Source organism: Erpetoichthys calabaricus, chromosome 10 (genome assembly GCF_900747795.2).
Source record: "Erpetoichthys calabaricus chromosome 10, fErpCal1.3, whole genome shotgun sequence".
NCBI classification, from domain to species: Eukaryota; Metazoa; Chordata; class Cladistia; order Polypteriformes; family Polypteridae; genus Erpetoichthys; species Erpetoichthys calabaricus.
The window spans coordinates 6,846,050-6,990,228 of NC_041403.2; the positions used below are offsets into that span (position 1 = coordinate 6,846,050).

Genomic DNA, 144,179 nt, shown 5'->3' on the forward strand with positions numbered 1-144,179 from the left:
GTTTGCATGTTCTCCCCATGTCTGCGTGGGTTTCTTCCAGATGCTTTGGTTTCATCCCACAGTCCAAAGACATGCCATAGTGTGCGTTAGGTGTGTGTGTGTTTGTCCTGCAAAGGATCTGCACCCGGTCCAGGGTTTGCTCCCACCTTGTGCCCTATGCTATCTGGGACAGGCTCCAGCATCCTTCACAAACCTGGTCTGGTTAGGAAATGGCATGACACTTACATGAAGCACAAAATGCACTTTAGTGCAGTGTTGTGCCCGATACCCCAGAGTGACACTATATAGATGTAAAATTGTCATCTTTAAGCATATAGGCAAAGCTGAAAATGGTGCTCTGCAAAGGCACACACACACACTTATTAATCTTGTAATTTTTTTGATGGGCTCTGTCACACACATGCACAAGGGAGGCAGCTAGAGGGCACAAATCCACCCATCCTTCTGCTGATACCAACATAGGAGAGAGTCTACCCCAACCCACAATCACAGCAACCCAGGTAAGCAGAGAGCTGAGGAGACTTCGTGCCAGCAAAGCAGCGGGTCCAGATGGAGTGTCGCCACAACTGCTGAAGGCCTGTGCACTGGAGCTGGGGGGTCCTCTACAGCGCATCTTCAACCTGAGCCTGGAACAGGGGAGAGTCCCGAGGCTTTGGAAAACATCTTGCATCACCCCAGTCCTAAAGGTATCACATCCTAGTGAGCTGAATGACTTCCGGCCTGTCACTCTGACGTCGCATGTGATGAAGACCATGGAGCGGCTGCTGCTTCACCACCTGAGGTCACAGGTTCAACACGCCCTCGACCCTCTGCAGTTCGCATACCAGGAGAAGGTGGGAGTGGAGGATGCCAACATCCATAAGCTACACACCGATCCCTCTCCCACTTGGATAGAGGCAGTGGTGCTGTAAGAATTAGGTTTCTGGAATTCTGTAGTCCCGTTGTGATTACCCAAGATGGCGCCACCTTCCGCTCATATGGTAACCAGGCAGGAAGAGGCAGGTCCAGATGGATGGACACGGGAAGTGAGGTGGGCAGGGGAGAGCTGTCAGTCTTCCAGAGGGAAAGAAAAGGGAGAATATTATTACACAGCGCCATCCTCTGGAAGGATGAGAAATGACCATCAGTAAAGCCCTTAAACTGTCTTCGCTTTCCGTTTATGCTAATTAGTGTCTACTTTGTTTTCTGTGTGTTTTAACTGTAACTTTATATATACTAATTCTGAATCTAGTAATTTGTATAATCTATACTTGCACTTTATTTGAGAATTTGTGCTCAGCGCTCTGCGCCTGCGCTTAGAGAAGGGCGGTATACAAAAAAAAAAGTTGTGTTGTATTTTGCTTTCAGTTGCATTTAAATCTGTTGAGGTCCACAGCTTGCCTCCTCGCTTCCCTTCTTTTGGTCCACGAGCTCCGTCCTGACTGCCGGCTCCTTCTTAATTGGAAGTTCAGAAGCGCTCGGCTCGCCCCGCACCACTGCTTGTTTAATGCCGCCCGGCCAGCGCTTCGGCTCAGCCCGTTGTGACGCCGATAAGAGCCAGCACCGTGAGGACAAAGAGCCGACGAGGAAAAAGCAGAATAAGAAGAAAATGTCAGCAAGCTGCCACCCACTTTGTTTTTCTCACATATGGGTGATGGAAGGTGTTGCTTTGCTTTTAACAAGAATCTCGGCAGCGCAGATGTTTCCGCCGCACCAGGTGTCGGACAGGACTAACGTTCATTATTGGAGGAGCCTGCCGGTGCTGGTGAGGCCGCACCACCGGGGACTCTCGACGAGTCACATGCAGTTCACGATTAAAAGCCGTGGGCTGAGCAGACCTGCTGTGAACTCAGAAAAGTGCCGGGAAAAGCCAACAGCCATCCCAGGAGCCCCACGGGACTCTCGTGCGCCTGCGTGAACAGCAGATGCGAGAGGCGCTGGACGGCAACAAAACCGTTAAAGTGGGGCTGCAGTCATTGACCCCCCCTCCTCCCCACTCTGTGCTTAACAGAGCCCCGTTATCATGTACGGCATCCACACTCACCGGATGCTCAGCGCTGTCACTCGTGTGTGCAGAATTAACAGTAAAATCGTCCGTAGACATTGATCCGGTGCTCGGCCGCAGCGTCCTTCTCTGGGGCGCTCTCACCACCCTGCACGTCTGTAATTGCGGGCTCGGGCTCAGCCACAGCTGCACGTTCAGGTGCCGGATAAAGAACTGCTCTGATCCTGCACACTCTGACCAGGACCCTCCATTAAATCCTCCTCCACATCAGAAAATCTGACGGAAGACTCACTGCCTTCAACGTCATATAATATCGAGTAGTCCTCACGGGTACTTTTTGAAACTCCAGGTACTTCTGAGTCTGCTGTTACCGCAGAGCGCTTACACTGGTTAGCCTCGTGCCCCACTTGTCTGCACTTAAAACATTTCATGGACGTTGATGATACAAACACCACATAATCAAACCCATCCACTCTAAGTTTGACAGCCACATCGAGTTCACCCTGCAAATCGTTTAAAATCACGTGAACTTGTCTCCTGAAAGAGACGACATGCTTTAAGTCGGGTGATCGACAGCCCAAGGGAATCATTGAAACTTTCGATATGATCTGCCCATAACTTTCAAGTTCTTTAATAAGAATATCATTTTTGAGAAACGGGGGAGCATTTGAAATAATCACTCTCTGTGCAGAAGTAGAAAGAGGAAAAACAGAAATTAACTTGCCATGAATAATCACACCATTCTGGACAAGAGCATTCAATAAACTCACATCATTTAGAAAAACAACAACAGTTCTATTCCTTCGTGATGCTGAACGGACATTTTTGCAGCCGATTAACTTGCCGACTTCCACTACGCACGTCTCAACAGAGAGCATCGGAAAAACCAGCAACTTCACGCAACGCCTGCGTGTTAAGTTTTCAAAATTGCGCGGCATCAAGCCAGGCCGTATTTGTGAAGGCGTGGCCGCAAATACAATACTGGGGCCAATAAGAAAAACCATATGTAGACAGCAAAAGAACCACTACACATTAGAGAGAGCAAAAACAAAAATGATAAAGACTAGGAAAAAGAATCGGAAAATACTCACAAGCTGACTCCGCCCACCACCACCTCGAGCCAGCAACCCACAGACACGCCCACGACAGACCTACGTAATCGAACCGCAGACGGACAGCGAAACAGCATAGATAGATAGAGAAGAGAGAGATGAAAGGTGCTATTTAATAGATAGATAGATAGATAGATAGATAGATAGATAGATAGATAGATAGATAGATAGATAGATAGATAGATAGATATGAAAGGCACTATATAATAGATAGATAGATAGATAGATAGATAGATAGATAGATAGATAGATAGATAGATAGATAGATAGATATGCAAGGCACTATATAATAGATAGATAGATAGATAGATAGATAGATAGATAGATAGATAGATAGATAGATAGATAGATAGATAGATAGATATGCAAGGCACTATATAATAGATAGATAGATAGATAGATAGATAGATAGATAGATAGATAGATAGATAGATAGATAGATAGATAGATAGATAGATAGATAGATAGATAGATAGATGAAAGGTGCTATTTAATAGATATAGATAGATGAAATGTGCTACCTATCTATCTATCTATCTATCTATCTATCTATCTATCTATCTATCTATCTATCTATCTATCTATCTATCTATCTATCTATCTATCTATCTATTAAATAGCACCTTTCATCTATCTATCTATCTATCTATCTATCTATCTATCTATCTATCTATCTATCTATCTATCTATCTATCTATCTATCTATCTATCTATCTATCTATCTATTAAATAGCACCTTTCATCTATCTATCTATCTATCTATCTATCTATCTATCTATCTATCTATCTATCTATCTATCTATCTATCTATCTATCTATCTATCTATCTATTATATATTAACTCAAAGCAGCCAGTGGTTGAAACACCTTTTCTGAAAAAAAGGAAAGTTTACCATATGTTCTACTGAAATATTACCTGAATGTCATAAATAATATATTTCATTATTTTTTACAGCCAAAAATCAATACTTTTTTACGTTCAAAATATGCTGCACACTCTTTACTAAAACATTACAGTTACACTGAAAAAATTGCTTTTAATTTTACAGTATAAAACTGTTATATAGCGAAGGTAAACATCTGTAAAACAATAAAGATCTATTTCGGTAATATGGAAGTTCAGATATTTGCATAAGGACACGCCCCCTTTTACCGTATTGTTCCTAGTGAGCCTTATACGTTTGAACAGCAGGGAAAAAACGTCAGCAATGTTAGCCAACTTATTTTTCCCCTGCATGCTGAAGATTTTTTGAAGTTATGGATGTTGATTTATGGAGGGTTGTATTCGATTAGTTGGCACCCTGCCCGAGATTGGTTCCTGCCTTGTGCCCTGTGTTGGCTGGGATTGGCTCCAGCAGACCCCCATGACCCTGTGTTCGGATTCAGCGGGTTGGAAAAGGGATGGATGGATGGATGGCACACCTGTAGGACACCAAACACCACAAAAGAAAACTTTACTTCTCTACCAGACGACGTGCCATGAGTTTCGTAAACTTTGAATTGTTTTTTTTTTTTTTTTATTTATTAATTTTATTGTAATCATTCCATACAAATAGATCAATTTATAACAAAAAATATATATGTATTGAAGACAAATCAAACCCACCCTTGAGAAGGAGAGCTTAGCCAAAGGAGAATTGCTTAGGGCTTTTTAATAAGGCAACAATAAACAAAAGAAAGGAAGAAATATATATAGATAAATGAAAAATGGAGAAGGGAAATAAATGCGGTAATAGTTATTTCTCTTATTCTAAAATAATATTGATTAGATCCTGCCAGGTTTTAAAAAAATTTTGTACAGATCCTCTAACTGAGAATTAGATTTTATCCAATTTCAAATAATATAAAACATCGGTTTCCCACTGACTTATCACAGGAGAGTTAGGATTCTTCCAATTTAACAAAATAAGTCTGCGTGCCAAGAGTGTAGTGAATGCAATCAACGTTTGCTTGTCCTTCTCCACTTCAAGTCCGTCTGGAAGAAAACCAAACACAGCTGTTAGTGGGTTAGGAGGGATTGTGATACCAAGGCTGTCTGAAAGGCACTTCAAAATTCTGGTCCAAAATGATGTTAGTTTGGTGCAGGCCCAGAACATGTGACCCAGTGAGGCAGGAGCTTGGTTGCAGCGTTCGCAGGTTGGATCCTGGCCTGGAAACATTTTGGACAGTTTTAAGCGAGACAGATGGGCTCGATATATAATTTTTAGTTGAATAATTCTATGCTTTGCGCATATGGAGCTCGAGTGAATTCTCTGCTTTGCTACCTTCCACTCCTTTTCTGATATATTGATTAAGAGATCTTCTTCCCAATGTCCTCTTGGATCTTTGAAAGGTAGGGACTCTAATAAGATTTTATATAATGTGGAAATGGTGTTTAATTCCTCGAAATTGAGCAGTATTTTTTCCAGCATTGTGGAGGGTGCAAGGTGGGCGAAATCTGGCAATGTCTGTTTAACAAAATTTCTAATTTGAAGATGGTGAAAGAAATGTGTAGCTGGGAGGTTGAATTTTGAACGTAATTGTTCAAAAGATGCAAATATGTTGTCTATATAAAGATCTCTGAGCATTTTAATCTCAAAACTTTTCCAGGTATTAAAAACTGGATATGTTTGCGAGGGTTGAAAGAGGTGGTTCTCTTGCAGAGGTGCCACTGATAAAAGATTTTCCATCTTAAAATGCTTCCTAATTTGGTTCCATATTCTGAGTGAGTAAAGCACAATTGGGTTATTAGTATATTTGCGATAACTTTCATTTATTGGAGAGCAGAGCAGGGAATATAAAGAAGTACTACAGGATTTTACTTCTATTGCGGACCAAGTCTGTGTATGTTCATTTATTTGTGTCCAGGTTTTTATGGCTTGTATGTTTGCTGCCCAGTAATAAAACTGAATATTAGGTAAAGCCATGCCACCTTCTGCCTAAGGTCTTTGTAGGGTCGCTCTTCGGATACGTGGGTGTTTTGAGTTCCAAATGAATGAGGTTATTGTTGAATCTGTTTAAAAAATGATTTATTGATATATATTGTGAATGTTTTGAAATAAAAAAAGAAGTTTAGGAAGGATATTCATCTTAACAATGTTAATTCTTCCGGTTAGAGTGAGATGAAGGGTTGACCATCTATGCAAGTCTTGCTTAATTTTTTCCATATAGACGGCAAAATTTTGTTGATAAAGAGCTTTATGTTTACTTGTGATATTTACCCCTAGGTATTTAAACTGATCTGCTATGGTATAAGGTAGGGTGTCTAATCTAATATTATATGCTTGTGAATTCACTGGAAAGAGTATACTTTTATTCAGATTAATTCTAAGACCAGATATCTTTTGAAATTCTGTGAGTGCTGTTAAAACTGCAGGGACAGTGTTTTCTGGGTCTGATATATATAAGACCATATCATCTGCATATAGAGAAATTTTCTGTTCCAGTCCTTCTCTGACAATCCCCTTTATCTGATAGGAATTTCGACAGTGAACCGCCAGTGGTTCAATAGCGATTGCAAACAACAGTGGCGACAAGGGACATCCTTGTCTGGTACCATGTTCTAGTTTAAAGTAGTCTGAGCAAATGTTATTAATACAAACTGAAGCTTCTGGATTGGTATACAGTAGTTTGATCCATGCACAAATATTCGGGCCAAACCCAAATTTCTCCAATGCAGTGAAAAGTTAATTCCATTTGAATTGTTTTTAATGTATATAATTAAATTATACATGTTTGCTATTGGTTGCCGTTACTTTACTGATACAAACTGTGTACTGGTGTTTGATCCTGACCGTCCATCCATCCATCCATCCATCCATTGTCTCCCGCTTATCCGAGGTCGGGTCGCGGGGGCAGCAGCTTGAGCAGAGATGCCCAGACTTCCCTCTCCCCAGCCACTTCTTCTAGCTCTTCCGGGAGAATCCCGAGGCGTTCCCAGGCCAGTTGAGAGACATAGTCCCTCCAGCGTATCCTGGGTCTTCTCCGGGGCCTCCGCCCGGTTGGACGTGCCCGTAACACCTCACCAGGGAGGCGTCCAGGAGGCATCCTGATCAGATGCCCGAGCCACCTCATCTGACTCCTCTCGATGTGGAGGAGCAGCGGCTCTACTCTGAGCCCCTCCCGGATGACTGAGCTTCTCACCATATCTTTAATGGGGAGCCCAGACACCCTGCGGAGGAAACTCATTTCAGCCGCTTGTATTCGCGATCTCGTTCTTTCGGTCACTACCCATAGTTCATGACCATAGGTGAGGGTAGGAACATAGATCGACTGGTAAATTGAGAGCTTCGCCTTGTGGCTCAGCTCCTTTTTCACCACGACAGACCGATGCAGCGCCCGCATTACTGCGGATGCCGCACTGATCCGCCTGTTGATCTCACGCTCCATTCTTCCCTCACTCGTGAACAAGACCCCGAGATACTTGAACTCCTCCACTTGGGGCAGGATCTCGCTACCAACCCTGAGAGGGCACTCCACCCTTTTCCGGCTGAGGACCATGGTCTCAGATTTGGAGGTGCTGATTCTCATCCCAGCCGCTTCACACTCGGCTGCGAACCGATCCAGAGAGAGCTGAAGATCACGGCCTGATGAAGCAAACAGGACAACATCATCTGCAAAAAGCAGTGATCCAATCCTGAGTCCACCAAACCGGACCCCCTCAACGCCCTGGCTGCACCTAGAAATTCTGTCCATAAAAGTTATGAACAGAATCGGTGACAAAGGGCAGCCCTGGCGGAGTCCAACTCTCACTGGAAACGGGTTCGACTTACTACCGGCAATGCGGACCAAGCTCTGGCACCGATCGTACAGGGACCGAACAGCCCTTATCAGGGGGGCCGGTACCCCATACTCTTGGAGTACCCCCACAGGATTCCCTGAGGGACACGGTCGAACGCCTTTTCCAAGTCCACAAAACACATGTAGACTGGTTGGGCAAACTCCCATGCACCCTCCAGGACCCTGCTAAGGGTATAGAGCTGGTCCACTGTTCCGTGACCAGGACGAAAACCACACTGTTCCTCCTGAATCCGAGGTTCGACTATCCGACGGACCCTCCTCTCCAGGACCCCTAAATAGACTTTTCCAGGGAGGCTGAGGAGTGTGATCCCACTGTAGTTGGAACACACCCTCCGGTCCCCCTTCTTAAAGAGGGGCACCACCACCCCGGTCTGCCAATCCAGAGGCACTGTCCCTGATGTCCATGCGATGTTGCAGAGGCGTGTCAACCAAGACAGCCCTACAACATCCAGAGCCTTGAGGAACTCCGGGCGTATCTCATCCACCCCCGGGGCCCTGCCACCAAGGAGTTTTTTGACCACCTCGGTGACCTCAGTCCCAGAGATGGGAGAGCCCACCTCTGAGTCCCCAGGCTCTGCTTCCTCATTCCTTGGCGGTCCGATCCTCGGCTACAGAAGCTGGCTCTTGGGACGTGGAATGTCACCTCTCTGAAGGGGAAGGAGCCTGAGCTTGTGCGCGAAGTTGAGAGGTTCCTGCTAGATATAGTCGGACTCACCTCGACGCACAGCTTGGACTCTGGAACCAATCTCCTTGAGAGGGGCTGGACTCTCTACCACTCTGGAGTTGCCCCCGGTGAGAGGCGCCGAACGGGTGTGGGTATACTTATTGCCCCCCGACTTGGAGCCTGTACATTGGGGTTTACCCCGGTGGACGAGAGGGTAGCCTCCCTTCGCCTTCGGGTGGGGGGACGGGTCCTATCTGTTGTTTGTGCGTATGCGCTGAACAGCAGTTCGGAGTACCCACCCTTTTTGGAGTCCCTGGAGGGGGTGCTAGAGGGCATACCTTCTGGGGACTCCCTCATTCTGCTGGGAGACTTCAATGCTCACGTGGGCAATGATAGTGAGACCTGGAAGGGCGTGATTGGGAGGAATGGCCCCCCTGATCTGAACCCGAGCGGTGTTTTGTTATTGGACTTCTATGCCCGTCACTGATTGTCCATAACGAACACCATGTTCAAGCATAGGGGTGTTCATATGTGCACTTGGCACCAGGACACCCTAGGCCTCAGTTCAATGATCGACTTTGTGGTCGTGTCGTCGGACTTGCGGCCACATGTCTTGGACACTCGGGTGAAGAGAGGGGCGGAGCTGTCAACTGATCACCACCTGGTGGTGAGTTGGCTTCGATGGTGGGGGAGGATGCCGGTCAGGCCTGGTAGGCCCAAACGTGTTGTGAGGGTCTGCTGGGAACATCTGGCAGAGCCCCCTGTCAGAAGTAGCTTCAACTCCCACCTCCGGCAGAACTTCGACCACATCCCGAGGGAGGTGGGGGACATTGAGTCCGAATGGGCCATGTTCCGTGCCTCTATTGTTGAGACAGCTGACCGGAGCTGTGGCCGTAAGGTGGTCGGTGCCTGTTGTGGTGGCAATACCCGAACCCGTTGGTGGACACCGGCGGTGAGGGATGCTGTCAAGCTGAAGAAGGAGTCCCACAGGACCCTTTTGTCCTGTGGGACCCTGGAGGCAGCTGATAGGTACCGGCAGGCCAAGCGGAATGCGGCTTTGGTGGTTGCTGAGGCAAAAACTCGGGCGTGGGAGGAGTTTGGGGAGGCCATGGAGAACGACTTTCGGACGGCTTCGAGGAGATTCTGGTCCACCGTCCAGCGTCTCAGGAAGGGGAAGCAGTGCAGTGTCAACACTGTATATGGTGGGGATGGTGCGCTGCTGACCTCGACTCGGGACGTTGTGGGTCGGTGGGGGGAGTACTTCGAAGACCTCCTCAATCCCATTAACATGCCTTCCAATGAGGATCCTGACCGTATTTTCCAATGGTTTGTTGATTGGCATACTGTATTTATTACTGTGCATGGATATCAGGTTATGGTTAAACGTTCACTTCTATTCGAATATGTTGTAAAGAAAAAAACGTTATTTACTATGAAGCTATAGAGCATAGTTAAAAATATTGTCACCTCACATTTTACGGTAAAATTCTGGCAACCATAGCTGCTGTTACTTTACTGTAAATTTAACTTTTTTAAATTTTTTTATAGTGTAGGTACGTACGGGATATTTTCACATGCATACGAGATACGTACGAGATAAGGCTTATCCCATATTTATATATATTGCCGGGAGGAAGAAGGAACCGGGAGAGCGGCGTCTCTTTTCCCAGGGTACCCGGCTGGTCCGACACCAGGAAGTGCTGATAAACCAGGGATGGTTTAGGCCCGGAGAGTTTCCGGGTGCCAGGGCAGCACTTCCGCCACACTGGGGAGTACTGCCGGAAGTCTGTCATCAGGCACCTGGAGCACATCTGGGAGTGTATAAAAGGGTCTGCCTCCCTCCATTCAATGGCTGCAGGCGGGAGGAAGAGGACAGATCTCCGTGGAGAGGAGTGGAGGCAGTGAAGGACCTTGGAAAGGACTTTGGAAAGGACAGAGAAGAAGGGTGATTGGTGCAGGGGCACTGTGTGCTGTGGACTCTCACTATAAATGAACGTGTGCTTTTCTAGACATGGAGGTGTCTGTCTGTCTGTCTGTGTCCGAGGCTGGCTTCCACAATTTATATTTTCATTGCGCATTTCAGAGCTTCTCTAGTTCCTTCAATGCACGTCACACAAGAAACGAATGTAAAAGCAGATTTCTCGCAAATACTGATAGTGCATGCGCTCATTTTTGGAAACTTGCATTTGCGCCATAAAAATGAGCTTCCAGTGCGCCAGTTAGAAGTCAACTGAACTGTGAGGCTGCTGTGATGACAAATGATGTGCTGATAATGATGGTGAGATTCCATTTTAAGGTCCGGGTGGTGCAGGGTCTTCTATTTTTGCTATTTCTTATGGTAACGGTTTTGGTGAACACTGGCGTGTCACTCAAAATGTCATGATGTATCTCATCTTTGACACGTGTGCCAGGTTCGCCAGCATCACTGAAATACACCAAGGATTGTGGAATGAACATGCCTAGGGTCACAAGTAAGATCACCTATGCTATTGTCCATCATGGAGAAACAAGACAGTGAGAAGGACCATCCTGAGGTGCAGGCTACAAAGTACCACATTAGCTACATCTCATTGGTGGATCCAATTATTGACCAATGGCTTAGTTCAGTTCCCAGTCTAAGGATCACACTTGGAGAAGGGCACCTTAGGGCCATCACTAATGTGGTCCACACCCATGAGAAGGAGCAGAATACAAGTGGGTGCTGCACTTGGACCCGCTAGGGTCTCCATACAGCAGAGTCATGCTGCCCACTGAGATCCATCAGACTCGAACAAGTTCTCAGTAAGCTGAAGCGGCCTGTCGCAAACCTGTAAAGGTCACTTTCAGTGATCTGTGAAAAATGGAAGTGTCTCTGCGTGTCCGGCCTCAGCGGCACGAAGTCTCGGCTCAGGCTCTGATGACTTGGACCTTTCCCGTAACACGCAGTGCAGCTTGAAAATGTCACCAAACAACATGAAGCATGGCGGGAGGAGTGTCATTTGTCTCTTTCCCCCTTCCGTATTCATTTCCCTGCCACAGAAGAACGATTTGCTCATTTAGCAGCACAAAGGTAAGTAATGGGCTGACACGGCGGACATCACGCGTCTTCCTGCTCCGGCAGCTCCCTCACGTTTTTTTTTTTTCTTTCCAGACTTGCTTGCTGTACTTCATGATGAGCCATCACTTTATAAATCAGAGTAATAAATACTGAGCAAGGTGTCCGCATGACGGCAATCAGGAGGGAGGACGTTGAATGGAGGCTGGTCGCTGCCGAGTCCTCTCACCGCTCCATTCGGCCACCGACTCCTAAAGTGAGGCCCGTCACACCTGCTTCTGTGGCCCGTAGGGTCTGTCGGCTTTTAGGGGTCCACTAATGGGCAGGTGAACAACAGCCCACCGACCTTCAGCTCAGTGCACTAAACCCACCTCTAACAAAAGGAGTTTAATAAAGAAACATTTCATTAGATTTAAAAGGAAAACAGGGGGCAGTGGTGGTGGTGCTGCTTCTTTACTACAAAGACACTGGGGCTCAAGTGCTCTCTGTGAGGAGATTGCATGTTCTCCTCATGTCAAAAAGAGTCCAAAGACGTGCAAGTTAGGTGGATTGCAGATTCTCTGTGTGTGTGTGTTTAGCTTGTGATGGACTGGCACCATGCCCAGGTGTTGATCTATAATAGATAGATAGATAGATAGATAGATAGATAGATAGATAGATAGATAGATAGATAGATAGATAGATAGATAGATAGATAGATAGATAGATAGATAGATAGATAGATAGATAGATAGATAGATAGATAGATAGATGTGAAAGGCACTATATAATAGATAGATAAAGAGATTGAAAAGGCACTATATGATACATAGATAGATAGATGTGAAAGGCACTATATAACAGATAGACAGACAGATTGAAAAGGCACTATATGATAGATAGATAGATAGATAGATAGATAGATAGATAGATAGATAGATAGATAGATAGATAGATAGATAGAGTGGTGTGAAAAACTATTTGCCCCCTTCCTGATTTCTTATTCTTTTGCATGTTTGTCACACAAAATGTTTCTGATCATCAAACACATTTAACCATTAGTCAAATATAACACAAGTAAACACAAAATGCAGTTTTTAAATGATGGTGTTTATTATTTAGGGAGAAAAAAAATCCAAACCTACATGGCCCTGTGTGAAAAAGTAATTGCCCCCTTGTTAAAAAATAACCTAACTGTGGTGTATCACACCTGAGTTCAATTTCCGTAGCCACCCCCAGGCCTGATTACTGCCACACCTGTTTCAATCAAGAAATCACTTAAATAGGAGCTGCCTGACACAGAGAAGTAGACCAAAAGCACCTCAAAAGCTAGACATCATGCCAAGATCCAAAGAAATTCAGGAACAAATGAGAACAGAAGTAATTGAGATCTATCAGTCTGGTAAAGGTTATAAAGCCATTTCTAAAGGTTTGGGACTCCAGCGAACCACAGTGAGAGCCATTATCCACAAATGGCAAAAACATGGAACAGTGGTGAACCTTCCCAGGAGTGGCCGGCCGACCAAAATTACCCCAAGAGCACAGAGACGACTCATCCGAGAGGTCACAAAAGACCCCAGGACAATGTCTAAAGAACTGCAGGCCTCACTTGCCTCAATTAAGGTCAGTGTTCACGACTCCACCATAAGAAAGAGACTGGGCAAAAACGGCCTGCATGGCAGATTTCCAAGACGCAAACCACTGTTAAGCAAAAAGAACATTAGGGCTCGTCTCAATTTTGCTAAGAAACATCTCAATGATTGCCAAGACTTTTGGGAAAATACCTTGTGGACTGATGAGTCAAAAGTTGAACTTTTTGGAAGGCAAATGTCCCGTTACATCTGGCGTAAAAGGAACACAGCATTTCAGAAAAAGAACATCATACCAACAGTAAAATATGGTGGTGGTAGTGTGATGGTCTGGGGTTGTTTTGCTGCTTCAGGACCTGGAAGGCTTGCTGTGATAGATGAAACCATGAATTCTACTGTCTACCAAAAAATCCTGAAGGAGAATGTCCAGCCATCTGTTCGTCAACTCAAGCTGAAGCGATCTTAGGTGCTGCAACAGGACAATGACCCAAAACACACCAGCAAATCCACCTCTGAATGGCTGAAGAAAAACAAAATGAAGACTTTGGAGTGGCCTAGTCAAAGTCCTGACCTGAATCCAATTGAGATGCTATGGCATGACCTTAAAAAGGCGGTTCATGCTAGAAAACCCTCAAATAAAGCTGAATTACAACAATTTTGCAAAGATGAGTGGGCCAAAATTCCTCCAGAGCGCTGTAAAAGACTCATTGCAAGTTATCGCAAACGCTTGATTGCAGTTATTGCTGCTAAGGGTGGCCCAACCAGTTATTAGGTTCAGGGGGCAATTACTTTTTCACACAGGGCCATGTAGGTTTGGATTTTTTTTTCTCCCTAAATAATAAAAACCACCATTTACAAACTGCATTTTGTGTTTACTTGTGTTATATTTGACTAATGGTTAAATGTGTTTGATGATCAGAAACATTTTGTGTGACAAACATGCAAAAGAATAAGAAATCAGGAAGGGGGCAAATAGTTTTTCACACCACTGTAGATAGATAGATAGATAGATAGATAGATAGATAGATAGATAGATAGATAGATGTGAAAGGCACTATATAATAGATAGATAGATAGATAGATAGATAGATAGATAGATAGATAGATAGATAGATAGATAGATAGATAGATAGATAGATAGATAGATAGATAGATAGATAGATGTGAAAGGCACTGTGTAGCATATGGATATGAAGTGAGCTACATATACAACAGATATTGTTAATACATATATGTAGGCACTATATAACAAATACTGAGAAGGATGGATGGATGGATGGATGGATGGATGGATAGATAAGACAATATTTAACATGCAGAGTTTAAAATTTCGGTATAATAGACAGACGGATATATAGATAAGACACTGTACAGCATATATATTATACATAGACAGACGTTAAGGCACTATCGATAAGGGCACTTTATAACACATATAGAGACAGATGGATAAGTAGGTAAAGCACTGTATAACATACAAATATACATCTTCCTGAAGAAGGGGCCTGAGTTGCCTTGAAAGCTTGCATATTGTAATCTTTTTTGTTAGCCAATTAAAGGGGTCATTTTACTTGACTTCTCACTACATTCACATAGATAGGTATAAAAGGTGTTATATAAAAGATAGGTGATGCACTCTATAGCACGCAGCTAGAGAGATTGAAAGTGCGGGTGCGCTCTGGACCTTTCCGTTACATCCGCGTTATGGAAAGCGATTGGCGACGTTTTATTCATTATAATAATTCATTGTAACAAAATGCAAATCACTTCTAAAAATTTAGGCAACTTTACATCCTTTGAAGCATTCATTTTAAATATTAAAACAGATTCCAACACAATTATAGTGCTAGTCTATAGACCACCAGGGCCGTATTCATTGTTCATGTCTGAATTTAGCAACCTTTTATCTGACTTGGCTATAAATTATGATCACGTAGTACTGATGGGAGATTTTAATGTACACATTGATGTGGAAACTGACACTTTTAGCAAATGTTTTACTTATTTGTTAAATTCAGTAGGATTTTGTCAGAATGTCAAAGATCTAACTCATAATCATAACCACACATTAGATTTAATTATAACTTACAAAGTTGAAATTCAAAATTTAATTATTACTCCATTAAATGAAGTTATTTCTGATCACTACTTAATTACATTTGATTTGGTCCTGCCCTTGCGAACACACTCCCAGATTAAAACAAAGACACTGCGACATCTAGATTGTAATTCTGCTTCAAAATTTATAGATACAGTGGAACCTCGGTTTACGACCATAATTCGTTCCACAACTCTGGTCGTAAACCGAGTTGGTCGTGAACCGAAGCAATTTCTTCCATAGGATTGTATGTAAATACAATTAATCCGTTCCAGACCGTAGAAACTGTATGTAAATATATACATTTTTTCAGTTTTTAAGCACAAATATAGTTAATTATACCATAGAATGCACAGCGTAATGGTAAACTAAATGTAAAAACATTGAATAACACTGAGAAAACCTTTAACAACAGAGAAAACTAACACTGCAATAGTTCGCGCTATAGTGCTAGGAACCGCTCTCGCTAAAAACACTTTTTTTAATGAGTTTTAAGCACAGGGGGAAAAAAGGAACATTTGAAAAATCCGTAATTTAATAAACCACCAAGAAAAGTAACACTGCAACAATGCAGGCTACGAACCGATCACCGGAAACATAACTGAAAACAAAAACAAGCCTTCTCTAACTTATGCGTCCCTCAATCGCTCTGTGTGTGTGTGTGCGTGCGTCTCTCTTTTGCGAGCCTGGAGCGCCTGTGTGTGTTGTCACGCTTGGGTCACAGATTTGCACAGAGACACAGGAGGTTGTAGAAAAAAAGGAACTTTATTCAAAGCACTGCAAACAAACATTTGTCTCTTTTCAACAGTTTAAACGTGCTCCATGACAAGTCAGAGATGACAGCTCCGCCAGGAGCACAGATTGTCTGAGAGAGAAAGAAGGAGAAGCAAGCAACCAATTTAACAAACTGAAAGAAGCCCGTGCAGGCTTTTTAAGAAGGCGGAGCACCGCACGAGAGGCATATTACGCGACAGAGCCGGCAAGAAGGGAAAGGAGGAATGTGAAGGTAGTCTGTCCATGTTTCTTAGGGGTTTTCCCAGGGGCGTCTGTATTCTCTGGGGGTGCGATCAGCTTTGCAGCTCACAGTGTGTCTGTCTAGAGCGCTCCTGTGTGTGTGCGCACACGCCTCTCTCGCGCGTGTTCCTGTGTGTGTGTGTGTGTGTGTACAGCCCTCTGTCTCTTGCGCTGCCTCTGTGTGTGTGTGTGCGTGTGCGCGTGCTCTCTCTCGCTCGCTGCACAGGAAATGCACAGGGAGAGAATGAACATCAACAAACCGAAAGGGAACCTGGCTTGTTCGTAAACCGTGTGTTTGGTCGTGAACCGAGGCAAAAGTTTGGCGAACTTTTTGGTCGTAAACCGAGTTGTACGTGTACCGAGACGTTCGTAAACCGAGGTTCCACTGTACTTTGAGTAAGTCGAGTGTAATTGTGGAAAACCATTTAGATCAGTTAACATCAAATGTAAACACAGAAAACAATTTAGATGAGCTAACATCACATTATAATGTGACCTTGAGAGATGCTCTGGACACAGTGGCTCCCCTTAAAACAAAAGTGACCAAAGCACATAGAAACTCTCCCTGGTTTAATGAAAACACTCGAGCTCTTAAATTAGAGTGTCGAAAACTGGAGCACAGATGGAGAACAACAAAGCTACAGGTCTTTCAAATTGCATGGACAGAGAGTGTTAATAAATATAAAAAAGCCCTCTTTAAAGCTCGCTCAGAATATTATTCTACATTAATAGATAGCAATAATAAAAATCCTCGGGCACTGTTTAGAACAGTGGCTAAATTAACAAATGGAAATTCAGATCAACAGTGCAAAATACCAACAGACATTAGCAGTACAGACTTTATTAACTTCTTCAATGAGAAAATTAAAAATATAAGATCCCAGATCTCTGCATCACAGTACAAACCAAATACTAGCTTAGCAGACCCTGTCTCACATTGCACTCAGCACTTTAGTAATTTTAATCCTGTAACTGAGCAGGAAGTCTTAAGTTTAATTTCTAAAATGAAGCCTACTACTTGTTCTCTGATCCAGTGCCAACAAAACTAGTAAAAAGTGCAATGGATGTTCTTGCAGCGCCTATCCTAAACATTATGAATAGTTCATTATTGCATGGCACAGTACCAGATGCACTAAAAGTGTCAGTCATTAAACCATTACTTAAAAAGTCAGACCTTGACCCACATATACTAAATAATTATAGGCCTATTTCAAATTTACCGTTTCTCTCTAAAATACTAGAAAAAGTAGTCGCCAGTCAGCTTCAGACACACCTTACGCATTACAATTTATTTGAGAAATTCCAGTCTGGTTTCCGCACTGGTTATAGTACAGAAACGGCACTAACACGGGTTGTAAACGACATTCTGATATCCTCTGATGAAGGAAACTCCACTGTAATTATGTTGTTGGACTTAAGTGCAGCGTTTGACACCATCGACCATTCTATTTTACTGCACAGGCTAGAAAATGATGTTGGGCTTACAGGCACCGTGCTCGCTTGGTTTAGTTCTTATTTATCAAATCGATTCCAATATGTACAGAAATGTGCTGACAGGACTCCATCATTATACACAGAAGTTCAATATGGTGTCCCGCAGGGCTCAGTACTGGGACCTTTACTGTTTTCACTGTACATGCTTCCACTGGGATCTCTCATTAGGAAACATAATGTTAATTTTCACTCATATGCAGATGACACCCAGTTATACCTTTCATTTAAATCAAATGAAGTTTCTCCAATGTTGTCTTTAATTAGTTGTGTTAGTGAATTAAAGGAGTGGATGAATAAGAGCTACTTGTCTTTAAATACAGATAAAACAGAGATGTTAATTGTTGGAGGGAATGATGCTGATCACAATAATATTTTGTCATCATTTAACTCAATGGGAATCCCAGTCAATTTTACTGAATCAGCCCACAATCTAGGAGTTATCTTTGACTCTAGCATGTCATTTAAAGCGCATATTACAAAGTTGTCCAAAACATGTTTCTTCCATCTTAAAAATGTTAGGAAATTAAGGCGCTTTTTAAATAAACACGATTCTGAGAAACTAATTCATGCATTTATCTCTAGTAGGATTGACTACTGCAATGCGGTGTTCACTGGATGTTCAAACTGTTCTTTATACAGCCTCCAGTTAATCCAAAATGCGGCTGCGAGAATTATTACAAGAACAAGAAAATACGAACACATAACTCCAGTTCTTAAATCCTTACACTGGCTCCCGGTTAAGTTTAGGGCAGATTTCAAAATCCTTCTTTTAACATATAAATCATTAAATGGTCAAGGTCCGGCGTACTTGTCTGAACTTATCATGACTTACAAACCTGAGCGCACATTAAGATCTCAAGATGCCGGTCTGCTTATGATTCCAAGGATTAATAAAATAACAGTGGGGGGTCGAGCTTTTAGTTACAGGGCCCCTAAACTGTGGACTGGTCTGCCTGCTACTATAAGAGATGCCCCTTCGGTCTCAGCTTTTAAATCCCGGCTGAAGACTCACTACTTCAGTTTAGCACACCCTGACTAGAGCTGCTGATTAACTGTACAGACTGCATCTCTGTTGTTAGTCATTAGCACTTAAACATAAGTAACATGACAGTTATAATTGGATACTAACTCTCACTTATTCTGTTTTTCTTCTCGGTACTCAAATGTGGCACTTGGTGCCACGGCCCACCTGCCAAGTTGTTTTGCTTGCCTAAGGAAAAGTCATCCCAGATGGAGGATCGCAGGAATCGTGGGAAAGAGGGGTCCTTTCATCGGATTGGCTGGCTCAGCACTGTTTCAGCTGTGGAATGGCCAAATGGGGGAGGCAGCTTGATGGATGAGGTCTCCAGGACTCTATACAAATACAAATCTTATTATGGGATATATCATCTACTGTTAAATTCTACTCTGTACTTCTAAAATTTATATATTTTTTTTTATTTCTTACTATATTGAGAAATTGTTCTGTGTACTGTACTGTATTGTATTGTATTGACCCCCTTCTTTTGACACCCACTGCACGCCCAATCTACCTGGAAAGGGGTCTCTCTTTGAACTGCCTTTCCCAAGGTTTCTTCCATTTTTCCCTACTAGGTTTTTTTGGGAGTTTTTCCTTGTCTTCTTAGAGAGTCAAGGCTGGGGGGCTGTCAAGAGGCAGGGCCTGTTAAAGCCCATTGCGGCACTTCCTGCGTGATTTTGGGCTATACAAAAATAAACTGTATTGTATTGTATTGTATTGTTTTAGTAACTGAAGGCATAGACATACAGTCATATGAAAAAGTTTGTGAACCCCTCTCAGCCTGCATACTAATTGACTCTCCTTTCAACAAGAAAGTTAACAGTGGTATGTCTTTCATTTAATAGGAACATCTGAGTACTGCAGTATTTTCCCGAACAAAGATTTTTAGTGACGCAGTATTTAGTTGTATGAAATGAAATCAAATGTGACAAACTGGCTGTACACAAATGTGAGTCCCCTTGTCATTGTGCTGATTTGAATGCCTGTCACTGCTCAATGCTGATTACTTGGTTGATGAGCTCATTAAGCCTTGAACTTCATAGACAGGTGTGTCCAATCATGAGATATAAAGGTTTGTAAGGTGGTCAATTACAAGTTGGGCTTCCTTCCCTTTGACTCTCCTCTGAAGAGTGACAGCATGGGATCTCAAAGCAACTCTCCAAAGATTTGGAAACAAAGATTGTTCAGTCTCATGGTTTAGGGGAAGGCTACAAAAAGCCATCTCAGAGGTTTAAACTGTCAGTTTCTGTAACTGTAAGGAAAGGAATCAGGAAATGGAAGGCCACAGGCACAGTTGCTGTTAAACCCAGCAGGTCTGGCAGGCCAAGAAAAATACAGGAGCAGCATATGAGCAGGATTGTGAGAATGGTGACAGACAACCCACAGATCACCTCCAAAGACCTGTAAGAACATCTTGCTGCAGATGGTGTATCTGTACATCGTTCTACAATTCAGCGCAATTTGCACAAAGAACATCTGTATGGCAGGGTGATGAGAAAGAAACCCTTTCTGTACTCAAGGCCACAAACAGAGTCACTTGTTGTATGCCAATGCTCATTTAGACTAGCCAGATTAATTTTGGAACAAAGTGCTTTGGACTGATGAGACAAAAATTGAGTTATTTGGTCAGAACAAAAAGCGCTTTGCATGGCGGAAGAAGAACACCGCATTCCAAGAAAAACACCTGCTACCTACTGTCACATTTGGTGGAGGTTCCATCATGCTGTGGGGCTGTGTGGCTAGTTCAGGGACTGGGGTCCTTGTTAAAGTCGAGGGTCAGATGAATTCAACCCAATATCAACAAATTCTTCAGGATAATGTTCAGGCATCAGTCACAAAGTTGAAGTTACGCAGGGGTTGGATATTCCAACAAGACAATGACCCAAAACACAGTTGGAAATCTACAAAGGCATTCATGCAGAGGGAGAAGTACAATGTTCTGGAATGGCCGTCACAGTCCCCTTGACTTGAATATCATTGAAAATCTATGGGATGATTTGAAGCAGGCTGTCCATCAAATTGAACTGAACTGGAGAGATTTTGTATGAAGAATGGTCAACAATACCTCCATCCAGAATCAGACACTCATCAAAGGCTATAGGAGGACAGCATCTAGAGGCTCTTAGATTAGCAAAAGGAGACTCAGCTAAGTATTGATGTCATATCTCTGTTGGGGTGCCCAGATTTATGCACCTGTCTAATTTTGTTATGATGCATATTGCATATTTTCTGTTAATCCAATAAATTTAATGTCCCTGCTGAAATCCTACTGCGTCCATAAGGCATGTCAGATATTAATAGGAAGTTGCTACTTTGAAAGCTCAGCCAATGAGAAACAAAAATCCAAAGAATTGAGAGATGTGCCCAAACTTTTTCATATGACTGTATTTATGTATGTATGTATGTATTTATTTATTTTTTAATATGATCTTCCAACTTTTGGCCTAACCCGTCAAATCACAAACATGTAAGAACGTAAGGTGGAGGAACCCCTCAGGCAGGGGCCATTGTGAACCCCAGATATCCGAGTGACGCACTGCCCCCTCACCACTGATGTTCTTTTCGGCAAAGCGGAGGCGCCGCACCTGAAGCAGGACAGGCCACTTGTCACTAAGCCGCCCTGAGCACGTCTCCGCAGTCTGTGAGTCGTCCTCTGATCAAGGGGGATTACATGCTACTGGAGAGTCGGAGTAGTCACTCAAAACAGGGAGATGGGAGTTGAGTAAGCGAGTGAGGTTACGTTGGTGTCACCGAGGACGCGTCGCTCATTCGCGCCTGCAAGTGAGTGAGAAGTGGACTGCGCGTTACTGGGGCGGCGGGGCGCACCGCCCCGCTCTCACTTATTAGCTCTATCACTCCATGAGGATGAAATCACGTCAAGCCTGTGCCTGATTAGCTCTGATTGCACTTCTCCAGGGTCTCTACCTGCCTCCTCCTCTCCTCTTTCTCTTCAGTCTCCTGATCTGTCGCTCACCCGCACGCTCCTCTCCTTTTTTTTTTTCTTCTCCCTCAGCCTAATTGTATCATAAAATGTGGCAACCGGCTTTCTGCCAATTCCCATCTCTCTCAAGTTTAATCACGTCTCATTTTTATTCAATTTAATTTTCACATAAAGATGCTGCTTCAGAAATTCTAAAATGAGAGGCAGAAGCATATGCTGCGCAGTCACGAGTTGAGATGTTTCAGACTCTTTGAGGGACCAAGGCGCACAGATGGCTGCAAATGTCATTACCCGGACCGCTTCAAAGCAAATTACCATCGACAGGCGAAGAGAAATTCAGTTACAAAAACGAAGCCACGGGTGGCGAGGCTCACGGTGCTGCCCCGTCTCACGTTCCTAACTTCAGTGCCTGGACGGCATGGAGAACGGGGCTGTGTCAGAGGAACACCAGTCAGGAGTGACTGGCGGCTGGTGGCTCTTGGGTTACTGGGATTTTAGGTATGGGAGTCTCAAATATTGATAGCTGGATAGCTCTAGGGACCAATATCCCCAAAAACCAGAAAGTGATTAGGTGGCTCAGGGTCCCCATTCGATTGTCTCCTGATGAAAATGAGTGACGACCCATTGAATTTGCGCCGCCTGGAGTTCTCGAAAATGCGTAAATGTGCGTAAATTTCAGTGAACTCAAGCAATATGCATTGAAGTTAGTATAGGGAAGTAGAAACTGAAGTATCTTTGAATGTAATGTAATGTTGCAGTGGTCTTTAAAGTGTCTCTGAGGGCTAACAAGGCATCTGCCAACTATGCTGGACCATTTAGTGTGGTCAAAAATGTCTGTGAGGCTAACCAATGTGCCACCATGTGTCCCTCCGAGTTTACAATACTTTTAAGTCTCTTTGTGCCTCCAGAGCTCCCATCACCTCAGTTCTATATACTCGGGAGGTGGGGGGGAGGTGTGTTTGGGAGTTATGGTTTTGTCTTCCCCAGGCAGTCACTACCCGATCTGCGCTACAAAGTGTAATAGACAACATGGGTTGGCTGGCATCCCGGCTAGAATGGATGGTTCCTCATCTGGCATGGAAGCCCTTTTAATGGAGGGATGTGCATGGATGAGCATACTGACCAGGTTGGTTAGTGGTACCTTAACTGGTTGAGAGGTCTTTATAATAGATGGACAAGGGGAGATTACTTCCTATGGCCATGCATTTCTGAAATACACGGGCTGGTGAAATACCCCTGGCGTACATCCTATTTGGACACCCACAGGGCTACATGGGAGTTGTAGTTTTGGTAGGCAGCCCTGTTGGGGTTCTCAGGTGACGCTAGGGGGAGCTGCTGGAGGCTTCCTGGATGCAATATGATAGCACAGGAGGTACCCCTGGGTCCATTATAAAGGAAGCTGCTTTGATTAATCCAGGGAGTCAGAGCTGGGAGAGGAGTCGGATGAAGTTCACCTGAGAGGAAGTGGAGAAGGGGAGAGCCATATTGCCGAAGCTATGGAGTCCATTGAGGTATTTGTGGCAATGAATGTCTTTATTAGCATCAGAGTCTGTGTCTGTGCAGTTGTGTCTGGGGTTTGGTGTGCTGGAATACAGCAGTAGTTAGGAGTTCAACACGCTTAATCCAGCAGAGAAGTATCTGATGTGCTAACTGAGAGTGTTCTTGATATAGTAAATTCACCTTTATATACGAGGTCTTCTCAGACTGTCTTAAGATTGCTGTTGTTAAACCACTGCTCAAAAAAAAAAGCAATCTCAACTCCTGTTTTTGAAAATTTCAGACCTATTTCTAACCTGCCTTTCTTAAGTAAAATCCTAGAAAAGGCCGTCAGCTAAACCCACGGTTTTCAAACTGTGGTACGCGTACCACTGGTGGTACTTCAAGTCATGCCAAGTGGTACTTGTGTGGTCCTTTATTTTCCACCAATCGATGTTGCTAGAATGCCAATATGTTGCATATAATCATATATAGTATAAGTATACTACTGTAAGGGTGGCTCAGTGGGTAGCGCTGCTGCCTCACAGTTGGGAGATCTGGGGACCTGGGTTCGCTTCCCGGGTCCTCCCTGCGTGGAGTTTGCATGTTCTCCCCGTGTCTGCCTGGGTTTCCTCCGGGTACTCCGGTTTCCTCCCACAGTCCAAAGACATGCAGGTTAGGTGGATTGGCGATTCTAAATTGGCCCTAGTGTGTGCTTGGTGTGTGGGTGTGTTTGTGTGTGTCCTGCGGTGGGTTGGCACCCTTCCCAGGATTGGTTCCTGCCTTGTGCCCTGTGTTGGCTGGGATTGGCTCCAGCAGACCCCCGTGACCCTGTGTATGGATTCAGCAGGTTGGAAAATGGATGGATGGATACTACTGTAAATGCGTGGAAGACTCCAAACCGGCTTTTATTAGCGCGGGCACCCATTTCCTTAATTAGTTTAATATCACTTTAACGTCAAAATTATAGTCATTATAGTCATTATAGTGATTATAGTGACTTTTTCTTCAAAACAACACGGGCGTAAATTAACGATTCATTTACAGTGGCACTTCAGTTTACTGGTCCTCACGGAGTGGTACTTGTTCAAAAACGTTTGAAAACCGTGGAGTTAAATGACCACATGAATAAACATTCCATTCCTGACAAGTTTCAGTCGGGTTTCAGAACAAATCACAGTACAGAAACTGCACTCGTTAAAGTAGTCAATGACTTGTGGGTAAATGCAGGCAGAGGCCATTTATCTATTCTCATCCTCCTAGATCAGAGTGCTGCATTTGATACCATTGATCACAATATGCTTAGAAATCGCCTTAGTCAATGGGTGGGCCTCTCGGGGAGGGTCTTAAATTGGTTTGAGTCTTACTTGACAGGTAGAAAATGTGGTAATTATACTTCAAAGACCCCTGATATTCTATATGGTGGTCCACAAGGGTCTCTCCTAGGTCTGCTGCTTTTTTGATCTCCATGCTTCCGTGAGGTCCAATTATCACGAGGCATAACGCGAGCTACCACAGCTATGCTGACGACACACAACTGTATTTATCAATAGCGCCTGATGACCCCGACTCTCTTGGTTCACTGACACAATGTCTTACTTGTGTTTCTGAGCTGATGAGTAGGAATTTCCATCCATCCATCCATTTTCCAACCCACTGAATCCGAACACAGGGTCACAGGGGTCTGCTGGAGCCAATCCCAGGGCACAAGGCAGGAACCAATCCCAGGCAGGGTGCCAACCCACCGCAGGACACACAAAAACACACCCACACACTAAGCCCAATTTAGAATCGCCAATCCACCTAACCAGCATGTCTTTGGACTGTGGGAGGAAACCGGAGCGCTTGGAGGAAACCCACGCAGATACGGGGAGAACATGCAAACTCCACGCAGGGAGGACCTGGGAAGCGAACTCAGGTCTCCCAACTGCGAGGCAGCAGCGCTACCCACTGCTCCACCGTGCCGCCCTGAGTAGGAATTTTCTCAAACTAAATAAGGAGAAATCGGAATGTTAGTGATTGGAAAAAATGGATATAATGAGAGTATTAGAAATAAACTTGATGCATTAGGCTTAAAAGTTAAGACGGAGGTAAAGAATTTAGGGATAATTATTGACTCTCACCTGAATTTTAAATCACACATTAATCAGATTACTAGGACAGCATATAACAAAAGTTAGACCTCTTATAACATGAAATTAGTTGACGCTTTTGTTTTCAGTCGGCTAGATTACTGTAACGCACTCCTCTCAGGACCACCCAAAAAAGACATCAATCGATTGCAATGCGTGCAGAATGGAGCTGCTAGAATCTTAACTAAGAAAAGAACATCCAAGCACATCACGCCAGTCTTAGTGTCACTACACTGGTTACCTGTGCCATTTAGAACTGACTTTAAAACACTGCTGATGGCTTACAAAGCCTTCAATGATCTGCTCCATCCTGTATATCGTAATGTCTGTCACCTTACACTGCAAATCATAACCTTAGATCTTCAAATGAGGGTCTGCTTAGAATTCCAAGAGCTAATCTTTAAAGAAGTGGTGAGGTGGCCTTCTGCTGTTATGCACCTCAAATCTGGAATGGCTGACTGATCGAAATTCGCCAGGCTACTACAGTGGAACACTTTAACAAACTGCCAAAAACGCATTACTTTAACATGGCTTTCTCATAGCTTCATTTTAGGGTAACCCTGATATTCTGTATATGCCAGTATTTCTCAACCTTCAAGTATTTGCGACCCGAGTTTTCATAACAGTTTTAATCGCGCCCCCCTAATGTTTTTTTTGAAACCCTAATAAAATTTATTCTTATATTTTTTGCTGCCGATACACCAATACAAGTTTAAAATTTCTGTACGAATAGCGAAATTACGCCAAACATATGGCAACATTCGTGCCCCCGGGGGTGCGCCCCATGGTTTGAGAACTGCTGGTCAGTGGTTCTCAAACTGTGGGGAAAGTAACAAGAAAGGGGGTGCGAAGATGTGTAAAAAAGAAAACAAGAATCGAAAATATGAAAAATACACCTAAACCAAAACAAATTAACTTGAACTACATTGTGATACTAGAAAAATAAATATAGAGTTAGATAAATGTCGATAAAAGTTAAGTAGGTATAATAAAATATGCATCTATGATATATCATTAATTAAACAAGAACAAATTGGTATTAGTGGGCTCCTTTCAATAAAACATTAGAGGGGGCGCGATTAAAACTGTTATGAAAACTCAGGTCGCAAATACTTAAAGGTTGAGAAACGCTGGACTAATTCTACCACGTGAAGCCTGAAAACCACAAGGACTGATTGAGATCATTTACTTTTTGGGGGTCTCGTGGCCTTGGAACCCCTGCAGATTTTCTTTTTTTTTTTTTTCTCCAACCCTCTGGAGTTTTTTTTGTTTGTTTTTTTCTGTCCTTCCTGGCCATCAGACCTTATTTTATTCTTTGTTAATTAGTATTGCCTAATTGTTATAGTGTATCTTTTTTCATCTTGTAAAGCACTTTGAGATACATCATTTGTATGAAAACGTGCTATAGAAATAAATCTTGTTGTTGTTGTTGAAGAATGAATCTGTCAGTCAGTCAGTTATTATCCAACCTACTAAGAAAGAAAGAAAGAAAGAAAGAAAGAAAGAAAGAAAGAAAGAAAGAAAGAAAGAAAGAAAGAAAGAAAGAAAGAGAAAGAAAGAAAGAAAGAAAGAAAGAAAGAAAGAAAGGGAAATAGACTAGGAAGCAGAGGATGAGAAAGATGAGAAATACATAGAAAGAAAGAAAGAAAGAAAGAAAGAAAGAAAGAAAGAAAGAAAGAAAGAAAGAAAGAAAGAAAGAAAGAAAGAAAGAAAGAAAGAAAGAAAGAAAGAAAGAAAGAAATTTTGTGCCATTGTCTCACAATCAAGGCTTAATGAGAAACACGCCTGGTAAAAAATACAAAGACAGATGTAACTAAGGCATCAAATAATAATAATATTAAAAATGACATTTTCAGGTGTGGCATGGAGCATAACACACAGATGTGATGCATGAACACGTATTGTTGGCAGGAGTGGCCATTATCAGTTGTCCCACTGTGTCCTGCCATGAAGTGGCGTCTCCGCTGAAGGTATCTGCCGTGTACGCCGGTGTTTGCAACAGAAGCCTGTATTCAACGGGTTGACAATGATGTACTCTATATAAATATCGATACAGAGCGCATTGCTTGGTCCTAAGCAGTCCAGCATCAATAGGAACCTCTCTACTGAAAGAGCTCTGCTGGTTGTGGTTGACCAGCTACATGTCACCAGTCCTGATAATAATAATAATAATAATTCATTACATTTATATAGCGCTTTTCTCTGATCCTTCCAGATGCCTCCTCTGCGTTTGACACAGTCAACCATGAGATCTTCTTTGCCACCACTCTGACCTTGGCATCACTGGGACTACTCTCAGATGGTCTGAGTTCTTCATCTCAGGCAGAACCCACCCATATGTCCATGGTGAGGGGAGATGTCAAGGGTGCATCAGACATGCACTTGGGTGCCCCAGGGGTGGGTGCTGGGTTCTCTACTCTTCTCTGTCTACACTATTTCACTGGGTCCCATCATCCAATCCCTAAGTTCTCTTATCAGTGCTATGCTGATGTTACAGAGCTCTACCTGTTTTTCCCTCCTGAGTACAACACAGCATCAGGTGGAGTCTCTGCTTGCCTTACAGATATTCCAACCTAGATGAAGAACCACTTTCTATAGCTCAACTTGGCAAAGACTGAGCTTCTTGTTATCTTTATTAATTGGAAATCAATTAACCATATTCTATCCATCCATTATACAACCCGCTATATCCTAACACAGGTTCACGGGGGTCTGCTGGAGCCAATCCCAGTCAACACAGGGCAGGAACAAAGTCCGGCCAGGGCGCCAGCCCACCACAGAGCACACACACTAGGGACAATTTACCAATGCACCTAACCTGCACGTCTTTAGACTGTGGGAGGAAACCCACACAGACACAGGGCGAACATGCAAACTCCACGCAGGGAGGACCCAGGAAGCGAATCCAGGTCTCCTTACTGCGAGGCAGCAGCGCTACCCACTGTGCCACCATGCCGCCCACAATGAACAATAAAGTATATTTGTAATATTTTCATTATGGTCAGCCAATGTACCTCTCAAATGAAAATCCTACAGCTGCAAATTCGGTTTGAGTACCGATTGGGTAGGGACATCAAGTATACACTGCAAAGTAATGACACATGTGCAAAGCAGCACCATAAAGGGTTTGATGCTGTACAATACAATACAATTTATTTTTGTATAGCCCAAAATCACACAAGAAGTGCTGCATTGGGCTTTAACGGGCCCTGCCTCTTGACAGCCCCCCAGCCTTAACTCTCTAAGAAGACAAGAAAACCCTTGTAAGAAAAAAATGGAAAAACCCTCTGGAAAGGCAGTTCAAAGAGAGACCCCTTACAGGCAGGTAGGTTGGGTGTGCAATGGGTGTCAAAGAGAAGGGGGTCAATACAATAAAATACAATACACAGAACAGAACAAATCCTCAATACAGCATAAAAATAAAAATTTTACAAGTATTTAACAGTATTACCAAAATTTAACAGTAGATGATATCACATGATATGATTTTGGATTTGTTTAGAGTCCAGGAGGCCTCGGCCATTAAGCCGCCTCCCCCAATTGGCCATTCCACAGCTGGGCCAGCCAATCAGATGAAAGGACCCCTTTACCCCACAATGCCTGCGATTCTCCATCAGGGACGACTTTACCTTAGGCAGGCAAAACAACTTGGCAGGTGGGCCGTGGGCCCCCAAGTGGGCTGTAGACGTCATGCAGTGGACTCCTCATGAATGTGGACAGAGAAAGATGGCCGCTCATCAACCCTGAGCCCAAAGTTGCGTATGGACTTGGCAGGCTTTAGTGACAATGAGCCACAATTTACAGAGATGCCAAGTTGAACAGCCACGCTGGCCAGGATAACAAGAAGCTCCCACTTTGCCAGATTTGAGCTGTAGGAGGTGGTCCTTCATCCATGTTGAAATATCAGTGAGACGTTGTAGCGGAAGACCTTTGTGTATCATTTTTTACCCTCTCGTGCTTTTCAGTTTTCTGTGGTCTAACACTCTACATTACATTTGCTTATTTGGTAGACCCCCTTGACTTATTTGTGCTTCCAATTGGTGCCCAGACAGGTGAAGTGTTCTGCTTGTATTCACACAGTGGTGTCAGTAGTGGGATTTGATGTCCAAAGTCTTCACCATTACACCACACTACCTTCCACAATGCGCCACCAGTCAGAGCGCCTAACTGCTCAAGTAGGATGAGTTCATTCTAATTTGCAGTCCCCAAATGTCCCTCCTGACTTGGAATGAAGTGTCTCTCGATGTTACCTCATACATCCATCCATCCATCCATTTTCCAACCCGCTGAATCTGAACACAGGGTCACGGGGGTCTGCTGGAGCCAATCCCAGCCAACACAGGGCACAAAGCAGGAAACAATCCCGGGCAGGGTGCCAACCCACCGCAGTACCTCATACATCTAATTATCTAATGTCCCATAAATAGAACGATTTGTAATAGATGAACATGTTATCATGTACCATGTATATTCATAGACGATGAAGCCTTTGTCTGATGAAGGACTGGCAGCGATCCAGTGATGACTATGCAGGAAGAACAAGGCGCTCTAAAGACATCTTGGTTAAGTAAATTTCAAAATTTGAGAACAAAATGAGAGATGTCATAAAGATCTGGGGCACCAAAGTAATCCCCGAATTACTGAAAGAACTCAAATCAACAGCAGAATACAAAAATAAACACAACCATGTCTCCTTCAGACAGGAAATGGACGGCTCCTATCACCAACTCCAAAGCTGATACCATGTTGTTGTCCTCAAAAGGGAAAGACAAGAGCTGCTGTTCATTCTAAGTGTGTAAAGATGAGTCTGACGATAAGGTCAGATGAGCGGGAGGGCGGACAATCACACACAAAGATACAATCAATCAATCAATCAAATAATTAATGAATTAATACTCCAGTTAAACTGGAGAAAAAAAATGGTATGGGTTCAGGACCAAAAGACCACCTACACTCTGATGATGGTTCCTTAATGGCACTTTACTGGGTCATGTGATTCCTCATAGAACCTTCCCTTAAGAAAGAACCATTCTCATTTTCGGAAGGGTTCATTGATTATGATTATTGATAAAGGTTCCTAATATGCTGGTGAAACCAAAATATTTAATGTATGGTGGGCTACCTAACTGGATAGCAATGGATCGAGAGAACCTCCACGTAGTCAATGTGATCGGGTACATTCAAAATCAGGAGCCCTCTGGTGTTTCACATTTCTGGTCTCATCTGTTCACAGGTACCGTATGTCTCCTGTTACAGATCTAAATTGAGAAAAGGTTCCTTCTAGAACCTTCAAATGGATGGGTCTTTTGGCAGCCAAGTGTGGTTCCCCTATGGCACCGCTCTGAAGAATCTCTCTGGCTCCTTCATTTTTAATAGGCTCACATTCATCTACAATGTGAAGAGGTAGGCAAGGAGAACAAGGAGAAGAAGCCTAAACTGTTGAACTCGCCCTGATATCCAAATCCCCTGTCATACGTTAATCTCTGGTCATGACACTCAGCGGTTCATTCTGCCAATTCTGTCTGATGGTTTAAGCACAGATTTTAGCTTTTGCGTAGTTTGGCGATGGTTTGTTGTGCCAATTGCTTAATCTGAGCAGTGTGTAATGAATTTCTTTGTCTTTTTCATGAAATGTGCTCATAGAAAGCCATCCGCTCATCATTCACCACCCCAAGGTTGTCTATGGACTTCCCAGGTGTTAGCGACAGTGAGCCAAGCTGTACAGAAATAGGACGCTGAACAGACTGGCAGGCCCAGATAACAAAAAGCTCAGTCTTTGCCAAGTTGAGCTATAGAAAGTGGTTCTTCATCCAGGTTGGAATATCAGTAAGGCAAGCAGAGACTCCACCTGATGCTGTGTTGTACTCAGGAGGGAAAAACAGGTAGAGCTCTGTAACATCAGCATAGCACTGATAAGAGAACCTAGGGATTGGATGATGGGACCCAGTGAAGTAGTGGATGAAGAACCCAGCACCCACCCCTGGGGCACCCAAGTGCATGTCTGATGCACCCTTGACATCTCCCCTCACCATGGACACATGGGTGGGTTCTGCCTGAGATGAAGAACTCAGACCATCTGAGAGTAGTCCCATTGGTACCAGGGTCAGAGTGATGGCAAAGAAGATCTCATGGCTGACCGTGTCAACGGCAGAGGAGACATCTGGAAGGATCAGACAAAAGCGCTATATAAATGTAATGAATTATTATTATTATTATTATCAGGACTGATGACATGTAGCTGGTCAACCACAACCAGCAGAGCTCTTTCATTAGAGAGGTTCCTATTGACGCTGGACTGGTTAGGACCAAGCAATGCGTTCTGTATCGATATTTATATAGAGTACATCCACGTATACCCGTTAAATACAGGCTTCAGTTGCAAACACCGGCGTACACGGCAGATACCTTCAGCGGAGACGCCACTTCATGGCAGGACACAGTGGGACAACTGAAAATGGCCACTTCTGCCAACAGCACGTGTTCATGCATCACATCTGTGTGTTATGCTCCATGCCACACCTGACATGTCATTTTTATTATTATTATTATTTGATGCTGTAGTTCCATCTGTCTTTGTATTTTTTACCAGGCGTGTTTCTCATTAAGCCTTGATTGTGAGACAATGGCACAAAATTTCTTTCTTTCTTTCTTTCTTTCTTTCTTTCTTTCTTTCTTTCTTTCTTTCTTTCTTTCTTTCTTTCTTTCTTTCTTTCTTTCTTTCTTTCTTTCAATGCATTTCTCATGTTTCTCATCCTCTGCTTCCTAGTCTATTTCTCTTTACTCCTTTCTTTCTTTCTTTCTTTCTTTCTTTCTTTCTTTCTTTCTTTCTTTCTTTCTTTCTTTCTTTCTTTCTTTCGCGAGAGTGGTGAGTGAGAGTGAGAGCGGGAGTGTTTGAAGGTTTGTGATTTTACTGTTTGTTTTTCCTGCTTTTTTGTTCTTAATTGTTATTCTGTCTCTGACTGCTTATCTTTTGGTTGGAGTGGTTTATTTTGAGGAAGGCCAGAATGGCCTCTTCAGAAGGGGTTCGTTTTCGGAATGGTGATTTTGAAAAACTCACCCGACAACATGGAGTGAAGCTAATGCCAGAAGCGACCTGTTCACTGGAAGAATGTGTATCGGAAGTAGGAAATGTAATAGGCTGTGACAATGTTCGTTCAGCCTCAAGAATGAGCAGTGCGGTGGTTGTGTTTGTTGCTACAACGGATTTTGTCCATGCCTCTTACTACTCCAGCAAAAAAGATTACCCTATCTAATGTACATCCTTTTGAATCTAACAAGACCCTTGACAGACAGCTGTCTCGCTGTGGACAGTTAATCTCGCAGATTAAACGTATACCTTTAGGATGTAAAGCACCCCAGTTGAAGCATGTGATGTCCTTTCCGAGTGGACGGCTACGAATACGTTATCTTTGTCACCTTGTAACCGATGAAATACTTTAAATGTGGCAAAGCTGGTCATGTTAAAGATGTTGTTAAAGCTGCAGAATCAGACAAACAACCGACCCCAGATGAGACCCCCAACCACCCTGGGGATGAGACAGATTCTGCAGAGAAGGCATCTAAAGTTAATAACACGGCAGAAAGTATCGGCGGGATCGCTGTTGCTCAAAATGAAGAAGCTGCTAGCGATCAGACTGCGTTGGTCCAATTGATGAGCGATTCGCTTAATGCTGATCTCAACCTGAATAGGGATAATGGAAATCAGGAGTACCCTGTATTAGAGTCTGGAAACACTGCTAATGAGTCGGGTGTCTTGCAGGTATCGGACTCTGCTACAGAATCGGTGGTCCCAAGCATATGGGGCGATATGGACATGAACACCAAAGGCTGTTAAAAGACACTGTGGGGCAGATGAGCAAGTTGTCTAAAAAAAAGAAGCTTTGAAGAGACTGCAGCTGCGGTTGGCACAGAAGCGTCCTCGGTTTCAGATTGTGGGGAGAACGGTTATATGTGATTAAATTGTGAATTTCCCCTTGGGATTAATAAAGTATCTATCTATCTATCTATCTATCTATCTATCTATCTATCTATCTATCTATCTATCTATCTATCTATCTATCTATCTATCTATCTATCTATCTATCTATCTATCTATCTATCATATAGTGCCTTTCACTCTATCTATCTATCTATCTATCTATCTATCTATCTATCTATCTATCTATCTATCTATCTATCTATCTATCTATCTATCTATCTATCTATCTATCTATTTAACTGATTCCTCTGTTGTGTCAGAATATAGTCAGGACACCACAGAAGGATATGGATACAGAATTAGAACTTTTTTGATTGAAACAAAGGGGAAAAGAGTGGATGTACAGAACTTTTTTCCGGATGTTAAATTATTTATTTCCTCCGTTAAACGGTTAATGAAGCAAAGATCGGGCACTGAGGTTTTTTCAGACAAGGAGGGGTGGAGTATTTTAAAAAAGTTACTTACCTCTGCTAATTTAACAACTTGTTAATACAGACTCAAAATTCAGCATTTTTTATATTACTTAATGGTATTATAGCATCAGGGAGTAACCCGGATGATTGTGTGTTTTTAGGTGGGGATTTTAACTGCACCCTTAATGATGCACTGGACAGAAATCATGCAGAGCCCCACCCGCGATCTGCCAGAGAGCTGAAAGCGCTCATTGAGTGATATGAGTTGAAGGATGTGTGGAGGGCACTGAATGGGGGAGACAAACAGTACACGTGGGCACAGGTGCCAGGTGGCACTCTTTCACTTGCCAGGCTTGATCGGTTTTGTACTTTTAACCATCATCTTAACCATTTTAATTCATGTGTTATTGTGCCTACAAGTCTTTCTGATCATGCATTAGTTACCTACAATGTCATCTTTAAAGTCAAAAAGCTCTCATTGGCACTTTAATGAGCTTTTATGTCAGGACTCCCATTTTAAAAATTGTTTTAGGTACTTTTGGACACAGTGGCGGGAAAGGATATCTCAGTTCTCTTCTCTGGGTCAGTGGTGGGATGTTGGTAAAGTGCAGATTCGCCAGTTCTGTCAGCAGTATACTCTGAATGTCACACAGAGTTTGAATGATTCTACAGGTGCTGGTCATAAAATTAGAATATCATGACAAAGTTGATTTATTTCAGTAATTCCATTCAAAAAGTGAAACTTGTATATTAGATGGTGGCACGGTGGCGCAGTGGGTAGCGCTGCTGCCTCGCAGTAGGGAGACCCGGGGACCTGGGTTCGCTTCCCGGGTCCTCCCTGCGTGGAGTTTGCATGTTCTCCCCGTGTCTGCATGGGTTTCCTCCGATCGCTCCGGTTTCCTCCCACAGTCCAAAGACATGCAGGTTAGGTGGATTGGCGATTCTAAATTGGCCCTAGTGTGTGCTTGGTGTGTTTGTGTGTGCCTGCGGTGGGTTGGCACCCTGCCCAGGATTGGTTCCTGCCCTGTGTTGGCTGGGATTGGCTCCAGCAGACCCCCGTGACCCTGTGTTCAGATTCAGCGGGTTGGAAAATGGATGGATGGATGTATATTAGATTCATTCATTACACACAGACTGATGTATTTCATATGTTTATTTCTTTTAATGTTGATGATTATAATTGACAACTAATGAAAGTCCCAAATTCAGTATCTCGGAAAATTAGAATATTGTGAAAAGGTTCAATATTGAAGACACCTGGTGCCACACTCTAATCAGCTAATTAACTCCAAACACCTGCAAAAGCCGTTAAATGGTCTCTCCGTCGAGTTCTGTAGGCTACACAATCATGGGGAAGACTGCTGACTTGACAGTTGTCCAAAAGACGACCATTGACACCTTGCACAAGGAGGGCGAGACACAAAAGTTCATTACTAAAGAGGCTGGCTGTTCACAGAGCTCTGTGTCCAAGCACATTAACAGAGAGGCGAAGGGAAGGACAAGATGTGGTAGAAAAAAGTGGACAAGCAATAGGGATAACCGCACCCTGGAGAGGATTGTGAAACAAAAATGTGGGGGAGATTCACAAAGAGTGGACTGCAGCTGGAGTCAGTGCTTCAAGAACCACCACACACTGACGTATGCAAGACATGGGTTTCAGCTGTCACATTCCTCGTGTCAAGCCACTCTTGAACAAGAGACAGAGTCAGAAGCGTCTCGCCTTTGGACTGCTGCTGAGTGGTCCAAAGTTATGTTCTCTGATGAAAGTAAATTTTGAATTTCCTTTGGAAATCAAGGTCCCAGAGTCTGGAGGAAGAGAAGAGAGGCACAGAATCCACATTGTGTGAGGTCCAGTGTAAAGTTTCCACAGTCAGTGATGGTTTGGGGTGCCATGTCATGTGCTGGTGTTGGTCCATTGTGTTTTCTGAGGTCCAAGGTCAATGCAGCCGTCTACCAGGAAGTTTTAGAGCACTTCATGCTTCCTGCTGCTGACGAACTTTATGGAGATGCAGATTTCATTTTCCAACTGGACCTGGCACCTGCACACAGTGCCAAAGCTACCCGTACCTGGTTTAAGGACCATGGTATCCCTGTTCTTGATTGGCCAGCAAACTCACCTGACCTTAACCCCATAGAAAATCTATGGGGTATTGTGAAGAGGAAGATGCAATACGCCAGACCCAACAATTCAGAAGAGCTGAAGGCCACTATCAGAGCAACATGGGCTCTCATAACACCTGAGCAGTGCCACAGACTGATTGACTCCATGCCACGCCGCATTGCTGCAGTAATCCAGGCCAAAGGAGCCCCAACTAAATATTGAGTGCTGTACATGATCATACTTTTCATGTTCATACCTTTCAGTTGGCCAACATTTCTAAAAATCCTTTTTTTTGCATTGGTCTTAATTGATATTCTAATTTTCCGAGATACTGAATTTGGGACTTTCATTAGTTGTCAGTTATAATCATCAACATTAAAAGAAATAAACATTTGAAATACATCAGTCTGTGTGTAATGAATGAATCTAATATACAAGTTTCACTTTTTGAATGGAATTACTGAAATAAATCAACTTTGTCATGATATTCTAATTTTATGACCAGCACCTGTATGAAAGCACTGGAGGAAGAGACAGCAGCACTCCAGCAGGACTTTGACTCCTCTAAGGGCATTGAGGACCTGGACATGTTGAAAGTGAGAAAGGCTGCCCTCGCACACCTGACTGATTATAAAGTCCAAGGTGCTTTGGTTAGAGCCCGTTTTCAAGTAGAAACTGAGTGTGATGCTCCAACCAAGTACTTTTTTGGGCTGGAAAGTAAACAGGTCCAAAGCAGAATGAGTCATTGTTTGCATGACCCCTCTGGAAGTGAGATGACAAGCTCTTCTCAAATTAGGGCATTTGCTGTTGACTTTTATTCTAAACTTTTCTCATCTGTGCTGGTGGAACAGAACACTGCTTGTTTGGGTTTTACTAAGTGGCTGCCGCAGGTGCCAGAGGAGGAGTTACCAGCTGTACAGAGAGGGCTTACCCTTGAAGAACTCTCACGGGACATTGGCAAGTTTAAACACTGGGAAAGCTCCAGGTATTGATGGACTTACTGTCGAATTCTAAAGTTTGTTTTGGGAGTTCATCGGACCAGACCTACTTGCGGTTCTTCAAGAGTGCTTGGATAAAGGTCTCCTCCCCTTGAGCTGTAGAAGAGCTGTTGTTGCCCTCATTCCCAAAAAAAGGCGATCTCTGTAATATTAAGAACTGGAGGCCAGTAGCCTTGCTTTGTACTGACTATAAAATATTTTCTAAAGTGTTGGCTATGAGAATGAAGGAGGTGTTGGGGCATGTCATTCACCCTGATCAGAGTTACTGTGTACCATACAGGTCCATATATGATAACGTCTTTTTTTATCAGGGATACATTTGAAATCTGTAAACTGTTTGGATTACACGGTGGTCTAATTTCCTTGGACCAGGAGAAGACCAGGAGCACCAGTACCTTTGGCGAGTACTAATGGGATTTGGTTTGGTTTCCCACCCTGCTTTGTTTCCATGGTTCGGGTTCTCTATAGTGACATTCAAGGTCTACTGAAAATCAATGGTGGGCTGAGCTCTCCATTCAAAGTAAATAGAGTGATTCGACAGGGTTGCTCCTTGTCTGGCATGTTGTATGCCCTGGCTATAGAGCCCCTGCTGATCAAATTAAGGAGAGTGGTGGGTGGACTGACTGTCCCTGAGTGTTCAGTGCCTTTGATGGTCTCAGCATATGCAGATGATCGTGTAGTATTATTTGCAAAACAACAAGACATGGATGGGCTGGTATCTGTGCTGGATGAGTTCCAAAAAGAATCATCAGCTAAAGAGCTAAGAGCTCCGTGGTACTATTGGGTAACTGGATGGGTCCTTTTCCTTCATTGCCATCTGGAGTGAAATGGACAAGAGATGGAATTAAATTAATCTAGAAGGCATAAACAGTGACATTAAGAATTGGGAAGGTGTTGCAGAAAAGGTCAGAAAGTGTTTACAACGCTGGAGATGGCTACTTCCCCAACTGTCATATAGAGGACGGGCGCTAATCATAAACAACGTTGTTGCATCTGCTCTATGGCACAGGTTGACATGCCTGGTACACCCACCTGACCTGATTGCTGAAGTGCAAAGAGAGTTGATTAGTTTTTTTTGGAATGGGAAGCATTGGCTGTATCGAGGTATTTTGCACTTGCCCAGGAGTGCAGGAGGACAAGGACTGGTGGACATCTGCAGCAGAAAAAATGCGTCCAGACTACAAACTCTGCAAAAACTGCTCTATGGTCATATGGCTGTGTCCTGGAAGCCACTAGCATGTGCTCTCCTGTGCCGAGTTGGCAACCTGAAATTGGGCCGAGCACTTTTCTTAATGGACAGTGATTCCTTCCCATTGGTAATGTGTCAGACTTTTACCAAAGTTTATTAAGAATCTGGCAACAGTTGGATTGTCGGTTAGAGGAAAAATCCTTGAATTTATATTGGACTTTACAGTTGCCAATTGTCTCTACCATGGCAGTAGAATCGACATCTCTGAAACAACACCTGATCAGGGCTGGTATTCTACAAATAAAACATTTGATTCAACCACAGCTACTCAGTTGGCTGAGCCCAGAGGTGGTGGCTGCAGCTTTAGGACTGAGCTCTGTGCGCACAGCAGAAAGATTTTTGCAGCAGATCTTTTTGAATATACCTTCAACAGCTAAGGATTTCTTGAAAGACTTTTTCAAAGCTACAGATTATCCAGAGCCTTTGTCTGCATTTCCAAATTTGTTAATTAATGCCAATGAGAACATGATGGAGGAAAATGGCAGGATACTGAGAAGAACTAAATATCTTCCATTTGACTCTGTGGAAGGGAAGGAGCTTTATAAAGTGTGTGTCCAGGCTCGATACCAGTCCCAACTATGTAGATACCCAGATACACCCTGGAGGGATAAACTGGGAGGGGTGGAGGGTGACGGCCCCATTTGGGAAAGTCTGTACAGTCCACCATTGAATAAGAGAACTGGCGATCTGCAGTGGAGAATTGTTCATGGGATTGTGGCAGTTAACTCTTTTTTGTCTTTACTTAACTCCAACATCTCAGAGATGGGTCCTTTTTGCCAAAAGAGAGAGACTGTTTTTCACTGTTTTCTTTACTGTTTTAGGATTCAACCTCTTTTATCTGTACTTGGCAGTGTTTTTAATGTTTTAGGTGTTTATTTTACCAATCAAGTTTTTATATATGGTTGTGCTAATGTGAGAGCAAAAAAGAATGTTAGTAGATTAGCGAATTTTTTATTGGGCCAGGCTGAGCCTGCCATTTATATCACCAGGAAGGAAAAAATTAAGAGTGACAGGGAGTCTGACTTGGTGGGGTTCTTTAAAGCATAATTAAAAATACGAATTTTATTAGATTTCATGTTTTATAGGATGACCCACAATTTGCAAACATTTATAGAACAGTGGTGTGCAATGAATACAATTTGTAAACTTGATAATGAGGAGTGTGTTTTTGTTTTGTGAATTACTATGAAACTACAGCAAATTACTCATTACTAGGTTACATAGGATGTTCTTTTTATTGTTGGTTTGTTGATTTTTGTATTGATTGTTGAATGTTTAATAAAAGGTATATTAAAACTCAAAATAAACTTTCTTTCTTTCTTTCTTTCTTTCTTTCTGTTTCAATGCATTCCTCATCTTCTCATCCTCTGCTTCCTAGTCTCCTTCTCTTTCTCTTTCTTTCTTTCTTTCTTTCTTTCTTTCTTTCTTTCTTTCTTTCTTTCTTTCTTTCTTTCTATGTAATCCCCATTTTTCTCATCCTCTGCTTGTTAGTCCCTATCCCATTCTTTCTTTCTTTCTTTCTTTCTTTCTTTCTTTCTTTCTTTCTTTCTTTCTTTCTGTTTCAATGCATTCCTCATCTTCTCATCCTCTGCTTCCTAGTCTACTTCGCTTTCTCTTTCTTTCTTTCTTTCTTTCTTTCTTTCTTTCTTTCTTTCTTTCTTTCTTTCTTTCTTTCTTTCTTTCTATGTAATCCCCATTTTTCTCATCCTCTGCTTGTTAGTCCCTATCCCATTCTTTCTTTCTTTCTTTCTTTCTTTCTTTCTTTCTTTCTTTCTTTCTTTCAATGTAATCCCCATTTTTCTCATCCTCTGCTTGTTAGTCCCTATCCCATTCTTTCTTTCTTTCTTTCTTTCTTTCTTTCTTTCTTTCTTTCAATGTAATCCCCATTTTTCTCATCCTCTGCTTGTTAGTCCATATCCCATTCTTTCTTTCTTTCTTTCTTTCTTTCTTTCTTTCTTTCTTTCTTTCTTTCTTTCTTTCTTTCTTTCTTTCTTTCTCTTTCAATGTAATCCCCATTTTTCTCATCCTCTGCTTGTTAGTCCCTATCCTATTCTTTCTTTCTTTCTTTCTTTCTTTCTTTCTTTCTTTCTTTCTTTCTTTCTTTCTTTCTCTTCTTTGTATTACTTTTCCTTTTACTCCTCCATTTCAATTCAAATAAGACTCTGTAATTTAAATAAGACACTTGCTTGTCTGGCAAAAGCTAGAAATAATCTGGATTACAATTGTTTTATAAATTGGCCAGTAATTTCTATACTTTTGTAGATGAGTGGTGCATCAAAGAGGCACTTTGCATAAATAATGAAAGGGAAACTTGTTATTCTCATATCAAAGATACGAAAGTAGGTTTGTGTTTATGGTTTTCTGATTTGTATTTTGTCTGGTATTCTTTGTACTGGAATATGGTTACTGTGGTGGGCTGGCGCCCTGCCCAGAGTTTGTTTCCTGCCTTGTGCCCTGTGTTGGCTGGGATTGGCTCCAGCAGACCCCCGTGACCCTGTGTTTGGATTCAACGGGTTGGAAAATGGATGGATGGATTGATGGATTTCCAATTATTAATTAATAAACTCAAAATTCTCAAAGCTTTCTTTCTTTCTTTCTTTCTTTCTTTCTTTCTTTCTTTCTTTCTATCTTTCTTTCTTTCTTTCTTTCTTTCTATGTAATCCCCATTTTTCTCATCCTCTGCTTGTTAGTCCCTATCCCATTCTTTCTTTCTTTCTTTCTTTCTTTCTTTCTTTCTTTCTTTCTTTCTTTCTTTCTTTCAATGTAATCCCCATTTTTCTCATCCTCTGCTTGTTAGTCCATATCCCATTCTTTCTTTCTTTCTTTCTTTCTTTCTTTCTTTCTTTCTTTCTCTTTCAATGTAATCCCCATTTTTCTCATCCTCTGCTTGTTAGTCCCTATCCTATTCTTTCTTTCTTTCTTTCTTTCTTTCTTTCTTTCTTTCTTTCTTTCTTTCTTTCTTTCTTTCTTTCTTTCTTTCTTTCTTTCTTTCTTTCTCTTCTTTGTATTACTTTTCCTTTTACTCCTCCATTTCAATTCAAATAAGACTCTGTAATTTAAATAAGACACTTGCTTGTCTGGCAAAAGCTAGAAATAATCTGGATTACAATTGTTTTATAAATTGGCCAGTAATTTCTATACTTTTGTAGATGAGTGGTGCATCAAAGAGGCACTTTGCATAAATAATGAAAGGGAAACTTGTTATTCTCATATCAAAGATACGAAAGTAGGTTTGTGTTTATGGTTTTCTGATTTGTATTTTGTCTGGTATTCTTTGTACTGGAATATGGTTACTGTGGTGGGCTGGCGCCCTGCCCAGGATTGGTTCCCTGCCTTGTGCCCTGTGTTGGCTGGGATTGGCTCCAGCAGACCCCCGTGACCCTGTGTTTGGATTCAACGGGTTGGAAAATGGATGGATGGATTGATGGATTTCCAATTATTAATTAATAAACTCAAAATTCTCAAAGCTTTCTTTCTTTCTTTCTTTCTTTCTTTCTTTCTTTCTTTCTTTCTTTCTTTCTTTCTTTCTTTCTTTCTTTCTTTCTTTCTCGACCTGCTGTCCATGCGCTCTGTTCCGCCCTCGCCATTATTTAGCGCGTCTCTCCGGCACAGCCCCGGGCACTGAAGGGTTGATTATTGCGCTGCTCTTAAATCCTGAGGCTCTCCCTGCAAATCCGCCGGCGGCGCGGGGCGCTGGACAGCTCCACTCAGTCGCGCGCCCGCCGGAGGGGCTGGTAGCATCACAAGGACACCGAGAGGGAAGGGGGGCGGGTGTGAAAGAAATCAAAGTGTCGGCGAGCCGAGCGGACTGGGACAAGCACGTCTTTGATCTCCAGATTTGAGTCAAAAAACAAAAAAAAAAAAAAAAAAAACGAGATCGGAAGAGAGAGAAGTCCAATTCAGTCTGCGAGACCCTCGACCACGGATCGCTCAAGGAGACCCCTGCTCGTTACCTGGCTATATTTTCATGCGGCAAATTCGATTTCAAAGCTCTCGTGTTTAACGCCGCTATCGTACAGGTCTGCACGATCATCTACCAGACGAAAAGCTCAAGAAGGTGCAGCTGAATATCCCACCTTATTACTTTCCTGCACACCCCCGCGTGTGCAAGCGCCGGCAGTTTCGAGAAATCGGCGAGCTTTCCTCTTCGTCACAGAGGAGCCATTCGCATCTTCGCTTCTACTATAAGAAGCTGACAAAGTTTCGTGTGTCTTCAGAAGATGGAGCTGGCGGTGGGAGGATGAACCGGCGACGAGGGGCAGCGGCACGGCTCCGTCCTTTCGGGTGAAGATGTATGCCGCCCGGTGAGACTGAAGGAACGATTGTCCTCCTCTGGTCTGGTTGGATTCCTCTTGCCCACCTCAGTGAGACCCCCGCACAACATGCTGGTGTGCAACGCCAGCGCCGTCAAAGGCTACCTGCTCTCTCAGATCGTCCCGATCGTGAACAAAACAGCCAGCGTAGTACAAGAGGGGGTCAGAGCCCTGGAGACCACCACGAGCACGGTGGTCAGCGTACTGGAGCCAGATAGGAGCAGCCTTGTCCAGCACAGCCAGGCCATGAACTCCACGAACAGCACCACCGGGCTCGAGCACCTCTTCCAGTACTCGTACTCAGAAAACGGGCTCTTCGAGGAGTACAAGCCGCCGTCCCGGGACGCCATCCCGCTGCCCAAGGCGGTGCTCTACCTGTTAATGGCTGCTCTGGTGGTGGTCGCCGTAGCCTATGCCATAGTGGGTCATCTCATTAAGGACCTGGTGCACGACTTTGTGGGTGAGATTCTTTTTCATTTTTTATTTTCTTAAACTGTTCTGGAAAGCAGCACTCATGTCTCGGCACTCACTGCTTTGCTTAAACGTCTAAAATGAGCAAGACTGCAGCTAACATCAGCGACGTCTGGAAGCCACTTCGGTTCAGTGGACCAATTACACCGATTTGCACATTTTTATAGAGATCTTCTATTAAATGTAAATCTAAACACAATGAAAGACAAGAGCGCGGTGTGCAGGGAGCGCCCAGCGGAATGGCAGCCCCTCGACCCCCACACACCTGTTTATGCGGGCAGAAATAGCAGCGGGCTTTTAGGCGCATTAATCACGGGAAAGACGCTATATAAATTATTATTATTATTATTGAATGCAAATGGATATGGAATATCGACGTTTAATTAGTCGATCTAAAAGCTACTGCTCAACTGTTGCCATTATCGCCATTGTGAACAATTCGCGTTTAAACCTCTAAGGGATGCTTCCAATCAATATTAACGGTATCGCGATAACGGCCAAAAGAGCTAATGTTATCGATTTAAATACTGAGAATATTTAATAGCACAGGCGCTATCCATATGGACGTCCGCAAGAATAGCATCATCATCGTCATCATCTTCATCGTTATTAATAATACCATGCAACTGTTATCAGTGCAGTGACGTTATAATTACCGCATTGTCATCTGCTCGGCAGCTCTCGTCTCTTTATCACCTTCATTATTATCGCTCTTTATTTTGTTTTTGTAAGTATAATTTTATAATATTACTGCCATTTGAGTTTTCTTTTTAAACAGTTACCCCACAGTGTCTGACAATCGAGTTTCATTTATAAAATGCGACTTCCCTTGGATTCAATCAATATTGGACACACCTCGAGGATGCCGATTCACGTAATGTGCGAGTGATCGTGTTGCAGCTATCCATCCATCGATTCGTCCGTCAATCCAATCATTTTTTCAACCTGATTTTCCAAGGCAGGTTCGCAAACAAGTTAATTGGAGCCAATCGCATCGAGTGCACTGCAGGAACCATTCCTGGTCCGATTCTGTATGTCAAGGAAGGGAAGGGCGCTCTGTTTGCACTTTGAGCTAAATCTGCACGTTTGGTTACATGTTCAAAATGACATTAACGTGATTCATCATTGAAACAGGAATCGATCATTATTTTATATAGCGCATTTTATAAAGTTAATCGTCACAAGGGGATTAAAGAAGCAACCAAGGTGACAGCTCAAGTCACACGGTACTTTGAAAGGAAGAATCCTTCGCTGAAACAGTTTAGATTCTTTCTGAGCAGCAGAGGTCCATCCATCCATCTGTCCATCCATAAATCATCTTAATTATTTAGTGAGTGATAAAATCTCTTCTTATATTTTATTTGTAGTTGGTACAATTACTGTTGTACTGTTGTATTCCTGAGGTGGACGTGATAGATTGGCCATCAAGATCTGTGAAGAGGATTACTTGGGTTCTGCTGTGTGTGTTTCTGACACCCATTGAAGGCCCAACACCCTGAAAGGAGTCTCTCTTTAAATTGACTTGTACATTTCATCCATTTTTTTCACTGATTTCTTTTTGTGTGTGGGGCATTTTTAAAATCGCAGACTGTTAAAGCCCATTCCTTATGTGATTTTGGGCTATAGAAGAAATCATTTCTTGTTATTAATTCACGTAATCAGGGCAGAGATGCACAGAAGCTGGAGCCAGTCCCAACAACCTTCTTCTTCTTCTTCTGAATGTGATTTTCCCCTTGGGATTAATAAAGTATCTATCTATCTATCTATCTATCTATCTATCTATCTATCTATCTATCTATCTATCTATCTATCTATCTATCTATCTATCTATCTATCTATCTATCTATCTATCTATCTATCTATCTATCTATCTATTATATAGTGCATTTTATCTATCTATCTATCTATCTATCTATCTATCTATCTATCTATCTATCTATCTATCTATCTATCTATCTATCTATCTATCTATCTATCTATCTATCTATCTATCTATCTATCTATCTATCTATCTATCTATCTTTCTTTCTTCTTCTTCTATATGGAGTGAATGTGCTTCATCAACCTTCTCCATTCAGTTCCTTGTCAGCCAAGCCCCTTTTTCTTTCAGATCTTCTTTAATTTCATCCATCCACCTCCGCCTTGGCCTCCCTCGCTTTCTCTTCCATTGCCATCACTCTTTTGTTCACATTTTCATTGCCTCTCCTCATCACAAGTCCATACAACTTACTGTCTTATATTTTTCCCTCTGATTTTGGTTGTCCATCTGATTGTTTCGTTTCTTATTCTCTCCTTTTTTTGTAATTCCACACACATCAATGTCACCATTCTACTGTCAGGGAGGGTGTCCGGCTGTATCACTTTGTCAAAACCTTAATGATGACGACAATCCCAACAACCATACACTCTTAAAAAATTGAAGGTGCCAGGAGAGGTTCCTCAGAGTGATACCATAGAGGAGCCATTTTTGGTTCCCAAAAGACCCATTCACCGGAAGGTTCCAGAAAGAAACTTTTATCATTTTAGGTCCGTGACGGGCTCCATAAAGTGAATAACCACGGATAGATGGTAACAGAATTGTAAAACACCCGTGGGTCGTGATGTTCAATACAAATAAATAAATAAATAAATACATAAATAAATAAATAAATAAAAACAGGTACGGATTTTCTTAATCTGTTAGTCCCTGCAGGTATCCTACAAGATTTCAGGTTTCCTCTTATTAGGAAGTTTTTCCAAGCCCAAAGAACCAACATCATATGCGAAGAGACCTTCCCAAAGATAAGTGGTGCTTCATGGAGCTACGAGGATCCACAGAAACCAGTAAAGAATCATAAATTGCCATTAAAAAACAGGGATTGTAAGGAGTGTACGACGGAAGGCAGGAACGATCCCTTGCTTTCCTCTCATCCAATTCGGTGTCTCCAGTTACAGCAGGGGTTCTCAACCTTTTTCAGCACCGCTTACCCCGTGGCAACTTTTAAAAGTAAATTTTACTCCACCCCGCCTTTAACAGCAATTCTACCATAATAAAGGGGACATTTTCACTGTTGGGGCGGCACGGTGACGCAGTGGGTAGCGCTGCTGCCTCACAGTTAGAAGACCTGGGTTTGCTTCCTGGGTCCTCCCTGCGTGGAGTTTGCATGTTCTCCACGTGTCTGCGTGGGTTCCACCGGGTGTTCCGGTTTCCTCCCGCAGTCCAAAGACATGCAGGTTAGGTGCATTGGCGATTCTAAATTGCCCCTACTTTTATTCTATGTTAAATAGTGTTCTCTTATTTTAATTTTTATTTTATCTTTTTTTCTCTTTCTTCATCATGTAAAGCACTTTCAGCTACATTATTTGTATGAAAACGTGCTTTATAAATAAATGTTGTTGTTGTTTTTGTGTGTGCCCTGCGGTGGGCTGGCAACCTGCCCGGGATTTATTCCTGCCTTGCGCCCTGTGTTGGCCAATTGGCTCCAGCGTTACCCTGTGTTAGGATATAGCGGGTTGGATAATGGATGGATGGATTTTTAACTGGATGGATTTCAAGTAACATTAATTATACCACTTAATAACGCCATTCCATTTATTTAAAAACAACAAATGATGAGCAGACGGCGGTACACGAGCACGAGACGCGACGAGTCGATCGGCAGACAGCATTCCGCGAGACGCTCGTTCTTGCTTTTCACCTTCTATTCTTGTTGAAAGAGCGAATCTCGTGTCGTTTTTGGGAACTAATCGAGATTTTGGCGACTTCATCTTTTTTTAAAACAAATGTATCCCCTGAGTAGACGAAATTTACCGCCTGGAGGTAAACTTGTGAATCCCTGATTTAGAGGAATGCGCTGTATTTGCACTCCAAACTGCATGCATTTTGATTGCATATATAATTGCATAATTAAGATTTTTCAACATCAAAGCGTGAATTAATTATGATTTTAAATAGCGCCTTTTACAAATATATACATCACGAGTGGATTAAAAAGGGAAACACAATGACACTTCAAGATAAAACGCAAGATCGTTTGAAAGTCAGAGTACTTCACAGAACTCCTTTATTTTCTTGTTGCGCATCAAGCGTCCTTCCGTTTCCTAATCCGCTTTTCCAAGACTGGGTTCTCCGGGAAACTGTAGCCAATCTCAGCAAGCATAGTGCGCATTGCAGGAGCGATACTTGATCCAATTCCGCCTCTCCAGTAAGGAGAAAGCGCTCCATTTGCGCTACGAACTGTACAGTTTTTAATTAAATACTTATAATTAAGCTGTTGCAACATCAAAGCATGAGTTAATCAAAATTTTATATAGCGCCTTTCATAAAGTCAACCATCACAAGTGTATTAAAGTAGCAAACGAGATAGCAGTTCAAGTCACACGATCATTTGAAAGTAAGAATCCTTTACAGAAACGGTTTAGATTATTCTTGTGCGGCAAACGTCCATCCATCCATCCATCCATTGTCTTAATCCTCTTATCCAGGGCAGGGTTGCAGTGCGGACGCTGAGGCCAATCACCAGCAAGGCAGCAGCAATCCCCGGATGTGTCCAGATCCTGTACTGTGTCTGGAGAAGGTGCCCCACTTGCGGTATTTAAACTACGTGCATTTTTTATTTTTGATTTAAACTGTTGCAACATCAATGCACGAACGAATAATTACTTTATAAAGAGCCTTATATATATATATATATATATATATATATATATATATATATATATATATATATATATATATATATATATATATATAACAGCCATCACAAGTGGATCAGCAAACGAGATGGGATCTCATTTCAAACGTCCAGCCATCTGTTTTCTTGTCCCGCTTACTCAGGTCAGGGTCTCGGAGAAGCTGGAGCCTACAGCAGCAAGCACAGGGCACAAGGCAGGAACAATTCCTGTATTTGTCCAGGGGAAGGCGCTCTGTTAGCGCTATAATCCATCCATCCATTATCCAACCCGCTATATGGGTCACGGGGGTCTGCCGGAGCCAATCCCAGCCAACACAGGGCACAAGGCAGGAACCAATCCCGGGCAGGGTGCCAACCCACCGCAGGACACACACAAACACACCCACACATCAGGCACACACTAGGGCCAATTTAGAATCGCCAATCCACCTAACCTGCATGTCTTTGGACTGTGGGAGGAAACCGGAGCGCCCGGAGGAAACCCACGCAGACAGCAGCGCAACCACTGCGCCACCGCGCCGCCCTGCGCTATAATCCATCCATCCATCCATTATCCAACCCGCTATATGGGTCACGGGGATCTGCTGGAGCCAATCCCAGCCAACACAGGGAGCAAGGCAGGAAACAAACCCCGGGCAGGGCGCCAACCCACCACAGATTAGCGCTATAAACTCTATGCGATTTTAAAATATATTTCCAAACTTAAACTATCGCAACATCAAAGCATAAATTAATAATTATTTTATATTGAGCCTTTTACAACAACAACAACAACATTTATTTCTATAGCACATTTTCATACAAACACCCTAGTGTGTGCTTGGTGTGTGGGTGTGTTTGTGTGTGTCCTGCGGTGGGTTAGCACCCTGCCCGGGATTGGTTCCTGCCTTGTGCCCTGTGTTGGCTGGGATTGGCTCCAGCAGACCCCCGTGACCTTGTGTTTGGATTCAGCGGATTGGAAAATGGATGGATGGAGTTCCATACAAACAATGTAGCTCAAAGTGCTTTACATGATGAAGAAAAGAGAAAAAAGACAAAATAATAAATACTTACAAAGCTAATCATCGAGAGTTGCTTAAAAAAGCAAATAACAACGGCAGTTCAAGCCGTAAAATAAAATGCAAGATCATTTGAAAGTAAGAATTCTTCTCAGAAACAATTTAGATGCATGTTGCGCAACAAGCGTCCATCCGTTTATCCATCCATTGTCTTAAACGCACATTATTCATGGCAGGGTCGCGCGGACGCTGGAGCCAATCCGCGCAGCCATATAACGCAAGGCAGGAACCATCTCCGGATTGGTCCTGATCTTATTCCGTGTGCTATAAACTCTATGATTTTTTTATGACGTGTTTAAGCTATTGCCACATCAACACGTAAATGGATCCTTACTTTATATAGCGCCTTTTAAAAAAACATTGATCACAAGTGGAATAGAAGAAACAAAAACGGGGGACAGTTCAAGTCACACGATCATTTCAATATGGTTTAGATTCTTGTTGTGCAACAAACGCCCAATCCATCTATTGCCTTAATCGTTTTATCCAGGACAGAGTCGTGCGGATTCTCGAGCCAATCCCAGTAGCCATTCGACACAAGGCAGTAAAATTCCCTGGATGTGTCCTGATCGTATTCCGTGTCTGGGGAAGGCGCTCAACTTGCGCAATAACCTTTTAATTTTAGACTACATGTTTAAACTGTTGCAACATCAAAGCACGGGCGAATCATTTCTTTCATGTAGCACCTTTATATATAGAAGTGATCATAAGTGGACCGAAGAAGCAAAATAAAACGCAAGATCTTTTGAAAGTGAGAATCCTTTGCAGAAACAGTTTACATTCTTGTTGCGCAACAAGCATCCATCCATCGCCTTAATGCGCTTAGCTACATCAGGGTCGCATGGACGCTGGAGCCAATCCCAGCAATTAGTCCTGCTCCAGTTCTGTGTCTCCAGTTTGGGGAGGACAATCCATTTGCCCTCTAAACGTGATGTATTTTTATTCACACATACAGTATGCAAGCTGTGGCAGCATCAAGGCATGAATTAATCACTGTTTAATATAGCGCCTTTTATAAAGACAAGCTCCACACGTGGATTAAAAAAGCAAACAAAACGATTATTCAAGTCGCAAAATTAATCTCAAGATCACTTTGAAAATAAGAATCCTTCTTAGAAACAGTTTACTTAATCCACTTATGCAGGGCAAGGTCGTGGGGGAGCTGGCACCCACTTCAGCAAACATGGGGCACAAGGCAGGGACAACACCTGGGCAGGGCGCCAGTCCAAACTGCTGGTCTCTAGGGGAAGATCGTGCACGCGCACACGTCGAGAACACGTAGGGAACATCCGGGATGCGAAGCCTTCGGTGTCCTTTCTGGGAGGCGGCAGGCAGCGCCCCCGTGTCAAACTTTAATAACATTCAACGGTGACATCAAGTTATTAATGCCGCCAGAAAATATATTCATAAAAAAAAAACCTGTAAGCATCTTGCTAGAATTCATATGAATACATTATTTTACCCCTCGATAATTATCAAGGAAATGATGGTGAATTAAAAATTGGAATGTCATTACAAATTAACATTCATTTGTTACACATGAGCACTTAAGCAATCAGACGCAAGCTTTCCATGAATTATTTATATTGGAATGACTTAATCCGTTTTTATTTAGCTTTAAATCAATGCGCTGTCCTCTCGCCCGCTGCTCAGCCTGCGTTCCGTTTCAGCCGCCCGCATCCCCGCCGACCGTTCGCATTTCTCAGCCTTTTGCGCTCCACGTGATGTCATCGCGGCTCTCGAAGTTTCGCGGGATGATTTGATGTAAGCCGATTATGTTGTTTAGTAAAGATTCAAGTCCGGCAGCTTCTATTGCTTGTTCTCTCAGCGTTACATAATTGAAATGCTATTAGAGACTGCGCTCCTTTGAAGGAGAAACTTCAAACGGATTTGTAGGGGATGGGGTGGGGTTTGTGGTTTGGGGGGCTGCAGATTTGGGGTATCTCATTAAAACGAAAGGTTCCTTACAGAGGATTCAGATTCACGAGATCCACAAATCTGGCTAAGAATGAATGCCAGCTCTGAGCACAGCACTTTGAAGATGTGTGGCGCTTCTGTGTCTGCTTGACACGTGTGAGGCTGTTACGAGTCTCCTGATCAAACTTCACATTCAAGTCACACTTGCCAGAAGAGACATAGACCAGAACAGAAAAATATATAGTGTTAGGTGGTCGTGTGGTGCAGTTGTTGAACCATCATCAGCATCCATAACAGGATTATTGAACTCAACAGTAGCAACGGGCCGCTCTTAGCAAAACTAGGAGTGTAGGCGAAGAAGAAGGGGGCGGCAGCACCACCTACTGGGCACTACGGTCCACGCAGCATGTGATCAAAATGCTATAACGACGAGTGGTGAGGTGCGGAGAGCTATATTGTTAACCGTATATCCGTGATTTAAACAAACAAACAAAAAAAAAAAAACGACCCCGTGTTAGCGTCATTGCACAAAAGTTCAGTACACACAGGCTCATCTAATCCTGGGAGCACATTGTAGACACTTTAATGAATAAGTACGCCCATTAACCCACCCAGACTACTGCAGGCTCAGAGGCCCAACGTACACACCTCAGTACATATAGTAATTTATTGTGGACACACCTATCGTCATCACGTCGTGTCACTTGGACAGCACCTTCACGACAACGAAGTATCGGGGCTGCACACGGAGTTCTCGCGACCTGATTTCAAGTTCAGTTTCAGTTTCTCGTTTTCTTGCTCAGTGATGCAGCTAAGAGCCGTTAGTCGTTTGCTTAAGAAAGAAAGAAAGAAAGAAAGAAAGAAAGAAAGAAAGAAAGAAAGAAAGAAAGAAAGAAAGAAAGAAAGAAAGAAAGAAAGAATTAGGAGGGTTAATAAAGTAGATATTTCATTTGCTATTGTCTTAGAGTTGCGCATCTTAACGAATTCACTTTGTCACAAGTTAGTATATAAAACGACAACGAAATTTAGATCTATGCACAGGATGGTAGTACGTCATTAACGGAGACAAGTATCAGCAACACATGACTACTGTTAATGATAATACGATGTCGTCATGAATTAACTTTACGTAGCAGACACCCACACCATCAGATATTTGATCGAATCTGTGATCTATCTATCTATTATGTAGTGCCTTACACATAAATTTATTTATTATTTATAAATTTATCTATTATCTATTATCTATTTTATAGTCTCTTACATATCTATCTATCTATCTATCTATCTATCTATCTATCTATCTATCTATCTATCTATCTATCTATCTATCTATTATGTAGTGCTTTACACATAAATTTATTTATTATTTATAAATTTATCTATTATCTATTATATAGTCTCTTACATATCTATCTATCTATCTATCTATCTATCTATCTATCTATCTATCTATCTATCTATCTATCTATCTATCTATCTATCATATACAGTATGTCACAATTTAGTTAAACCCCTTACTAATTTGTACACTTCCTTCTATATTTTTTAAATATTGTCTCTCACGTTCCTCTTCAGTTGCTCTGGCAAGACAAAGACATTCCTAAACTTCATCAGGCATAGATAAGAAATGGCAGCCGGACAGCGGATAATCCTCTTATTGGCTCTGAAATGCTACTAACAGTTAGAACGTATCACATGAATAATCCATCGCCATTTTATGAGAGGTTACAGTAATCTGTTTTTCTACAGTGTATATATTTGAGTACACATGTGGACGTATGTCAGTTGTGCTACTTCTCCAAGAGGGTGAAATCTAAATAATCAATGTAGACCTCAGTGTTTAATCTTTGCAGTGCACCATCTTTTGGAATGTATTTTGTAATTCATGTAGTGGTAAAATGCATTGCATTTGTCATTCCAACAGATGCCACATCACAAACATTTGCAGTAATAAAATGTATTACTGCAAATGTTTGTGATACACCATCTGTTGGCATCACAATTGCAATGCATATGTATGTGTTATATATGCCATTTGGCATGTGATTTTATAAAAAGCAGTGTTAATGTTTGTAATGTGTCCTCCGTTGCAGCGACAAATGCAATGCATTTTATTAGTTCTAAAGTTTGCAATGCACCATCTGTTGGAATGACAGAGACATAGCAACCCCACAGACACACAGATACACAGATTCACATAAAATAATTTTCTTCACCTTGCCCTCATTGCTGATTTCCTGAGCCCCCTGTAAGGCGGCTCAGTGGCACAGCAGGTAGCTGTGTGTGATGAGGGGGAAAAAAAAACGAACTTAGAAGATTGAAGTAGAGGGATACAACATAACCAAATGTAAAAAAAATATGAAACCTGAAGTCAGTGTATGATATGCAGAATAACAAGGCAGGACATTCACTTCATCCTCTCTTTGGGTCCATCTTTGTTATAAGGCCTCCGGGGGTCTGATTCTTCCTTTCCCTCAGTTTGATTAATTTGCAGCGTGGCTTGCTGAAAGGGTCGCTCTCGAGGTGTCATACACGGTGTGGTGGTAAGGGTGGAACCTGAACGTTTGATCATTTATCATTCAGTTTCACTTCTCGGGCACTTCACGCCACCGCTCACACCTGAGTGCAGGCGGCTGCCCCTCTCAAATCCTCTCAAGTTGCAGCTTCTCCGCCATTAGGTTTTTGTTCTTTTTGTTGCTTGCTTCAGAAAACGGAGGGCTGTCCTCAAAGCTCGGTCCATCCTATTCCACTGATATTACAAAAAACACAAAACAAGTCTCTCATCATCTGACCCCTTCCATAGTAATCCTAGGCTTCAGGAAAGGGGAGGGGGGGGAGAATCCGTGCGTGTTCCAGTGATGTAAACATGTGCCAAAAACGTGAATTTCAAATCATGGAAGGTTCTGAACCCACCTACCGTGGCCTTTTTGAATGACCTGGGGCCTCATATATAACACTGTGCAAAGAATTCACACTAAAACATGGCGTACGGATGAAAGTGGAAATGTGCATACGCACAAAAAAATTCAGATGCACAAAACTGCGTGTAAGCCAACTTCCACGCACTTCTGCTCCATAAATCTCAGTCAGCATGAAAAGTAATGCATGTGCACGCATCTGCCACCCCAACCCGACTCCTCCCATAATTTTGCATATTTTAGATAGATAGATAGATAGATAGATAGATAGATAGATAGATAGATAGATAGATAGATAGATAGATAGATAGATAGATAGATAGATAGATAGATAGATAGATAGATAGATAGATAGATAGATAGATAGATAGATACTTTATTAATCCCAATGGGAAATTCACATTCTCCAGCAGCAGCATACTGATACAATAAATAATATTAAATTAAAGAATGATAATAATGCAGGTGAAAAAAACAGACAATAACTATGTATAATGTTAAATATTAACGTTTACCCCCCCCCCCCCCCCGGGGGGAATTAAAGAGTCGCATAGTTTGGGGGGAGGAACGATCTCCTCAGTCTGTCACTGAAGCTGCTCCTCTGTCTGGAGATGATCCTGTTCAGTGGATGTAGTGGATTCTCCATCATTGATAGGAGCCTGCTGAGCGCACGTCGCTCTACCACAGATGTTAAACTGTCCAGCTCCATGCCTACAATAGAGCCTGCCTTCCTCACCAGTTTGTCCAGGCGTGAGGCGTCTTTCCTCTTAATGCTGCCTCCCCAGCACACCACTGCGTAGAAGAGGGCGCTCGCCACAACTGTTTGATAGAACATCTGCAGCATCTTATTGCAGATGTTGAAGGAAGCCAGCCTTCTAGGGTAGTATAACCGGCTCTGTCCTCTCTTGCACAGAGCATCAGTATTGGCAGTCCAATCTAATTTATCATCCAGCTGCACTCCCAGATATTTATAGGTCTGCACCATCTGCACACAGTCACCTCTGATGATCACTGGGTCTATGAGGGGTCTGGGCCTCCTAAAATCCACCACCAGTTCCTTGATTTTGGTGGTGTTCAGGTGTAGGTGGTTTGAGTCGCACAATTTAACAAAGTCATTGATTAGGCCCCTATACTCCTCCTCCTGCCCACTCCTGATGCAGCCCATGATAGCAGTGTCGTCAGCGAACTTTTGCACATGGCAGGACTCCAAGTTGTATTGGAAGTCTGATGGCTGAACAGGACCGGAGAAAGTACAGTCACAATGTGGCGCTCTTGTGTTGCTGACCACAATGTCAGACGTGCAGTTCCCAAGACGCACATACTGAGGTCTGTCTTTAAGATAGTCCACGATCCATGCCACTAGGTATGAATCTAATCCCATCTCTGTCAGCTTGTCCCTAAGGAGCAGAGGTTGGATTGTGTTGAAGGCGCTAGAGAAGTCTAGAAACATAATTATTACAGCACCACTGCCTCTGTCCAAGTGAGAGAGGGATCGGTGTAGCATGTAGATGATGGCATCCTCCGCTCCCACCTTCTCCTGATATGCAAACTGCAGAGGGTCAAGGGCGTGTTGAACCTGTGGCCTAAGGTGGTGAAGCAGCAGACTCTCCATTGTCTTCATCACATGTGATGTCAGAGCAACAGGCCGAAAGTCATTCAGCACACTTGGACGTGATACCTTTGGGACTGGGGTGATGCAAGATGTTTTCCAAAGCCTCGGGACTCTCCCCTGTTCCAGGCTCAGGTTGAAGATGTGCTGTAGAGGACCCCCCAGCTCCAATGCACAGACCTTCAGCAGTCGTGGCGATACTCCATCTGGAGTATAATTTTTAATATGCAAATCAACATAACTATCACCTTCCGTTCGGCATTTGGTTAAAAGACAATGGCAAAAGCACGTGGAAAAAAAGAATTTCAGTGATTCAGTGGAGGCAACGAAAAATGTACTATTTGTTGGCTTAAGCAGTGGTATAAGCAACAAAAGGAAAGTGATGGAGTTATACAGCGTGACGGAGACACTCGGAAGTTCAAGTTCAGAAAGTCGCACAGTTCCTGAAAGAAAAAAAGAAGTGGTCAGATATCAAAGTTGACATGAAAGGCGAGTTGTAGCCCACCGTCTTTGTGTGATACGGAAGTGTGTTAGGGTACAGAGAAAAGAAAAAAAAATATTAGGGACACAGTGAAGAAGAAAAAGGTTGAAATGTTGAATTTAATCTAGAAATTTCCACTTTAATTTCGTAGTTTATTTTGTCATTACAGTAGAACGTCGTAAATTTCATCTTGAAATCGGTGTTTAATTTACTAAAGCAGGGGTTCTTAACCGGGGGTATCGGGTATGGGAACCAAATGCTGGGGGTATGGGACTCGATCTCTGGGTACTGGTATTTATTTTATTTAATGTATTAATTTATACTTGGGTAGTACCTGAATGGAACGCGATAGAATCTTCGAGAACATTCGACATTTCCTGCAAATGCTTGTATTTATTTTTACACATGTGTATTTACTACAACTTTAATTTTAAACCTTTTAATTTTAATATTTAAATTTAATAAATAAATGTGTATTTACTCATTTATTGGCAATGTACGTTTCTCAGAGACTCTAGATGTGTGTTTTGCATTGTATATAAAGGTGGCGACTGTGCGCCGCCATTCATTCTGGCAACTAATATAAGGAATGGTGATGATTATTTCGACGCTCAAGTAAAGGGGGTATGGGACCATATTGGACAATCCATTGGGGGTCTGGAGTCATCAAAAGGTGAAGAACGCCTGTACTAGAGTTTCTCAAATCCCATCGTAACTAAAGTAGCACACGTTCCCCAACCCAGACATGAGCCAAGGCCCTTAACCTGCAATTACTGAGCGCTTTGAGTAGTGAGTAAAGCTCTATATAAATGCAAAGAATTATTATTCACTACGTGCTTCTTAAACAGGCTTTCTCTGTCATAGACAGGAATGTGCAGGCAGTGATCGCCACACAGAATACATTATATTTATGATATTACAGCTCTCTGAACATTTTAGAATACTAAGGTGCATACGTGATGTCATTTTCATAATGAAATGCATTAAAGCATGTATTAAACATGTGGGGGCACGGTGGTGCAGTGGTAGTGATGAGCTGGCGGCCCATCTGTGGATTGTTCCTGCTTCCTACAAGATGCTTGCTGTGGCACACGCGTGACCCACGCGTGAATTCTACTGTTGGTCAAATGTACCAACTTACAATTCCTGTCCTTTCATTATCTTTTTCGACGTAACCAATCGCCACACAATGAGCTCTGTAATAAATGTAAAGCCAGCTGTAAGCTTACAAGGCCGATTCTTCAAAACCTTTATGGAACAATGAAAAATCTTCATTATACGGGTTTAATTATTCCATCCGTTCAGGGTCACATACCCAGCAAAAAGCGCGAGGCAGGAACAAATAGACAAAGCAAGGAGAAGTTCAAATAGACTGTGGCATGGCTGAGTGGAATCCATGCAGATGCTGATGGCCTTCCTGAGGCAGCGTGTGCTATAAATGCCCTCCAGAGTAGATGTTGTATCCCGATAATCCTCTGTGCTCTTGACACAACACACCGTAGAGATTTCCGATCAACTGCTGCGCAGCTGTGATTCCACACAAACATACAATGGGATAAAATACTCTGGGTGGTGCACTGAGAGTATCAAAGCTAATGCACTGTTGTAATTGGAATAGTTTGTTAATTCCGTTCCCCATTATATTGTTACAGAATGACTATAATCAAGTGGATTCAATTTGTAAATGATATGCAATTAATTTCGGTTGTAGATTTCAGAAGAAGGGATGGTTCCTTACCCGGACTTGGGCGCCTAACAGGCAGATGGGCATCCCAGCCAGGGAGGAAAAAGGCATCAAAATCAGAAGGAAGGGAGTGACGGTCAGCCCACTAAAGAGAGAACATATCGCTGGGGGCTTTTTAGTCCCCCTAGATGGCACTGCCCAGTGGAAAGCCAGCAGAGCATGCTGGGGTCACTGGGTGCTGCCAGAGGGTGCTGCAGGGAGACAGGCTCACTGCTGTAATAGATATCCATATGACCCGGAAGTACTTCCATCGGACAGTGGCCCTGGTACCAGAAGTACTCCCGGGTCATTAATAATAGGGACTGCACTTCCTTGGGCAGGCGAGTCGGAGCTGGGAGGAAGAAGGGCAACACTCGACTGGAGTAGGGCAGTGCGGTGGGGAAGAATTGAATTGTGGAGAGAGACACCTGTGTTTTTGTGCTGTTTGTTACTTGTTTGAGGAGTCTGGCTAACAAACCAACCTTTATTTGAACCTGGGATTGTGCTTGCGTGTTCGTGCCGGGGTTGGGGCTCACTGACGTCCCTGGTTTCCATCACATGGCTATTTTGATGAAACCTGCATCTCAGCTGTACATCTAAAAAAGAAAAGCAGACCACAGAAATGGTAGCACTGCTTTGACACTGGGTGGCGCCAGTTTGCAAAACCAAGCAGAAACGTGCGTACGCAAGGTAGGGGACTACTGTAAGAATGTGCGCGGCTTTACGCCAAGTTTAGTTTTTATACATCGCAATGTGAGCGTTACGTTAAGTTCACCGTGCTTAGAAAAATGAGTTTGTTCAATGAAGGTGCGCTTTTGAAGCAGTTCATGCACAACACTGCTTACAGCCTTTTCAAGTTCAAGTTCAAAGTTTATTGTCACGTGCACAGTAAGGAAACCTGTTTCCCTATACAATGAAATTCTTTGCTGTTCACACCAAATGACAAAACCAACATATAAAGATAAACATACAGTAAATAATAAGCAACAGATAGATAATAAGTAACAGGCAGCATAAAATATAAAAACAGAATAGAAGTATAAAGTGTAATGTGCAGGTAGGTGTGTGATGGACAAGTCAAATACAGTTACAGTTGTGTGAGGTCGATAGAATGAGGTGGCCCATGGTTACAAACTCCAGTCAGTTATTTAGGAGTCTAATGGCCTTAGGAAACAAAGAGTTCTTCATCCTGGAAGTCCTGCATTTCATACTCTGTACCTCCTGCCTGAGGGTAGAAGTCTGAACAGTTCGTGTTGGGGGTGAGTCGAGGCAGTTCTCCTGCAGACTCTGCTGTTGTAGATGCTCTGCAGAGAGGGCAGTGGGGTCCTGGTAATCTTCTCAGCAGTCTTTACCACTCTCTGCAGGCGTTTACGGTCCATAGCAGTAGTGTTGCCGTACCACACGGTGATGCAGCTGGTCAATAGTGCAGCTGTAAAAGTTGCCAAGGATATTAGTCAACATACCAAACTTCTTCAGCCTCCTCAGAGAGTACAGACGCTGCTGGGCCCTCTTGACCAGCTGTGTGGTGTGAAGTGTCCAAGTGACGTCCTCACTGATGTAGACACACCAGGTATTTAATGCTGCTCACCCTCTCCACTTCAAACCCCCAGATGAACAGTGGCCGCTGAGGTCTCCTCTCCCTCCTCATGTCCACTATCATCTCCTTCATCTTGTCTGTGTTGAGGGTGAGGTTGTTGTCCTCACACCATGACTCCGGATTGTCCACCTCCCTCCTGTAGGCTGCCTCATCCCCGCCAGTGATGCGTCCTATCACTGCAGTGTTGTCTGTGAACTTTAGGATGATGTTATCTTTGTGGGAGGTGACACAGTCCTGGGTGAACAAGGTGTAGAGGATGGGGTGCCTGTGTTTGTGATAATGGGGGCTGAAATCTTATTACCAATCCTGACAGATTGGGGCCTGCCAGTCAGAAAGTCTAGGGGCCAATCACAGAGGGTGGGGTGCAGGCCAAGTGCAGACAGTTTACGGGGGATAACCGTGTTAAAGGCAGAAGCTGTAGTCAACAAAGAGCATCCCGATGTAGGAGTCTTTATTCTCCAGATGGGAGATACTACGGAAGCCATTTTGTGTACCATTGTTAGGGTCGCGTGCCACATTTCTAGGGAGAGTGGTCTCCGGGGTCGTGACATCAGTTTCATCAGCATCGGTGTTTGCACCGAGCTTTACCCAATCTGCAGATGAACCTGTCTAAACCTTTATTGAAGTCTTTTTTAGATTTATTTTCGATTTATTGCCTGGTTTTTGACTCTGATTTTTGCCTCTCGTCTGGGTTTCAGTCGCTTTATTTTATTTAATTTTTATTTCTCCTGCTTTAACTCACAAAATGAGTTACAGTGGAACCTCGGGTCACAACCATAATTCGTTCCAAAACTCTGGTCGCAACCCGATTTGGTCATGACTGGAAGTAATTTCCCCCATAGGATTGTATGTAAAAACAATTAATCCGTTCCGGACCGTACGAGCTGTATGTAAATATATATATATATATGCGCTCTCTCTCGCTCTTTCGCTCTCTCTCTCCCTCTCTTTTTCTCTCTCTCGCACTCTCTCTCTCACTCGCTCGCGCTCTCTCTCTCTCTCTCACTCTCTCTCACTCTCTTTCTCGCTCGTGCTCTCTATCTCTCGCTCGCTCCCGCTCTCTCTCTCGCTCGCTCCCGCTCTCTCTCTCGCTCGCTCCCACTCTCTCTCTTTCTCGCTCACGCTCTTTCTTGCTCTTTCGCGCTCTCTATCTCTCGCTCGCTCGCGCTCTCTCTCTTTTTCTCGCTCTCTCGCTCTCTTTCTCGCTCATTTGTGCTCTCTCTCTCTCTCGCTCACGCTCTCTTTCTCTCGCTCGCTTGTGCTCTCTCTCTCTCTCGCTCGCTCACGCTCTCTCTCTCTCTCGCACTTTCTCTCTCTCACTCTCTTTCTCGCTCATGCTCTCTCTTTCTCGTTCTTTCACGCTCTCTCTCTCTCTCTCACTCACTCGCGCTCTCTCTCTCTCTCTCTCACTCGCGCACTCTCTTTCTCTCTCGCTCGCACTCTCTTTCTTGCTCTTTCGCGCTCTCTCTCTCTCTCTCTCTCTCACTCGCTCGCGCTCTCTATCTCTTGCTCGCTCGCGCTCTCTCTCTCTCTCGCTCTCTCTCTTGCTCACGCTCTCTCTTGCTCTTTCACTCTCTCTATCTCTCTCTCTCTCTCGCTCTCTTTCTCGCTCGTGTCCTCTCTCTCTTGCACTCTCTCTCGCTCTCTTTCTCTCTCTCTCTTGCTCACACTCTCTCTCTCTCGCTCGCTCTCTTTCTCGCTCGCGCTCTCTCTCTCTCACTTGCTCACGCTCTCTCTCTCTCGCTCTCTCTCGCTCTCGCTCTCTCTCTCTCGCACTCTCTCCCACTAGCGCTCTCTCTCTCTCGTGCTCTCGCTTGCTTGGTCACTCGCACACTCTCTCTCTCTCTTGCTCACACTCTCTCTCTCGCTCTCTCTTTCGCGCTCTCTCTCTCTCGCTCGCTCTCTCTCTCGCTTGCTCTTTCGCTTGCTTGGTCGCTCACACACTCTCTCTCTCTCTCTCTCTCTCTCTCTCTCTCTCTCTCAGTCACTCGCTTGCTGCACAGCGAATGCACAGGGAGAGCCTGAACACGTGCGGAAATCATCGGCGCGTACAAACCGGAAGGGAAACTGGCATGTTCGTCACCTGAGTGTGTGGTCGTGAACAGATGCAAAAGTTTCGTGACCCGAGGTTCCACTGTATTTGTTTTCCTGCCGAGTCAGGACACGGCGTCCATTCGGGTGACATCTTCAGGGAATTTTAAAGCCCGCTTCAAAAATGTGCTCTCTGGGCTCTTCTGGTTTGCGTCTGACAGCAATTTCCAAATCATCTGCTTTAGCAAATATTTTAGATGTGAAAAAAAAAAGTTGTGTGAAAAAGTAAATGCACCCCATAAAGTATTTTTTTTCTTTTTTTTACTGTGGAGACCAACCTGGACACAGACAAGCAGACACCAATGGTTTACAACACCGCACATGTTTATTATACATTTCAACTATTTACAAAGTACCGCACACAACCCAGTGCCCCTGCATCCTCAGTCCAGGCCTCTCACAATGCCTCTCTCTTCACCGCCTCCACTCCTCTCCTCCAAGCTACGTCCACTTCCACATGACTCCAGCTGATGAATGGAGGGTGGCATCCCCTTTTATGTTGCCCCAGATATGCTCCAGGTGCCCTTGATGAACTTCCACCGGCACTTCCTATTGTGGTGGAAGTGCCAGCTGAGCACCCAGAAGCACTCCGGGTGTCCCTGGTTTTCCTTCCGCCAGCACCTATGAGTGTGGCAGAAAGTGCTGACGTCCAGGGCTTCATAGGCATCTGGGCGCCCCCTGGTGCTGACCACGGGCCCCTATAGCAGGCGTGTCAAACTCCAGTCCTGGAGTGAAGTGTATTAGCAGCACAAATTGGTCACGAATGAAGAAGATGGTTAGAATGAAAACCTGCAGCCATTGCGGCCCTCCAGGATTGGAGTTCGACACCCATGCCCTATAGGGTTGGGCTTCCATGCTCTGTTCCCGTGGTCCCCATACCAACCAGGGTGGCTGCCCTCTCGTGGTCTGAAGGAGGCATAGTCCCTCTTCCGGTCCTTCCAGGCCTCCCGGTTGGATACGGCCCCCAGCCACTCGCCACATTACATTTGTGGACATATCAAGACTTGAACTTTACTTAAACTGTATCTTTAGATAAAGGTGAGTCAGTCAGTCAGTCATTATCCAACCCGCTATATCCTAACTACAGGGTCACGGGGGTCTGCTGGAGCCAATCCCAGCCAACACAGGGCACAAGGCAGGAAACAATCCCGGGCAGGGTGCCAACCCACCGCAGGGAACACACACACACACCAAGCACACACAAGGGACAATCTAGGATCGCCAATGCACTTAAGCTGCATGTCTTTGGACTGTGGGAGTTTATCGGAGTGATAAAGGTGATGTAATTTAAAAAATAATGAAAATTTGAATTTGCAATAAATTATTGCAACCGAAATAAAAAAAATCAACAGCTATGCAATTTCTTCCATCCATCCATCCATTTTCCAACCCGCTGAATCCGAACACAGGGTCACGGGGGTCTGCTGGAGCCAATCCCAGCCAACACAGGGCACAAGGCAGGGAACCAATCCCGGGCAGGGTGCCAACCCACCGCAGTATGCAATTTCTTTCAATAGAAAAAAGTAAGCCCACCCCTGGCTCTAACAACTGGTGTTGACCCCCCCCCTCCCACCCCCCTCCAACCAAGCCAGCAGTTCCAAGAACCGCCTAGCAGTGACTAACATTGATTAGGAGAACATTTTTCCTCCCACTCCTCTATTCTTCTGTACGAAGCTTGAGTGGGGTTTTGTGCCAAAGTTGAAGCCCCCAACATAATCTCGCCTTTGACTTGGCCATTCTCAGCGTAGCCAGACAAGCTGCCTGCCTGTGTCCTGCTTCAGATATTTTCATTCCATTTACTAAGCCAGGCATTATTTTCTGGGCCTTATTTTTCTACTCATTTCTCCTGCTGTGAGTGACACACGTCTGAGATTTCTATGCCTATTCTTTGGGGAAAAATTAAAGTGAAGCCATTAGAATATGCCTCGATTCTGACAGTGGTCCATCTCCGAGTCAAATGCCACCCATGTACCTGTATTTACAATGAAATGGTTGATTTTCCATATGCCATTTGGATGAAAACTGACTCCGGGTGGGATGCCTAGGAATCCTGCCGACTACACCAAGAAATCTCTCGCAGAACAACAAGTGGCTCAATAAATCTGTCTCACAGAAAAGAAAAGGATTTATTGGTAACTCCACAAATACAGTCATATGAAAAAGTTTGGGAACCCCTCTTAATTCTTTGGATTTTTGTTTCTCATTGGCTGAGCTTTCAAAGTAGCAACTTCCTTTGAATATCTGACATGCCTTATGGACGCAGTAGGATTTCAGAAGTGACATTAAGTTTATTGGATTAACAGAAAATATGTCACGTGCATAAATGTGGGCACCGCAACAGAGATATGACATCAATACTTAGTTGAGCCTCCTTTTCAAATGTAACAGCCTCTAGACGCTGTCCTCCTATAGCCTCTGATGAGTGTCTGATTCTGGATGGAGGTATTGTTCATTCTTCATACAAAATCTCTCCAGTTCAGTTCAATTTGATGGACAGCCTGCTTCAAATCATCCCATAGATTTTCGATAATCTTCAAGTCAGGGGACTGTGACAGCCATTCCAGAACATTGTACTTCTCCCTCTGCATGAATGCCTTTGTAGATTTCCAACTGTGTTTTGGCTCATTGTCTTGTTGGAATATCCAACCCCTGCGTAACTTCAACTTTGTGACTGATGCTTGACATTATCCTTAAGAATTTGTTGATATTGGGTTGAATTCATCCGACCCTCAACTTTAACAAGGGCCCCAGTCCCTGAACTGGCCACACAGCCCCACAGCATGATGGAACCTCCACCAAATTTGACAGTAGGTAGCAGGTGTTTTTCTTGGAATGTGGTGTTCTTCTTCTGCCATGCAAAGTGGTTTTTGTTCTGACCAAATAACTCCATTTTTGTCTCATCAGTCCAAAGCACTTTGTTTCAAAATTAATCTGGCTTGTCTAAATGAGCATTGGCATACAACAAGCGACTCTGTTTGTGGCGTGAGTGCAGAAAGGGCTTCTTTCTCATCACCCTGCCATACAGATGTTCTGAATTGTAGAACGATGTCCAGATACACCATCTGCAGCCAGATGTTCTTGCAGGTCTTTGGAGGTGATCTGTTGGTTGTCTGTCACCATTCTCACAATCCTGCACATATGCTGCTCCTGTATTTTTCTTGGTCTGCCAGACCTGCTGGTTTAACAGCAACTGTGCCTGTGGCCTTCCATTTCCTGATTCCTTTCCTTACAGTTACAGAAACTGACAGTTTAAACCTCTGAGATGGCTTTTTGTAGCCTTCCCCTAAACCATGAGACTCAACAATCTTTGTTTTCAGATCTTTGGAGAGTTGCTTTGAGGATCCCATGCTGTCACTCTTCAGAGGAGAGTCAAAGGGAAGGAAGCACAACTTGTAATTGACCACCTTAAATACCTTTATATCTCATGATTGGACACAACTGTCTATGAAGTTCAAGGCTTAATGAGCTCATCAACCAATCAGCATTGAGCAGTGACAGGCATTCAAATCAGCACAATGACAAGGGGACTCACATTTGTGCACAGCCTGTTTGTCACATTTGATTTAATTTCATACAACTAAATACTGCGTCACTAAAAATCTTTGTTCGGAAAACACCGCAGTACTCAGATGTTCTTAGGAAATGAAAGACATACCACTGTTATCTTTGTAGTTGAAAGGAGAGTCAGTTATTATGGAGGCAGAGAGGGGGTCACAAACTTTTTCACATGACTGTAGAACTGAGACACTCGGACAGTTTGGTGTCTGCTTGATGTGTCTGAACTTTAAGCAAAAATTTGAGTGTTTTAATGTTTTTTAATTGGCCAGGTTGACAATCACGAGTTCACATCATATGATGACATGGCCCTACCAAAGTTCAGTTACATGTGGCTTTTATGAATGAAAGGCAAGCAGAAGCAATTCCGCTGAGTTGTTGAGCATTGAGCTTTATACAGTGTGGTTGGGTGTGGCAATGGCAAAGTAAATGTTTGGGACACCAACTGAGTCGTCCCCTTTATTCGTCCCAACACAAAGGCAAAGTAATGAAATAAAGAAGAAAAAAGGCATATCTCTCGCGTCTGGCTTGTCTGAGTTTCATCAGGTGGCCTGCCCATGCCATAAATGATGCCTCCTTTTTTGTAGCAGTTGGACCAGAGGAGGCGGGGCTATAGGTGCCATCATTGGGCGATTTCTCGTCACTACAAAGGAGATTAGGGAAGACAACATTAGCGACATCTTCCCATCTTGTCCCTGCGGGCTATTACATAATTCGGCTGAGCCCATGAGGGAGACCCCCGATGCACATGTGTGACAATAGCTGTACCTACAGTGTCTTATCTATTATCAGTGCTTCTCGTGCCAACCTGCTTTTTAGCTTAATTTAACAAAGAAAATCATTTTAACAGAAAAAAAACAGAGATAAGACATATGAAATTTAACAGTTCTAGATTTATTTTGAAATTAATTGACATTCTCTTCACCACCGCATATGGTGTTTGGTTTGTGTTCGGTTTGTCCTGTTTATTACCCGATACATGGCAGTAACGACAATGACAGCACAGAATCAGGTCAGGTCCGTTTGGGCAGGCTGCATTGGTACTGTGAGCGCTGAAGTTGGAAAACGACGGGATAAACACCAATTTATAATTAAAAGCAATTTCTTTATTATTTATTCTTTATTCTTGGTGAGAGATTGTGAGACTGCCCCATAGCTCAGCTAACTGATTTGAGTTTTGGGCAGACTGGAAAAGAAAAAACTGTTCCCCCTTTTATTACCTAGCTTGTTCATTTAGCTAAAGAGAGAACAGAAAAAAACATAACAGTTAATTTTGAGGTCATCCATAGATTAGGGGACATCTTAAATTTATGACATACAGGAGTACAGAAAAACAAAACAGTACCAGGCGCCTACATTATCTAAAGAATGTGCCCCTCTCAGTACAAACCCATTTTAAGCAGTTTTCTTAAAGTTCATTGCATTAGTTATAAAGAGATTACATTCTTTTAATTTTAATATTTTCATTAGATTATATTTGTTTGATTAGATTAAAAATCCTTATTTATTAATTCATAAGTGACTTTTTTTCTTATAATATTAAACAAGAGTAAAGAAAGATCACATTGAATTATAATATCACAGGGTGTTCTGTTAATATCAATAGGTTAGCACTTTCACATAGAAAAATTAAATCAGTCTCATATTCTGTGCATAAACATAATTAATTTCCTATCTAAATGCAGATAAAATCATATAGTTCTCTGCAGCATGATTAATACAAAATTCAGTTATTGGTATTTTGTGAGTTAAATACTTACAATCATCTGCGGTGGGCTGGCTCTCTGCCCGGGGTCTGCTTCCTACCTTGTGCCCTGTGTTGGCTGAGATTGGCTCCAGCAGACCACCGCAACCCTGCAGTTAGGATATTGCAGGTTGGATAATGAATGGGGCGGCACGGTGGCACAGTGGGTAGCGCTGCTGCCTCACAGTTGGGAGATCTGGGGACCTGGGTTCGCTTCCCGGGTCCTCCCTGCGTGGAGTTTGCATGTTCTTCCCGTGTCTGCGTGGGTTTCCTCCCACAGTCCAAAGACATGCAGGTTAGGTGGATTGGCGATTCTAAATTGGCCCTAGTGTGTGTTTGGTGTTTGTGTGTGTCCTGCGGTGGGTTGGCACCCTGCCCGGGATTGTTTCCTGCCTTGTGCCCTGTGTTGGCTGGGATTGGCTCCAGCAGACCCCCGTGACCCTGTGTTCAGATTCAGCGGGTTGGAAAATGGATGGATAAATGGATACTTATAAACATTACAGTTAATAATGTTTTTTCTGCTTTCTCAGTGCATCACATTGCCGCACCCACCACACAACGAAACAGCTCGGGGTAACCCCCCCCCAGGCAGATACGCGGTCCAGTCATCCAGAATTGACCCTCTATCTGCCTCAGCCAGGTGTTACGTGGGTGTCCTCTTGGCCTGGTCCAGCCAACTCGGGTCCTCAACAATGACGGTTCTGAGAGCTGGATCACCAAAAGGGAAATCGCACCACAAAATCCATGGGTTGTAAATATGGCGTCTGTAGCTTTACCCTCCTTGGCATTAAAAAACGAGCCACAAGCGTTGAATTTTTTTCCATTAGGAAAAAATGCTAATATATAGTGACTTGCGAGTCCCTGTCTTGGACCCCAAAACATGAGGCCGTGTTTCAGTTTAGCAAAACCAGCTTTTATTCCGCTTGAAACAAGAACAGGCCGGTTATTTATTGGAGCGGGATCCACCGCTCTCAAATATACAGACACAGCCATCGGGCATCGTAGTCGAGTAGTCCTGTCCTGGCATCACCCATCGACGGCAGGCACGTATTGGCGGCGGGCTGCTGCAGCACTGGGAGCCCGCGATTGCCCAGATATGCTGCCTTCGACAAATGTGGCGATCGCACTTCGGGATGCTGTCCGGCGTGAAGGGTGAGTCCAGGGGAGGGAGTCCCAAAAGAGTAAAGAAACCTTACAATATGTAACAGAAACATGTAAACAGCAAACATAAATACAATAGGAAAGGTGCACTGAATGTCAGCTGCAGCACTAATGCAGCTTTAGCATACGTTCTTAGCATAGGACAGGTGTTGTCACCAATGTGATTGTTCGAGAAGACGTCGAAAGATTTTTCTTGCACTATTCTTTTTGTGGATCGCACGGTGGTGCAGCGATAGCGTGGGTAGGTTCGCTTCCAGCGTGTAGTTTGCATGTTCTCCCCGTGTCTGCAAATCCAAAGACATGCAGGTTAGGTGTCATTTGCGATTCTAAATTGTCCCTAGTGTGTGTGTGTGTGTGCCCTGTGGTGGGCTGGCACCCTGCCTGGGTTTTGTTTCCTACCATGCGCCCTGTGTTGGCTGAGATTGACTCCAGCAGACACCCGTGACCCTGTAGTTAGGATATAGCGGGTTGGAAAATGACTGACTGACTGATTGTCTTCTAGGAAAGTACCCAAATTGCAAGTACCATATATACTCGCATATAAGTTGGGTATTGAAACCTGAAAAACCGATCATAAAATCAGATCTTTCAAAAATGCGACACTTAATTTTTATTTTTTTACATCTTCTTGCTTCCTCCAATCTCACGTCAGTTTCTCAAACACATTGAATTTTGTTGCAGCAGTGCAGTTACCGATTTCTTTCGCCACTTCAACGAATTCTAATTTAAAACCAGCTTCATATTTTCTTATGATCGAACGCTCCATCGTAGATAAGGGATACTCTTACCATAAAGGTGTATAAGGGGGTGAGATACAAAAAACACAAAACAGTGCAAACGTCACATCAGAATAGTTTGGGTATCACCATGCGGTCACATAGATACAGTGCAGCATCCAGAAAGTATTCACAGCGCATCACTTTTTCCACATTTTGTTATGTTACAGCCTTATTCCAAAATGGATTAAATTCATTTTTTTCCTCAGAATTCTACACACAACACCCCATAATGACAACGTGAAAAAAGTTTACTTGAGATTTTTGCAAATTTATTAAAAATAAAAATACTGGGAAATCCCATGTCCATAAGTATTCACAGCCTTTGCTCAATACTTTGTCGATGCACCTTTGGCAGCAATTCCAGCCTCAAGTCTTTTTGAATATGATGCCACAAGCTTGGCACACCTATCCTTGGCCAGTTTGGCCCATTCCTCTTTGCAGCACCTCTCAAGCTCCATCAGGATGGATGGGAAGTCGTCGGTGCACAGCCATTTTAAGATCTCTCCAGAGATGTTCAATCGGATTCAAGTCTGGGCTCTGGCTGGGCCACTCAAGGACATTCACAGAGTTGTCCTGAAGCCACTCCTTTGATATCTTGGCTGTGTGCTTAGGGTCGTTGTCCTGCTGAAAGATGAACCGTCGCCCCAGTCTGAGGTCAAGAGCGCTCTGGAGCAGGTTTTCATCCAGGATGTCTCTGTACATTGCTGCAGTCATCTTTCCCTTTATCCTGACTAGTCTCCCAGTTTCCCACAGCATGATGCTGCCACCACCATGCTCCACTGAAGGGATGATATTGGCCTGGTGATGAGCGGTGCCTGGTTTCCTCCAAATGTGACACCTGACATTCACACCAAAGAGTTCAATCTTTGTCTCATCAGACCAGAGAATTTTCTTTCTCATGGTCTGAGAGTCCTTCAGGTGCCTTTTGGCAAACTCCAGGCGGGCTGCCATGTGCCTTTTACTAAGGAGTGGCTTCTGTCTGGCCACTCTACCATACAGGCCTGATTGGTGGATTGCTGCAGAGATGGTTGTCCTTCTGGAAGGTTCTCCTCTCTCCACAGAGGACCTCTGGAGCTCTGACAGAGTGACCATCGGGTTCTTGGTCACCTCCCTAACTAAGGCCCTTCTCCCCTGATCGCTCAGTTTAGATGGCCGGCCAGCTCTAGGAAGAGTCCTGGTGGTTTCGAACTTCTTCCACTTACGGATGATGGAGGTCACTGTGCTCATTGGGACCTTCAAAGCAGCCTAAATTTTTCTGTAACCTTCCCCAGATTTGTGCCTCGAGACAATCCTGTCTCGGAGGTCTACAGACAATTCCTTTGACTTCATGCTTGGTTTGTGCTCTGACATGAACTGTCACTGTGGGACCTTCTATAGACAGGTGTGTGCCTTTCCAAATCATGTCCAGTCAACTGAATTTACCACAGGTGGACTCCAATGAAGCTGCAGAAACATCTCAAGGATGATCAGGGGAAACAGGATGCACCGGAGCTCAATTTGGAGCTTCATGGCAAAGGCTGTGAATACTTATGGACATGTGCTTTCTCAGTTTTTTTATTTTTAATAAATTTGCAAAAACCTCAAGTAAACTTTTTTCACATTGTCATTATGGGGTGTTGTGTGTAGAATTCTGAGGGAAAAAATGAGTTTAATCCATTTTGGAATAAGGCTGTAACATAACAAAATGTGGAACAAGTGATGCGCTGGGAATACTTTCTGGATGCACTGTAGATAGAGAGAGACAGAGAGGGTAGGATTACACGCTGATACAGCGCATGGCCACACCAACACAGAAAACAAAGGCCGTGTGCTCCGTGGTGACTCTCTCAGGTGGGCGGGTGTTAGCATATCATAATCTCTTGGACCAATAGCGTGAGTTTTACACATTTGGCTTATATGAGCAACATTATAAAATACTGGAAATTATACTGTTAAAGCAAGTCCCGACTTATCTTCGGGAGAACTTAAACATGAGTATATATACGGTATATTGTGAGTCTCGATATGTACGATTTCATAGTCATAACTCACGTTGATGTCATGTTCATCCAGTTATCATGTTTTTGTGCATTAATATTCAGATGTGTTTATCACCCACAAATAAAGTGTGAGTTTCAGTGTTTCAACAGGAAGTGTGAAGTTAACGTAGACGTGTCCTCATGAAATCTCTTACCGGTTTCCAGGTTCAGAGACGAAAATCCACTCTACTTGTCTTCTGATTGGAAAAGTCGTTGATGCCATCTTCGTAGTCTAATCTGGATCTGCAATGTCTTTATCTATCGATAGGAGATGCCAACCCAGCGACTAATGGGTTCTACCTATTTTAGGAAGGGATTATATGGTGACCCTTTTCAGTTGATGAAGGTGGACTATGCAATGTTTTTCAAAGACGTACATGTATGGAATTTGACTTTGAAGAGGGATTTTAAAAGGGTTCCTCTTAGAAGCATCTCAAATATACAGTACTGTGCAAAAGTTTCAGGCAGGTGTGGAAAAATGCTGTAAACAAAGAATGCTTTCAGAAATATAAATACTGATTGTTTATTGTTATCAATTTACAAAATGCAAAGTGAGCGAACAAAAGAAAAATCTAAATCAAATCAATATTTGGTGTTACTACCTTTTGCCTTCAAACCAGCATCAATTCTTACAGGTCCACTTGCACAAAGTCAGGGATTTTGTAGGATTCTAGTCAGGTGTCTGATCAACCAGTTCTACCAAACAGGTGCTAATGATCATCAATGTCACACGTAGGTTGAAACACAGTCATGAACTGAAACAGAAACAGCTTCAAACTGGGTGAGGAACAGCCAAACTCTGCTACCAAGGTGAGGTTGTGAAGACAGTTTCATGTCATGGCAAGATTGAGCACAGCAACAAGACACAAGGTAGTTCTACTGCATCAGCAAGGTCTCTCCCAGACAAAGATTTCAAAGCAGACTGAGGTTTCAAGATGTGCTGTTCAAGCTCTTTTGAAGAAGCACAAAGAAACGGGCAACGTTGAGGATCGTAGTCACAGTGGTCGGCCAAGGAAACTTAGTGCAGCAGATGAAAGACACATCAAGCTTATTACCCTTCGAAATCGGAAGATGTCCAGTAGTGCCATCAGCTCAGAACTGGCAGAAACCAGTGGGACCGAGGTACACCCATCTACTGTCTGGAGAAGTCTGGCCAGAAGTGGTCTTCATGGAAGAGTTGCAGCCAAAAAGCCATACCTCCGACGTGGAAACAAGGCCAAGTGACTCAAGTATGCACGAAAACATAGGAACTGGGGTGCAGAAAAATGGCAGCAGGTGCTCTGGACTGATGAGTCAAAATTTGAAATATTTGGCTGTAGCAGAAGGCAGTTTGTTCATCGAAGGGCTGGAGAGCAGTACAATAATGAGTGTCTGCAGGCAACAGTGAAGCATGGTGGAGGTTCCTTGAACGTTTGGGGCTGCATTTCTGCAAATGGAGTTGGAGATTTGGTCAGGATTAATGGTGTTCTCAATGCTGAGAAATACAGGCTGATACTTATCCATCATGCACTACCATCAGGGAGGCGTATGATTGGCCCCAAATTTATTCTGCAGCAGAACAACGACCCCAAACATACAGCCAAAGTCATTAAGAACTATCTTCAGTGTAAAGAAGAAGAAAAAGTCCTGGAAGTGATGGTATGGCCCCCACAGAGCCCTGATTTCAACATCATCGAGTGTGTCTGGGATTACATGAAGAGACAGAAGGATGTGAGGAAGCCTACATCCACAGAAGATCTGCGCTTAGTTCTCCAAGATGTTTGGAACAACCTACCAGCCGAGTTCCTTCAAAAACTGTGCGCAAGTGTACCTAGAAGAACTGATGCTGTTTTGAAGGCAAAGGGTGGTCACACCAAATATTGATTTGATTTCGATTTCTCTTTTGTTCATTTACTGCATTTTGTTGATTGATGAAAGTAAATGATTAACACTTCCATTTTTGAAAGCATTCTTTGTTTACAGCATTTTTTCACACCTGCCTCAAACTTTTGCACAGTACTGTATATTGTGGAGACTCGCCCCCGTCACAGACAGGCAGACAGTTCAAAACCACACACGTTTTTTAAACATATTTACAGAAACCGCACAGTCCCAAAGCACACAACCCAGTGCCCCTGCACCCAGCACCCTCAGTCCAGGCCTCTTCTCTGTCCTGTCTTTACCACCTCCACTCCTCTCCTCTGAGCTCTGTCCTCTTCCACCCAACTCCAGCTGACGAATGGAGGGAGGAGGCCCCTTTTCAATCCACCCGGACGTGCTCCAGGTGCCTCCTGATAAGCTAGTGTGGCAGAAGTGCTGTCCTTGCACCCGGAAGTACTCCGGGTGTACACGGTTCTTGGAAGTGGCAGCACTTCCAGGTGTGGTGGAAGTGCTGACGTCCAGGGCTTCATAGGCATCTGGGCGTCCCCTGGCAGAGACCACGGGCCCCTATAGGGTTGAGCTTCCATGCTCTGTTCCCGTGGTCCTCATACCAACCAGGGCGGCTACCCTCACATGGTTCGGAAGGAGGCATAGTCCCTCTCCTGGTCCTTCAAGGTGTCCTGGCTGAGTACGGCCCCCAGCCGCTCACCACATTACATATTACATATTGTGCCTGCCACTATATATATATATATATATATATATATATATATACTGGAGAATATAACTTGACAAATCCACTCGAACTGGACACACGGACCTCAAAAGTGGGGCCCCCAAACGCCGCTCTTGGTCCCAGGCACATCTCAAAGTGAACAAAATGAAAAAGGTGCAGAGTATTAGTATAAACATTGGTTTCCCATTTGAAATATGAGATCCTCCCCCAATTTAAAGGGGTGGTCATGACAGGCAAGGGATTTTTTTTTTTTTATAGAACTTAAAACTATTTCATTCACACGATTTAAATTACTGTAGCGACTAAGAAGGGCGAGACTCAAAAACAGGTGCTTGAAAAGTGGGGCTGAGTTTACTGAAAACATGAACTGAACAGAACAGTGAAAATCAAAAAACGTCTCCAGGCCATTTAGGGTCGTGAGGCACACCTCGAAAACAACGAAATGTCCCTATTTTGGTCTTTACCCCTTTTCGTACCCTGCTTTTTTTAATCACTTTCTCTGTTCACTTTCGAGGCTTCCTTTTTCCATCTCCTCATCCATACACACATGCGCACACACACCTCCCAATCCTGTGCACGCACCTTCTGTCTTTCTATGTAGTCGTACGCAACCCAGAGCCAGGGGCAAACTGGCCATTAGGGCATTTGGGCAATGCCCGGTGGGCCGCAGACTCAGGTCTGGTCATGGGCCGGCCGTTTCATGAAATAAATGTTATGTACTGGTTACTGTTTGACATTAAAATTAATTTTCTAAACTACTAAACATTATCTGTCTAGTACTGTGATTTATATGGTCCTATATAATATACTATAATATATATATATATATATATAATAATGTACACAACGTTGCAGCGTAAAATTTGGTCAAAACTGCCTTTTGCCGATTTCTCTTTCGATACCACTATAATTAGCATATACATTATTGCAAATTATTTTATCTCATATCTAGTATTTAAATTCTTTGGTACTAATAATTAGTTTAGATTATGTATTATGCACATTATTGTTCTCTGGTCGTCGGCGTGAGCGATAATTAGTTTTTTTTCAGCTGTGATTAATAGTATGTTTCATAACAGAACATTAGAACACTCTAGACGAGAGTCCCCAGCCGCCCACTGAGAACGAACGGGGCAGCCGTGTGTGGTGGGTGGGCAGTGAAACGTCACCCCCCCCCCCCCCCCCATCAAGCCTCCATCCTGCACACTAACAATAGCTGTGGCCCTGGTGATTATGGACCACGGGTCACCGCTTACCGCCGGGAGCCGCCCGAGGGACACCACACTGCGTGAGCAGCGAAATCGCCCCCCTCCAGCCACCACAGGCCGAAGATCACAGAGCGGCAGTTACTGAGGCGCATGCGTCACAGCTGCAGCCCTGTTCATAAGTCGTATCGGATGCCCGTAACTTGGAGACTATACCTGTAAACAGAAAACATTCTAAACATTAATGACAAGACGTCACGATATTTGTAAGACAGAGGTGAAGTTTCACTTCCACAATAACTTCTTTCCCGTTGAAAATTGCTTCCCCGCCCCCCACAAAAAAAAGACCTGCGTGCCTGTTTAAGAGTGAGGCACCACATATGGCGCAGAAGTGAATTAGCATATTTCTCTACATCATATAAAAAAATCATTCGACGCGACGAGACTTTTTGGAAAATTTTTTCAAATTGCCATGAGTTTTTTTTCAAGTGACGCTGCCCTCTCAATCATTTTCAAAAAGACCCGCGGTCCTCTCACCTCTCATTCGTATGAATGCTTTTGTCAGACTCAATTCCTGCACTCTCGGCTCTTTTAAATTTCAACGTTTTCCTCACTTAAAGCTCCCATTTAAAGAAGACGTATTATGTCCAAATCTTATTGAAGAATTTCATTCTGAAGGGTTATGAACAGAAGAAATGAGTACACGGGCAATCCTAGCACTGAGAAACGATGAAGTCAAACAAATTAACGTGAAAATTGTCGATCGGTTACACGGCAAATTGTTTAAATGCGTATCAATAGACTGTGCTGAAAGAGTTGGTGTTGATGGTGAGGAAGATGATAACATCAACTTACAATATGACAAAGAATATCTACAAGCGTAAACACTGTCTGGTCTTCCACCGGCCGAATTAGATAGATAGATAGATAGATAGATAGATAGATAGATAGATAGATAGATAGATAGATAGATAGATAGATAGATAGATAGATAGATAGATAGATAGATAGTATTTGGTATAGTAGGCAGGATTAGATAGATAGATAGATAGATAGATAGATAGATAGATAGATAGATAGATAGATAGATAGATAGATAGATAGATAGATAGATAGATAGATAGATAGATAGATAGATAGATAGATAGATAGATAGGAAACGCACTATCTATCTATCTATCTATAAAATAGTGCCTTTCATATCTATCTATCATATAGTGCCTTTCATATCTATCTATCTATCTATAAAATAGATAGATAGATAGATATGAAAGGCACTATTTTATAGATAGATAGATAGATATGAAAGGCACTATATGATAGATAGATATGAAAGGCACTATCTATCTATCTATCTATCTATCTATCTATCTATCTATCTATCTATCTATCTATCTATCTCCAGATAGATAGATAGATAGATATGAAAGGCACTATTTTATAGATAGATAGATATGAAAGGCACTATTTGAACATATCTGCACATCTCTGATGCCCAACACTGAGGCCTTTCAGACAACGAATAATTCAGCAGAAGTGTGTCGAGAGACCTACCAACAGCAATACACGTGTATAGCGCCTCACTGGGACTGCCAAGGCAGAATTGTTTTTTTTTTCCTTTTTTTCTTACTTTTTAGTCTTTCTGGTATGTGTTCAGACCATAGTGTGTGCATCTGTCTATTTTATAGTGCCTTTCTCTCTATCCTCTCTATATTTCCTATTTCCAAAAGTATTGGGACGCATGCCTTTTCCTCCGGGCGCTCTGGTTTCCTCCCACAGTCCAAAGACATGCAGGTTAGGTGAATTGGTGATTCTAAATTGGCCCTAGTGTGTGCTTGGTGTGTGGGTGCGTTTGTGTGTGTCCTGCGGTGGGTTGGCACCCTGCCCGGGATTGGTTCCTGCCTTGTGCCCTGTGTTGGCTGGGATTGGCTCCAGCAGACCCCCGTGACCCTGTGTTCGGATTCAGCGGGTTGGAAAATGGATGGATGGATGGAACTAAAAAGTTCTGCGCACAGTTATGGCATCAATGAAAGCACCGTAAGCTACATAAAGAAGAAGGAGGCAGTGATCAAGAGTACCATATCAGTAAGTTTCTGTGATAGTGCCAAAAAGGTAACGGCCATAAGAAATAAGAATATCGTCAGGATATTTTTTTAGGGTAATGTATTAAGCTGAGTTTGAAATGAAATCAAAGTGTTTTGTTGCATATTTAGGGTTTACTTTATAAAAACTGGCATTTTTTGACCACATTTTGACAATTCGCGGATGCTCTATGAACGTAACCTCCGCGACTTTTGGGGGTAAACTGTAATGGAGAGAAAGAAACGAGCAGTTATAAGTTGTGTTGTCACAATGAAAGTTTGAATGAATCAAAATTCAACGCGATATTGACGAAAAGTTAATTAAAAAATTGTTTTTATTGAAGTTTGAAAGTAAAAGTGTAAGTGTAAAAAGTATTTGTGTGTTAATTTCAAAGCCAAACGGAATGAAATCGTATTACAACAAAAAACTCTAACGCAACATGAAACATAATCCATCCATCCATTATCCAACCAGCTATATCCTAACTACAAGGTCACGGGGTCTGCTGGAGCCAATCCCAGCCAAGACAGGGCGCAAGGTAGGAAACAAACCCCGGGCAAGGCGCCAGAGTGAAACATAATTTACTTTCAAATTACGTTTTAATATATTTTTAATAAGGTTAATTACTCGCTGTAATGTAAAATAGTTAGTTCTATTATGCATATGTAACAATTCCCATGAAAATAACAATCTGTTTAAATTGTACATCTGCTTCCCCATACGTGAGCGGCAGAGCCATGAAGTGGCTAGCGCGTAGTGCCAACCCGGGGGTAGGCGAGCAAAGCGAACAGGAGACAGAGCCCCCTAGCATTTCATAATTTGTCTTTAAAATGTCTTTGTACAGAGTTCTTGCGTGTCAAATAATGAAGTATTAATTAATTATTCCTATAATTTATTTTACTATATCTGATTTTCCATGTTTCTTTGTTGATGGGCTCCCGTTAAATAATTTATTGATAACAGAACATATTGCACGCACGCCAGAATGATTGACTAACAAAGTGGCATTTTCGATGCCATTTAAACAAAGTTTACTGTCCGCCGTCAATCACAGAGCACCCCGGTAAAGCGACAGCAATACACCTGCAACCTTAAAACGCAGTCTTCATCACCCCGCTGCGTATAACGAAACGTCGGGCAGGCGACTGCTAGTGCGTACTTCCTGACGGACAGGCCGGCATTCTGAACGGAGTGTGCGTTAAATCAAAAGAGAAACGGCAGGCACAGGTGCGCGAACACAAGGAGATCGGTGACGATCACAACTTAGTGTGACTGCGCGAAATCAGAAGGGGTAACTGAATTCCACGGGGCACAGATGTCTTCATAACGGGGGACCGATATGATGAGCAGAAGAATTTCAAATGTGTTGCGTGCTTACCTTTTGTTTTGATGACTGGTTGCGTCATATTCAGCCCTTCATTCATTATTCTGGCACAGGCGTTACCGGCCTATCGTTGAAATTCACAGCTGTCCCCTCAGCAGCGCCGTGTACTTAGAAATACATCTGCGCGCGTCTCCACCTCTGACGTCATCATCGCCGTCACTCCGTCGCACCCAGCGCGGGATATAAACCCGTCTTTATGTGGCTCAGGGATATGGAAGCGGAGCCTGTGCCGACACACATGTTAACGGCACAATAATAAAAAATGGCCTATTACATCTGTTACAATATAATTAGTTTACAGTTTCAATGATTTAATTCGCAACTGGCAGACTAAGTACAAATGGTACAATTTTTGGTTGCATTTGAGACCATTTTAGTTGCAGTCTGGAGCCCTGGCGGGACCACGGGCTGGGCCACTCAGAGATTGTTTCTGGGCCGCATGTGCCACCGTTTCAACAGGCCTGACCTAAAGAGATTATTTTATTCTCATCAGACACAGAAAATCTTGTTCCTCGTGCTCTCAGAAAACTTTAAATGCCTTTTTACTCGGAGTGTCTTCTGGCTGGCCCCCCTATCATAAACGTCTGATTGTCGGAGTGCTGCTGAGATGGTGGTCTTCATGACAGGTTCTTCCATCTTAGCAGTAAGACTTCTGAAGTTATGTTAGGGTGATCATTGGGTTCTTGGTCAATTACTTGACCAAAGCCCTCCTTGCCCAGTTGCCCAGTTTTGGCTGAAGAGTAAACTCTATGAAGAGCCCTGGTGGTTCCAGACTTCCACCATTTTACAATTCTTAAGGCCACCATGTTCCTGGGATCACTCAAAGCTCTAGTAAAAGGTTTATCCCTTTTCCTCTGATCTATACCTCAACAGAATCTGAGTCTACAGAGGTCTACAGAAGGTTTCTGGGACTTCATGGTTTGGTTTTTGTCCTGCCATGCAGTGTGAATTATGGGGTCTTCTATACACAGGAACATGTGTGGACTTTCTAAATGGTGTCCAGTCAATTCAATTTGCCACAGTTGGACTCCAGTCAAGTTCTAGAAACATCTCAAGGGAAATGAAAACAAGCAGGATGGATGGAGCTGAGCCACGGCAAAGGGACTTAATACGTCTAGGAACGAGAGATTTCAGCTTTTGATTTGTAATAAATTTGCCAACCTTTCTGAACACGTTTTCACTTTGCCACTATGGGTTATTCAGTGTAGATTGATGGACAAAAACCGCAGATTTATCGTTTTGAATGAAACGTACAACACTCTCAAGTGTGCAGAAAGTGAAAGGGTCTGAAGATGTCCTGAACCCACAGCCCCTGCTTCATCACTATGAGGATCCATCTGTAGAATGTGAAAGCATGCAAATCACACCAAAGACGCCTATAAAAATCCAAAAACATGTCAGGAACTCAAGTGCACAACGAGATCTGAAGTCAGGACCCCATTTTACACCGAAGGGCAGAGCTGGAGTTTAACTCGTTATTTATTTATATTACAGTGTTCTTGAATAAAATACAATGATTATGAAGACTTTTTTTTATTTAAATACACTTTATTGAGTTGTACCCAGCAACAAACACGTATAACCATATATGGTAATATCCTCCCGGTCAAAATAGAAATTAAACAGATGAAGTATCCATATAAATGACCGCTTTATTTCCAACCGTGTGACACAAATGGTGACCGTGGAGCCAGCGTGTAGGTGAACTAACCGATTACACTGCCGGTCAAAATTCGCGTCACATATTGCATGTCCAACAGGGAAAAATATAAAGTGGCCTCGCGAAGTCTAACGTTTCTCTAAAAGCGAAAGTGGAGCTTCACCGCGCATGCTCGTGTCAGCCGGGGTGCAGCTTAAGCACAAGCAGGAAGACGCAGACAGCGCCGATTTGATTTGACGTTATTTTTTCCGAAAACAAATAAATGGCAAAAAATTGGTATGAAATAAATATTTGTAAACATCCACTATTTGTGCTTATCCGAATACTGTATTCAGATTCGGCTTTATCCTTACATTACAGGGTAAGGACACACATTTAATCGGGACCTAAGCCAGATCCGGAATGTCACATTAAACTGAATTCGCTCAAGTTCAAGTTCTTCACTTGCAAATACGTTACGTGAAGTTCACCGTTCTTAGAAAAATGAGTTTGTTCAATGAAGGTGCTCTTTTGATTTAGTTCATGCACAACAAAGCGGGGTGGCGCAGTGGGTAGCGCTGCTGCCTCACAGTTAGGAGACCCGGATTCGCATCCCGGGTCCATCCTGCGTGGAGTCTGCATGTTCTCCCCGTGTCTGTGTGGGTTTCCTCCCACAGTCCAAAGACATGCAGGTTAGGTGAACTGGCGATCCTAAATTGTCTTTGGTGTGTGTGCCCTGCGGTGGGCTGGCGCAGTGCCCCGGGGTTTGTTCCTGCCTTGCGCCCTGGGATTGGCTCCAGGTGACCCTGTGTTAGGATATAGTTGGATGGATGGGTCATTTTGTGTTTTTTAATCCAGAATCTGTTTCTGAGGTTGCTTGATTGTCTTGTGATGAACTGAAAAAGTTTTATTTTACAGTATTCCTGCATCGCTTCTCTGTTTAGCTGTATGTATCCTATGAGATAGTCACGTCTGCACTCACGAACACACACACACACCTATAAGTTCAGATACACCTATTAGTTCAGACACACACACACATTCTTTTGTCATTCTGGCCCCACTAACTGCGATCATTAATTTCTCCTCCTTGTTGTCAGATCCGCACTATCAGACACTGATGCTCTGTCCTGCTGTGTCCTTCTTGCTATTATAATATCATTTTATTACCTGCTAGCCGTACATCACGATTGCCATTCGATTGTGCCTTTTTTCCCTGTGACAGTGTCCTTAAACACTTCCAGGTGTACTTTTGTCTCAGACCTGCAAACCAATGGACACATTTGATCTCCCGCCTTGTCTTCTTACAGTTAGATATTTAATCCCATTGATACTCTTAGTCTAAAACTGTGTCCTCGCATGGTTGAATGTGTCATCCCAGACATTAACACTTCTTTTAGGAATCCCATACCAAGTGGCAGATAACAGAGCGGTATTATTGTGATATCTAATTATCTTCTTCAGAGATAAGTGCATTCATCAGGTTTGTTACCAGGTTGGTCTTCTGTAGCACTTTAAGATTAACAAACACATACATAGACATACACATACATACAGACCCTAACCACAAAAGCACCGTATGAATGACATATACACAGCATGTTATTCCCTAGCACTTTAACCCACACAAGAGCCGTATCAGTCCATCATTCCCAAGCACTCCAAGGGACTTACTTATCATAGGCATGAACAACGTGCAATGTCTTAGCTATATCTCAAACCTAAATATTACCTGTGGTCTACAAGAATATATTTGAACATACAAAGGCTCAACATCACTGGCTACAGGCCATTTATCAATCAATGAATGTCTTACTTTAATGCAGTGTTCATTATTGGACAGAGCTCTTCGTCCACAGCCGATAAACCTTGCAGCTCAGATCATATGATGGGCAGATTTCAAAATCCTCCTTTTAACATATAAAGCAGGGGTGGCAAACTCCAGTCCTGGTGGGCCGCAGTGGCTGCAGGTTTTCATTCTAAATCTTTTCCTAATCAGTGACCAGTTTTCACTGCTAATTAACTTCTTTTTCCCTTCATTTTAATAGCCCTGTTTTTAAGGAGTCAGTGCTCTGAATTCATTCTTTTCTTCATTGAATGACAGCCAAACAGAAATCAAATGTGAAACAAGTCAACAGTTGACCAGCTAAATATGGGGCTTCAAACTCCAACTAATTTCACTCCAACCAGTTTCTTAACGAGAAGCCAATTCTTGCTGTTAATTAAACTCTATGGCTTGTTGCTGCTCTCGTTCTGACACAGCAGACATTTCCATAACTGTTGATTTTCTGTTCTTTCTAAGAATATTGTCAAAATGTTTTGAGTGACCTGAGAGATCAACCTTAATGAGACCTTCACCTTTCTTCATTTTCAGATATTGTGTGATGAGCGCAGGTGAGCTATTTATGTGGCACCTTGTTTTGTGTCTCATTATTGTTTGGCAGCTAATTAAAAAAAAAAGAAACAACTAAGGGGCCTGAATCAAGTTAATTAAAATTAAGGCAAAAGAAGTTAATTAGCAGCAAAAACTAATGAAGAAGATGGTTAGAATGAAAACCTGTTTAATATTGCCTTATTAAAAAGCCTAAAGCAATTTCCCTTTAGCTAAGCTCTCCTTCTCAGGGGTGGGGTTTGATTAGTCTTCAAATTTGTTGGGTTATAAATTGATCTGTTTGTATGGAATGATTACAATGAAAATTAATAAAATAAAAATATTAAAGAATGAAAACCTGCAGCCACTGAGGCCCTCCAGGACTGGAGTTTGCCACCCCTGATATAAAGCATTAAATGGCTGAGGTCCGGCTAACTTGTTTGAACTTATCATGACTTACAAACCAGAGCGCACATTAACATCTCAAGATGCCAGTCTGCTTATGATTCCAAGGATTAATAGAATAACAGTGGGAGGTCCAGCTTTTAGTTACAGGGGACCCCTAAAATGTGGAATGGTCTGCCTGCTACTATAAGAGATGCCCCTTCAGTCTCAGGCTGAAGACTCACTACTTCAGTTTAGCACACCCTGACTAGAGCTGCTGATTAACTGTCCAGACTGCATCTCTGTTGTTAGTCATCAGCACTAAAACATAAGTAGCATGATAGATAGTTCTAATTTGTTACTCCCCCTCATCTATTCTGTTTCTCTTCTCGGTACTCAAATGTGGCACTTGGTGCCCACGGCCCACCTGCCAAGTTGTTTTGCCTGCCTAAGGTAAAGTCATCCCTGATGGAGGATCTCAGGAATCGTGGGGTAGAGGGGGCCTGTCATCGGGTTGGCTGGCCCAGCACTGACTCAGCTGTGGAATGGCCAACAGGGGGGCAGCTTGATGGCTGAGGTCTCCAGGACTCTGAACAAATCCAAATCATATTATATGATATCATCAACTGTTAAATTTTACTCCGTACTTGTAAAATTTTTATTTTTATACCGAATTGAGGATTTGTTTTGTTCTGTGTATTGTATTGTATTGACCCCATTTTTTTTGACACCCACTGCACACCGATCCTATCTGGAAAGGGGTCTCACTTTGAACTGCCATTCCGGAGGTGTCATCCATTTTTTTTTTTGATACTGGGCTATAGAAAAATAAATTGTGTTGTATTGTATTGCAGTGGTTCTCAATCTATGGGGCGGGCCCCCTAGGGGGGCGTGAAGTAAAAAAAAAAGGGGGCATGAAGATGTGAAAAAAAGAATACAAGAATCAAAAATATGAAAAATCCATCTATTGAAACCAAAACAAATGAACTTAAACTACATTCTGATACTAGAAAAATAAATATAGGAGTTAGATAAATGTCGATAAAAGTTAAGTAGGTATAATAAAATATGCATCTATGACATATCATTAATTAAAAAAGAAAAAATTGGTATTAGTAAGCTCCTTTCAAAAAAACGTTGGTTGCGATTAAAACTGTTATGAAAACTCGGGTCGCAAATACTTAAAGGTTGAGAAACGCTGGTGTATTGTATCATATGGCACTTTCTTAATGCTCTGGGTGCTCTAAAATTTTACCTTATCACTTCAATTTCTCTGCACATGAAGACAAAGTTTAGAAAGTTAAAAGCAACGTGGTATTCATTAAAGAAGAATAATACCAGTAGAGAAAAGCATATAAGAAAATGTGGATAGCAAAGTCTGGATATACTGTATATATTTTAGAAAAAGCTTATGAACAGTTAAAGATGTCAAAGATGAATGTCCCGGGGTGGCATTGATTTAGCAGTAGATATTCATGGAATGCTTTGGCTGACATTCAGATGAAAACGGCCGCACGTGGCTGGTGCCCTCTTCTGACGTCACTATTATATATATATCTATTATAGAATTCCACGCAGAGTTTCACAAAACGTGATTGTTACGTACACCTGATTGGCTGGCTGTCCATATGATGGTTGAATTTGCTCAAACTCTTTAATCTGCTTGAGTACGTCCGTTATCCCAAACAATAAGGTTTTGGATGTTTTATGAGGGGTGGCACAGTGGGTAGCGTTGCTGCCTCGCAGTTGGGAGACCTGGTGACCTGGGTTCGCTTCCCTGGTCCTCCCTGCGTGGAGTTTGCATGTTCTCCCCGTGTCTGCGTGGGTTTCCTCCAGGCGCTCCGGTTTCCTCCCACAGTCCAAAGATATGCAGGTTAGGTGAATTGGCGATTCTAAATTGGCCCTAGTGTGTGCTTGGTGTGTTTGTGTGTGTCCTGCGGTGGCTTGGCACCCTGCCCGGGATTGGTTCCTGCCTTGTGCCCTGTGTTGGCTGGGATTGGCTCCAGCAGACCCCCGTGACCCTGTGTTCGGATTCAGTGGGTTGGAAAATGGATGGATGGATGTATATAGGTAGACGCCGCATTCACTGTGTTGCCCAGTCGACATGATACGTCAGCGAGTCCGCCATATTGCGAGTGGCAAAACTGCCATTTAAATTAACAACTTCTTCAAAATTCTGCTGCCAGGATAATAACCTGCTTTTCTAAATCCACTGAACATATTACACCAATTCTCTCTCAACTTCACTGCCTCCCTATTAACTACCGATTACAATATTAAATACCGCTCTTAACATTTAAAGCTCTCCACAACCTCACTGATCTCCCACAGACTTACACTCCTCTCGCTCACTCAGATTCTCATCTGCAGCTCGACTTTCTGTACCGCACATCAGACTCAGTTCTATGGCAGCTCGAGCGTCTCTCATTGTGCTCCTCAACTCTGGAATTCTCTTCCGTCTCTTATATGTCAGCTCTTTTCAATAACACATGTTAAAACTGCCCTCAAAACTTATCTTTTCACTCTGGCATACCAATTGTGAATTTTGCACTGTTACTGCCAGTTATCTTTGTTTGTCTTTCTTTTAACAGTGAAATGATACACTCAATGACAAAAAGAAACAATTATATTGTATACCAATTGGCTTAATAATTTCTGAAAACATTTCACTCATTCCTCTCTCAATCTCTCTCTCTCACACACACACACAGTGTGGTTATTTAAATATATACAGGATAGGATCTAAAATCCATGACACAGAACTGTCTTACACAGCTTTTTCTGTGTGTTGCCACTCTGTAATTCAAGAGTATTCAGTCTGGCAATATGGCGCAGCCTTAGTTTGTGGAAGACAGACACAACTAAAGACATGAGCAGAAAATGTTGGTTGTCAATTTCAAACTGTGTTTCCTCAATGTGCGCCTTGAGAAAAACACATCATCTGCACCAATCTCAGCCCGAACAAACTGACTGATCAAAGATACACTGACAGTTTGTCCTAATGTCGACTGTATGATAACACGCTCAGCTACTTTGACCACCTTGACTGGACCCTCGGAAGGAATCATCAGACCTCCTTTGTTTTTTAATGTGAGCGAATGGTAGCTTTGATCACGTGATGCCGGTACAGCAGCTGTTACCAAACTAGCACGGCACACATCACAGACAGCTTTCTCAAAATCTCGTCAAAGGGCTACCTGACCTCCCACTGCTTCCTGAGGTGGATTTCTTTGGGAAAATTTCAAAGTTTGAGAAATAGATAGATAGATAGATAGATAGATAGATAGATAGATAGATAGATAGATAGATAGATAGATAGATAGATAGATAGATAGATAGATAGATAGATAGATAGATAGATAGATAGATAGATAGATAGATAGATAGATAGATAGATAGATAGATAGATAGATAGATAGATACTTTATTAATCCAAAGGGGAAATTCAGAAATTAGTGAGGTAAATCTTATCATTTTATGATTATATTGTATACTAGCCAACCCGCGGCGTAACATACACCACATAATTATGTATTGATGGGTGAACACTTCCTGAACGACACAGTTGTCCAAATGGGGTGGGTTTGAGGATACCACTGTGAGTGAATGAAAAGATGGACCTCTGGAGAGAGCAACATACAATTGTCCGTGACTGAAAGCGGGATCATCTGTGACGATGGAGGCCACGCTGGTGAAAGTTACTTTGTCGGTAGGGATAAGTTTCAGCACTTGTTCATTAAGGTGTAGCGAGTCTTCGTTGTTGACGCTTAATATAGCTAGCATACTGAGTTGTTCCGGAGTCACAGTTGAGAATCACTTTTTTAATGTCTTTTAAGCACAGGGAAAAAAATTAACATGTGAAACATCCGTAATGTAATAAGCCACCAAGAAAAGTGACATTGCAACAATGCACGCTACGATCCGATCGCTGTAAACAGAAGTGAAAACAAAATCGAGGCCGGTGCATTCTTTAACTGCCTTGTAGCGCAATGGTAGTGCTGTTGTTTTGCAGTAAGGAGACTGTGGAAGATTTTGGGTTCGCTTCCCAGTTTCTCCCTGTGTGGATAGCGCTTTGAATACTGAAAACACCGGTATATCAATGTAATGAAGTATTATTATTCTTATGCGTCCAGCGCTCTCTCTCTTGCGCACCTGTATGCGTGTGTGTCGCTCGCTCTCTCTCGCTCGCTGCACGTGTTTCTGCAGGCATACCAGTAAGTGAATGAAAAGATGGAACTCTGCAGAGAGCAACATACAACTGTCCGTGACTGAAAACTGGTTTTGGCAGATACATTCACATCTTTTTGAAGGTTTGGCCCTGTGCCTTATTAATTGTCATTGCAAAGGCAAATCTAACAGGAAATTGTCTTTGCTCAGATGTACGTGAGCCCCCTCTCTCTCTCAGCAGCACACGAGCCCCCCCCCCCCCCCCCCCCTCTCTCTCTCTGTAACATTGCAGCAGTTGTATAAACACTTTTTTTTTAAATGAGTTTTAAGCACAGGGGGAAAAAAAGGAACATTTGAATAAATCCGAACTTTATGTAAAAGCCAACCAAGATAGTAACATTGCAGGAGTTCACCATTTTTAATCAGGCGACTGACAGTAGTGGAGTCAGGCACAGAGAAGATCAGCTGCTGAGAAAGCGTCTCGACTGTTGCAGGGCGGTGAAGCAGGTGAGACGCTAATAAAAAAGAGGCACAGGGCTTATTGGTTTTTAAAGACTGCTTCCTTCATTGTGTTTTAACCTCAGTTTTAAAGGATTGCGCGGCTCTCTCTCGCGCTGCCTCTGTGTGAACCAAGGTTCCACTGAGGTTGACTAATGAAAAGTCAATGTGGCTCAGAGCTGCATGTGGACTGTGGCACAGACAAACAGAAATGACGGCATGTTTCCCTTGGCGTCGCATCCGAGTTGGTGGGCGTGGCTCTGCGAGTTGTCGTCATATCCAATGGTCTTAGAGTTGGTGGGCGTGGCTCCTTCCGGCGTGCTTTCCATGGGTGGCTACTTGTTTTCCGGCTTAGTGAATTATATATATAGATTATATACCCTATATACCAAATTTGAGAGGAACATGTCAAAGGAACCTTCTGGCTAAAGCTAACGTAGCATGTAAATCAAACCTTTAATGTAAAAATACCTTGCGTACGTTCATTTTTGCAAAGTCTTTGATTAATAATCTTTATATATAATACGCTACCATGGCTGTTCATTTGTCTGTCCAGGATTTTAAATATATATATGTCTGTGACTGAAGGGACGCGTGCGCTGCAGACACCAAACAGGAACCCCCACAACTCACCACACACCCCCAATACTCAAAGTCAAATAACACTGAAAGCGTGCAGTGGTCACCGTTTATGCACCGTAAAAAATGTCAGTAAATTTAACGGTAAAAATACTGTAAATAGTGAAAGTAAAATACATTTTCGGAAACAAAGGAAAGCTACCTTATGTTCTAATGAAAATTACCTATATATATTAAACAATACATTTCATTATTTTTTACAGCCAAGTTCTGTAAAATTTTAAAACCATCAAAATTACCGTTTACTGATGATGTACAATAACACTGAAAAAAATCTCTGTTAATATTACAGTGTAAAACTCTAAAATGTCAGTCATTGTCCAATCCGCTATATCCTAACTACAGGGTCACGGGGGTCTGCTGGAGCCAATCCCAGCCAACACAGGGCACAAGGCAGGAAACAAACCCAGGACAAGCACACAGCAGGGACAATTTAAGATCACCAATGCACCTCACCTGCATGTCTTTGGACTGTGGGAGATAACTCACGCAAACACGGGGAGAACATGCAAACTCCATGCAGGGAGGATCCAGGAAGCAAACACAGCTCTCGTAACTGCAAGGCAGCAGCTTTGCCACTGCGCCACCATGCCACCCACACACACTTTAGCTCGCAAACCGTTTCACCTATTGACCTGAAATTTGGTACAACACATACTTTATTATTCCTTTTATTTTTATTTTATTTTATTATAGAATCAACTTTCAGCAGCGCGCAGCAAGGCGGCTGTGCGGCGCATGCGTACGTGCATTGTTCTCATTCCCTAGCACCGTCACGGTCACTTGCCCTACCTCTTCATGTCTTAAATTATTCCTGAGGCAGATTGAACAGTTAAGTGCCATCTTAAGTGAAAAATTAAGATAAACGTACAAAGTAATTGCAACACAAACTAACTTTATCAATTTTAACTCGAACAGATGATGACGAAAGAAGAGAAGAGAAGCAGTGGGCCGCTAGGGTGGGGAAAAGAAGAGCTGCTCTGGAAGCAGCAAGCACATCAACCTCTGAGCAAACAAATGATAAACGTACAGAGAAAAAGGAGGAAAACTAGGAATGCTCAAGTCAAGTGTGTTCACTGCACGTTATCATGCAGTACGCCGTTACTGGTAAATAATAATAAGTTACATTAAGTGTGAATAATCGAGGGAGTCGTTGACTTCGTCCTCAACTGATATTAATGCTAAGCCATTGTGTTCGATCTGATGTGCAGACGTCCTGGCAGGTGAGGCGCAGGATCTGCCCTCCCATTGGGTCGCACCCACTACCCCAGGACCCACCATCACCGTCGATGCTGCCTGTCGTCACTGTTTCCTCTCTGCTCACATGTAACCATACTGTTAATTCTCCGACCGAAAATCTGTACTTCTGAAATATGGACCTGTAAGTTGTATTTGGTTACAGCTAAAAAAAAGTCTGTGCGGGGCCCTATGGCAGTGGGGGCCCTAGGCGGTCGCCTACTTTACTAATGCCTAAGAACGGCCCTGTTCCCCACCAGACAATGTGCTGTAACTTTCTTAAACATTGAATGGTTTTCAATGTGTTTAATTAAATGGAACATGTTTGCTATTGGTTGTTGTTACTTTACTGATGTAAACTGCGTATTACTGGGGTTTGACCCTGACAATACTTTCTAATGGTTTATTGATTAGATAGATAGATAGATAGATAGATAGATAGATAGATAGATAGATAGATAGATAGATAGATAGATAGATAGATAGATAGATACTTTATTAATCCCGATGGGAAATTAGCATATTTATTACAGTGCATGGATTTCAGTTATGGTTAAACAGTCCCTTCTGTTGGAAAGTGTGGTAAAGAAAAAACAGTTATTTACTACAAAGTTATATCATAGACCTAAAAATATTGTCACCTTATTTATTACGGTAAAATTCTGACAACCCAGCCGCCAGTACTTTACCGTAAATTTAACATTATTTTTTTTTACTGTCTACAGTAAGCGAAAGCGGCGTGCGCCCCGTACATTTACACACCGAGGGGCGCCGGATTGGTAACTCAGGGGTCGCGTGTCCCAACACCCTCCTAGGACTCCATGTGGTCTATGACCGGCACTGGCTGATAAGGAACTGCCCAGCAGCCTAAAGTCGCACCCTTTATATGCTGGGAGGCTTTCTTTCTGAAGTCTCTTCTCGACTCACCCTTAAAGCACCTAACGGTTCCGGTGTATAAATTCAATCCACGTGTAAAGCGGATTTAAATCTTTCTCCGCTGCAGCTATAATTGCCGGGATAATCTTTTGACCTCAGTGGCAGGTCAGACTAAAAGAGCAGACTTTGAAAATCAGCAGGAAGGCAGAGTGCGTGTCTGATAGGGGATAGGGGGGTTTGCAGGAGGACCAGCTCAGTCTCATGGCCCAGCGGAAGGAAGGCAACTCATCCGGCGACTTTTCCATAAGCGGATCACGCTCTTCCTATAGTCGGCCCTGGCGCTCTGCCTGCGGGTTTGGTTAAACATGAATTAACAAGTTGCGGCAGGGAGGATGACAGCTGACTGATGTCTGGACAAGACCTTCATAATGACCTGCTGTCACCAGTAGCGACACCTCCTCTCTCTGGACTGTTTCTGTGCTCCGAAGAATTATGAACGATTTGTAATCACTTCTGTTTTATTTCGGCTCCTCTTGACTTAAAGGTACGAGAAAATCTGCACATGCATACATACTCCGCATACATACATTCCAAATAATTATGCACATGATGTCAGTCAGTCATTTTCCAATCCGCTATATCATAACTAGAGGGTCGCGGGGGTCTACTGGAGCCAATCCCAGTCAGCACAGGGCAGGAACAAACCCCGGCGAACACAGGCCTCCTTACTGCGAGGCAGCAGCGCTAATCACTGCGCCACCATTCAGCCCCGCTGCAGTGTTGTGCATAAACTAATTCAAAAGAGCACCTTCATTGAACAAGCTCATTTTTCTAAGAACGGTGAACTTCACATAATGTATCTGCAAGTGAAGAACTTGAGCGAATTCAGTTTAATGTGACATTCCGGATCTGGTTTAGACAATTTAGAATCGCCAATGCACCTAACCTGCATGTCTTTGGACTGTGGGATGAAATGTTATTATGAAAATAATGTTCTACAGTAATGAAAATGACCTATATATATATTAAACAATACATTTCATTATTTTTTACAGCCAAGTTCTGTAAAATCGATATTTTTAAACCTTCAAAATATGCTACATACCATCTACTGATAATTTACAATTACACTAAAGAAATCTCTGTTAATATTACAGTGTAAAACTCTAAAGTGTCGGTCATTGTCCAACCCGCTATATCCGAACACAGGGTCACGGGGGTCTGCTGGAGCCAATCCCAGCCAGCACAGGGCAGAAGGCAGGAAACAAACCCAGGACACGCACACAGCAGGGACAATTTAAGATCACCAATGCACCTCACCTGCATGTCTTTGGACTGTGGGAGATAACCCATGCAGACACGGGGAGAACATGCAAACTCCACGCAGGGAGGACCCACTACCATTGCGCCGCCGTGCCGCCCCATGCACATGATGTATTTGTTCGTTTTCTTTTCATACAGTCAATGCGATTAAGGATTGTTTTTATCCTAAAAAAATAGACGTATATAAACGAAACACCTGTGTGTGTGTGAAAAGGTCCACTCTCCTCAACATCATCCACAGCCACTAGATGGCGCATGCGCGCACCTGACTGCTCACTACGAAACACGTGAGTGTAGCAAACGCGCAACAACGACATCGTATCGTGCTAATGACACACAAGGTAAGGGTGATGGTGTGAGGACCCTTATCAGAATTGGCTGATGTTAAGAGTGGTGTCCAGCAGGGATCAGTGCTAGGGGCCGCTGATATTTTTAAAATTTATAACTGACTAGCAAAATACCGGCGCTTCGCAGCGGAGAAGTAGTGTGTTAAAAAAGTTATGAAATAGAAAAGGAAACATTTTAAAAACAAGGTAACATGATTGTCAATGTAATTGTTGTAGGCTTTTTTTAGTATTGAGAGTGAAATTAATGATTGTAAAGAGTTTAATTTATGATTGTAAATGTTGTGTATGAGAAATGCATGTTTTTAGGCAGGGAGCCAACCACGTGATAGGTACGCCAACGGCGGCCGTGCGGAAAAAGGAAGGGGGACCGGGGGCGACCCGTGTGTGTCTCTGCCGTGAAATAAATCGTCTGTTAACAGAAATAAGGAATGAACCCGCCAAAAGAGGAGGTCAGTTTCGAAAGCTCCTTACGGCGTAATGGTGAGAACCGCCAAATAGAAGACGTCATTTTCGAAAGATCGTTACGGGACACAACGCGAAATGAAACACACTTAACGTTTGTAAGTACAGTGTGCAGGATGAGCATGGGAAATTTGGGCTTCCTACGTTTATTAAAAGTCACAGAAATAGTGAGGAGGGGTTTCCCCTATCTATATATACAGTTTAGGAGGTACCCCCCGCACCCGGGTTTTGCAATAGGACATGAAACATAGCTAATTTTGGTAAGTACACTGCAAGGAATGAGCACAGCTTCCCACCTACATGGAAAGTGGGAGAATTAGTGAGGAGTCAGTGAAGGCTTTGCCTTATAGAGATTTGGATCAGAATATAAATGAAGTTTGCAGATGATACCAAGAGAGGTGGATTGGCAGAACATTGAAAATCTATTCAATCATCACAGAGGGACTTGGATAGCATATACACTGAAAAAATGGGAAATGTTAGGCATTTACAAGAATGTTTATACTTTATATTACATGTTTTGTTTATGTTCCACTTTTGAACATACCTCGATCGTGTTTAATTTATTGAATCTTGTGGGATGTGCAATATACTAATTTCAGTAATTTAGGTAGAAGTCAAAATAGTTATATTAAGTCCAACCATCCATCCATCCATTTTCCAACCCGCTGAATCCGAACACAGGGTCACGGGGGTCTGCTGGAGCCAATCCCAGCCAACACAGGGCACAAGGCAGGAACCAATCCCGGACAGTTTGCCAACCCACCGCATTATATTAAGTCCTCACCGGAAATCATTACGCACCATAGCGGATTTATCATCAGCAGAGGTTAGATAACCTGGCGGTAAAGTCATGTGACTTTCAAAGAAGCAACAGGTTGTTCGTTTGAATTATTGTCGCTGATGTCGAGCAAAAGTTTAGTGAAATAAAAGTTAAAAAAATAAAAACACACACAACGAGAAATATTCAGATATTCATTTAAAATACTTAATCACACAGACTAACGTTACTCCGTTTTGCGTTTTTTTGCATTCCCTTTTAATGCTTTATGAAAGCATAAGCTTTTTAAAAACAACTAAATATATAAATTATGATCAAAATTGAAATCCGCTTTTTTTTTTGTACACCACTCTATACTTTCATTTGTATTGAATGAGTACGAATTGTGCGGCACAGTGTGCGGCCCCCGAGCAGCCACGAGTCGAGGTAATTCTCGGTAGCGAAAACCAATCAGATCGTTTTCTGCTACCAAGATTCTACGAAGAATTGAAAGCTTGGGCCAATCGCGGCCCGTATCGGCTACCAAGAATTGACCAATGACGGCTCGGTCGGCGACCAAGAATTGGCGAATCACGGCTCGTGTTGGCTACCAAAACTCGGAAAGGGCGGGCCAGCCTTTTGTCAGTTAATGTATTCTGCTAAAGCTTGTTCAAGTCGGCACACAGACGCTTTGCGATTTGCACGTCATTTTGAACTTTCTGAACGTGTTACTCACGAGAGTCGGTTTGTGCAGATATATTTACATTCACGTACACATTTTTTAATGATTTTTTAACCATTCTTGGTGCAGTTTATTACATTTATTAAATATGTGTGCAAAACGTGTAAAGACAGATATAATAATGTAAAAATATAATAAACATCCATCCATTTTCCAACCCGCTGAATCCGAACACAGGGGTCTGCTGGAGCCAATCCCAGGCAGGGTGCCAACCCACACACAAACACCAAGCCCAATGTAGAATCGCCAATCCACCATGTCTTTGGACTGTGGGAGGAAACCCACGCAAACACAGGGAGAACATGCAAACTCCACGTAGGGAGAACCCGGGAAGCGAACCCAGGTCTCCCAACTGCGAGGCAGCAATGTTACCCACTGCACCACCCCTACTTAACACTAATTTCACAAATCATTTATATCAATGCTAATACAGAATAATAATAATTATAGTTATACTCTATATTAACATTGATGTAATAAAATAGACCTACACCTTTAATACTCAGATGATTCTAATTGTGCTGTAGAACAGCATATATATATATGCTGTTAGGGGTCGATCTTATATATATATATATATATATATATATATATATATATATATAAGATGGACCGCTGTAGCAACCCCTAACGGGAGCACCCGAATGAAGAAGATATATATCTCTTCTATATACAGTATTTCTCTTCTGGTTATTCCTGCTTCCACTTCAACACCAGTCCTGCCCACACGCAGCCGACACGGCATTTCTCGATTCCTATTCATCCTCTTCCAAACCCTTCCCCACGCTGCCTGTGGCCTCCCATACACCTTGCTATTTTCATTATATTGTGACAGTTGTTTCCTAAGCCTTTGTTATAAAATGAATGACAGTATCTTCTCTGTCGACGGGTTTTTGTACAACGTCATCTCTATTCAGGGATCCGGCACCTGCCTGTTCCTATCAGTGGGTTATTTCTTGACACAAACGGTTGAAGAAGGAGATGCACTCTCACTACCAGTAAAGTAGCTTTACCACCTTTACGGGAGCCACCTGTGTCTTTACAGCAGCTTCTTACACAACAAACATCGGAAGCTAAAAATGATTGTGAACACATTCGAGAATACAACTCTTCTCTAGCGTTTGCTTCCATGGGTGCACAGATAACTCAACCTTCTGGCCACGGACAATACTGTTTTCAAATACACGGGTAAATTTATCACCAAATCTCTCCACAACACGCTAACACTTCTACCTCTCCAGGATATGGACAGTTGTATGTTTTTGACACATCGCAAGCTACTGAAGTACGCTAACAAAATAAAGCAAACTCTGCATGCAGTGAAAATTAACTTCTCCAGCTAGATTCCATGCTCAGAACCATCAACCCTTATACTAAATCATACAAACACAGGCATGAAATCGCTCAGTCAAATCCAACGGCAACTGTACGAATGGTTTTCAAGGAAAACCCTGGGCAGGATTTACAACAATACAATGCCTCGACAGTGCAGCGATTTTCGTCGGAGAAGACGGCGAAACGCCTGCCGAAAGGGACATTTGCCTCTTAGGCAACTCCTGCAAACAGATTTCCACGCTCAATATGAATTGCGATCCTATGGTTTACTCACTTTTATTCCCTTACGGAGACATTGGCTGGCACAAAGATTTACAACATGTTCCCGATTAAAGAACCGCCAAGCGAATAAGGCTTACTCAGTGCCAGTTTTACGCGTGCAGATTAGCAATGAGGAATACATTTAGTATTTTACACTCCAGCGGCAAACTATTCCAACAGAACATCGTAGACACGTATGTTAAAATATCTCAACTATCTCAGATTACATCTACAAGATCTGCGCGTGGAACAATCAGACGCACTGCAAGCAGACGCTGAAAGTAACAACATACGTGTAGGCAAAATGATCAGATTACCGTCTACATTTCCAGGAATCCAAGATACATGCAACAAAACTATCAGGATGCCATGGCCATAGTACTGATTTATTTATCACTTTCACATGTAATCCTGCTTGGCTGGAAATTCTACATGCACTATCGGATACCCAAAGACCGGAGCACAGACCTAATACCAGTCTTCAGCCACGGTCAGTTGTATGTGGCTTTTTCTAGGGTTAGATCTTTCTACTCATTATCTGTCGTCTCCACCAAAACACCTATCCACAACTGCGTCTTTCAAGAAGTATTTATTTCTTCTTGATTTCTGAATTCCTTTCTCACCGTTTTCCGTTCCAATTCTTACACCGCCTTATACTACGGCGGGCATCAGCTAGTATATACTGTATATAATTAACTAAATGGCGTATGTGCTGTTTACTATAAGTATATAAACATTTCCCTTTGCAATATTTCCAAATATTTATTTTTACCTACTTCAAATGAATTAAATTTTACCATCAACTAGAATATATAGTCCTGATCAAAAGTTTAAGACCACTTGAAAAATGGCAAAAAATCATATTTTGCATGGTTGGATCTTAACAAGGTTCCAAGTAGAGCTTCAACATGCAACAAGAAGAAATGGGAGTGAGACAAAACATTTGTTGAGCATGCAATTTAATGAAAACAACGATTAAACTGAAACAGGCTGTTTTACAGCTGATCAAAAGTGTAGGACTACACCTCCAAAAAAACCCGTAAACCCCCCCAAAACAGAAATCAAACTTCCAAACATGAACTCAGTACTGAGTAGCTCCACCGTTATTGTTGATCACTTCAAAAATTCGTTGCGGCATGCTTGATGCAAGCGTTTCCATGAGGTGAGTGGGAACATTTCTCCAAGTGGTGAAGACGGCCGCACGAAGGGTATCAACTGTCTGGAACTGTTGTCCATTTTTGTAAACTTCCCTTGCCATCCATCCCCAAAGGTTCTCAATTGGATTTAGATCAGGGGAACAAGCAGGATGGGCCAAAAGAGTGATGTTATTCTCCTGGAAGAAGTCCCTTGTCCTGCGGGCATTGTGTACTGTAGCGTTGTCCTGTTGAAAAACCCAGTCGTTACCACACAGACGAGGGCCCTCAGTCTTGAGGAATGCTCTCTGGAACATCTGGACATAGCCAGCGGCCGTTTGACGCCCCTGCACTTCCTGAAGCTCCATTGTTCCACTGAAGGAAAAAGCACCCCAGACCATTATGGCGCGTAGAAAACCTCTCAGGTGGGATCTGCTTGTCATGCCAGTAACGTTGGAAACCATCAGGACCATCAAGGTTAAATTTTTTCTCATCAGAGAATAAAACTTTCTTCCACCTTTGAATGTCCCATGTTTGGTGCTCTCTTGCAAAGTCCAAACGAGCAGTTCTGTGGCGTTCAAGAAGATGAGGTCTTTGAAGACATTTTTTGTTTTTGAAGCCCTTCAGTATCAGATGCCGTCTGATGGTTATGGGGCTGCAGTCAGCACCAGTAACGGCCTTAATTTGGGTCGAGGATCGTCCAGTGTCTTGACGGACAGCCAATTGGATCCTCCGGCTCAGTGCTAGTGAAATTTTTTTGGGTCTTCCACTTGACTTTTTTGTTCCATAACCCTCAGGATCATTTAAGAAATTCCAAATGACTGTCTTACTGCGTCCCACCTCAGCAGCGATGGCGCGCTGTGAGAGACCCTGCTTATGCAGTTCAACAACCCGACCACGTTCAAAAAGGGAGAGTTTTTTTGCCTTTGCCATCAGAACCTGACAGAAAATGACAATGAATCCACATCTTTGCACAGATTTGGCCTTTTAAAGATAGATAGATAGATAGATAGATAGATAGATGTGAAAGGCACTATATAATAGATAGATAGATAGATAGATGTGAAAGGCACTATATAATAGATAGATAGATAGATAGATGTGAAAGGCACTAGATAATAGATAGATAGATAGATGTGAAAGGCACTATATAATAGATAGATAGATAGATAGATGTGAAAGGCACTATATAATAGATAGATAGATAGATAGATAGATAGATAGATGTGAAAGGCACTATATAATAGATAGATAGATAGATGTGAAAGGCAATATATAATAGATAGATAGATAGATGTGAAAGGCACTATATAATAGATAGATAGATAGATAGATAGATGTGAAAGGCACTATATAATAGATAGATAGATAGATAGATAGATGTGAAAGGCACTATATAATAGATAGATAGATAGATAGATAGATAGTGAGATAGATAGATAGATATATAGATAGATAGATAGATAGATAGATAGATACTTTATTAATCCCAATGGGAAATTCACATTCTTCAGCAGCAGCATACTGATACAATAAATAATATTAAATTAAAGAATGATAATAATGCAGGTGAAAAAACAGACAATAACTATGTATAATGTTAAATAGTTATTGTCTGACAGAAAATGACAATGAATCCACATCTTTGCACAGATTTGGCCTTTTAAAGGCATGTGGTCCTAAAATTTTGATCAGCTGTAAAACAGCCTGTTTCAATTTAATGGTTACTAGCCAACCCGCGGCGTACCATACGCTGCATAATCAGGCCAGTTTTCTAATGATTTTTAAGCACAGGGAGAAAATTAACATTTGAAAAATCGGTAATGTTATAAATCAGCAAGAAAAGCAACATTGTAACAATGCACGGAACAAACCAACACACAATCGTCCGTGATTTAAAACTGGCGGATCGACATCGCGGCTTCTACTCCCAGACGGAGGGATAGGGGTGGACGGCGCTTAGGCGCGGAGAAAGGAACGGGAGGAGAGGAGAAGGACGCCCATTCCGCTCTCTCCGTCATGCTAGTGTGCTGATGTTTTGTTCAGTATGCACTGCCTGGTCATGTGCCCACCTCCAACTCGTCACTTGAGTCGTTGTCGTTTTTGTACAGTCCAGATACACCTGTGACTCACGTAGACTTTTCATTGCTCTGTGCGGTTTTGGCTGCTTTTCTATATATAATCCACCAAGACACCCGACTACGGTAGTAGCGAGGTGGGAGGTGGGTGTGTACAAAGGGTAGGGACGTAATCAGTCAGAGCGTATGAGTCGCACTTACTGTAGAGGGAATTGCACGGTTTGCAGCCCGAATGGGGTTCAACGGATTACCCACGCCTCTCTGCGTCGGGTTGACACACGGTCAATGTCATGCGTAATTATTTATTGAATGGTATACACTTCTGGAAAGACACGGTTGTCTAAAACGGGTTGGTGTGAGAATACAACAGTAAGTGAATGAAAAGATGGAACTCTGGAGAGAGGAAATACAACACAATAGTGAACCCGCGGCATAACAAACGCCGCATAATTATTTATTGATGGTTGAACACTTCTGGAAAGACAGAGTTGTCTAAAAAGGGAGGGTTTGAGGATACAACAGAAAGTGAATTGAAAGATGGAACTCTGGAGATAGCAACATATAATTGTCTGTGAGTGAAGACTGGTTTTGGCAGATATAGGCATATCTTTTTGAAAGTTTGTCCTTGTGCCTTATTAATTGTCATCGGAAAAGGCCAATCGAACAGGAAATTGTCTTCGGGTAAAAGTAAAAGGCAAATTTGAATCTGACGGGGTCAGGCATATCCGGGGAATAAGGACAGTTTGTGAGGTTGCAGATGTGATAGTTTTACACTCCAGAACATTACGGTGAATGGTGCTAACAGACAGTCTAGTGTCATTACAAAGACGTTTTGCAGGCAGGAGGTTTCTGAGAAGCATGATGACGGATCCATTTTTAATTTTGAGTTTATGTGGAGGCATGCCAGTAGGAGTAAGACTATTAAGAAATTCCTCGGGGAATAAAAGTTGATCTGCAGGATTATCTGTGACGATGGAGTCCACGCTCGTGAAAGTCACCTCATTGTTAGGGATAAGTTTTAGCACTTGTTCATTAAGGTATAGCGAGTCTTTGATGGTGACGCTTAATATAGCTCGCGTGCTGAGTTGTTCCAGAGTGACAGTTGAGAAGTCGATGTCGCCATACAGTTGTTGAACGGGATCAGAAATTAAAGGAAAACAATGTGAAGGCAATGTCACAGGTGTTCCGTTTATCCCATCCCCAACATCAAGGAGCCATTGTGCGAAATGTTGTTTTTCAGTAAGAGCTCTCATATTTGTTGTCAGTGTAAGAACATGCATGTGACGCCACAAAGGGTGCTTGTTAATGCAACTGGCGACAGTAAGCGCGCGGGAGCCACGCATAATGACGGGGAGAATTTGTCAGAAATCTCCACCCAATAGTATTGTTTTGCCTCCAAAAGGCTGCGTGTCACCCGTGAGGTCACGTAATAACCTGTCAACTGCCTGGAATGCGTATGTGTGTGTCATTGGCGCCTCGTCCCATATAATAACTTTGGATTGTAGAAGATGTTGAGCATGTGGTGAGGAAGGTTTGATGTTGCATGTGGAAGTAGTAGTGAGCTTCAACGGTATTTTAAAAACAGAATGGGCAGTTTGTCCTCCTGGTAATAATGTTGCAGCTATTCTTGTAGATGCTACAGTTGTAGCAATGTCTCCCCTAGCTCTGATGGTATGAATCAGGGTTTTGTACACAAAGGTTTTTCATGTTCCTGCAGGACCATCGAAGAAGAAGCATTGGGGATGGGAATTGTTATATGCAGCGTGTAAAACAGTATCAACAGTGTGTTTCTGTTCTGTGTTGAGTTTGTCATAGTGTTCTATAGCGTGTATTTCCATGAAATACTTTTGAAGCGGTAGCCATGGAGGGTAAAAGAATAGTCAACGTGGCTCAAAGCGAGTGAGTATGTGTTTGATAAGCTGTTTGAGTTGGTGGGCAGTGGTCTGAGGTGCGTTCCTGAACACGTGGGAGGAGGGGCAGAGTTTCTGGGCGGGGCTTCGTTGTTCCTTTCGCATGGTTTTTCATGGTGGACGCGGTCGGGTGTCGAAACCGAAAAAAATAATTAAAAGTCAATGTGGCTCAGACGTGCATGTGGACTCCTAGCACAGACGAAAGGGACTAACTGGGTGGTCGGTGAGTTTTTGCGTCCGGGCAAATGGGCAGGCAATGTGAATGCCTAGAGAGCGAGGGTAGACGCGGGCCGGTGAAAAAGGAGGGATGGTGGGCAGGGAAACATCTTCCGTGTTCCTGCAGGACCATCTAAGAAGACGCATGTTTGTTGCGGATGCGAATTGCTGTATGTAGCGTGTAAAACAGATTGCTATGGTGCACGCGGCCGTGCGTCGTAACCGAAAACTCGGTTTTAAAGACTGCTTACTTCATTGTGTTTTAACCTCAGTTGTAAAGGACTGTTTTAAGGATCTCATGGGATACCCCTCGCAAACTGTTTTACACGCTGCATATGGCGATTCACGTCCGCGAGAAACATGCCTCTATGAACAGTCAACGTGGCTCGGAGGTGCATGTGGCCTCTACGACAGACGAATATAAATGACGCCGTTTTTTCTGTGTTGTTCCGTCCCAGTTGGTGGGCGTGGCTCTGCGAGTTGTCGTCGTATCCAATGGTCTTAGAGTTGGTGGGCGTGGCTCCTTCCTGCGTGCGCCATGGGTGTCTTACTTGTCGGCGGCTTAGTGAATCCACGCCCCCTTCCGGCGTGCTTTCCATGGTTGTCTTGCCTTAGTGAATTATATATAGAGATTTTCAATTAATTTAATGCTCAAAAACTGTTTTGTCTCACTCCCATTTCTTCTTGTTGCATGTTGAAGCTCTACTTGGAACCTTGTTAAGATCCAACCATGCAAAATATGATTTTTTTGCCATTTTTCAAGTGGTCTTAAACTTTTGATCAGGACTTGTATTACTTCCCAAATTTTATAAATACATGCAAACACAAGGCTGTGAACTGTTATTTATTCATTCTTATTGTGCTTTCATTTTTATTGTACCCCTCTTGATTATCTTTGCGGCCGTCTGAGACCATGGTAAAGGTGCTATATAAGTAAGTGAAATGCATTATTATTTGTTATAATCATGATCTTTATTACTAAACCACAGTTGTATAATTATATGCAGGGATGTAGGACGCACCGAGGTGCATGCGCACAGCGCCTCAGCGCCCCAGAGTCAAACCCAGCGGATTCCCAGAGTCAGTACGTGGCGCCCAAACAACACAACCTGTAAACTAAACTTGCTCTAATCCACTGCGCCAGCAGTCAGTGTGGCGTATTTGAATCACATAACGGTAATTCAGTATTAAAAGTAAGTTGAATTATGATTCCTAACAGTAAACGACTTCTACCTAATGACATAGCCACAGAAAAACAAAAACAAGACAGCATGGATAAGAACAATAAATGAAGGCTCCTACAACGCACTTCAGAGACACCAGAAGCAAAGAAGTCCATCCATCCATCCATTTTCCAAACCGCTGAATCCAAACACAGGGTCACGGGGGTCTGCTGGAGCCAATCCCAGCCAACACAGGGCACAAGGCAGGGAACCAATCCCGGGCAGGGCGCCAACCCACCACAGAGCAAAGAAGTCACAGCTCCAAAAAGAAAGAGCTCGACTAACGGAAATACAAAAACGAGCCCGTATGGATAAAAACAATGAACGAAGGCGCCCACAACGGGCTTCTGAAACAGCAGAGGCAAAGGAGTCACGGCTCCAAAAAGAAAGAGCTCAGCGCTTAGAAATGCAAAAACGAGCCCGTATGGATACGACCTGTAAACTAAATCTGAGGTAAAGCGTGCACGCCAGGTTGTACGGTATATATGCACAAATGCCAGAGGCGACAGGCAAGCCGTACACACTACCACCGCTGCCCGAATGCGACCGCCTACACCACCACATATACCACCTTCGATTAGTACTGTGCCCCTCCAAGCCTGCAGTCCGCCGCCATCGTCACTTCAGCACGCGAATCCGCCGCCGTCAGCAAACAACTTCTAGCTGAAGACACAGCCATAGAAAAAAAGGCGCCTTCAACGTACTTCTGAAACACCAGAACCAGATGAGTCACAGCTCCAGAAAGAAACCGCTTTAGTACAAATATGTTTATTTAATTAAATGAAAACTTTCCCAGAATGCACCCACCCTCCATGATTTTTCATCCCTCCAAATATTGGAGGGAACAGAAAGTGATTGCCATTCTTAGATTTGCGATTCTTTCGAGAATCGCGGGTTTACGGGTTCAATAGAATTTGCAGGCAGTTTGTTTAATTGTGATTGTAACTATGCTTGTTGTCCATGTGTTCCTTAACAAATCAATCATTCATTAAACAGTTTTTGTTTAATCAAAAGAGTAAAATAAACAAGTAAACGTGCAAAGTAGAATTCAAATCACCGTTCGTTGAAGAGAAAGTTAACAGAAAATGACTTTAGAGATATATTCTTCCATTCAGCAATGTGCCATGAGAGGGATTCGAACCCGCATCCCTGCAATAATTTCTGGTAGATCGTCACTCAAGAATCGCAGCTATACCGCGACTAATACGCGATGTCCTTGGCGCCTATGGGTAATGCTTAATTCGCCTTAATGGTGGCACTGGCCCTGATGACGTCATTGATCGTGCCAGCTGAAGTAAAATTGGCGTAAGCAGACTAAATGGGCGCTTGCATTGAGGTCTCACTGGCCAATAACCAAAGTCCCTTACAATTGTTCTTCTTTCTGTTTTCCAGACTGGGTATTTGGACCAAACACGGATGACAACAGCAATAAGAGCGACGTCAACTGCATCACAAACAGCCTCAACGAAATGACTGACATGAGCGACTTTCCCCGGCTGGAGGAAATGAGCCCGACGAGCGGCAGTCTACTTATGTATGACATCAGAGCCGATCAGTTGGTAGTTACGATTGATGAACGGCTTCAGGGGACATCGGGAGCCTACAATGCGACTTAAAGGTGAATTTGTGGCTTAAAGAAGACTCGAGAGTAAAAAAAATAAATAAAAATTGCAGAACCCCGGATCGATCGAGGCTCCTGCTTCAGTCTTCTGGCGACACTTTGAAGGGCTTTGATGCGCTCCTTCGAACAAGCCGGCGCATCGTTTCCAAGTTCCAGAAAAGCAGATGGAAGCTCTTTTCGAGTGACGATGACTTTTAATGACTTTGCACAGACGCACAAAAGGAGACCCTCCCCTTGTGTGGTTTTGCGCAGGCGCGCGTCAGAGTGTGCTGCGTGCACGCGGACTGCGGACACCCGCCTGCCTCTCTCTCTCTCTCTGCCAAACTCTGCTTTGTGCTTTTCAAGTCACGTCCGCGCTCGCGCTTTTCGTTTTTGTAATGAGGCTTCACCACTTGTTTGAAATGTGTTCCGTTCTGCGGGGAGCGTCGAGGAAAGACGACGGCTCTTCGGATTTTTAAGACACTGAATTTGCGAGCGCATTTTTTGTCAGTAGCAAAGCAGTCCGTTACTTTGATCTCCTCTCTCTCTCTCTCACTTGCTTTATCTTCGCAATTATTCAAACTTTGTGTTATGAAGTATCCTCATTATTGTTATTTTCTCAGTAAACCAAGTCTTTAAATAAATCATATGTGTCTGTGGTTCCTGAACTCAGTGCTGTAACCGTGCCGGCTATTTCAGCATTCGATTCTTAACACTAATGGCTTTTTAACTGGACTGTGTGGATCCTCATCCAGACCCTTCTTAAAGACTCTCGGGGTTTCTGCTTCAACTGCATGGTTTACTATTTTTGTTTTAGATTCCCACAACTGTTCCCGTAATGAAGTGCTTCCTGGATTCAGAATGAAATAATAATAATTCTTTGCATTTATATAGCGCTTTTCTCACTACTCAAAGCGCTCAGCAATTGCAGGTTAAGGGTGTCTTTGTTCTTTATTTCGCCTTATACAATTTCTCGTATTAGGAATTTGTTAGTTTTTTTCGCATACCCCTTGGGGTCAGAGCGCAGGGTCAGCCATTGTACAGCACCCCTGGAGCAATTACAGGTTAAGGGTCTTGCTCAAGAGCCCAGCAGAGTAGGATCTCTTTTGGCAATGACGGGGATTCGAACCGGCAACCTTCGGGATACCAGGTAGAGTCTCTTTTGGCATGTACGGGACTTGAACTGGCAACCTTCCAATTGCCAGTGCAGATCTCTAGCCTTAGAGCCACCTCTCTGCCTAAACCTCCCAACAGGCCAGGTCTCCTTTATGCCAGGGAGTTTTATTCCCCAATTACAATACGATACAATTTATTTTTGTATAGCCCAATATCACACATGGAGTGCCGCAATGGGCTTTAACAGACCCTGCCTTTTGACAGAAAACCCCCCTCAAAGACTCTCTAAGAAGTCAAGAAAAAACTCCCAAAATGAAACTCTTGTAGGGGAAAAAAACTTTGGGAAAGGCAATTCAGAGAGAGACCCTTTTCAAGGTAGGTTGTCAAAAAAAGGGGTAAATACGAAACAATACACAGAACAGAACACAAGTAATCCTCAAAACAATACAATAGAACAACAGGAATGTTACAATTACACAGCAAAATGCAAGAGTAGATGATATCCCATAATATGATTTGGATTTGTTTCCAGTCCTGGAGACCTCGGGCATCAAGCTGCCTCCCCCATTGGCTATTCCACAGTGCTGGAGCAGCCAATCATGATGAAAGGACCCCTCTACCTGATGATTTCTGCGATCCTCCATCAGAGATGACTTTACCTTAGGCAGGCAGAACAACTTGGTAGGTGGGCCGTGGCACCAAGTGGCACATTTGAGTACCGAGAAGAGAAACAGAATAGGTTAGGGTTAGTAACAAATTATAACGATCATATTACTTCTGTTTTAGTGCTACGACTAACAAGATGAATTCTGTACAGTGTAGCAGTAGGGGGGTGCCATTGCTCCCTTGAACCCTCAGGTACCACGCCAAACACCAGGTAAAAGTATAACTGTTTTTATTATAAATACGTGCACTAAGCACCCTCCACTCCACACTACTCATACAACACTCAATAATCAATACACAATACTCAATACTCAATCCTCCACTCCCAGACACTTAGCCACCCTACCTCCCAGCTCAGCTCACTGTCTGGGCTTTCCCACAGTCCTTTTATATCCCCAGACCCGGAAGTGGTTCCAACCCTACAGTCCATGATTCGCTATCACTTCCGGGTCAGGTAAAAAGTCCTTTTCTTCATCCCGGAAGCACGTCGTTCCTTCCGGTCATGTGATCAGGACGCATTTCCGGTTAATAGGGCACGTAACACTCTGCAAGCCTCCCTACAGCGGCTCCTGGTGTTCCCCATGGTATCCAGCAGGGCTGTTTATAAAAACTACAAGGTCCATAAGGCCCTGCTGGAATTCGGGGAACTTCCATGCTGCTGGAAGGGCTCCACCTGGCGGCCTGGAGGTGTGGGCCGGAATATGAGGCCGGCCATCCATCACAACAGTTAATCAGCAGCTCTAGGCAGGGTGTGCTTAACTGAAGTAGTGAGACTTGAAAGAGACTGAAGGGGCATCTCTTATAGCAGCAGGCAGAGCAGTCCACATAACTAAAAGTTCAATCTCCCACTGGTATTTATTTATTTAATTAACATTTTATTGAATTTATTAAAAGCAAATAACCTTCCATACAAACAACTCAAATTGTCCAAAACTAAGCTTAAATCAAATCAACCCCCACCCAATTTTATTAATCCTTGGAATAGTAAGCAGACCTCCATCTTGAGATCTTAATGTGTGTTTTGGTTTGTAAGTCATGTTAAGTTCAGATATGTCAGTAGAGCCTCAGCCATTAAGGGCTTTTGTCACAATAAGTAGACACAAAAGTAAAAAACAAAAAGGGTTTGGGGTAGCCACCCATATATTGTTCCCTGGCTGCAAAAGGGTACAGGTTATGCCACTGATGTGCATAGGTTAGAGCTCAATATGGAACTGATGGTATGCAGGTAAGATGGCGGCTTTAAATGCCAGAACAGGAAATGAGGTCATCTAGGGTGGAACTGGAAGGATCCTCCTCCATAGGCTCAGACCCGGATGTGATGTCATCAAAAGGGCTGGAACCAGAAGGGTCTTCGTCCATACATTCAAAACCGGAAGTGACATCATCACATGGGGGGAAGAACCGGAAGTGGCATCATTGGTGACCGGAACTGGAATTGATGCCATCGGGGTCAGGTGGAATTTCTCATGAACGGTCTGCAAGAAAGTGAGAAAAAGAGTTTGTGCATTCTGCCACCCCCTGGTCTGGTGTGGAATTACTTTCATTCAGGCCCTTCAGCTGCCTCCCAAGTACACGTGTGTGACACTTTATATGTTAAAAGAAATATTTGAAATCTGCCCTAAACTTAACCAGGAGCCAGTGTAAGGATTTAAAAACTGGAGTTATGTGTTTGTATTTTCTAGTTCTTGTAATAAGTCTTGCAGCAGCATTTTGGATTAACTGGAAGCTGCATGAAGAGCAAATTGAGCATCCAGCATTAAAAACTTGCCAGCGTTTTCTTAGTAAAGGAGGAGGAGAAAAACATCACAGTTGAGGTAACGGGAGGTGGGCAGAGGGGTCGCCATGTTAGACATTTAAACATCCTGGTTCTGTGATGTCACTTGACTGTCCCTCGGGGGACCCTTGATTGAGTGAGGACCAGTTCACTCCTGGAAGGGGTCTTTCAACGTGAAATTGGGATTTTGGCCTCTGAAAATGTCCCTTATACACGGTCAAAACAGAAATCTGTAATTATAAGAGGCAACTTCACAGGATTGCAATAGGACAAGAAAAGCCAAACTTAGCCGTGTTAACTTGTACAGTTAATGCCTTTGAAAATCATAAAGTCGCGTTGGTATTTTACAAATCTCTTGTCATGGATTCAATATGTTACGCATCCAAATTGGTAAAAATTATTTCTGGAACATTTGTGTTGGGGTGGCGCAGCGGGTAGTGCTGCTGCCTTGCAGTTAGGAGACCTGGGTTCACTTCCCAGGTCCTCCCTGCGTGGCGTTTGCATGTTCTCCCCGTGTCTGCATGGGTTTCCTCCTACAGTCCAAAGACATGCAGGTTATGTGCATTGGCGATGCTAAATTTGCTTCTTGTGTTGGTTGGGATTGGCCCCAGCAGACCCCTGTAGTTAGAATATAGCGGGTTGGATAATGGATGGTTGGACATTCGTGTTGATGGTTCTTTTGATGGCACCTTTATTTTTAAGAGGGTGCCGCAGTATAGCAGGTGGCACAGCAGGTGCCTTTACATTTACATTGACTTATTTGGCTGACGCCTTTATACATGGCGACTGACAACATGTGATTAGGCACCTGGATCATATTTCAAATAAATTCTGGTCTGACTTTAGTTTGTTGGAGTGGTGTGTGTTAGTTGTTTATTCAGCAATATTGTAAGGATGACTCACCTATGATACATTTAAAAAGTGATATAAAATTCCTAAATACTGTGTTTCTCACTTGACATCAAACCCTGAAATTAGATCTGCCACATCACAAAATGGACTTGAATAAAGTTCAACCAATAAGAAACAGCAAAACTTACATATTAAGTAGACCCACTTGAAAACATCATCCTCCGTCTTTCTCCTTCTACGATATTCTGCTCAAGAGCGACTCCGCATGTGCAGTGGAAAAACTGCACCTCCTGTGGCTTCATTGTCGCTGACGCTGCGTCCCATTGGAAGTGGGAAGAAGTCGGAATTTATGAGTTCATAGTCAGAACAGAGGCATAGCTAGGGTTTTCAGCGCCTGGGGACAAATGAAGATTTCGCGCCCCCTCTTGTTTGCCAAAATGCAATGGGGGACATCAATTCGGTGCCCCCTGGATGCTGCGCCCGGGGACAGATGTCCCCCTTGCCCCCCACCCAGCTACGCCACTGAGTCAGAATGCCTCCTTTACGTCGAATTCCCAACTTGGAAACTCAGGATGGGCGGCATGGTGGCGCAGTGGTAGTGCTGCTGCCTCGCAGTAAGGAGACCCGTCTGGGTTCGCTTCCCGGGTCCTCCCTGCGTGGAGTTTGCATGTTCTCCCCGTGTCTGCGTGGGTTTCCTCCCACAGTCCAAAGACATGCAGGTTAGGTGCATTGGCAATCCTCAATTGTCCCTAGTCTGTGCTTGGTGTGTGTGTGTTCCTGTGGTGGGCTGGCACCCTGCCTGGGGTTTGTTTCCTGCCTTGTGCCCTGTGTTGGCTGGGATTGGCTCCAGCAGACCCCCGTGATCCTGTAGTTAGGATATAGCAGGTTGGAACACTGGATGGATGAATGGATGAAACTCAAGACTGGTCTTTCAAGTCCAAGTTTGTCGACTTCATATCATGACATCAATCCAAAATGGTGACAGACACCATAACTTTAGTGAAAGCTGTAGTGTTATCTATCGTATTTATTCACACTTCTGTGTATTTGTGTCTCGTTAAGTCAGAGCACTGTCCAACTTCTCTCTGTGGACATGTTGTAGTGGTGTTTGGATATGCAAACTTGCTATCAACTGCTACTCAGTCCATTGAAGCCAGCACAACAAAGGTTCTACTGGATGCATCCGTATCGATTTTCCAAAGTGTTTTACCGGAATGTGGTCAACTCGGATGTGACGTCACTTCCAACTTCAAAATTCAACTTCTGAGGTAAATGGAATGAAGCTTTAGTTATGTCGTCTTCCAGCCTTCTCAATCCAGACTAGGGTTGTGGGGGCTACAACACCAACAACATTTATTTCTGTCGGACATTTTCATAGAAATGATGCTGTTCAAAGTGCTTTACAAGATGAAGAAACAAAAATATAAAAACAAGATTAGGCAATACTAGGTAACAAAGAATGAAATAAGTCCGATGGCCAGGTAGGGCAGAAAAAACAAAAAAACTCCAGAAGGCTGGAGAAAAAAAACAAAACCAAAATCTGCAGGGGTTCCAAGGCCACAAGATCACCCAGCCCCTCGAACATAAATGATCTCAGTCAGTCCTCGTGAATTTCGGGCTTCAGGTGGAAGAATTAGAATATGATGATCAAGTGGACCTCAGGCCTTCAATCCATCAATGGAGGGACATCACGGTGCTTTGATCGGATGGGGGAGGCGTAGATAGACACCACAGAAAATCGAAAAAAGAACAGCAGAGAAAGTAGGGGTGAGTATGGAATGTGGAGATATGATAATAAAGATAATTCAATGCATATACAGAATATCAGGGTGACACTAAAATGAAGCTATGAGAAAGCAATAATGAGTTTTTAGCAGTTTGTTAAAGTGCCCCACGGTATTAGCCTCGTGAATTTCTATTGGTCAGTGAGAAAGAATATTTAGAATTAAGATGCTTCAGCCTTTCCAAAATAATAAAAGCATGGTATGAATAGAACTATAAGAAGCGTGTCACTTATGCATTAACACTAGAATTACCAGAGCCTACGAGAAAACCCGTAGATCCATCCCACCTTAAATCCGTTCGCACCTCTCTGTCAGCGTCTTTTGTCCTGTAAATGTGCCGATCAAGACAAGCAGCAAGCATCCTGCTATTCCATCGCCCCCACCGCCGCAGAACATGCACAAACTTCTCCCAGCTCAGGCCTTGTTTGATTATCTGGGAGTGAAGTGCTGGAGTTTTAGAGTGGAAATAATAGATCGTTATTTGAAACAAATGCATTTCATGTGTGTTCCGTTTCTACAGTAATCTGTGTAAACACCAGTGGCAGACCGTGCATTTCACACCTAGGCCTTCAGTAGTGCTCCGTCTGAATCAACCCGCCACTCAAAAACTAATTTATGGTTATAAAAACAATCTTAATATGCAGAAATACAGTATAAAGAGCTGTTGCATCGCAGATAGATAACTCCTGTAGCCACAATAAATGCCTTTATTGAATAGACAAACCAGGGGTGAACAAGTTCCTTTCTACTGCAGCTAGCGCCGCGACACACATAAAAAACATCAATAATAACTCATAAACTTGCAATATTATTTAGGAAAATCGCAACATTTTACTCACCAAAAATTCAGATTATTTGTAAACAAAATCCATCCTCCTCTCTTTCCTCAAAAACAGTTGAATTACTCTGTCGTACAGATTATCCATGCACTTCAGTTTCATCACGATGTCCCTTTCTATCGCCATCGAAGCTAATGCTGAAAGTCGAACCTGCCCTGTCGTATTTCTGGCATAAGTTTTAATTCACTTTAGGGATGAAAATGCCCGCTCGACAGAAGCAGTGGACACGGGAATGGTCACCGCCAAACATACCGATGTGTACAGCTGCCCCATGATGCTCTCATTCAGATTTTTCTGATGAAGGAAGTCAAGGAGATCAGTGGGAGATTTTCCTGCAAAATCATCCATGGCATACATTACAGTCAGTTCTGTTTTTAGCCGAGACAGATCAAAAAGTGCTCCATGGCTCTGTGTTAAACTGGAGAAGGCTGCATGTGAGAAATTTTTCTTGTATCCCCAAAACTTCTGGGGGTCGAGGAGCGTGACAAACATCAGTTTTTCGTGGTCTTGAAATCTGGTCTGTGTCTGGCAAATAATATTGTCCAGAATCCTGCCATGGAGTTGGCGGTAGTGCGCACGAGGATCTAGCGCTTGACCTCTTCGTGCGCTCAGAGCGCCTGCGGTGCGTTCAGTGGCCTCGTAGAGTTCCTCATATCGGCCTCTATCTCGCTCAACGGTGTCACAGAACTCCTTTACCCTAGCCAGACAAAACTGCACATCCAGTTTTTTGTCCTGTAGTATTGAAAAGAGCACGTCTGAATACTCAAAAATGCCATGGAATGTGTGAAGCAAAAAACAAAACTCAAACTCATCCAGACGTGCTTTAAATCCATCAGCACAGCACACTGTGTCCTCATCATACTCGTCATGATGCTCCAGAATGTGATAAAACAGTTCCTTTAGAACATCTCTCTTCTCCATCCAAGCAACGGGTCTGAATACGGTGACGTTGCCGTACGCCTGATAGAGGGCCCTAGTAAAACCAACTCAAAATCTGATTGGTTGAAGCAACAGTTTAATTGACATTTATTTTGTGTTAGAGGGCCTGCAGAACGGATTCTCCTGGCAGACTTCTTTGACTTTGACCCTGCCTGGCAACAAATGATGGCTGAAATGTGATTGGTTAAATGCTTTAATACGAAAATACATGTCTGGAAGAAGCACAGCCATCGGAAAAGTTATGAAAGGAAGCGGACAGACTATTTGGAATTATTTAATAAGTATTCATGGACAAAATATAATTAACATCAGTTTATGATTCAGATATTTTTTTAGGCCAGCAGAAAAGGCCTTGCACTGGTAAACACATTGTTAAAACAGAAACTTTTTCATATTTTAGTAATAAATGTTACAAAATGTAGGTACAAACTATAGAATGTGTGAAGCCTGAAGTTCAAAGATCAAATAAACACTTTCACAAAAGGTTCAAGGATGATACAACTGCTTCCGTGGAGTAATCTTTGCTGACTTGTAATCAAGAGTCCCTGGTTTGATCCCCACTGCCTCCTATGTTTGCCGTTTTCAGTAGTGAGCTGCTCTTATTATTAATATTATACAGTACACACTTCTCTCTATGCTGTGGTTTCTATTACACACCTAAAAGAAAGAGACAATATATGTGACATTTTGAAGAAATCATTTTATGACCTGAATAGTACCAATCAGAAAACATCATCGCAATAATGCAATATTATTTGAAAACGAATAGCGTCAGATCGGGTGTAAATTTATGCTGGCGCTCTTACTTAGAGTCAGATCAGGAGAGGCGGGCATTGGGGTGTTAGAGCGTGATTGTGATTGAGAGAATCACACTGAAAAAAGCTAACTTTTACAAGTGCCGTACATTTATACCCAATGTCCCATATATTTGTCTCTTTCTTTTCTTTCTCCGTGCTGCGTTCACATCGTGCACCAGAAGGCGTGAGCTTATTCAGTGCAGCAGGATCAACGCACCATGTACTGTGCAAGGCATGGACGGGGGCCACTGAGAAAAGAAGAGTGTTCACGGCTGAACTTGCAGAGGAACTTCATCGTCACATCTTACTAGAAAAGGCGACGGAAAAAGAAAAGGAGGATAAAACATCGACAAGCTTCTGTTCCAAGACAGCCGCTACCCCAGGAACAACAACAACAACATTTTTTTCTATAGCACATTTTCATACAAAAAGTAGCTCAAAGTGCTTTACATAATGAAGAAAAGAAAAATAAAAGACAAAATAAGAAATTAAAATAAGACAACATTAGTTAACATAAGGGCGGCACGGTGGCGCAGTGGGTAGCGCTGCTGCCTTGCAGTAAGGAGACCTGGGTTTGCTTCCTGGGTCCTCCCTGCGTGGAGTTTGCATGTTCTCCCCGTGTCTGCGTGGGTTTTCTCCGGGCGCTCCGGTTTCCTCCCACAGTCCAAACACATGTAGGTTAGGTGGATTGGCGATTCTAAATTAGCCCTAGTGTGTGCTTGGTGTGTGTGTGTGTGTGTTTGTGTGTGTCCTGCAGTGGGTTGGCACCCTGCCCAGGATTGGTTCCTGCCTTGTGCCCTGTGTTAGCTGGGATTGGCTCCAGCAGACCCCCGTGACCCTGTGTTCGGATTCAGCGGGTTGGAAAATGGATGGATGGATAGTTAACATAAAAAAGGAGTAAGGTCCGATGGCCAGGGAGGACAGAAAAAACAAAAAAAAACTACAGAAAGCTGGAGAAAAAAATAAAATCTGCAGGGGTTCCAGGCCACGAGACCACCCAGTCCCCTCTGGGCATTCTACCTAACATAAATGAAATAGTCCTCTTTGTAGTTAGGGTTCCCACGGAGTCACTTGATGATGATGGTCATACAGACTTCTGGCTTTTAGTCCATCATTGTTGGAACATCACGGTGCTTTGAGTAGATGGTGGTGGCGCAAGCCACCACCAAAAGGACACCGGAAAAGGAAACAATAGAGAGAGTAGGGGTTAGTACAGATTTTAGAGCCACCATGAATAGTTATTATAATGAATTGGATATACAGAGTATCAGGATTTAAATTACAGTGAAGTTATGAGAAGGCCATGTTACAGTAATGTGTTTTCAGTAGTTTTCTAAAGTGCTCCACTGTATTAGCCTGGTGAATTCCTATTGGTAGGCTCTTCCATATTTTAGGTGCATAACAGCAGAAGGCCGCCCGCCTCACCACTTCTTTTAAGTTTTGCTCTTGGAATTCTAAGGAGACACTCATTTGAGGATCTGAGGTTACGATTTGGAATATAAGGTGTCAGACATTCCGATATATAAGATGGGGCGAGATTATTTAAGGCTTTATAAACCATAAGGCAGAATTTTAAAGTCAATCCTGAATAACACAGGTAACCAGTGTAGTGACATCAAAACTGGAGAGATGTGCTCGGATTTTCTTTTCCTGGTTAGGATTCTAGCAGCTGCATTCTGTACTCGTTGCAAATGATTTATGTCTTTTTTGGGTGGTCCTGAGAGGAGTGCGTTACAGTAATCTAGTTGACTGAAAACAAACGCGTGAACTAATTTCTCAGCATCTTTCAATGATATAAGAGGTCTAACTTTTGCTGTGTTTCTTAAGTGAAAAAATGCTGTCCTAATGATCTGATTAATATACGATTTAAAATTTAGATTACAGTCAACAGTTACCCCTAAGCTTTTTACCTCCATTTTGACTTTTAATCCTAATGCATTCAGTTTATTTCTAATAGCCTCATTGTATCCATTATTGCCAATAACTAAGATTTCAGTTTTCTCTTTATTTAACTTGAGAAAGTTACTATTCATCCATTCTGAGATACAAGTTAGACATTGTGTTAGTAAATCAAGAGAATCGGGGTCATCAGGCGCTATTGATAAATACAGCTGTGTGTCATCAGCATAGCTGTGGTAGCTCACATTGTGCCCTGAGATAATCTGACCTAACGGAAGCATGTAGACTGAGAAGAGCAGCGGACCCAGGATAGAGCCTTGTGGAACACCATATAGGATATCAAGTTTATCAAAGTAAACTGAGTCAGCGTCAGGTGCCCTTTCAATGTAATAGAAACCACAGCATAGAGAGAAGTGTGCGCATTGCAACAGGTACACATGTCGTAAATGTAGGAAGAACAGTGTTTTTTTTTGTTTTTTTTTGACATCATACACCATAAGACGCATACTAATTCTGCGTGATCAGGAACACTCAATAAAACTGAATTTAAAAAAAAATCAAGTGAAAGTGAGATACGAAGAAGGAAGGCAGATTCACCAGCATTTGTGTGTCAGGTTTTATCCCTCCAGATCACAGAATATCCAGTTCCATTGCCTCAAAACACCACTCACATCTCCAGTTATTCCCAGTTTCAAATAAAAACTAACAGCGTCAGATCCCTAGGGTGGTAGTATGTATCACGATCGTGACGGAGAGAATAAAAGTGAAAAAAAACGGTAACTTTTACAAGTCCTATAAATGTACACCATCTGTTACAGATGCAAATCAAATGTATGTGTGTACAGTATAATATTAGCAATGAGAGCAGCTCACTACTGAAAATGGCAAACATAGGAGGCAGTGGGGATCGAACCTTGGACTCTTGATTAGAAGTCAGCAAATCTTACTGCTACACCACAGAAGCTGTTGTATCGTCCTTGAACCTTTTGTGAAATTGTTTATTTGATCTTTGGACTTTAGGCTTCACACATTCAATAGTTTATGCCTACATTTTGTAACATTCATTACTAAAATATGAAAAAATTTCTGTTTTAACAATGTGATTACACAGATTGCTGTAGAAACGGAACAAACATGAAATGCATGTGTTCTAAATAACAATCTTTTATTTCCACTCTAAAGCTCCAGCACTTCACTCCCAGATAATCAAACAAGGCCTGAGCTGGGAGAAGTTTGTAAACGTTCTGCGACAATGGGGAGATGGAATAGTAAGCTGCTTGCTGCTTGTCTTGATCGGCACATTTACAAGACAAAAGACGCTGACGGAGAGGTGCGAACGAATTTAAGGTTGGCCGGATTTACGAGTTTTCTCGTAGGCTCTGGTAATTCTAGTGTTAAATAAGGTAATGTTAAGCTAACCAAACAAATGTAACCTAATACAGACGCTAAGCTGTAAGAGTGTATTCTTGAAAGACAAATGTACTAAACTAACTTTTAAGGTAGCTTTTGATATTGTATAATCAATTATTACAGTATGTGTGATGATCATTATGTGCGAAATGTAAGCTATAATAAAAATGTGCTGTGCATTAACTGAGCAGTATAACATTAATCCTTTTATAAGCTGAATCAAAAGATTCTTAAATTGTAACTGCCACATAGCCATTGAAGTATTGTAACCCTGATGGTGCAGAAAAAATGATGAAGTGAGTATTGTCTAAATCTGCTTAGGTTGCACACACCCTGTGACAGTTAGCTGGGAGATCGCTGCGGTTGGTCTTGTGTGTATTGATGCTGAGAAGGGCTATGGCTTAAGACTGTGAATGTGCTAATAACTCTTTTAACTGTTAGAAACACTGTGTGCGCTCCTGCATGTTCCAATCCAGGGTGTGACCACAAGCTATAACAATCTATGTATGACCTCAAAATGAACTGCCATATTTCCTCTTTTTGCTCAAGAATAAAGACTGGTTATAAAAAGAGATAAACCTCCTGCTTTGGGCAGGTTGTCTGATCTGACCTGTCAGTAGCAACTTGAGCAGGCAGGCAGGCAGACAGCCTCTCTGACTCACCAAGAATAAAGAAATTGCTTTTTACTTTTAATTGGTGTCCGCCTTCTGTTGTTCTTCGACTTTCAGCATCCATATCAGCTATTCCAGATTTTAGGTGCGTGACAGCAGAAGACCGCCTCACCCCTTCTTTTAAGTTCAGCTCTTAGAATTCTAAGCAGACCCTCATTTGAAGATCTAAGGTTATGATTTGGAGTGTAAGGTGACAGACATTCTGAGATGTAAGACGGAGCAAATTATTGAAGGCTTTGTAAACCATCAGCAGTATTTTAAAGTCAATTCTAAATGGCACAGGTAACCAGTGTAGTGACACTAAGACTGGGGTGATGTGCTCGGATTTTCTTTTTTTAGTTAAGATTCTAGCAGCTCTGCACTCGTTGTAACTGATTGATGTCTTTTTTGGGTGGTCCTGAGAGGAGTGCATTACAGTAATCTACTCAACTGAAAACAAAAGTGTGAACTAATTTTTCAGCGTCTTGCAATGTTATAAGAGGTCTAACTTTTGTTATATTTATTAAGTGAAAAAATGCTTTCCTAGTGATCTGATTAATATGTGATTTAAATTTCAGGTCAGAGTCAATAGTTACTCCTAAATTCTTTACCTCCATCTTGACTTTTAAGCCTAATGGATCAAGTTTACTACTAATAACCTCATTATATCCATTTCTGCCAATCACTAAGATTTCTGTTTTCTCCTTATTTAGTTTGAGAAAATTCCTACTCCTGCGGTGGGTTGGCACCCTGCCCAGGATTGTTTCCTGCCTTGTGCCCTGTGTTGGCTGGGATTGGCTCCGGCAGACCCCCGTGACCCTGTGTTTGGATTCAGCGGGTTGGAACATGGATGGATGGATGGAAATTCCCACTCATCCACTCTGAAACACAAGTAAGACATTGAGGTCAGTGAATTAAGAGAGTCGGGGTCATCAGGCGCTGTTGATAAATACAGTTGTGTGGTGTCTCACGTTATGCCTTGAGATAAGAAAAGAGCCCATCCTAGCTACAATAGAGGTGTAGCAGATAGAGGCGTGGTCCACCTCTTGAACCCTCAGGTACCACTCTGAACACCAGGTGAAAGTATAATTATTATTTATTTTATAATTAAACTGTGCACAAAGCACCCTCCACTCCACACTCATAAACTACAATTCTCTCTTCCAATAAACCAATCCTCCTCGCCCAGACACTTCGCCCTCCTACCTCCCAGCTCAGCTCAGTGTCTGGGCATTCCCACAGTCCTTTTATATCCCCTGACCCGGAAGTGGTTCCCGGCCAAACCCACAAGTCCTTATTCCCTCCGGGTCAGGGTAAACAGTCCTTTTCTTCAGCCCGGGAGCACGTCGTTCCTTCCTGTCACGTGATGATGATGCACTCCCGGGTTATAGGGCACATAAGAGCCCACTAGCCCCCTACAGCGACTCCCGGTGGTCCCCAAGGTATCCAGCAGGGCTGTGTATACAAACTACAAAGTCCATGAGGCCCTGCTGGAACTCGGGGCACGATCATGCTGTCCGGAGGGCTCCTCCTGGCGGCCTGGGGGTGTCGACCGGAGTCTGTAGCCGGCCGTCCTTCACAGAGGATAAGCAGGAACAAACCCTGGACAGGACGCCAGTCCAATGCATGGCAAACACACACACACACATACGAGATAAACACCAGATATACATACACACTGTGGCGGGCGGTCGGGATGCCCCTTCTACACATGTTCCGGGGGAGCAATCATGGACTGCAAAAGTATGCTTGGTGGCAGCCTCCCTGGCTGAGGATGATTTCCCGCAGGGCTCCATGGGAGATCTTTATTTTTTATATGTTCTTTATTTCGCCTTATACAATTTCTTGTATTAGGAATTTGTTAGTTTTCGCATACCTAATACATACCCCTTGGGGTCAGAGCACAGGGTCAGCCATTGTGGAGCAATTGCAGGTTAAGGGTCTTGCTCAAGGGCCCAGCAGAGTATGATCTCTTTTGGCAGTGACGGGGATTTGAACCGGCAACCTTCTGGATACCAGGACAGATCCTTAGCCTCAGAGCCACCACTCTGCCCAGATGGAGTTCTCCACAACCCTGTTGGGATCTGGGGTGGCTACCAGGGGGTGCTGCATGGGTCCCTGAGCTGGCCTGGACAACTCTACAGCCCTGCCCAGAAGTGCAATCAGAAGTAGGTGATTAAGCACTTCAGGGTGGGTTATAAAAAGGACCGGCAACCACCACTCAGGGCCAGAATCGGGAGGAAGAGAACGAGGGTGCCAGGGAGGAGTGGTGGTGCCAAATGGGAGTGTATTTGTGTTGTTTGGATTAAGTGCTTTTGGGACTGTGTTGTGGCTGTGGCACAGGGAAGACGTGCCCTCCAGCTGAAGAAAATAAACTCTGTGCTTGGATTTTACACCAGACACACACACAAGACCAATTTAGCGTGATTTATCTTGGTAGAGTAATATTTTACTCTACTTTCGCCTTTTGTATTATTAATGTGTAGCCTTTGTCAGAATGCCTCAAATTTCTCACAGACTTACCACTGTTTATAAGGTATTACAGTATATAACTTCTCCACACCTTCCCTTCTGCATCTATAACCTCAGGCAATTAGATGTACATATGAAACATATGAATTGCATTTCCCATTCCAACAGATGGTGTGTTGCATGTTACTACTGCATGGATTACAAAAATACTTTGCAATAGATGGTGCACTATATAATAGATAGATAGATAGATAGATAGATAGATAGATAGATAGATAGATAGATAGATAGATAGATAGATAGATAGATAGATAGATAGATAGATAGATAGATAGATATGAAAGGCACTATATGATAGATAGATAGATAGATAGATAGATAGATAGATAGATAGATAGATAGATAGATAGATAGATAGATAGATAGATAGATAGATAGATAGATAGATAGATAGATAGATAGATAGATATTGGAAAAACAAATGCAATATATTTTATTACTACAGTACACGTATTTCAAAAATAAATCTTTCAAAACATGGTATACTGTTGAAAGAAAGATAGATATGAAAGGTGCTATATATTACACAGATGTTACATTAGATATGCCCCCTTAGGGAGACATTTGGCTTTCCATAGAAGCTCATTAAATAATCCAACCTTAACAAAAGGATAAATTTGTGTGTGTCTGTGTATCTGTTTGTCTCCCCTATTGCTTTATTTCCTTCACTCCAACAGATGGTACATCACAAACTTTAACACTGCTTTTATAAATCCCATACCAAAAGGCATACAACAGAAACATATGAATTGCATTTCTCATTCCAACAGATGGTGCGTTGCATGTTACTACTGCATGCATTACAAACATACATTGCAATAGATGGTGCACTATAGAAAGAAAGATAGATAGAAAAGGCACTATATAATAGATAGATAGATAGATAGATAGATAGATAGATAGATAGATAGATAGATAGATAGATAGATAGATAGATAGATAGATAGATAGATAGATAGATAGATAGATAGATAGATAGATAGATAGATAGATAGATAGTGTCACACACGTGCGCATGGGGAACAGCTGAAGGGCCTAATCACTTGTAGTTCTACGCCAGGCCAGGGGGCGGCGGAGTGTACTGACTATCTCTCTCAGTCCCTTGCAGACCTTTCCCGGGAAATCCCGCCTCTTGCCGGCCCCAAGGATGATGTCACTTCCGACCACGAGGACGCCACTCCCAGTTCCTGCTACGATGACATCATTTCCTTTCCAGGCCTTTAAAACTGCCATCTTGCCTCAGTAAAGTCAGTTCTGTTCTGGACTCTGAACCATTCACATCTTGTACAGAAAACAAGCAATTTTGCAGCCGAGCATATTATACGGGTGGCTGCCCCAAACCTTTGTGATGTTTCTGACTCATTATTCTGACAATAGATAGATAGATAGATAGATAGATAGATAGATAGATAGATAGATAGATAGATAGATAGATAGATAGATAGATAGATAGATAGATGTGAAAGGCACCATAATAAAAGTTATATAGATTGATAGGTGGATTGCTGCCCAAATCTTCCTCCCACCTCAGTCATTTTAACGCCAGGTCCCAGCGGTTGTGTGAAATCAGGAGAAGCCGCAGCCTCTTTTTTAAGCTCCATCTTTTCCATGGGAAGCGTTTCGGCACCCACTTGAGCGCATGAGCTCCTGAGTCATGAGTCACGAGCCTGGAGGTGTTAATTAGAAGGTTTATTTGCATCCTCCTGCTTTCACTTCTCCTTTCCCGTCTGCACGGAGTGGCATGACACAGCTGTGACAGGAGTGGTTTATTTTTGGTGGTCTTCCGTCAATGATTCACTTTAGGCTTTGCCGGTGCCCTGCACCCACCTGGTCTCCAATGAATCTATCACACAAGTTCTTTTGCTGTTGACTTGGCCTCACTTAATAATAAATACAGTAATTCATAAAAAATATAGGATGTACAAAATACCTGCACTAGTTTGGAACACACACACACACACACGCACACACAGACACCCACCCACACGACTGCTCTGTTAAAACGTACAAAGCTCAGACACATAGAACAATTTCAAAAGCTGAGGCTTCATCGGGAGCTTGAGCTCAACAGTCTCACTTTTGTGTTTCTCACCTTCTCTATATTTAAAAATGTGGGATTCATTCCCATCTGTCTTCTCCTGTATGCTTCACTTTAGAATTTGGAAAGAAAGCAAAGGAGGGCCATTGGGAGAAGATCTGCACAGGCGAGGGGTGAAGTATTACTGTGGCCAGGAAATGTTATTTGATTTCTCCTTTTATTCAAAGCAAAGAGATACAATTGGCTTCATTTCTTTTTCCATTTGGAGCACAGGCAGGTGACGTGGCAGTATGGGGGATCTGAACCCACAGACTCAGAGATTGTGTTCAAAAGCCTTATAGCCGCTATACCACAATGCCCACTAAAAGACAGCAGCGCTAACCTCAATGCCACTGCTGTTCACAAAGCAAAAACCTGAATTTCTAAAATAAAAGGGCATAATATCAAATAAAGTAGTGTGTTGGCCAAAGTAGGTGGTGATTTAAGAAAACCATGCACACACGGGGAGAACCTGCACCCAGTGAAGGGCGCTATACACCAAAAAACTGCACTGAATTGAAAAGGAGCGTCTGCAGAGAGTCCTGCCAGAAGAGTCAGTGCCATAAAAAAGCAGCCCGTGCACAAAGTGCAGACTTTGATCGGATTTCGGTTAACCTTGAAGGGAGTCAGAGAGCGACACCCAAGGGTGTCCCCAAGTGGCACAGGCGTTATGTCTGGCTCTGTCTTTAAGAAGAGCGTCACAGGCAGAGCAACCATTCACATCGCTGGCTCTCTCATCGATCCGCTGTGTCGAAAAATGTTACAATTAAAGGGGGCTCAACTGACCCGTGTATGTGTGTTAAGCCTGCGGTGAGCTGGTGCCCTGGTGCCCTGTCCAGGGGCCTCACTTATTAAGCTTGAGTACACATAAAAAGAGGCTTGTCACGCAAACGTCGGGATTTTATTTTTCCGCAACTCCAACTGATCAAACGCAGCATTTCAGAGTAGTTGGAAATGACAACTTTTGATTAAGAAGGGAAACCAGCTAAATGACAACTTGAACTCATTATTATTATTATTATTATTATTATTATCCATCCATCCATTATCCAACCCGCTACATCCTAACTACAGGGTCACTTATTATTATTACTAGGGGGCTCCGCCCCCTGCTCGCTTCGCTCGCCAACCCCTGGCGTTGGGACATGACAAAGAGGGAGATGTATGAATTAGATATAGAATAGTGTGCAGCTTTGGATGATGCGCATAGAAATAACAAATAGAGTGTTTGGCATGTATTAATGTTTTATTGGAATATTTCTTTGTATACAACATTAGTAGTAAAGATGGTGTCTTGTCCTTGAATGAGTCTTCCTTGGCATGGATCATTTATAATTTTAACTCTAACGTCAGATGAACGTCGAACACGTGAGAAGGCAACATAAAGTTGTCCATGTCCAAAAACGGGTTCAGAGAGGTAGATGCCAACCTTGTCCATGGTTTGTCCGTGTGATTTGTTGATGGTCATGGTAAATGCAGGTTTAATGGGGAACTGTCGGCGTTTCAATGTAAAAGGTAATTGTAGGTCAGAACTCGTAAAGGTCAATTCTAGGAATGAGAACAGTATTGTTAGCATGTGATCCTCTAAGAACTGTTGCTTGAATAACATTGTGTGTCATGGTGTTGACGACTAACCGTGTGCCATTGCATAAACCCTGTTTTGTGTTAAGGTTTCTTAATAGCATGATTATTGTTCCGTTTTTAAGGGCAAGGTTGTGTTGTGGTAATCCGGCTGGGTTAATAGTGTTCAAATATTCTAAGGGGAAATTCAGATGTTCATTGTCGTCATCAGAGTCAACTTTGTCAGAGCTTAGAAAGAGCCGTGTCTCTCCAGGAAGTAATGTTGCATGTCCATTATTTGTGACGCGCTATTTTTTCTTTTTTTTTATTCGCCTCCGTTTTGCTCAAAGTCCGCTTCAGTCTACGCCGTGCATTGTTTGTATCGAGCCTTGTCCGTTTTTGTATGTCGGTCATTTGAGCTTGGTGCTTTTCGCGTCTTGCTTTTTTTTTTTTTTGTCAGTTCATTTGCGCGTTGTTCACGTCTCCGTTCATTTATTCTGTCTCTTCGCTCCCTTTTTTGTATGTCTGAGACGCGAGCTCTTTTGGTTTGAAATCGTGCTTCTTTCGATGCAGCACTTTGACACGCGCGCTGAATGCGTCTACGTTCATTGTGTCTGTCCATTTGGGCACGTCTCTGTAACGGTGTCACTTGTGCTTTGCGTTTTTTGATCCGAGACATTTTTTCTCCCGGTGTTTCAGAAGCGCGTTTTATGCACCGCCGTCTATTTTCTTGTTTCTTTCATGTTCGTGTGTTTGTTCCCGTTATCCTTTCCGAATCGTTTTGTACCCGTGTCCGTGTATTCATGACTTGTTTCTTTCTCAGCATGCGAAATATGGATAAGTAATAAGGAGGATCGCACTCACTGTTAATATGTATCCTTTTCTGCAGTTGAACGGTTAATAGTGCTTTATTGAAAGGACATCCACCTATGCTGACACCTATGCCGACACCTATGCTGCCTAGTGTGAAGGTGTCGACGTTCACTTTAGAATATCTGGCTTTGGGTGTCACTTCTTATGGATGTGTGGGGGGGATTGTTGTTGCGCGAGCATCTTCTTTCTTTTTGTGTTCCTGTGTCTTGTTTGAATCCCCCTCTTTGTGTGTGTCCCGTCCCTTGCTTGTAGGGTCTGTGGGGTGGTTTTGTGTTCTTTTTTTTTGTCTTCCATGGGCTTGTTGAATCCCCCTCTTGGTGTGTGTCCCGTCCCGTGCCTGTAGGGTGGGGGGGGGGCAGGGGGGGGGTGTGGTCGTGCCTTGCTGTTGTGCGCTCGTCTGTTCTTTTTTTTGGTGTGTTTAGTTTCGTGTGCAATGTGTTTCGTGCTTTGCCCGCGTTTGACTACTTTTTTATGTGCCTTTTCCTTTTTTCGGTGCTTGTTGTGCCTCATTTCTGTGACTCCTTTTTGTATGTGCTCACTCCTTTTTTCTGTGGTCTTGTCCGCCTCTCGCGGCCCCTCATCCGCCTTTGTCGCTCTCTTTTGTCCGCCTTTCTCCGACTCTCGCGGCCCCTCATCCGCCTCTCTCGCCCTCTTTTGTCCGCCTTTCTCGGCTCCTCAGCCGACTCTCGCGGACTCTTTTTGCGCCTGCGCAGTACGTCTTTTTGCAGCTACGGCCCATGGCCGGATGTGCCTGCGTCCATCATCCGGTTTAGCATTCTCGGTTAGTAATATGGATTATTATTATTATTATTATTATTATTATTATTCACATCACCAAACCGTGTTAATGTGACAAACTTATTAAACCTCAACAGCGATGAATAAGTACAGACTGTATTTCAGTTTCCATTTTAAGAAAGCCAGTTCTGCATATTTGCACTGAAAAACTTTTTCGGTTCTTCGTCAGGTTCTTTCGGCTGCCTGTTGTCACTTCTCAGAGAATTGACTGACGGGTTCGGAATATCTCAGCCATGCTGCACTCCCCCGTGCCCCTTTTACTGACCGGTGAGACGCTACATCCAGTTTTCGTACGGTGTGGGTGCACAGACATAAAACCTAACAGGTTTTCACAGACATTAAAAGGTAATTTACCACACTGTCCAGTTCTATTAACGTAATTGAAGCCATTGACTGCACTCGTATTGCAATAAGGGACCGAGAATGAAGCTAACCCTAACCCTAACCCTAACCCTAATTTTTTTGTTTTGTTTTCAGTCTCAAACTGTTACACTCCGTTAACACACCAGTCAAATATGATGCCAAGGCAAGACTGACAAACACCATGTCTCAGTGGCCTGGGTACAACCTGTGATTCATTTGTTTTGAGGCAAAGTGACTTAGTAAAACGTGAGGATGATCAATACGGTGGCTTGACGTTATGTTTTCATGTGGCCTGTACTAATCATTGTAACGGCAATCATTACAGGTGCCAGGCGATAGTGCCTACCGGCTGGCACTCTTACGTCTTTTATGGGCCCCCCCTAGAATGCAGAGGACAGGAGCTCTAATGCCACGCATGTTGTTGCGCTCTCAATTGCGGAGCACAGGCACATACGCTTGAATACGAGGGGCGGGGTCTCGACGCGTCAGGAGCGAGTCTGCACTACCAGCCAATGAAGTTCACCGGCATCATGATTACATATGTAGGAGGTTGTTCTAGAACAGGGGTGTCGAACTCCGGTCCTGGAGGGCCGCAATGACTGCAGGTTTTCATTCTAACCACCTTCTTAATTAGTGACCTGTTTTTCTTGCGAATTAACTTCTTTTGCCTTAGATTTAATTAACTCGACTCAGATCCCTTAGTTCTTTCTATTTCCTTAATTAGCAGCCAAACAATAATGAGACACAAAATGAGAAAACAGGTGACCAGCTAACCACATTATCTGAACATAAAGAAAGGTGAGGGTCTCAGTAAGGTTGATTTCTCAAGTCAATAATCAAAAACAGAAAATCAACACTTTGGGAAATGTCTGCTGTAGCAGAATGAGAGCAGCAGCAAGCCGTGGAATTAAGTAACGGGTTTAATTAACAGCAAGAATTGGCTTCTCATTAAGAAACTGGTTGGAGTTTGATGTTCCAGATTAGCTGGTCATCTGTCGGCTCGTTTCACGTCTCATTTCTGTTTGGCTGCCATTTAATGAAGAAATGAATCAATTCAGAGGACGGAATCCTTAAAAACAGGGCTATTAAAAGGAAGGGAAAAGGAGTTAATTAGCAGTGAAAACTGATCACTGATTAGGAAAAGGGTGAGAATGAAAACCTGCAGCCACTGCGGCCCTCCAGGCCTGGATTTTGACACCTGTGTTCTAGAAAGTTGATTCAGTTCATCAGGACATAGTTATTTTCCAGGGAGATACGTCACATCACTCATCCAAGTGACTTCCTCACGTGATGTGACGTATCTCCCTGGAAAAGAACTATGTCCTGATGAACTGAATCAACTTTCTAGAATTTCCTTACCTGGATTATTGAGCGTGCATCGAGACATGTAGGAGCATGGCCGGATTAAGGTGGGTGCTATTGATGCTGCAGCATTAGGCCCATTCCTGAAATAGGCCCAGATGAAAACAGACGAGAATTTTCCGGAAGATGAACAGTTTTCCTTTGCTATGTTAACCTCAAAGTAATTCTTAGAATGAAATTTGGAGTCCGACTTTTGGACGCCTAGACACAGTGTTACTTATTATACAGTTATTATTGTTGTTTGCGCTGTGACGTAACTGTAATGGGCTATAAACCAGCGTTTTAAAGAAAACGCAGAATTTCTGGAAAATTCTGCTACAGGTTATTGCTGATGGCTATCTACAGGACACAAATATTTACCTGTCTTGCTAAAGAGTCACCTGCTTTGAATAGTCAGGCTGCTTTGATTTAGTATCTTATCTACACACAATGTGGGGATACAGAACTGTCTGCTTCCTTGGAAAATTAACGAGTTCTGGGGACATTGGTTTCTAATCAAGTACTCAAAGTAAATGTGTTTACACTATTTGTTATACAGAGTAAATTGGCTTGCACCATTGTTTTCACTGATTACCGTGTTCATCTATGCAGAAATTGAAGCATATATATATTTCTGGGAAAAGGAGAATAAAAGGTAGAAGAGAACAGAGAAGTATGCTCTGAGACTTGGGACTGCTGTCTGTTTCTTTTATGTTTTACACCATATTGCTGTGGCTACACCCTGTAGCAACAGTGGCTTGTACCTGGCCCAGGTTCCCCTAGGCCTGAGGTCGGTAACATAACTATAACGTCGTTGTGTTTATTGTTAACTGAAGATTTCAAGTTAATGCTATCAGTTTTATGTTAAACAGTTTACTTAGTAATTTAGCTGTGTTTTTTGCAATATCTTAGGGATTCTTGCCACTTTATTATTGTTCGGTAAGTGCCACGTAGTAAATGTTTCACCATGAAAGTTAGTTGTACAGTAAAAATCGATGGCTATTTAAATGGTTATCTGTAAAGGTAAAACTAAAAGCCGGCCCCACGGGCCTGACATGGATGTTTAGAATTTTTTAAAATCCTCGACAGGATTCTGGTCTATTATGAAATTTAAATCGTGGACAAATGTTTACCCTCAAGAGCCTGAACTGAGTCACTTTGACCAAATGTCTCTGCAAAGTCATTTTTTTTTACTCCGTTTCGTAAGAGAATTGCAAAATTTTGTGCATTTCATTGTTAGGTTTTCTGCATTAAGTGCACTTTTCAGACAAGTGCTATTGAATGTTATTGTTACGTAGTGTGATGTTAATCTCGAGTTGTTACGACTACGCTTTCTCAGAGCTTCATTTTAGTCTAACCCTGATATTCTGCATATGCATTGAATTATCATTTTTTTCATGGCTCCACAATCCATACTCACCCCTACTTTCTCTGATGTTCCTTTTCTTGTTTCTGTGGTGCCAATCTACGCCACCACCACCTGATCAAAGCACCGTGATGTCACTCCATTGATGGATTGAAGGCCTGAGGTCCACTAGACCAGGGGTAGGCAACGTCGGTCCTGGAGTGCCACAGTATGTGCAGGTTTTTGTTCCAACCCAGTTCCTTAACGAGAACTCAATTATTGCTGATGAAGCACATATTGCTTAAGTGACATTTTGATGCTTCATTTTAGTGGTCTCGCTTGTTAAGGTTCTCCAACCTTAATTGCTTATTTCAATCTTAAACTGCTGCATTCAGTGTTTTAATTGCTCCTTATTAGCAATAAGATGTAAAAGACAAAGCAGCCAGCAGTTCTCCAGCTAGCTTTTTTCCAATTACATCTGTGTGTGTTCATCATGCACGGTTTGATTTAATAAAACACTTAATAGAAAAATGTGACAGACTGAAAATGATCTGTTTTAGGCTTCAAATCATTTGGATGATATCCTTGGAAAGGAAAAAAATCTACGATATAAAAGCCTTAAATTGCACAGACTAACAAGCCATAAAATTAAATAAGGTCTGAGATTGGCAATGATTGGTTTCTAATTAAGCAATTGGGTTGAATGAAAACCTGTAGCCACTGCGGCTCACCAGGACCGACATTGCCTACCCCTGTTTTACATCTTATTGCTAATAAGGAGCAATTAAAACACTGAATGCAGCAGTTTAAGATTGAAATAAGCAATTAAGGTTGGAGAACCTTAACAAGCGAGACCACTAAAATGAAGCATTAAAATGTCACTTAAGCAATATGTGCTTCATCAGCAATAATTGAGTTCTCGTTAAGGAACTGGGTTGGAACAAAAACCTGCACATACTGCGGCTCACCAGGACCGACGTTGCCTACCCCTGCACTAGACCATCATTGTCTAATTCTTCCACGATGAGCTTGAAAGCCATGAGGACTGATTGAGATCATTGATGTTAGGGGGGCCGGGTGGTCTCTGTCTGTGTCGGGTTAGGGTGGCTGTACGGCCCCGTGGTGGCTCACACATTACCTTTACTTATTTGGCTAACATCTTTAAAACATTTATGATCCAATTAATTCCATTTCTTTTGGTTTTCCAGTTGGAAGACAGGCAGGTCAAGTGACTTGCTTAGGGTCACACAGTGTCACCAGCAGCATTTGAACCCACCATCTTTGAAGTCCAAAGCCTTAATCACTACAGCACCCTGCTGTGCCTATAAAGTTGTGACTGGTGAAGCACTCGGGCACAGTTTTTGTCTGCACAGTAACTCCAGTCTCAGCCACTGCAGCTTGTGACTCCTTCAGACTTGTCCCAGGTGTCTTGATGGCCTCCCTCACTCATCTTAGGTCCGCTGCAGTAGATTGACAGTGGTGCCATACACCTCCTGTACTTCATGACTGATTTCTCTGGATAGTCAATGACTTAGAGATCTTCCTGCCTCCATCTCCTGGCTTGTGCTTTTCACAGAGGAGCTCAGGGTGTTTGTTTGTCTCCATGGTGGAGCTCAGGCCACCATAATGATTCACCACAAGCTGGACCTTCCAGACACCGTCAATGGGAACCCCAGACAGATGATCCTCATTGAACTAAAGGAAGGAAAACCAAATGGATGCACCAGTAATGATTTAGGGGGGTGTCATATTAAAGGGGGTCAATACTTATGCATCAATTACTTGGTGTTTTATATTTGCAGAGTCCTTTAGGGCACAGCAGAGATTTGTTTCTTCTTTGACATTAAAGACTTCTTTAGTGCTGAGTCAAAATAATCCAAAATCAGTCCAGCGAGATTCAATGCTGCAGAATAATAGATGTGAAAACGTCCAGGGGTTGAATTCTTTTTCTAGGTACTGCGTTATTATTAAAGGTTTAGTATGTATACAGTCATATGAAAAGTTTGGGACCCCCTCTTAATTCTTTAGATTTTTGTTTCTCATTGGCTTAGCAACTTTCTTTTAATATACGACATGTCTTGTGGACACAGTAGTATTTCAGCAGTGACATTAAGTTTATTGGATTAACAGAAAATATGCATCATAACAAAATTAGACAGGTGCATAAATGTGGGCACCCCAACAGAGATATGACAGCAATACTTAGCTGAGTCTCCTTTTGCTAATCTAACAGCCTCTAGACGCTGTCCTCCTATAGCCTTTGAGGAGTGTCTGGATTCTGGATGGAGGTATTGTTGTCCATTCTTCATACCAAATCTCTCCAGTTCAGTTCAATTTGATGGACAGCCTGCTTCAAATCATCCCATAGATTTTCGATGATATTCAAGTCAGGGGACTGTGACGGCCATTCCAGAACATTGTACTTCTCCCTCTGCATGAATGCCTCTGTAGATTTCCAACTGTGTTTTGGGTCATTATCTTGTTAGAATATCCGAACCCAGCGTAACTTCCACTTTGTGACTGATGCTTAAACATTATCCTGAAGAATTTGTTGATATTGGGTTGAATTCATCTGACCCTCAACTTTAACAAGGGCCCCCAGTTCCTGAACTGGCCACACAGCCCCACAGCATGATGGAAGCTCCACCAAATTTGACAGTATGTAGCAGGTGTTTTTCTTGGAATGCGGTGTTCTTCTTCCGCCATGCAAAGCGCTTTTTGTTCTGACCAAATAACTCCATTTTTGTCTCATCAGTCCAAAGCACTTTGTTCCAAAATGAATCTAGCTTGTCTAAATGAGCATTGGCATACAACAAGTGACTCTGTTTGTGGCGTGAGTGCAGAAAGGGCTTCTTTCTCATCACCCTGCCATACAGATGTTCTTTGTGCAAATTGTGCTGAATTGTAGAACGATGTACAGGTACACCATCTGCAGTGAGATGTTCTTGCAGGTCTTTGGAGGTGATCTGTGGGTTGTCTGTCTCCATTCTCACAATCCTGCTCATATGCCACTCCTGTATTTTTCTTGGCCTGCCAGACCTGCTGGTTTAACAGCAACTGTGCCTGTGGCCTTCCATTTCCTGATTCCATTCCTTACAGTTGAAACTGACAGTTTAAACCTCTGAGATGGCTTTTTGTAGTCTTCCCCTAAACCAGGAGACTGAACAATCTTTGTGTTCAGATCTTTGGAGAGTTGCTTTGAGGATCCCATGGTGTCACTCTTCAGAGGAGAGTCAAAGGGAAGGAAGCACAACTTGCAATTGACCACCTTAAATACCTTTATATCTCATGACTGGACACACCTGTCTATGAATAATAATAATAATTCTTTGCATTTATATAGCGCTTTTCTCACTACTCAAAGCGCTCAGAAATTGCAGATTAAGGGCCTTGCTTAAGGGCCCAACAGAGCAGAGTCCCTATTGGCATTTACGGGATTCGAACCAGCAACCTTCCAATTGTCAGTGCAGATCCCTAGCCTCAGAGCCACCACTCCGCCACCATGAAGTGCAAGGCTTAACGAGCTCATCATCCAACCAATCAGCATTGAGCAGTGACAGGCATTCAAATCAGCACAATGACAAGGGGACCCACATTTGTACACAGCCAGTTTTTCACATTTGATTTAATTTCATACAACTAAATACTGCGTCACTAAAAATCTTTGTTCGGAAAACACCGCAGTACTCAGATGTTCCTAGGAAATGAAGGACATACTGTTATCTTTATTTGTTGAAAGGAGAGTCAATTATTATGCAGGCTGAGAGGGGTCCACAAACTTTTTCATATGATTGTACATATCATAAACACGTTTTTTTTGGGGCAGACATGTCACTGTGTCACTAAAAACTTAAAGTGTCACAGCAATAATAATAATAATAATAATTATGATACATTTTCTGTGGCGGGCTGGCGCCCTGCCCGGGGTTTGTTTCCTGCCTTGCTCCCTGTGTTGTCTGGGATTGTCTCCAGCAGACGCCCGTGACACTGTTAGGATATAGCGGGTTGGATAATGGATGGATGGATAATACATTTTATTTATACAAGGCGCCTTTCTAAGCACTCTAGCACACCAAACAATCAATACATAAAAAAACACATTGTAAACAAAACTTAAAACATCAGAAAATACAGAAAATATAAAAATTAAACCAAACAAAGTCACTGTAATCATAGAGAACAAAGCAATTTTAAACAGATGGGTTTTAAGTTTACATTTGAAGGTCGAGAATGATTCGATATTTCTAAGCCCAGTAGGTAGTGAGTTCCAGAACGACTGAATGCTCTGCTCCCCATGGTGGTTAGACGGGCAAGAGGGATGGTCAGATGGATGGAGGAAGAGGATCCAAGGTTATGGGAGGGAATGGCAACATGAAGAAGGTCAGATAGGTATGGAGGGGCGATGTTATGAATGGCCTTAAATGTTAACAGCAGAATTTTAAAATCAATTTGAAACTTAATCGGGAGCCAATGAAGCTGCTGCCAAACTGGAGTGATATGGCCACTAGAGGGGGTTCAAGTAATGAGGCGAGCAGCAGAATTCTGGACCAGCTGAAGCTTATGGAGACATTTATTAGAGAGACCGAAGAGGAGTCCAGACGAGAAGTAACAAGACTGTGAACAAGAATGGCGGTGGTATGGGGAGTGAGGTGGGGGGGGGCAGATGCGATCAACATTACGTAGGTCAGCGTTTCTCAATCTTTAAGTATTTGTGACCCGAGTTTTCATAACAGTGTTAATCTCAGCCCCCCTAACGTTTTTTTGAAGGGAGCCCGCTAATATCAATTTGTTCTCTTTTAATTAATGACATATCACAGATGCATATTTTCTTATACCTACTTAACTTTTATCTACTGTGGGAGATGGCCGGCTGTTCATCCCGGCCAATACCCCCAGGCTGCCAGATGGAGCCCTCCCTGTAGCATGGAAGTGCCCCGAAGACTAGCAGGGAATTATGGACAATGGAGTTTTTATTCCCAACCCTGCTGGACACCGTGGGGCCCACCAGAGGACTCTGCAGGGAGGCGCAAGGACTTGTACGTGCCCTATAACCCGGAAGCACGTCATGATCATATGACCAGAGGGAACGACGTGTTTCCGGGTTGAAGAGAAGGACGTTTTATCTGATCCGGAAGTGATAAGAAATCACATGGACTGGAGGAGGGGAAACACTTCCGGGTCAGGAAATATAAAAGGACTGTGGGAAAGCCCAGACGCAGAGCTGAGCTGGGAGGTAGGGTGGCAAAGTGTCTGGGAGTGGAGGATTGTTATTGATTAGTGATTATCGTACTTGTATGTGTAGTGTGGAGTGGAGGGTGCTTTGTGCACATAGTTATTATAAAATAAATAATAATTATAATTTTACCCGGTATTTGGAGTGGTACCTGAGGGTTCAAGGGAGCTCTAGCGCCCCCTACTGCTACACTACATTTATCTAACTCTATGTTTATTTTTCTAGCATCAGAATGTAGTTTAAGTTCATTTGTTTTGGTTTCAATAGATGTATTGTTCATATTTTCGATTCTTATTTTCTTTTTTTCACATCTTCACGCCCCCCCTTTTTGTTACTTCGTGCCCCCCTAGAGGGGCCCGCCCCACAGTTTGAGAACCACTGACGTAGGTGGAAGTAAGCAGACCGGGTGATGTTATTAATGTGAGACTGGAAAGATAAAGAGTACCTTCGAGGATGACACCCAGACTCTTCACCTGAGGTGATGGAGAAACAAAGAAGTCATCAATAGCAAGTGAAAGATTATCGGATGCAGTGCCTCCGTCTCCAGGCAGTGCCCACTTGTGTCGTTCAGTCCGTTTTCCCAGCCCTGCCTCACACATGCCTGCACCCTGGAGTGGTGGAGTGATTAAGGCTTTGGACTTCAAGCCCTGAGGTTGCAGGTCCCACTCCTGACACTATGTAACCAGTGTAAGGGATGTCCGGCTGTCCACCCCAGCAGGGACGACCCAAGAGATGGATGGATGGGAGGGGGGGGCAGCTTTTTAGGGCACTGTCTCCCCCCCCCCCACCGAACACTAGATGGCAGCTCCCCAGGGCATCACAGGACATGGAGTTCTTTACCACAGCCTTGTTGGGTACTGTGGGTGCTGCCAGGGGGCGCTACAAGGACTGAGGAGCCATGTGTCATCGAAGTGCTTACACACCATGTGGGTGGAGGAGCAGAAGCACTTCTGGGTTGGTCAACATAAAAAGAAAGAGGGAAAGAAAGTAAGAAGAAGAACTGTGTGCTGTGCCATTCATACACTTGTGGCTGTGGTGGTTGGAAACACTGTTGGGAAGAGTTTTCCACACAATTGAAAGACTCTTTGCGCTTTGTGCTTTACATTCATGCCCATTTGGCCATCCGTGATGTCAAATCAGATGCCAGTGTGTGTGTGTGTGTCTGGGTTTGTGTGTGTGTGTAGCCTCAGCTTCCTCATTTCCATCCATTATCCAACCCACTATTTCCTAACTACTGGGTCACGGGGTTCTGCATTTCTTCAGAGTGTAAAATATGAATTCTTCTATCATGAATTGTTTTGATCCGGAAAGGCATATTTCACTTGAAGGAGCTGACATCTCTATCAAGCCATCAATGCTAATTAGATCAGATTCGCCATCTTGACCTATTGGCACAATTTGTGTTTCCTGATCGAATGCTATCCAGTCCCGCATTGTCCTCAGCTTTGTTCTGCTAAATAATTCATCTCCGGTGTCTCTCAAAGGCCCTTGGGGGACATTTTATGCTGATGTTAAAAACCTTGGAGGGTCTCTCTCATGGCCTCCTTAACAGATTAGAATAAGAGCGCCACGTCTCATCCTTTTTTTCTTTTTTTCTTTTATGAAAGTGACAAACAAGAAATGCGGGCATCATCCAATCTCCAAGTGCGGGTATTAAAACCTCAAACCCCGGTAATACCCCTGCACTAAGAGACTAGCGTCAGTTTGGAAAGAACAAATGGAAAACAAGAAGAAAGATTCAGGCGTGAGCGATGTGAGGGTTGCGCCCTCGGAATCAAGTTATCCGAACTCTTCTATGACATTTCAACAATTATTTGAATAATCTGATGTTGGTCTTTCTGATCATGAAATTGGTCATTACGATAGCAGCTGATGAGAAGAATTGATCATTCATTGCAGAATCTGAGGGTTCCTCTCGAGGGCCTCTGATCAGCACATCGTCACCTCATAACAGGCTGACGTTTCGAGATTGGTATTTTACCGTCCAGCCGTGTTTCCTCAAGAAACACAGGCAGACACCCACCCATCATCGATATATCAATGTTTTCGGTATCAGGGGACCCTAAAAACGGCAAAATCCGTCGAAAACCGAAGATCGAAATTTTTGACGAATCGAAAGCTTTCGCTTCTCCCCAATAGAGTGGTGGCTCTGAGGCTAGGGATCTGCACTGGCACTCGGAATTCCGTAAAATACCAAAAGGGACTCTGCTCTGTTGGGCCCTTGAGCAAGACCCTTAACCTGCAATTGCTAAGCTTTGAGTAGTGAGAAAAGCGCTATATAAAGAATTATTATTATTATAGATGATAGGTTATGGTGGAGGAGGGCCATCCATCCATCCATCCATCCATCCATCCATCCTCTTCCACTTATCCGAGGTCAGGTCGCAGGGGCAGCAGCTTGAGCAGAGATGCCCAGACTTCCCTCTCCCCGGCCACTTCTTCTAACTCTTCCGAGAGAATCCCAAGGCGTTCCCAGGCCAGTCAAGAGACATAGTCCCTCCAGCGTGTCCTGGGTCTTCCCCGGGGCCTCCTCCCGGTTGGACGTGCCCGGAACACCTCACCAGGGAGGCGTCCAGGAGACATCCTGATCAGATGCCCGAGCCACCTCATCTGACTCCTCTCGATGTGGAGGAGCAGCGGCTCTACTCTGAGCTCCTCCCGGATGACTGAGCTTCTCACCCTATCTTTAAGGGAGAGCCCAGACACCCTGTGGAGTAAACTCATTTCAGCCGCTTGTATTCGCGATCTCGTTCTTTCGGTCACTACCCATAGCTCATGACCATAGGTGAGGGTAGGAACATAGCTCGACTGGTAAATTGAGAGCTTCGCCTTATGGCTCAGCTCCTTTTTCACCACGACAGACCGATGCAGAGCCCGCATTACTGCGGATGCCGCACCGATCCGCCTGTCGATCTCACACTCCATTCTTCCCTCACTCGTGAACAAGACCCCGAGATACTTGAACTCCTCCACTTGGGGCAGGATCTCGCTACCAACCCTGAGAGGGCACTCCACCCTTTTCCAGCTGAGGACCATGGTCTCGGATTTGGAGGTGCTGATTCTCATCCCAGCCGCTTCACACTCAGCTGCGAACCGATCCAGAGAGAGCTGAAGATCACGGCCTGATGAAGCAAACAGGACAACATCATCTGCAAAAAGCAGTGACCCAATCCTGAGCCCACCAAACCGGACCCCCTCAACACCCTGGCTGCGCCTAGAAATTCTGTCCATAAAAGTTATGAACAGAATCGGTGACAAAGGGCAGCCCTGGCGGAGTCCAACTCTCACTGGAAACGGGTTCGACTTACTGCCGGCAATGCGGACCAAGCTCTGGCACCGATCGTACAGGGACCGAACAGCCCTTATCAGGGGGTCCGGTACCCCATACTCTCGGAGTACCCCCACAGGATTCCCCGAGGGACACGGTCGAATGCCTTTTCCAAGTCCACAAAACACATGTAGACTGGTTGGGCAAACTCCCATGCACCCTCCAGGACCCTGCTAAGGGTATAGAGCTGGTCCACTGTTCCGCGACCAGGACGAAAACCACACTGTTCCTCCTGAATCCGAGGCTCGACTATCCGACGGACCCTCCTCTCCAGGACCCCTGAATAGACTTTTCCAGGGAGGCTGAGGAGTGTGATCCCACTGTAGATGGAACACACCCTCCGGTCCCCCTTCTTAAAGAGGGGGACCACCACCCCGGTCTGCCAATCCAGAGGCACTGTCCCTGATGTCCATGCGATGTTGCAGAGGCGTGTCAACCAAGACAGTCCTACAACATCCAGAGCCTTGAGGAACTCCGGGCGTATCTCATCCACCCCCGGGGCCCTGCCACCAAGGAGTTTTTTGACCACCTCGGTGACCTCAGTCCCAGAGATGGGGGAGCCCACCTCCGAGTCCCCAGGCTCTGCTTCCTCATTGGAAGGCATGTTAATGGGATTGAGGAGGTCTTCGAAGTACTCCCCCCACCGACCCACAACGTCCCGAGTCGAGGTCAGCAGCGCACCATCCCCACCATACACAGTGTTGACACTGCACTGTTTCCCACACCTGAGACGCTGGATGGTGGACCAGAATCTCCTCGAAGCCGTCCGAAAGTCGTTCTCCATGGCCTCCCCAAACTCCTCCCACGCCCGAGTTTTTGCCTCAGCAACCACCGAAGCCGCATTCCGCTTCGCCTGCCGGTACCTATCAGCTGCCTCCAGGGTCCCACAGGACCAAAGGGACCGGTAGGACTCCTTCTTCAGCTTGACGGCATCCTTCACCGCTGGTGTCCACCAACGGGTTCGGGTATTGCCGCCACGACAGGCACCGACCACCTTACTTCCACAGCTCAGGTCAGCCGCCTCAACAATAGAGGCACGGAACATGGCCCATTCGGACTCAATGTCCCCCACCTCCCTCGGGATGTGGTCGAAGTTCTGCCGGAGGTGGGAGTTGAAGCTACTTCTGACAGGGGGCTCTGCCAGACGTTCCCAGCAGACCCTCACAACACGTTTGGGCCTACCAGGCCTGACCAGCATCCTCCCCCACCATCGAAGCCAACTCACCACCAGGTGGTGATCAGTTGACAGCTCCGCCCCTCTCTTCACCCGAGTGTCCAAGACATGTGGCCGCAAGTCCGACGACACGACCACAAAGTCGATCATCGAACTGAGGCCTAGGGTGTCCTGGTGCCAAGTGCACATATGAACACCCCTATGCTTGAACATGGTGTTCGTTATGGACAATCCGTGACGAGCACAGAAGTCCAATAACAAAACACCGCTCGGGTTCAGATCGGGGGGCCATTCCTCCCAATCACGCCCTTCCAGGTCTCACTGTCATTGCCCACGTGAGCATTGAAGTCTCCCAGCAATACGAGGGAGTCCCCAGGAGGTGTGCCCTCCAGCACCCCCTCCAGGGACTCCAAAAAGGGTGGGTACTCCAGACTGCTGTTCGGTGCATACGCACAAACAACAGTTAGGACCCGTCCCCCCACCCGAAGGCAGACGAGGCTACCCTCTCGTCCACTGGGGTAAACCCCAATGTACAGGCTCCAAGTCGGGGGGCAATAAGTATACCCACACCCGCTCGGCGCCTCTCACCGGCGGCAACTCCAGAGTGGTACAGAGTCCAGCCCCTCTCAAGGAGATTGGTTCCAGAGTCCAAACTGTGCGTCGAGGTGAGCCCGACTATATCTAGCCGGAACCTCTCAACCTCGCGCACTAGCTCAGGCTCCTTCCCCTTCAGAGAGGTGACATTCCACATCCCAAGAGCCAGTTTCTGTAGCCGAGGATCGGACCGCCAAGGTCCCCGCCTTCGGCCACCACCCAACTCACACTGCACCCGACCTCCTTGGCCCCTCCCATAGGTGGTGAGCCCATGGGAAGGGGGACCCACGTTGCCTCTTCGGGCTGTGCCCGGCCAAGCCCCATGGGTGCAAACCCGGCCACCAGGCGCTCGCCATCAAGCCCCACCTCCAGGCTTGGCTCCAGAGGGGGGCCCCGGTGACGCCGTCCAAAGTTTTCATTCATCATAGAAGGTCTGTTGAACCGCACTTTGTCTCATCCCTCACCTAGGATCAGTTTGCCTTGGGTGACCCTACCAGAGGCATAAAGCCCCAGACAACAGAGCTCCTAGGATCATTGGGACACGCAAACCCCTCCACCACGAGAAGGTGGCGGTTCGAGGAGGGGACCATTATATACTATGGTGGAGGAGGGTGCAAAGTAAAAATACCCTCGAAATTTAAATCTAAGGGCATCTATAACGCCAACAATGAGGAGGATCCACTTCAGAGCGCATGAACAGAACAAAAGACAAAGGAATGTGAATTTTAAAAGTGTCTGAAAAGCAGCAGGTGCACAACAGACAACGGCTGTCAGAGGACTCAACTCAGCCGGTCAGCTCTGACATTGGAAGCCGAGTGGGAATACACACTTTGGACCACCAGGGGGCGTACAGCTCCCCAAACACCGGGACACAACAGACACACAGCCCAGTCTTGCCACACAGCTCGCCTTTATTTTAAACGGGGAAGCGCTTTTGTTTTGCTCCCCACTACACAGCGCACTGCAAATCACCAAATGCTCAACTAAACACAGTCCTTTCTTCTACCTTTTCTCTTCCTCTCTTTCGCTGTCTCCATTCTTCTTCTTCCTCCTCCTCCTCCTCCATCAAGCTTTGTCCACCTCCTCCCGACTCTGACTCTCCGACTGGAGTGAGGCGGCTCCTTTTATAGCGCACTCAGAAGTGTCCAGGCGTTCCTCAAAGGGCTGTACCGTCTCCGCAGCACCCCCTAGTGGTGCCCATGGAACCCAACAGTGCTGCTCCAAACTCCAACTCCCAGCATGCCCTGCGGGAATCCATGGTGCTGCAGCAACCCGGGGGCTGCTCTCTAGCGTCCACGAGGTGTTGGGAGAGATAATGTCCCAACCGTGCTCTCTCCCTCAGTCCTTCCACCCAGCTGGCATCCTGACTGGGTAATGGTCCTGGCCATCTGTCACAGCATAGAGACAATTTCTAAAGAGACCAGCACAAGGAATCCTTTGGTTAAAATGATAATTATGTCAATAAATACGTGTTTTGTGAAATGTAACGATTAGCAAAAATAACAATATGTGACTATGAATAATTAAATGTTTCACAAAATATGTTTTGTTGTTTATTTATTTGATTATTTTATTATATACTTGATTATATGCCACAGGTGACACAGAGGAAGTGCCCTAAAGAAGCCCCTTCGCCCATCCTTACATTTCTAAGGGGCGTCCCAGGCAGGTTGGGCTACCGGCCATCCCTCACACAAGGCACATGTAAAGCACTGATTAAGTGTGTCTGGCTTCAATCACCGATTTATATGGGCATCGGTAAATTGAAACCCTACATGGACCTCTTTAATTGGGCAATTTTGAATGGTGGGTGGTGAGGTGGTTGGCATTGACAAAGGCTGTCATTGCCTTTTGTGGTTAGAAATTCTTTTTCTATGATTTCTGATTGTTTTTCTGCAGATTGAACTTAAAATAAAAATTCCGAACACAAAAATGTGTGATAGAATGGAGAACTAGGAGAATGGAAAACTCCCAGTTCAAACCTGATCAGATGGAAGCCATCAGCCTTGTTTGGAAATCCATCTAGGAGATGAACACTCTGAGTTCAAACCATTAATGTGCTGAAGGTCCAAAGACCAGCACCCTAAACTGACAGGCGATCCAGAATCCAATGGCATTGCATTTGTTATTCCAACAGATGACACATCAGTGACATTTGTAATAATAAAATGCATTGCATTTATTATTCCAATAGATGACAGATCACAAACATCAACACTGCTTTGACAAATCCCCTAGCAAATGGCATATAACAGAGACATATGCTTTGCATTTGTCATTCCAACAGATGACACACAGACATTTGTAGTAATAAAATGTGTTGCGTTTATCATTCCAACAAGTGACACATCACAAAAATCAACATTTTTTTATGAATCCCATACCAAATGGGATGTTTTTCATTCCAACAGATGGTACATCACAAACATTAACACTGTTTTTATGAATTCCATACCAAATGGCATATAATAGAGACATATGGATTGCTTTTGTCATTCCAATATACGACACATCACAGACATTTGTAGTAATAAAATGCATTGCATTTATCATTCCAACAAGTGGCACAGCACACAAATTAACATTTTTTATGAATCCCAAACCAAATGGGATGTATGTCATTCTAACAGATGGTGCATCACAAACATTAACACTGTTTTTATGAATCCCATAACAAATGACATATAACAGAGACATACGCTTTGCATTTGTCATTCCAACAGATGACACACAGACATTTGTAGTAATAAAATGCATTGCATTTATCATTCCAACAAGTGGCACAGCACACAAATTAACATTTTTTATGAATCCCAAACCAAATGGGATGTATGTCATTCTAACAGATGGTGCATCACAAACATTAACACTGTTTTTACGAATCCCACACCAAATGACATATAACAGAGACATATGCTTTGCATTTGTCATTCCAACAGATGACACACAGACATTTGTAGTAATAAAATGCATTGCATTTATCATTCCAACAAGTGGCACAGCACACACATTAACATTTTTTATGAATCCCAAACCAAATGGGATGTATGTCATTCTAACAGATGGTGCATCACAAACATTAACACTGTTTTTACGAATCCCACACCAAATGACATATAACAGAGACATATGCTTTGCATTTGTCATTCCAACAGATGACACACAGACATTTGTAGTAATAAAATGCATTGCATTTATCATTCCAACAAGTGGCACAGCACACAAATTAACATTGTTTTTATGAATCCCATACCAAATGGCATTTAACAGAGACATGTGCATTGCATTTGTTATTCCAACAGATGGTGCATCACAAACATTTGTAGTAATGCTTTTTATTACTGCAAATGTTTGTGACTCACCATCTGTTGGAATGACAAATGCAATGCATTGTATTATTACTAGGGGGCTCTGCCCCCTGCTCGCTTCGCTCGCCAACCCCTGGTGTTGGGAATGCCAAAGAGTATGATGTATGAATGAGATATAGAATAGTGTGAAGGTGTAGATGATGCAAATAGAAAGCAAACAATAAAGTGTGTGGCACAGTGTAAAGGGTTATTGGAAAATTTCTTTGCACACGCCGTTTAAGTGTAAAAGGTAATTCCAGCTCAGAACTTGTAAGGTCAATGAAGATGGTTATTGTTGTGATCAGAGTCAAGTTTGTCAGAGCTTAGAAAGAGTTGTGTCTCTCCAGGAAGTAATGCAATGACTTGGGTATTTATGTTTTCCACATTAATATTTTTTGGACATAATATAGTGCATTGTGTTAAAAGGGGCATTTGGTCTAATGAGATTGCTGTTCCAAATCTGTCTGTAACTAAGTCGTCGCAGATAAAGGCTTGATGAATTGTAATAATATGTGGGTGAAGTCCATCTGTATTGGTGAGTGTACCATCTCTCAGTTGTAATAAGCAATTGTTATGATCTGGTTCTGGACATCGTATCTTTTTTACTAACTGTATCTTTTGAAAGCAATGCCAATTGTCTGCGTATTTTAAGGTGCACTGAACAATAGCTGAGTGCATGGCATCTGGAAGAATAGCTAATCACTGTCTAAAATCTCCTCCTAATAAAAGTACCTTTCCTCCAAAGTGAATATTATTATTCATAAACGTTTGTAGAAGTTTATGAATGGTGTTGAGTAAGTGACTGGATGCCATTGTACATTCATCAATAATTAACATTTTTGCAAGACGGATATCACGTACAGTGCCACCGTTAATATTCATAGTGGATACTGATTTGTAGGATCTAATGCAGTTGATAAAGATTTCACTTTCAGGTACATCGTTAGTTAGAAGCTTCTGTAGATATTCAGGATATGAATGTAAAGAAGGCAGTCTAATTTGACCCTTTTGACAACAACGTGTAAATGTATTACTTGTATTGCCAGTTGTTTCTTCAGGGAAGTGAACTGAATGACAATGATTGCAAATGACATTCATTAATCCGAATGAATTTTCCTGGTGTATGTTTTGCTTGTGCCGTTTGAGAGGCGCGTTGTTGCATGTGTAGTATTTGGGACGTGTTGTTTTGGAGCTGTAATCGATTTGCCTGTGCTGTGTGAGAAGCCCGTTGTAGCCTTCGCTGCCATTAACGTATGTCTGAGACGGGAGGTGTTTCGTTTTGAATCCGTGCCTGTTGCGATGCAGCACTTTGATTGATAGATTGCGTAATGTGGATCTAGGATGTAGATTTGTGCATATTTGCGTTGTTGATTTGTTTCAGGGTGCACTGTTCCAATGCGATGCAGTATTTGTGCACATATGCGAAAGCAGTATGGGCCATTGCCTTTTGGTGGCCTGATATTTACTCCGGTAGATGCAAAAGCAAATGAACTATTGTAGGATCTAATGCAGTTCATAAAGTTTTTACTTTTAGGTACATCGTTAGTTAGAAGCTTTAGTTGAGCTTTGCGTTTTTGGAGCCGAGACATTTTTTCTTCCATAAATATGGATAAGTAATAAGGAGTATTGCACTCAGTGTTAATATGGAGCCTTTTCTGCGGTTGAATGGTTAATAGTGCCTTATTGTAATGAGATCTACCTATGCTGCATATTTTGAACGTGTGGAGATGACGTATGTTTAATACGGACGGTTCATTTAGAAATGGGGCTTTGTGTGTCATTTGTTATTTATGTTACTGTGGTCGTGGGTCTGAATCGTCGTTTTTGTGTACGTTTCGTGTGCTATGTCCGTAGTCTGTCCCGTTTCGTGTCCAATGGGCTTTGTGTGTTGCTCGCAGCTTCTTTTTTTTTGTGTGCTTGTGGCTTGTTGAATCCTCCTCTTTGTGTGTGTCCCGTCCGTTGCTTGTGTGTGTGTGTGTGTGGGGGGGGGGGGTTATGGGGTGTTTTGCTCGTGCGGCGCTGTGTGCGTCGCCTGCGTTTGACTCCTTTCTTCTGTGCTCACTCCTTTTTTCTGTGGTCTTGTCCGCCTCTCGCGGCGCCTCATTTCTTGGTGCGCCTGCGCAGTACGTCTTTTTGCGGCTACGGCCCATGGCCGGATGTCCCTGCGTCCATCCGGTTTAGCATTCTCGGTTAGTAATATGGATATGCATTACAAAATACATTCTAATAGATGGTGCACTGCTAATGTTATTGCTAAAGTCTACACTGGTTTGTTAGATTTCAACCTGTGTTAGATGTGTAGCACAGCTACTGTATATGGAAAATGCTAAGGGCTTTCTGCCATGCAAAAACGTCTGAAGTACTTATCCTTGAGCATGATATTGGTCTTAATCAAGAGTTTATAACATAATTTGTGTAGCATGACACAAGAACTGTAGTTATAGGCTAAGCCAGGTCATTGGATTTTGTGTCCTTTTCATGGCCAGTGGTGGTGCGGCCAAATGTCCTGGCTGACAGGAAAAGAACAGAAGTGTGGGCCTCAGCATTGCTGACAAGAAAAGAACCACAGCGACCTCTGCTGACAGTTAAGCACATTGCACAAACAGGTTAATCATTTTCATCATCAAGTTGGCAGCACACTTGGCAGAGTGGCCTGGGCTGTTATGTTTCAAGAAGTAGCTTTCTTCCAGAATGGGTGGCCAAAGTCTTTCCTATTTATTTTATATTATCCCTTTGACGTGCACTTTTGTCATGGTGTCGGTACAGATTTGTAAAAGTGAATTTCTAATCAAGACGTCCTTGTCATCAGCAGTGTTCCTCTAGTATGTGATTTTCCCATTTATTCCAGGAGCTGTGCCAGCGCTCTTGGCTTAATTGGAGCTGTCGCTTCTCAAGTTTCAGGAGACTCCTTCCAACTTCACATTCACCCTCTCCTGTGTGGAGCTTTCATATGGCTTTGGCGTATTCTGTGGTCTCCTGGTTTGGCTTTCTTTCATATACCAGAACAAAGACTGGTTTACTTCTGCCTTGTTATAGAAGCTGCCACTTCGGAGTCCTTCCTCCTTGGCCCTAATTATGTTTAAGCAGATCAGACATTTAAAGGATGGAGAAACTGAGAATGGAGAATGGGAGTCCTGCAAATCCCCGTGGTGGAGAAGTCATTTCGGCAAAAAAAAAAGTAGTATTGGAGAACAATAAGAAGATGGGACACACAGCTTAGCACCGCCTGACCATCCATTGAGTCCTCACCAGCATCAAAGAATGATGTGAACAAAAATATGTACTTCTATAGCACATTTTCATACAGGAGATGGAGCTCCAAATGCTATACAAGATGTCAATGAAATGCTTACAAGGAAAGAAAAACTATTTAGAAAGAGACTGGCTGCGTTACCCATCTATGTAAATAATCAATGTGAATAACATTTGCGGTGAATGTATTTTGCAATGCATGTAGTAATAAAAGGTATTGCATATTCTATTCCAACAGATGGCACATCACGAACATTTCTAGTTAAAGATGCATTACTACAAATGATTGTGATGCACCATCTGTTGGAATAGAAAATGCAATGCAAATGACTCCGTTTTACTTGTCAGTTTTATGTCTCTCACATTCCAACAGATGGCGCATCACAAAGATTTCTAGTAAAAAACATGCATTGCTACACATGATTGTGATGTGTCATCTGTTGGAATAGCAAATGCAATACAAATAACTCCATTTTACTTGTCCATTTTATGTCTGTGACATTGTCACATTCCAAAAGATGATGCATCACAAACATTTCTAGTCTAAAAATGCATTACTACAAATGATTGCGGTGCACCATCTGTTGGAATAGAAAATGCAATACAAATGATTCAGTTTTACTTGTCTGTTTCATGTGTCTCACATTCCAACAGATGGCGCATCACAAAATTTTCTAGTAAAAAATGCATTACTACAAATGATTGTGATGCACCATCTGTTGGAAGAGAAAATGCAATACATATGACTCAGTTTTACTTGTCTGATTTATGTGTCTCACATTTCAACAGATGGCGCATCACAAAATTTTCTAGTAAAAACTGCATTACTACAAATGATTGTGATGCACCATCTGTTGGAATAGAAAATGCAAAAGAAAACGATTCAGTTTTACTTGTCCCAACAGATGGTACCTCACAAAGATTTCTAGTAAAAAAAAATACATTGCTACAAATGATTGTGATGCACCATCTGTTCGAATAGCACATACAATACAAATGACTCCA

The 144,179-nt window shown here is 43.2% G+C and overlaps 1 protein-coding gene across 1 annotated transcript; it reads left to right on the forward strand.

The window, feature by feature from the left end:
• Nucleotides 1-41,654: 41,654 nt before the first annotated feature.
• Nucleotides 41,655-103,275, forward strand: LOC127529385 (uncharacterized). Its single transcript, XM_051932766.1, has 2 exons — nucleotides 41,655-42,826; nucleotides 102,424-103,275. Exons 1-2 carry the CDS (start codon nucleotides 42,436-42,438, stop codon nucleotides 102,645-102,647), a joined length of 615 nt encoding a protein of 204 aa, XP_051788726.1. The 5' UTR covers nucleotides 41,655-42,435; the 3' UTR covers nucleotides 102,648-103,275.
• Nucleotides 103,276-144,179: the final 40,904 nt, after the last annotated feature.

What these genes read in the sequence shown, in the direction of transcription:
- LOC127529385 (XM_051932766.1), top strand. Translation starts at nt 42,436, where the DNA reads ATGCTGGTGTGCAACGCCAGCGCCGTCAAAGGCTACCTGCTCTCTCAG. An exon ending in CCTGGTGCACGACTTTGTGG is followed by an intron (nt 42,827 to 102,423) that starts GTGAGATTCTTT and finishes TCTGTTTTCCAG; the next exon opens with ACTGGGTATTTGGACCAAAC.